The sequence below is a fragment of the Drosophila nasuta genome, chromosome 3, assembly GCF_023558535.2.
Source record: "Drosophila nasuta strain 15112-1781.00 chromosome 3, ASM2355853v1, whole genome shotgun sequence".
Lineage (NCBI taxonomy): Eukaryota > Metazoa > Arthropoda > Insecta > Diptera > Drosophilidae > Drosophila > Drosophila nasuta.
The window spans coordinates 38,725,209-38,844,034 of NC_083457.1; the positions used below are offsets into that span (position 1 = coordinate 38,725,209).

The window sequence follows — 118,826 nt, forward strand, 5'->3', positions numbered from 1 at the left end:
TATTTACTATGCCAATGGACACAACACAATGGCAACAGGTGGCCACTCATTTAACCACGTTCCTTAACAGCTTCAAACTCTTCTTTTTTATAACTTCTTTATAACTACTTTTGGCGGCGGCATTTGTGCCAAATTGGATGCTGACTGTGCGGCGATTTGGATTTGAAGCTGCCCCTCTAATGATGCTTAATTTAATGCCTGATCAGCCGGAAATGACACCGAAAGGATCTTCTTTAGGTGTCTGCAGCTCGTTTGTGCAACTGCAACAGCAGCAGCAGCACGTGCTGCTGCCACGCATGGCTGACACATAAATCGCTAATAGCGGAAATTGCAAAATGCAATGGGGAAAAGTGACCAGCCAACAGCTGTTGACCGACTACCAAAGTGAAGTACTACCTACAAAAGGGGGTAGGGGAGGGGAGCGTGTGCTGTGCCCCATAACAATAACAATTGAAAAACAATTTCTGTTGCCTGTTATTTTTGGCCAATTCAGCAACAGCAGCACCCCCTGATCAGATCGAAAAACAAATCAAAGGCAAGTTCACGCGTCATCACCAGCAGGCCACACACACATTCACACACTCACACACACGCCCACGTCTAGCTTTACACACACACACACACACACACACACACACACATTTTTGCCTCGCCCCCCTTCCGATCCGATCTCTTATACGTTCCGGATCAGATATATAGCTTCCCCTGGCTGCGTCTCTTCGTTTTTCTCTATTTTGTTGTTATTTTCTTTCTTGCCTTCTGACGCCATTGACGTCATTGACGTGCTGCAAAAGAATTTGTTTTTCGTGAAAAATATTTGCGCGCTTTGCGGCTTTTATTTTATAATACACACACATTTGACTATTATACTATCATATTATAGAGAGCAATTGGGTGTTATGACTTTTTTATGATGTTTGCAGTTGTCTTTGCGTGTGCTTTGGGCAAAGTTTCGACAGATTGTTTTATATTTTGATTGCACGTGATCTAAATGGGGGAAATCTTGGAACTGAATAGTTGCCAAAATTAATTAATATAAATGTAGTTATTTATAAAATTATACATTTCTTAGTATAGTTTTCTTAATATTGAACCATTTCTTTAATAAAATAAAACATTTCTTAGTATTAATATTAAACCATTTACTTAATAGTATAAAACATTTCTTAGTATGTATTTATATTGAAACATTTATATTGACCCATTTCTTTAACAAAATTAAACATTTCTTAGTATTAATATTGAACTAGTTCTTAGTAATCATTATTGTCTAAAATATCTTTATATACTTTTGCAAATGAATAGATAAATTTATGTCTTATGAAATATTTACTTGAAATATTTCAATTGAATGGATCAATACAAATATTTCTTATTGCTTATTTATAATCTCTTTTTATGTTAATATCTATTAAAACACATATATTATATTTATATTATCTTACGTATACAATTCTAAAATTTAGTACATTTGATATGCATAATTTCGTCATAATTGATAACTGCATTTTTAATTATATGCAAATATTCTTTAAAATTTGTTCAGACTTAAATTATACTACTATGAAATATATATTCAACACGCCAACATACTAAGATTTAATGAATAATAAAAGTATTATAAAAATGTAAACACATTTTCGTTACTATGTAATTTCTGTTTTATGAATAATAATAAAGATTTATTAGCAAATTTGACGGTTTCTATCTGCACTCTATATACTAAATACATATGTAGATTTATAATAAATATATTATATAGTTTGATGTTATAATAAATTCCACAATACCTTGCATACAAAGAAAGTACAAATTTCAACAAATTACCAAAAATGTCTTGCAATAAATTATTAGAGAGTAAGAGTATATAAATATTTGTACATGGGAATGTCTTGGCATCGCATACATAATATATTATATCGTATGTGCCTTTTGCCTCTGAAATAACGTAAGATCATTTGAAATTCTGTTGTTCAGGTTTTGTCTGCTGACGCCTTTGAGGCGTACTCATAATATACATAATACTCGTAGTCGCGTATTCACGAATTCGTATTCGCGTATTCATATTCGCGCACTCTCTGTATAGAGTCTGGGGCCCAGATCTTTTTGGGCCTGACCAGCAAAAGCAATTGTGAGGGAAAAAAACCAAAAAAAAAACAAGAGATCTTGCTCGGCCTCTGCTTATTGCCAATTTTAGCCCAACGGCCTGGGGTGATCGTCATCACCTGGTTCTGGAGATCTCTGGATGTGCTAATGCTGTTGGCCTGTTTATAATCATGTCGGGTTAAACGCGTCATCGGCGCACGTCAGTCGCCCGTCGTTGGCATCAGAGCAATGATCGACGGCAAGGCAGGGGCTGCGGTGGTTAAAGAGGGGGGGAGGGGGTTAATATATAGTAAGCGAAGTGCTGTGTGCTGTGTGGGGGCGACTGCTGGCCAACTATTTTTAGTCATGAGACGAGCCGCTAAAGTATTTTGGTCATCAGTTCAAAAACAAGCGCGAACAAACAGACGGACGAACGATCGGACGGAACGGACAGTTTTATTTTTCCAACAAATTATTTATACGCAAAAATCGCATGGAATTATTTATAAATGGCTGCGAGACGACCTTGTTGTTATTATTGTCGTTGTCGTTGTTGTTGCTCTGCTCTTGATTGTTGCTGTTGCTGTTACGGCGCTTGGAGCACGCCACAAAACGTCCTTCACCCTCAATTATTATACGGCCATAAATGCCAAAACAGAAATATGCGCATACCAAAGCCACACACTGTATTCTGTATTATTATTTTTTTACGGGTGGGTTGCTTAAATAAATCGACTGTCACAGCAGGACAAGAATCTAATTAATTAATCCCACCTTAATTACCAGCCAAAAGCGAAATACGCATTTGACTAATTTCTAATCAAAGTGAAATCAAATAAAGCGCTCTACAAATGTGTTTGATTGTGTGGCATTTTTATGACCACCCTCGCTCGAATCACTCAACACCACGCTCTCTAGTGCTGTAAATAAAATTTATTAACACACACTTGGTTGATTTTTTGTAAATACTATAGATACATATATACATATATATATCAAAGTTAGGCAGCTATTTGCTGAACATTTCCCAATGAAAAACAAATAAATCTGCTTTACTTTTTCTTGTTTTTTTTTTTTTGCTCTGCCCAATTTCCTTTAGGTAAACAGGCAGGTTTTTGGTTCGGTTTTTATGGCTACTCCAGATTAAAGACCTAGATCTCAGGGCTGCTGCCGATACCGATGCTGCTGCTGCCTGTCGTCACATTTTTATGATCCTGTCGAGCCACTGTCGCGACTATTGCATAACATTGCGTTTCGGCTCAGCTTGGTTTTTGGGTTTTTGGTCTGTCTGTCTGTCTCTGTTTTCTGTTTTCTCGAGTAGCACAGCGTTTTGACCTTACGCAAAATTATATCATAAGCGAGAGCAACGCTGAAACAATGGACCAAACACTGGAATTAGGGATGATGGATCATAAAAACTTGGCTGGCAAAGCGTGCGCAGAGCAGAGCAGAGCTGAGAAACTAAAGTCTCGCATTGTTAGGTAAATCTCAGATGTGTCTCCGGTTTCTCTTGGTCTCTCTCATTATTATGGCAAATGGCAATCGAAAGCATTCAACACCTCGAGACAGTTTCCTGTGGTCTCGAAAAATCTCATGCATAAATGCAGGTGAACATATTCACACCATTCACAACACATTCACATACTCTCGTATGCTAACGGTAGCTACATCCGTCTGTCCAATTCATCACATGATTTAATTGCCAGGACAAAAAACAAGAAGACGAAAACAAAAAAAACTGAAATAGAATTGAAATTAGTATTTCGAGTTCATTAGCAATTGCAAGACAGGTAGCTGATAGCTCGTTCTTCCCTTTCGACAATTATTTCCGGCGTTTCTTGTATTATTTTCATTTCGTCTTTTTTCGGTTTTCAAAAGAAATGGATGCTTATCAAGATTGCCTTCGGGTTCACGCCCACTCAAGAGAAGAAAATCTGTAACCAAAACGATCATTTCGTTGGCATCTAGTTAGGCGTCTTGGGTTTTGCGGTGTGTTTGCTGTGATGCAGAGAGCAGCAGTCCAGCTGTGCAACACGTTGGGGGGTGTAACGACTGCGAGCCGGAGTCAGCTACACGTGTTAGCTGACCACCAGTATCCCGAGAATGACGCACACACACATACACACATACAGAGACGGAGACAGAGGCGAAAGAACACTCACGATTCTGGTTGTCGGCACAAAAGTGACGATTAAAGCAAAGTCCAGGCACTAAAACAACAAGAGGGAGAGAGAACTGCTAAAACAAAATTAATACCAAAGGCAGCAATCGTAAAAACAAAAAGCAAAAAGTAAGAAACAAAAAGTGGCCAACACCGTGATCCTTTATGGCCCCGCACGAAGCAGCCGTCGCCTTGCAGATTGAGCAGCCAGATTTCAAAAGGGGCGCGTGATCGCCATCAAAATGCTCGTGGAGGCAATTTAAATTGCTGAGCTGAAGCTGGAAGTTGAAGTTGGCGTTGAATCTGTAGCCGCTGCTGCGGCGCGTGCACTTCGAAATCCGTTGTCCAGAACCTGCTGCGGCAAATAGTGACGAAGGGGGGAAGAAAGCGAGGCGAGAGTGTGAGACCAAGAATGAGACAGCGACTGTGAGTAAGAGGGAAACAGCGACGGAGACGAAGGTGGAGACTGTGGCGACTGTGGCTGTCACTCGCGTGCTGGGTGTTGAAAAATTTGGCATTCGTCTGTTATTTATAACAAGAGTCTCTCTCGCTGGCATAGTCTGGCCTGACCGTGGACGCGGACGACGCCAAGAACACGCCACGGGCAAAGCGAAAGAAGTCAAGGTTGCGTCTAGGCTGCAACTATGTTAGAGCAGCTCTTGGTGTGATATTAATTTATGGTTTGTTGCATGCATTTAGCACAAAGTTGCCGCGGGTCATTTGTGGGAATTATTAAATGCAATTTGATTCAGAGGCGAAATATTAAACAGTCTAGCTATACTATTATTTATGTTAACGTTAATGCCTATTAACTGGCACAAATTAATTTTATTTATTTCCTTATATTAGGTCAATAAATTGTAACTCTTAAATTTGAATTTCAAAATATACGCGCGCGCTTTACTTGCAGTTATTTCCCAACACTATTTGCTACGCAACACAAGCTGGTTGCTATATGACTCAAATTGGTGCTGCACGCCTGTCTGGCAACTTTGCTAGTACACAAGCGAAAGCTGATTACTACGAAACTTTAACCATATGTCGTTAAATTCAAATTAACATGCATGCATAAACAATTATTTACAGCACTCGAATAATTTGCACAAAAGTATATAAATTGAAAAATTAACGCTACTTGTGTGAAATTGCTGCCTGATTAACTAAATAAGTGGGGTTTAGTTCGCGTTGCTGATTTCTCGGTACCAAATTATCAAAAATACGTGAATACATTTCGGTTTTTATTAACGCAAACAAGCATTAATATCAAATTTATTTTCACTCGATTTTCGGACGCGAACCACATACATAATTGGAGTGGCAGCAGCTGGTTCCTGGCCAGCCTCCTCAGTGTTGGAGATTGGGGGCTAGCTGTCCAAAGAAATCAGCGCAAATTGGCATCAAAACAAATATTTGCCCGAGGTGGCAGCTAAAGCAAAAGCTCAACGCGGGCAGGCACAATGGCTAATGACAGGATGATCCTCGACAGCAGCAACAGCAACACCAGCTAACAAAAACAGACACATGGCCAGCGGGTAGCGAACTCTTTTTCACACCATCAGCAAAGAGGAGGGTGCGATGTGGCACACCTTCTGTGGCAGCTCTTGTTGACTGTGTCAATTCTGGGAATGTCAGTTGGGTTTTTGTTTCTTACCACTGACAGCGAGGAGCCAGGCAATAAAACGTTGCACCAAATTAACGCTTTATTGCGTGTTTGTTTGGCTTTCGGACGAACGAAAGAAAGGCTGAAGCGGATCCAACCGGAAAGGGACTAATTCAACGCACTGCCGATTTTTGGCACCTCAAAACCCTCGACTCGTCTCAAAATGCCGTTAAGTTCTTGTTAAGACTGCTTGCTGAAGGCGCAAAACACTCAACAATTTTCGTTTCCTATAATCATATAATCTTGTAAGCTTTTATTGACATTTCAAGCACCTGCTGAACGGTTATGCGAACATTCACGCGATCACAATCTATTTACACACAAATCTTTATTCCTTAGAGGTAGATAGCTCGGCTATCTGTTGTATCGTCCAGGTGTCCAGGTGTTAACCAATCTGTGGCTTGGCTATTTTGGCGCCACTTGCACCATATCACATATATGTTTCGGCATTTGGAGTACCAGTTCCAGTTTCCAGTTGGGTGTAAGGCCAGCATTAGGCATTAATTTTAAAGGCATCATCATTTAAGCCAAACATTTTGGCGTGTAGACATTGGCCACCGAATCCCAGCCGCAATCAGCCAATTGATGCACACGCTGTGGATTCCAGTCGAGACCGCAGACAAATTCGGTATGCTGAGCATTGATTTCCTGTGCGGATTCCCCACGCTCCAGATCCCAAATGCTATAAATAAAATACAAGTTATAGAACATTTCAAAGCATGCTTTGATCATCACTTACCGCGTTGTGAAATCGTAATTGGCTGAAGCTAGAACCGTCGCCGAGTGTGGCGAACAAGCCAAACGTCTGACCGCAAACTCTCCTGAGTACAGCTCAAAGATGTGTGTGCGCATTTTGCGTAAATCCCAACCTCTGATCAGTCCATCGGATCCTCCAGTCACAAGCACATTCCGATCGAAATGACTCCAGTCGCAGGACAACGCTTCACTGGCATGCGCCTCGATGCTCATCAGTGGTTTACCTGTAAAATCAAGAGAATTCCATAAGTTCAAATGTCCGTCGGTACTTACGCTGGCAAAGAGATTCGCAATGAGTGGCGAATACTTTGCGCAATAGATCAAATCATTGTGTCCCACAAACGTCGTGATGGAGTTCTGCCTGTTGCAATCCCACAGCTTGAGAGTGCAGTCCCAACTGGCCGAGAGCAGTGTGTGATAGTTCCACTTCTCGCCCCAATCCAGACTGTAGATCTCATTCTTGTGCTCCTGCAGACACAGCAGCGGCTGTTTGGGTGTTTGCTCTGTCAGCGCCGATTCCGCATCTAATCCCGACCAGATTTGCAGCGAACCATCGCCCGAGGCTGTGGCTGCAATATCCGCGGCATATGGACACCAGGCGACATCGAACAACCCATCGGACCACTCCAGACGACACAGTTCTGTGAGATTTTGTGAGTTGACCTCGTCCAGGGAGCTCTGGGCAAGCAGAAAGAGTGAACCACCGCCAGCAAGACCGTACAATTGGCTGCAAGAAAAGATTGTTAAAGAGTGTTAAATAGGTTAAGGAATAAATTAAAATTGTCAATCTATTTTTATATAATTTTTAAACACAAATATGAAATTATAATAAATGCTTGATTCGAGTTTAAGAATAACACTTAAAGTTTCATTTGTTTCCTATGAACAAAGAAAGTGTACTTCGAAATAAATATTAAAAAAAGAGAGAGGTATTAAACAATTGTCTTACTCATACAATAAAATAAAAATCTTTATGATATAGAAGAAGCATTTTGATTTGATTTAGAATAAATTTATGTTTTCTTTACGGATATTTGATAAATACAAGTTGTTGAACCACAGATTAGTAAGTATTAAACGATCATTTTTGGAAACTTACCTAGTAGCCAGAAGCATATGATTTGACTCGAAAGGAGAAAAGCGCAGGCTATAGCCATGTCGGTCGGTTGTGGTGTGGGTCTGTGTCTCCATTTGCTTTGTTTTAGAGTAGAGCTGCAATGAATGAAGAATAAATCGTAAGTTATAAGTGGTAAATGCAGAATCGATATATTGACTTTTAATTGCTAACACGTTGCTCTAGAAACTTCTAGGGTTTCCCCCTGGAAATGGAAATGTCTAACCACATGCAGACCTATGTGAACTGCGCCAATGGATGTGGTAATAGCTAATCAAACGCCTAATCCTCAACGCCAGCAAACAACAGAAGTACATGACAGCAAAATATTTACTGATCTCGCACGAGGTCGCGAACGCTTCTTGACATTAGCCAATTTGGTCAAACGGCATATAGAAAAAAGGGAATGACGGTAAGAAGTAGGAAAGGTATGAACTGTATACGATTGTGAAATACCTGGCTTAGAAAACTGTAAGTTTCTTTGAAGAATGAATAGGACTAAAGTACAAGTATTTCCAATTGTTATTAATTTTTATCTTAAAAAACTATTCGTTGAACAATTTCCAAGTCTCCAGCACTACAATATCTATACTGAATAGCATTTGAAATGACTAAATTAATAATGAGGAAGAAAGTCTGGATACCTTTTGGGAGATAAAGATGAAGGGATGAACGATGTAAGAGGGATATGAAGCGACTTAGACTCCTTATGTTGATTAACATTATACCTAGCTTATGACATCGGAATGTATTCCTCTAGTTTATGACATCGGAATTGGTTGTTCTCATCCCTGTTCTTTATCACGCTACGGTTATAACCTCTTACCCTAAACAATCCGGGTATAGAAACTGCGCAAAACATGTTGTGTTGAGCATTGCGTTTATACAAGCAACTGCATAACGAGCAAATCCATTTAGTGACGAGTCGAGTCGGACGCAAATGAAACCCCACGGACCACCACGGACAGGGCCAAGCCAAAGGTATATAAGCAGGTTGCACGGCTGGGTCGTCTTGCATTTTCCTCTATCAACGAAGAACTGCAAACCGCTTCGAAATAAATCGAGCTTCGGTCGCGATAAAATAAATTCTTTACTCTCTTTATCTAATTGTGTGTGAATCTTCAGCTGCCAAGATGGTTGTCTCCGTGAAGGTCTTCAAGAAGGCTACACCCAATGGCAAAGTTACCTTCTATTTGGGCCGCCGCGACTTTATCGATCACTTGGATTACTGTGATCCTGTCGATGGCGTTATCGTTGTGGAACCCGAATACCTCAAGAATCGCAAAGTATTTGGCCAACTGGCCACCACCTATCGCTATGGCCGCGAAGAGGACGAAGTCATGGGCGTCAAGTTCTCGAAGGAGCTTATTCTCTCCCGGGAACAGATTGTGCCCATGACCAACCCAAACATGGAAATGACTCCCATGCAGGAAAAACTGGTGCGCAAACTGGGCGCTAATGCGCATCCCTTCACCTTCCACTTCCCACCCAACTCGCCCAGCTCTGTGACACTGCAGCAGGAGGGCGATGACATGGGCAAACCCCTGGGTGTGGAGTACACCATTCGTGCCTATGTCGCTGACTCCGAGGACGATCGTCAGCACAAGCGCAGCATGGTCAGTCTGGTGATCAAGAAGCTGCAGTATGCTCCATTGAATCGTGGCCAACGTTTGCCCAGCTCGCTGGTCAGCAAGGGATTCACCTTCTCCAATGGCAAGATTAGTTTGGAAGTGACACTGGATCGTGAGATCTACTATCATGGCGAGAAGGTGGCAGCCACCGTGCAGGTGTCCAACAACTCGAAGAAGTCGGTGAAGAGCATTAAGTGCTTCATTGTGCAGCACACTGAGATCACCATGGTGAATGCACAGTTCAGCAAGCATGTTGCACAGCTGGAGACCAAGGAAGGTTGCCCCATCACCCCGGGAGCCAATCTGACCAAGACTTTCTATTTGATTCCGCTGGCAGCCAACAACAAGGATCGCCATGGTGGGTAGCGAAGGGAACACTATTGAATTGGTTAATGTTAATCCGTTCTCGACTTTAGGCATTGCTCTCGATGGCCATCTGAAGGATGAGGATGTCAATCTGGCATCCTCGACCATGGTGCAAGAGGGAAAGTCCACTGGCGATGCCTGTGGTATTGTCATCTCATACTCGGTGCGCATCAAGTTGAATTGCGGCACTCTGGGAGGTGAGATGCAAACGGATGTGCCTTTCAAGCTATTGCAGCCAGCCCCTGGTAAGCTTAATCTGGTCTAACTCCTCAGCTGTGCAGTTGCTAGAAGACTTCTCTTTCGCTTTCAGGCACCATTGAGAAGAAGCGCTCGAATGCCATGAAGAAGATGAAGTCCATTGAGCAGCATCGCAATGTCAAGGGATATTACCAGGATGACGATGACAATATTGTGTTTGAGGACTTTGCCAAGATGCGCATGAATAATGTGAATATGGCCGACTAAAAGATTTCGGATCTTCCTCTATTTAATACCCACACTTGGCATTGTTGTGAATGATAAGATGATAAGAAGATGAACGTATCGAAAGCACTGAAAATTGAATAGAAAACTTTGTTGCAGCAGTCTCATTCGGGGGGCCACAATCTTTGTATTATAATCGTATAAACGTAACCGTAAATCTATAGCGCGCTCTCTCCAACAAACTTTAGTGGATCTGGAGTTTATGTTATATATTATACTATACTATATATATATTATACTATTATGTGTTGAAATGTTGTCCTTATATACGATAAATGTGTTATATGAACTTACAGCTTTTGAACTTGAGTAATCCAAAATGGTTTGAAGAAATCGTATTGTGTTTTTTTTTCGTTTTTTTTTAGCGTTGAGATCTCAAGGAGTTCTTTGTTGCTAGTAGTTGTGGCTTTCAACTTCAGAAGTCGAATGAGCTAACGAACTGCGCAGCTCGACGAGGAAGACAAGAAAAGCGAGGCAACTTTAGGGGTTGAAAGAAAAAAAGGGTTGCAAAAGCACCTTGGTGCTATAGGTCGAGTCGGACGCGAAGTAACCCCTAAAATCCGAGGCTCTTTCGGCCAATCAGCAAACGGTTACGGGCTCAAAATTTGCTTAAGCTTTGAACTTGTTATTATTATGTGCGACTGACCTTGATAATGGCTAAGGCCAGCTGGCATGTCATCAGATCTCTATGGATCCCTTCAGCTCTCTACTATGTTAGACTCTTTTGCTTTGTTGCTTATATAATAGTGCAAAATAACAAAATTGTGCTCGTAACAACAAAGTAGCGAGTAGCTCAAGCTACATTGAGCATTGGAGCATTGCACAATTGAGGGACTGGGGCAGCGCATTCGATCGATTTCACACACCGCTGACTCCAGGGCTTAGTTAGTGCAGCAGCAGCAGCTACGTTTTAACTTCCGGCCAAGCCCCAAAATCGTGGCAGGCAACCTATAAATGGCCAATGTTGTTGTCAAAATGCAGCCACAATTTTGACGAGCGTGCAACGCGATGAAGCTGCCAGCGGACAACATTAAATCTCTACCAATTGCACTTGCCACACTGCTGCTGCAACTTGTGCTCCTGCTGCCTGCCGCCAAATCGCAACATTACTATCCACATGCGCATCGTCAGCTCTATTACGATTCACCGCCCGCTCGCCTCCGACGCTTTGAATACGTTCCGAATCCATTTGTGGCTGGCTATGTGGCGCCACCTGCCGTCCACTATCAGCAACAGACACCCAACTTTCAGCTGATCAACTATCGTCCGAGCTATCAACCCCTCGCCTTGGAATACCAGCAACAACAGCCACCTGTGGCTCCACAAGCAGCTGCTGCTCCCGTTCCGGTGCCAGTTCCTGCACCAGCTCCCCCGCTGCCCTCGCTCTATCCGCAGTCCAGTGTGCAGTATCAGCAGCGTGCTGCTCCCCAGGCGGAGCTTGCCAAGTATCGCTACGAGGGCAACTATCTGCCCATACAGCAGCGTGTGGCAGTTGCGCCGCGTCGCGTCGAGGATCAGTTGTACAATGTACCGCCTGCGCTCTTCACTAGCGATGTGTTGCACGTGGTGCCATCGCGTGCAGCAGCAGTGCAACATCAGCAGGAAGCCCATGCTCAAGCTCAAGCGCAAGCGGATCGTCCGAGACGCTTTGCAGCGGATGCGGTGGCTGCTGAATCCCGCGCTGATCACGCTACGCCAAGTCACGCCAAAGAAGTCAAATACTTTCAGTAAGCAGCAGGTTTTATTGTTAACCCTTCTACACTCTAAACACAACTTAAACCATCCTCAATTCAGCGACATTTTCATGAGATTTGATGGACCCCATGGACGTAGCAGTGGCCATGTGGTGGAGCATCCCCATGCACAAGAACGTCGCTTTGAAACACAGCGCGGCACAAATCGCTATAAGGGGGAGGTGAGTTAAGCAAACTCTGATTTAAAATTCTTTGTTATCTAAATTAAATCTCTGTTTGCATCCAGGTCATTTGGACGGATCGTCGTGGGGCACATGGCGAACATCGTTGGGACATGGCGCAGGGAAAACTCTAAGCTGCTCAACCATATTTACATAATTTACTTCCTTAACTCGAACTGCATTTCTTCTCTCCCTCTTCCTCTATCTCCTTCTCTTTCTCCCTCTCTTGCTCACTCTCTTCTATTTAGCGGTACTTGTATAAATCGTGACTTTTCATAATTTTGGCGTATTATTTATTTAAAGACAATGATTTGGCGTGAAATGTGAAAAGTGCTTGCCAAAGATTTGCATATGAAAGCAGACAGCCGAATCATTCTTGTGCCGTAGGTCAAGACACTATCCGCGATCCTTGGGAATCTTTAGCATATTTTCTCACGCATCAGAGCAAAGGCCAAAGACACTTCGAACACTGTCTGCGGAAAAGTGGACAGTCCGGTTACACGGCTTTTGGCCTCTGGGCTATTAGTCTGGCTGGCCCATTGGAAAAAGGTCAACGCTATCCTTTAGCCTAGAAACTGGTTCTAGTCAGTGACCCCAAAAGGAAAAAATATTGTCCTGCACTTACATAGTTGCAACGCCGATAGACAGTCCATCAGACAACAGGACTTCGGCGTTAAGGTAAATGCGGGTCATATGCAAATGCGAAGACAGTGCGGGACATTCCGAAAAAGGGGTTGAGATGATGCAACGGCAACGTCGACGGGACTTAGCTGATCGTCTTGTAAGTCGGTGACCTCAGGGGTTGCACGGCATTTGCATACACTCGTAAAGTGACACAAATGCCACGAGCAATGTCCAGTTATTATTTGTAGCAGCTGACCAAGGGCCTTAAACCCAAAGGATCAACAGTAATGACAACAACAAGAACTGCAATACGACAGCAGATCAATAGCTGAGTCTTAAGCATAACGTATGTAAATATGTCTGCCAAGATAATGGGCTATGCGGGTCCTTGTAGTCATTTACTGGCTGTCCAGAACCGGTTCACAGTTTCTTATGGCCGATAGGGTCATCATGGTTGTTGTTGCGTCGTCGTCGTTGTCGTTAGTGATAACCCTTGGCTCGCTTGGTTCTCACACACTGATGTAATTTATGCAAGGACATTGCAAAAGGACACTATTGCTGCGATTGATGTGGCGTGAGTTCCAGTTTCTCCGACACCCAGCAACCGGTTTGACCGGACTTCAACTTTTCACTGGGCTTCTCTTGGCGAGCATCTTATGGGTGACCACGACATCGTTCGTTGTTGTGAGAACTTCCACATTAAATTAGATGGCCTTTGTCAGCACCCAACGAACATACAAGAAGCAAATAACTGGCCGAACGGGTTATTTTAGTCTATGTCTAGCTGCTACTCTCCTTTCTTGCTCGCTCTCTCTTTGTCTTTCCTTGGCATTTACCTTAAAGGATAGCACCTTGATTAATGCACAAATAAATTTGTTTACTCGTAATCCGAGTTGTTAAAATGGCCATGGAGACTCGGGATTGATATGAGGTAAAAAGGCTATTGTGAGAGTCCGACGGAAAAGTGAATAGACTTTCCTGAATTAGTTGCAGTGAAGCTTTGGGCAAGATCAGTTGAATAGTTGAGGCAGAGAGTTGAGATTAATGTTTAAAAAAGTATTAGGGAGGGATGTAATGTGTTTGATTTAAAATTTCAGTTTAGAAAAAATTCTTAGTGAGAAAGATTAAATAACTAAAAAGTGTTGTTGGCCAGAGCAAGAAATCTATGAGCATATGTTAAAACTTCCAAAAAATAGAGAAAGAAAAAAGTGAACTAAATACATTTTAATAAAATGTATACACTCATAATGAAAAACAAAAAATGGAAGTTACAAAAGCCAAAAATTTCCACAATTAAAATAGAGTTCAAAATTCCGACGGAAAGTTTAAGAATCTCTAAAATGAATTGAACAACTTCATTTTTTGCCGAACTACAAATGCGAGTCAGATTTAAAAGGCAATTTTTTGGCTATTTTAATTCAGTAGAAGTAGAATATTTAGAAATTCATTAAAGCAAATCTTTAAAATATTTGAAAATGAGAAATTGGAGCGCTTAGACAGTAAATCAAAAGTTCAAGATTTGTTTCATAATACCCTACACCTAAAAATCTCCAAACTAAGCTCCCTCAAATCAAACGCAATTTGTTTATAAATTTTTAATTAAATATTCTAAGCCAGAAAGTTATACAAGAAATTTTGATCGCAAACATAATTATGTTATTACATACAAATATATTACTACAAACTAAGGAAAGTCGTATGTTTTGATGCCATGTGCGATGAACGATGAACGGAATGTATGTTACAAGCAGTCACATGGACTTGGCGGAACTTTCAAGAAGTACTTGTAGTATGAACTGTTTAGCCTCTCTCATCCATCCGCCCATCTTACTGGTACTGATGGTACTGTGGCTGCTGCTGCTGAGGCTGATGCTGATACTGCTGCTTGCCCGAGCTGTACTCCTGGGGCGCCTTGTGAGCGCCGGCGCGCAGCAGCTGCGTTGGTGGAGGAGGTGTGGGAATCTTCACCACAATGTCGGTGGGTTCACGAATCACCTCAGCCTTGAAACCCTCCTTGGGATCAGCGGTATACTTGACGGTGCGAATGAAACCATCCGAATCGACAACCGAGTAGCTGCCCTTGATGACGGAACCATCGCGAACCTCCTTGCGATTCTGATAGTTGGTGAATTCATCGTCTTTCACATCGAAGCCAAACTGATACGAGGAGTTTTGCTGTGGAGAAGAGAGAAACCGAATTACGATCATTTGCGATCATTTCAAATGCAAGGCACACAGAGTGACCCAGTTTTTTATGGCCACGCAAGTCGATTACATCACGTTCATTGCCCAATCCGCATGCGTGGGGTGTCTCAGTTTCGATCCCAGGCCCAATCGAAACCCCTCTCGCCTTCCCCCCTCTCGGAATGAAGCCTGAACAACACGCACAAGTGAAAGCAATGCGGAGTTGCTTGCATATTTTTAATGGCCGAGGCACATGAAATTAAGGTGCAACTGCTGCTGCCGTTGTCGATCGTTCAGGTGATCGCATGAATGAGACTTATGCAATTTTTGGGCGGCAGTAGAAGCGGCTTAACTCAACTCGTATCGTATCTCCGTAGATACTCTTTTTCTGCACGTAATGCGCAATGAGGCCTGACCAGGTTCGTTTCTTTATTTCTTTGTTTTTGGCCTCCGGGTAGCGGGCGCATAAATTATGCACAAGCACAAGGTTGTTGTGAATGGCGAGGAAGTAACTGCGATCATCAGTCAGACAATCCCACAGCACTGTTCTAACTGGGTTAAGGTAAAGCGCAGCTAAACACTGGGCTTGCATCTGGGCCTAAGGCGTGACCGCGTCTGCAGAACAAATGTTCTGGCAACGGCGACTGACGTGGCCCCAAAAAAAGAAACAAAAATCAATAAACTTCACTTTACTTTACTGCATTGCAACGTGCAGCTGAAAATTGGAAAGGCAATTGGCCAAACGAAGCTAGTTTCAAGAGCCGGTTCTAATGCGTGCACTGTCCATTTGCTTTGGTGTATTGAGGTCCAGTCGAGTATCTACGGTATATGGGTCGCATTTGAAAGTGATTGTAGCTTGCGAATGCGACTGCGACTGCGACTGCGAATTTGAGCATGAGCTCATGACATGGAGTGTGACATTTAATGGGTCCACTTTTGGACACTTGTGGGATGAGGGTAAGCTCATAAAGATAGCAAAAAAAAGTGAGCCAGTTATCTACATCTATAAAAATAAGGTGGTTTAACTGCAGGCAGCTGATCTGCACATGAATAGAGCAGCTTTTTGAGCTAAGTTATCTGATCTGTATTACCTGAATACCAAATCTTAATTAGAAATTGTTTTAATTAAGAAGAAAATACATAAAATTCTTAGATTTCTTTTTGATGTGTCACATTCTAATCCGCACATAAACTTAATCTTTTTAAGTTTAAGTTTTTCCTTTTTCTTTTCCCAGAACTAATCGGCACTCTCATTACCGTTTCAGTTTCAAGATTATCTTCAGATTGAACACGCATTCTCTTTCTCTGATTAAGTTTACCCAACTTCATTTAAGTGATCGTCATTTCCCTTTTTGCATAGCTCCCACATCCTACTCCACTCAAGAAATGAGCAACGTCATTTCCTTAGTTCTCTTTTAAAGTGGCAGGCAACCCAACGACCTCCGATCAACGTTAATGAACTCGTCGTTTCCTTAATGTGCCGTCTTTAATGGCCAATCGCATGGATAACGACAAACTGCAGTTTCCGCATGCAAAAGCCCATAAAGCAAATGTCGACAGCTGTTAGAGAGCGACCAGACAGCAGACAACAGACCACAGACAACGGGATAAACGAGGGGGCAGCCACACACACACACACAAACATACACACACACACATGCTTGATGCATGGCAGAAACTTATGGTCATGGCTATTTGCCAACGTCAAGTAGCTGTTGCGATCGAGCTGCAGTTGGGAGCTTGCAGCTGTAGATGGCCCCGGGACTGCAGTCGATGGAAGGTGGTTAATGAACTCTATGAGAAAAGTCTCGGCTTACACTGTGCTACCACCACCACCATCTTCCCCTCCTCCTACTTCTCTACCTCCTCTTTTCGCTCTGGCATGCTTCAATTGTAATTATGCACTCGCAAGCAGCCAACATTGTTTGCTGGTCACATTGCTTAGGCTGCTGCTATTGCTGCACTCAAGCGAAAAGGAAAGTGTGCTGCACAGCGCGAAAGCTGTGGATTCGAGTTCGAATTCGAACTTGTTATAGTGAACTTACATCATCGTATTGCTCCTCCTCCTCTGCCTGCTGCTGTGGATGCGACTGCAGCTTGTGTTGTCCTTTGCCCAGCAGCGAGGATTGTGGCTGATACGAAGGCTGAATGCGACGTGGAGGCGCGGGAGCAGCCTGAGGCTGGGGACGATAGGCGCTCTGTTGTGGCTGCGATTGATACTGCAGAAAAGGATAAATAGATTGAGGGTTAAAGCGGACTGTTTAGTTATTAATTACTAGAATATTTTTAGACCCTTTAATTCAAAAATTAAATGTGAAAAGTGATCTCTAAGTCTTAACAATTATTTTTTTAACTTGTGCTCCTTAAATTTTCTTAGCCTCTTATCTTTGTCAAAATCAAAATATTTTCAGCTAAACTATATTTTATTTAAATTTATTTTTAAGTTGCACTTCTTACCTGCGGCTGTTGCAGATAATCTCTGACGGCTGGCGCCACATATCCTTGCTGCTGTTGCTGCTGCTGCTGGGCGCGTATCTGCTCCGACACCGTATCCTTGAGCCTGATCTGCTGACCCGCACTCACATACTGCTGCGTCTGCTCGGAGTTCTGCTCGTAGATGGGCGTACCATCGGAAGGCTGTTGCTGGTGCTGTTGCTGCTGCAACTGCTGGTAATACTGACGCAAATAGGCGGGATCGACGCCCTGCTGCGCTTGAGCGACTCCACAGATCGCGACCGTGGCCACCACGAGCAAAAGTTGCATTGTTATAGACGGGTTTGATTGCTTGTATACTATTTGAGTAGTATTTACTGTTTGCTGCTATTACACTTCACTTTTTTCGGTTCGACAATAAACAACGCGCACGTCCCACTCCAAGCCTCAAATGTATCTGCGATTGCTGCTAGCCCAAATTGCACTTTTATATCGGAATAGCGCGACGTTGAACATTGAACGTTTGAGCTGCGTTGAGCGCCAACTAGTTACAAGCCTCGCTCTCTCTATCGCTCTCGGTCTCCCTCTCTATCTCTCTCTAACGACCAAGTCAAGCGTTTGCTGGTAGCCTCTTTTTTGATTTACAACAGCTGTTGGCCCGTTGGCCGTTTTGGCTGCAAGCAGTTGCCTTACGAGCAGTTGTCATTTCCGTTGCCATTATATCATGGCTAGCATTGTCTCTGGCCCCGCCTGCCGCCTCCAACCACCCCCAATTTGTGAGAGTGTGTGTGTATTTGTCTCTCAGCTGATTTTCCACCTCGCCTCGACCTGTGTGTCATTGTTATTTCAGTGAAAATTGTTGCTCCAGTTACAGTTGCCATCATTTACATACACAAACATTACATGCGCCATTCAATGATCCTCAATTAACAGCGTGCGCTGCTGTTAAGTTTACATTAAGCTCACAACAGCAGCTATCGCTTGTCTGTTAAGCCCTTCTGTTGCCTAACAGCGTTCTAATCAGATTCTGCGCTGCCTTAAGCTTACAGCTGTTGTTTGACTTTGCTGTTAACTAAGTTTCTTTTAAGCTTTTGTTGATTGATTCTTCGGTACTGTGCAAAACTTTCACAAATTAAGAGTGGCTGTTTCAATTAATTAAATTACAGTTAGTGCAATAACACGCAATCGCACAAAGAGCTTAAATATGTTAATTTTTTTGCTGCATTTTTATTTTGTCGGTTTTTTACATATTACGAGTGCGATTTTATGCAATTTTTTTTTTTCTTTTGCTTGTGTGGGTTTCGCTCAGTTTAACTTGGCATTAGATCATCGACTGGCGCATCCATCCATCTAGGCTTAATGACATGCTAATTAACATTAAAGCAGAGTTCAACTGTTAGAGGTCAGCAGAAGGCTTCCGCCCCCGGAAAAAAATCATCGAAATTTATGAAATGTTTGCTTGGCAAGTGCACAAGTCTATTGTTTATAATGTTTGACCCAAATCGCAAAATCGACAAATGTTTTTCGATGCCGTTGTCGTCGTCGTCGCTTTGTTTTACGACGCGTACTCGCATTCACAGTTTGTATATCTGCTTGTATCTGTATCTGTAAATGTATCTAGTGTATTATGTATCTGTATCTGTTGCGACCACGTTGCGGTTGAATAGCTTCAAGTATGCCAGCGATCTTTGATGTGATTTGTTAGTGTGTGCTGCTCCGATTGCCAAATCTTTGCATTTAAGCCCTTTACACCAGATGCAAGTACCACAAGCTGTTGCCATGTGATCGCAGCCATTAAACCTCAATAAAGCAAAAGGCACCCAAACGCCCACAACATATTGTACATATCTATACATTCATCACATTTGATATTCGTCTCTGATGCGATTACTTAAGAGCATTCATTCGTATTGTGTGTGCACCGCCCCAAAATTATATTTAAGCATTTTTCATGGAAGATTTATAGCGAAGGAGAGAGAGAGAGAAGGCTGTTCGCCAAGGTCACCGGAATTTCTCCATCCCCCCTCCCTCCCTCATCCTCCCTCTCTCACTTCTTCTAATGTTAATTGAGCTATGCGATTTTCGTCAGCCGTTGACCGTTTAATGGGGGCGCGATACGACATTGTCTGATCACGGCTTACTTAGCCGTAAAGTGAAAGTACTCGCACACATTATGTGTAACAATACAATTGTTATGTTGTGGCTGCCAGCCAGAGTTTAAAGATTACATACACGTACTCACAAGTGTTTTATTTCAATCAAATTGGAGTCAAATCTAAAGCGGAGCTATGTTTGCATATAATTTGAATATAAATGCGTTTAATTGCCGACATGATTGATGGATTCCAAATGAAATCTATATTTGCAGCGTCATGTTATGCAAAGCATGTTAGTATTGTTGTATTTTTTTGGGGTTGGGCAAACAATTGAATGCAATCCCTAATTTTATAGTCATTATGCTGTAATTGAAATCTTTTATAAATTGCTTTTTATTTCCCCTTTTGTTGTTGTGTGTGTGTGTACTGAAAAATCTTTCAACGCCTCAGCTTGCTAATGTGTGGTATAATTTTTATTGTTTATTGGATTAAAAAAGTAAAGTTCTTTGTTGTTGTTGTTGTGTTTTATACAATTAGGATGACTAGAACCACTCGCCGTTAACAATCGCTGTTAACTTTAAATCGAATTTAACATAAAAGATACATAATCTTCAACTAAAATGAAAGTACTTTTTTCTCATTCAAAGCTGAGAACAGTTAACTCTATGAGTATTTTTTTTTGTTTTATTTTTAAATGTATAATAAATTTATTTCATCTCCAATCAATTTTTCTCTGAGCCGATTCGTAATATTTTAGGGTTTTTGTTAGTTGCATATTTTTGTGTCGTTCTTTATATAAATTAATCAATAAGTTTAACAGAATTTCATAAAAATCCACTAAATTTGGTTAAGTAATTCCTTAACTAGCAACTGTTGTTGATGTTGTTGTTGATGTTGTTCGCTGGCTGCTCGCTTCCTGCTGTTACTGTTGTTGTTGTTGATGCTATTGTTGTTGTCGCTTTTGCTGCTGTTGTTGGTGTTGTTGATTTAATAGTCGGTGGCACCAATAACGCTATACATCAGACGATTGAAAGAGCCGCTCTGGCGTATGTTTTCATCGTGGGTGTTTACCACCTGTTGAGCAAACAAAACCAATCGATTAACATTGACATTAACAGTGCTTTAACAGCGCCCTGTTACTCACATTGTACGGCGGCCGGGATACTGGCGCTGATACTGGTTTCTGTAAAGTAATGCAATGCATTGAAGGAATTGCAGGAAAAACAAAAAAAAAGAAAATTGCCAGCTTAGTAAAAGGTTTTTTCTCGTAATTTTTGCAACAATTTCGATATAGTCCACTTTTGTTTGTTGTTTTTTACCGCATTACTTTAATGTTATGAGCGTGCTTCCGGTTAGTAGCCCGTTATGTTAAAATGCCATAATGCTAAAATGCTTAAAAAATTGCTGATGATTTGATTGGAAAATATACACAGAAATGGGGTTTAAAATGATGCATCGATGTTCGACTTGCAAATTTCCATGACAAGTTATCAAAAACCAAATTAGTATTCACTTTGGCACAGTTAGTAATCATTACACTGCCTAACAGCACATTAACATTGTACGACTTAAAGCGAGCGCTTAACATTCTGATAGGCATAGCGTAGACATGGACACATTGATAGGACACATATATATGTATGTACTACAAAAAAAAAGAATTGGATATGTTCGACTGTACGTGAGAAAACAAAACAATACACTGAGATAGTTACAGAGAGACAAAGAGAGAGATAGAGAGCGATATAGAGAGTAATAGAGATAGAGCGCAAAATGAACTTGACAATCGAGCGATCTTTTCTGATATTAAGTACATATCTCACATATAGTGTTGATCTAAGTATATATATTTTGGTTGGTTGATCTGATATCGAAAACATTTGTTGAGGTTGAGGCGCGATGTGACAGTTGACGCGATCTTACCTTTCCTGGAACCAATCTATTTGGTTGATAGACCTTAGTCTGCACAGGTATGGTTACTTCCTGAGGCGAAGATTGACCATAGCTGCTGTAGCCGCCCTCTTCTTGGATGGCTCTGTAGGTGTCGCTATTCCTTGGATCGTAAACAACAGTTTTCTTATAACTGTACGTGTCCGCGCATGTCGTTTTTATATAAATTATTTATCGAGATTTTCATTTATTGAGATCGTTGAAAGCGCCATTATACGTTTTTTTTATTATTTGTCAAAATATTTTTAATGTTATGAGATTTTTTAAATATTTTAAAGTTATTTTATTTCAAAATTTTATTTGTTTTTTTTGGTTGGTTTTTGTTTTTGTATTGGTTAAGTTAATTTTAGATTCATATATATGTGTACAAACATATATGAATATTTAGAGGTTTTTTTTACATCGGTTGAGTAGCGTGAGACAGAGTAGTGAGAGAATAGAAAGAAAAAACAGGATGTGCACAAAATACGTTAGAATTATTTTGATTTTTGTAGTTATCTTCTAATCAAATAGGCATAGTGTTCTCGTTGTCTTCGAACTCGAAACTTTTTCAAACAATTTTTAATTAACCATTAAACAAGTCAACAAATTCCTTAAACATAATTATTAAAAGTAATTGTTTTTTTAACAAAACTGCATAACAAAAGTCGAAAATTAATAAAAACTATTAATTAAAGATATAAAAAGTGAGTGTTAAGGTCTTTTGTTAGTTTGGTCTTCATGTTCATAAAAGTTAATAAGATTAAGTTAATACGAGGTTGCTTCGGAATAGGAACTTATGTGTTGTCTTTGACACGTTTCGGGGATAAAATTCAGCAAACGTCTTTTAAATATTAAGTTAATATATAATAGGAACTTGTTATAGTAGGATCGTTTAAGGACTGGGTAGCTTATCAGTGGGCATGGATATGGAAAGGAGCTAGGGCTGGGAATTCATTTCTCAAGTAGAATTTATGCTATAATTTTTGTTTTTGGTTTTTTTTTTGCTATTGCTTTATCAAGAGAGTATTGTGATCATTTATTTTTGTTGATAGAGTAGCTGCAGTTTCTGTTGACGATGTTGACGCTGTTGCTCTGCAAGTTGTTCTTTTTGCTTTTGTTGCTCCAGTATTTTACGTTTTTGTTCCAGGAAAGATAGATCGATGAAAATTCTAACATTAATCGTGCAGCTAAGTTCTAAACATTATGTCTAAGATTGTATATTGGCTAGAGTTTTGTGTTTTTGTAGGTGGTTTTTTTTGTTAGGCATCTTATCCAAATTAGATCGAATTAATCTCTTCGCTTCTTATAAGTTAAATGTTGTATTAAACGAATATTGAAAGAGTGAATACAGCATCTGCCCTAAATGTTTCCATTACCTTTCAATTGCGCCACCTTTGCCATTCTGATAAATACTTTGTCATATATTGATATTGGTATATTGTATATATTGTCTAGTAGAAGGAAAAGTATACGCTGGCAACAACAAAAGCCCTTAAGAATAAAAGGATATAATAATAAGCTCTGGTTTCTAGAGAGATTCATGGGTGCACCTCGTCGCAAACCAGATCATCCGGAGTTTGTACTTGCGATGGGGATAATAATACATACTATACATTGATTCTTACGATATGGGAACATTTAGATATGTTTATGTACATACATATAAAAGGAGCACATGCAATGTGTACTATTGTATTGTGTTTTGTGACGGAGTACGAATATTTATTGCATCAAAGTTGCACTTTGGATTTGATATAATATATGGATTTAGACTTTACATAGGTTACGCTTGTTGTGGTTGGGGATACAACAATTCGGTTAGGGTTGATTCGACAGGCAGAATAACGGAATAACATACAAGAGAGTACATAAATGCACTTTGGGGGATAAAGGATATAGGAAATATGTATATTCAAGATTCATTCAAGTTTCCAATAATCCTCAAAATCAAGTTTCTAGAGAAACCAAATGCGTCGTTTCTTTATATACGATTTCCAAGTGATGCAAAATTCAATCAATCCATTTCAAAAGTATATATATATAGTATAATTATAGTATAGATAGATATCAGGCTGTGCTCAAAATATGATTACTTTTACCCGTCAAGTTTTGTTGGCAAAGGACGATGCAAAGGACTTTCCTTCAAGCGATAACTATCGCTTGTGGCAAAGCTACAACAATATACATAGAATTTTTTTTATATATATACGAGTATATAGAGAAATATGTATGTATGTGATGTAGTTTAGAGCATATGTGTAACATAGAGCAAGTAGTAGACATACAACATCTATGAACTCCTTTGTCTTGTGTTTTGTTTTTGGGTGTATTTGTGTTTGCCTTCGTTTAGTAAATTTGATATTCGATTTTTGGCCTAGGGTTAGTGGATTAGGACTGCATCTTAACTAAGAATCGATCCGCATGGAATTCAAAATTTTGGACTACTCAAAATCATGTCTCGCTTTACAATTAGTTTCAAGCTATCTATGTAGGCGCACTTTTCAGCTGCATTAAAATTTTCACAAAATACTACGCAAATCAAATTATTTTATTCAATTTTTAAAAGTATCTCAATTTGTTTGTTAACAGCGATATCCAAAAAATTTTGTTTAATTCATTGTTAGTGTATTGTATTGGTACTAAGCTTTTTTTGATATTTGTCAGTTCATTAGCATAAAGATTTCCAAGTGAGTGGTAAACTTACGGAACTGTTGTTCTGATGGTGTCCTCAATGTTGTTGCTTGAGTACAGGCCAATTGGCGAGTTGAATTGCTTGTGGAAAACCTATAATACCATATCATAGTAACACAATAGTAATCACAGATTCTTTTTAATACTCACTCTGCCAGTATCGGCATCCTGGCCAACAACCTTGTGCAACATGGTATCGGCCACGCGTTGCTTCATGATACTGTCATGGTAGTCGTGTCCGGGATGGGCGCGCACAGCGGGATTTGGGTAGTGTCTTAAGTATGACTCTGTGGTGGGCGCATCCTTTTTCACTTTAGCACCGGGCAGAACCAGTGGAGTTGTTCGGTATGGCTACGAAAACAAAGCAAATTGCGCATAATTAGTCAAATGTGTGATAATTTTATGGTTTTGTTTATGCCAAAAAATCAAATCAATGTGCAAACATTTGGCAAACTTACAAACTACAAGCAGTACAATCTAAATAAATAAAACCTATGTACAAAGTCCGTTTGTGGGGCGCATTAACATTATGTGAACATTAGAGCAACCGCAGATTTCCCATGTTTCTAGAACATTTTCGTTATGCTTTATTTAACAGACACTGATCATTCGATGTATGTCCATGTGTTTGTGTGCATGTATTGGTATCTTAAATTTTGTATAAACTTTATTTACCAAAATTCCATCTCATCACACACTCTCGTGAGCGCGCCTGCCCGTGTATATACTTTAAAAATATCTCAGTAGCAAGTCTAATATTTATAGACGCTTACGTAAGCGCTTCTGCCATCGTCCAGCAACAGTTTTTCATTTGTTTTTCTCGCTGTCTTATTTTTGCTAGCAAACGCTGTCTGTCCACACGCAGCCGCACGAACGCGTAAGTAATTCAATATTCGTAGCGACATTTTCAAATAGTGCGCGCACTTGTAGAATGCAACGCTGCGTAGAGTTGCCAGACTGCATTTTAAACAGCTGACTGTAGCGGGCAGCTGACATTAATTTCGCGCCTTTTGCTCAGTTTTGCTTTTCCACTAAACATACCGTGCTTCCTTTGTCACTACTCCATAATAATCTACAACTTTTAAAATTAATAAGATAACTTAAAAAGTGATTTAACTAACGTGCAAAAGCTAAACAAATGGCCGCAGTACGCCGCTCCACACGCCTCAGCAGCATTAGCAAGTCTGCAACGCCAGCAGCGCTGCCGCAGTCGCCAATGGCCACAACGCCACGACGCTCAGAAGTTTGGCGTAGACGCCAAACCAAGCAGATCTTGGATAGTGACGACGAAGATAAGGATGATAATATTAGTGTAATTTCAGAGAATAACGAAAACAGCAATCTGTTGAATAAAATGGACAAAGTGAGCAGCAGTAGACGTAAAGTGGGCGCTGCAACAAAACTACACGCTGAGCAGCCAAAGACGCCACGCAGCAGCAAGAAAACAACTGTGACAAAAACGACAGTTGCGGCATTGGACAGCATGGCCAAGCGGATTGAAGCCAACATAAGGGCAGTTAAAATGATGGATGAGTGCAGCAGTGATGAGGAACAGGAGTTGGATGATACGGCACATGTTTCGCCACCTAAGCAACGCAAGTTGCAACCACTGCCTCAACATTTGATAAGCCCTTCACGACTGCTAGACAGACTGAGCATCGATGAGAGAGAGGAGGAGCAGGCGGAAAAGCCGAAGAAGACTGAAACAAAGGTTAGAAAGGAGCCAAAGCGGGAACTGAAACAGGAAAAGCAAAAAGAGTTGAAGCAGGAAGAGAAACAAGAACTGAAGCAGGAGCCGGAACAGTCACCGCTGCCATCGCCACCAAGAAACAAATATCAGAATGCACGACGTGTCCTAAACAGCGCTGAGACACTCAATCTGCCAGGACGGGAGGAACAGTTGCAAGAACTGCGTGAGTTCTTTAGCAGTCATCTGGACACGCAAACCTCCGGCAGTCTCTACGTCTCTGGCCAGCCAGGCACTGGCAAAACTGCCTGTTTGTCTATGTTGCTACGTGCCCCGGAGTATGCACAGCGTTTGCAACGTGTCTACATCAACTGCACGAGCATTGCCAGTGTGGGTGCCGTCTACAAGAAGCTATGTATGGAGCTGCAGCTGAAGCCAACTGGGCGCACGGAACGTGACCACTTAGAGGCCATACAGCGACACTTGCGGAAGGCCAAGCGCATGTTGTTGCTGGTGCTGGACGAGATCGATCAATTGTGCACCACACGACAAGAGGTGCTGTACACAATCTTCGAGTGGCCAGCGTTGCCGGGTGCACGCATTTTACTAGTTGGCATTGCCAACAGTTTGGATCTCACAGATCGAGCATTGATGCGACTGAATGCTCGTTGCGAACTGAAACCAAGACTGATGCATTTTCCGCCCTATACTAAGCCACAAATCGTGGAGATCTTCAAGTCGCGACTGGCCGAAGCACAGGTCTTGGATGTCTTTCCGCCCGTCACATTGCAGCTGCTGGCGGCCAAAGTAAGTGCGGTCAGCGGAGATGTCCGACGTGCTCTGGACATTGGGCGACGTGTTGTGGAGATTGCCGAACAGCAGAAATGTGCGGGTGAAAAGGAGTTCATGAAGGCGCTTGAGCTGGATGGACCACCAGCTGAGGGTAAGTTGTAAATTATTTAAAAACATTTACCTATTCTTGACATTCTGCTTATTTATAGAAACACTGAAACCTGTGCAGGTCAGCCAAGTGGCCGCTGTGCTCAACAAGGTTTATGGCGCCTCACAGAACCTTGAGGAGGACATTGAAGAGGCTTTTCCACTACAACAGAAGCTAATGCTGTGCTCGCTGGTCTTGATGCTACGCAACGAGCGGAACAAAGACATTAGTGTGGGACGACTGCATGAAGTGTATCGTAGAGTGTGCAGCAAACGCAACATCTTAGCTCTGGATCAGGCGGAATTTGCGGGCACAGTTGATCTCGTGGAGACGCGTGGCATATTGCGAGTGATGCGCAAGAAGGAGCCGCGTCTCAACAAAGTGTTGCTGCAGTGGGACGAGGAGGAAGTTCATGCGGCATTGAGTGACAAGCAGTTGATTGCATCGATTTTGAGCGACACCGCCTGCTTGGCCAAGTAATTACGATCATTACCTTTATAAAACATTTATGGCTTAGTATAATTATTTATGTTCTTGTTGGCTAATTGCGCATTTCTCACAATTTCTGTTCACCTTGGCCATAGAACGAAACAGACGACAGACGTACATACAATATTTAGATATATATAAATAAATTGAAAACGTTCATTTTTTTGATGCTAAATTTAAAATTCGTGGCTGGCGCAAGCACAGAAATATGTTGAAATATCATTTGAGGGTCACTTTCGAAATATTTAATTGAATTTAATCTTTCTTTTTGCTTTTATTGTCCCATCATAAATTTAAGACAAAATTTTACGACCTCTAAAAAAAAACATTTTATTTTATATTTCTACAAACGTTGACAATTGACCAATGTAAACTCCTAACTGATTACTTTTAGAACCTAGGAACCCCAACCAATAAATTAATACATAAATTGTGTGAAATGTTTAGCATTTGTTTTTGAAAAGTGACAACAATTGTTCACTTTCGCTGTGCCACAGTATTTTTGAGGCAATGCCAAAACGTTGCCACATGTGTCGACATTAAGCGGAAATCTTTTCTCTTCGTTGTTGCCTTTCCTTTAAATTTAATTTCCGAAAAAGCCTAATTATCGTCAGTGTTGGTTTCATTTTGAAATTAATTTCATTTATAATCATTTTGTATATTTGTTTTGTTGCTTTTGCAAAATGCTGTTGGTGTTGTTGTTGGTGCTACTTCTGAATCTTTGGCTTTTCGCTCAGCGCTTTTTCTAAAAATATCCAACGAGGTGGTATGAATTACATTGAGCACCCAAAGAAAAGAGCAGTGAATATGTTTTAGCCAAAATGTATTCAAAAAAATTTGTTTTTTGCTTTCGACGCATATTGACGAAAGACGAACAAATATGTTTAAATAATAAGCTAAATAGCGGGTGTATATAAGAAGCAGATATCGCCGGAGAGAGTGAGAGTGTGAGAGCACCTATTATATATACTACACTTATCTATATGCAGTGTGAAAAAATTTAGAAATACAAATTTATGAAAACCAAAGTGGAAAAACGTTTTTGAACTGTCGTTCAAGTTGACATTTGTGTTTGAACTTGAATTCAAACAGACATTTTTGACAGTTAAGGTGAAGTTCGCATTGATAATTCAATAAATAAATAATGCGCATCCAAGCATGTTGATTCTATTGATATTAAACATCACTATATCGGATTATTTTCATCGTGTTTGCTTACTTGATATTGAATGCATTCATTGAGGTCTGGCTGCTCCTTGTAGTAGACGGGGGATCCGTTTTTGAACTGAACGTACTCCATTTTAGAATTTATGTGTTTTGTGTGTGTGTGGGTTTTGGATTTAAACTCCTTTATGCGTAAAATTTAAACAAATTAGTATCAAAAATATTACAGAATAACTCTTACGTAAGAGCGTAGTAAAGCAATTTAAAAAATGTCACAACTAATGCATCAATATTTATTTTCTTCTTCTTTTATACTTTTTGTTTAATCTTTTTTTTTTTGTATTTATGTATTTTTTTTTTTTTTGAATTGGTCAACTTGCTTTTATGCACGTTTAATGAACGCTGCTCTTCTTCAACACTTTCGGAGATCGCTTCACTGGGATTTGGAGGGATGTGTTTCGTCTAGACTTGAATCTAGTTGTTTATTTTTCAATATTCCGAACGCAACTGATTTGAAAATTTTCAAATGCTGGCGAATTATTGCTATTTCGGCTGCGCGGAATTCCAATCCGTCTATATAGGAGATCTATATATGAGTTGTTGATTTCGCATGTATGTGTTTGTGTCCGTGTGACCATATACGAGAGCAACAACAAGAACAGCAAGATCATCATCACCAGCAGCAGCAGTGCTGACGGTCAGAGGCCGTCCAAACCCACGCACACCACTGCACACAAAGTTTCCCTCATTTTTCTCTCAATTTGTTAAACATACGTATACGTTAGGCTAAATGTTTTGTGCAAATAGATTATTCACAGAGCGTAAAGCCAACAAAAATATATAGCACAACAACAACATACATATAAACTTGGACTATATTGTCGTGAGCATTTTCTTTTTTTTCTTTCATTTACGCCCACGCGTCGACCACCAAAGCACGCCCCCAGTCCCTCCTTATAACGACATTTATATTTGTGTTTGTATATAGCATGTTTATATGAATTTATCTATATGCTGTCAGTTTGTTTGTCCTGTCTATTTATTATATAGACAAGTATATAGAATTCATCTATACATATATTTTAATTGCTCTTTTTTGGAACAATTTGAGTTTTTCTCGCACTTTTCACTTGTTCGTTTCGAAAATTAGCCACAAAATTGAACAGTGTCGAGGTTATTTTGTAGTGTGCTCGAATGCAAAAACATTAATTGGACATAAAGAATGCATACAAATATTTATGAATTTTCCGAACAACATTATTGATGTATTCGGTTTTCCTCTGCTTGATTTGTGCTGACACTGAAAATTGAAAATTGCCAACACATGACTTCTGACAGTTTCAAATCTATATTTGTAAATCTCATAATTGATGTCAAAACAAATTGACACTGGAATGGGCTTTGGGGACAGGTGTAATTAACCTTCCGCTGCCTAGACACCCACCCACCCATCTCAATAGAACTAAAATAAACACAAAGGCCTGGGGCGTCAAAGAACTCTCCAAGTTCGACGGAAAAATCCAAGGAGCCAATAATTTACGTTTGAATATGTTTGTTTTTTACCATCGCGAAGGTTGTTTATGTATCTTACAAAGGAACACATTTGTGTTCAAGAATTCGTTGAGTGGGTTGATCAAAAAGTTGCTCGAAAAACAAAGCTATATTCATCGCAATAAAAATAAGCCAGCTATTTATAAGCATGATCACTTTTTTCTCAATTTTTCATAAAGAAATTCAAGAGAAGTTAATTTTTTATGTCCTTTAATATGGAGAACATCAAAAGCTTTACAAAAAAATTATCTTTTGCAAAACTGATGACAAATCATAACAAACTATAAAAGAGAAACATATCAGAACCTTGATTTTTATTTTTGTGCTGCATTGACGAATATATTGGCGACCTTGACGAATGGCAATTTTGTTGTCTTGATTCATTAGCAGCGTCATCAAGCGCAAGGTGTCAGGTGAGGGGAATTAGGCAAAGCACTTTCATTGGCATTGCCTGAGGATTGAAGATCACAAGGTAGCAGGCAATACCCAACTATATAGCTACACATAGACAGATATGCTTGGCATACGCCTTTCCCATGCATACATTCTATGTATATTATGAGTTAGTACGTTGTTCACCTGCATGCAGCAGGCAGGCAGGCAAAGTGGCCAAGAAAATGTATTCGAAATGTTTTTCAAGATTTGCGTCGTTGTTTTTGTTTGTTTTTTTGTTTTTGATTTTATTTGGGAAGAGGGCAAGATCTCTTCGTTGGGCTGCAAGAGCTCTTTTGAAATGTTTGTTTATATTCTCGCCAGTTCTCCACCTGCAGACTGCGTCACAAGACTTTCCTGTTCAACGCCTACGTTTTCGCAGCTAATACTGATTCGCATACATAAGTTATATTTAGATTTTGTAAACAGCAGAGCCTTGACCACAAAATGTCTATCCTCTGATGTCAGCGGATGGCGCACAAAAATCTTTACAAAATCCATATCTATTTCAGAGCAATATTTCATTGCCTACTTCTCAGCATACAAGCAAATTGTCGTGCGCATTTTGTGCAGCATACTTTTGAGCGCAGCATAACTAATAGTTTCATGGAAATGGGCAATAATTTAAAACACACCCACAGGAATTGAAATGCATGAATAAATATTTTCTTCTCACTCACCTGATTAATAATGGCTGCATGTTCCTCGGCCACATCCTGTTGATGATCACGCGTTGCTTTTGGCGAAAAAACACTCGATGACGATGGCACATAACCGCCCGAAGCATTCAATTGCGGAAACACAGTTTGCGGTAAAGTGTCTACCGGCAACTGCAACGCACGCTCAAAATGACTGGGACCGGGAAGAAAGGGCGAAGGTCCGCGATGGGGATACTGGGATGGCTCAGGACTTGCCGGCGGCAACGTTGAATTGGGGCGCGAACCGGCCTCCTGATTGACACCCTGCGTATACGCGATTTTGTTGTCCCTTCAATGCAAGCGTAGAAATGAAATAATATTTCATAGTATAGATTCATGTGTCACAACTCACCTGTGCACGACTAGATTGATTTCGTTGCCTGCTCCGCGAAACAGCTGCTGAGCATCAGCGTGACTCAAGTCGCGTGCATCGTATTCACCGATCTTGGCTATAATATCGCCACGCAGCAGCTCCCCATACGATGGGCTGCCAACTTGCACCTGTGGACGAAGGTCGACGTAATGTAATGTTTGCTAAAAAGTTTTGACAGGGGCCTAGGACGGGACTGCTGGCAGCCTTGACATACTAGATGCACAGACATCATTATTATGAGCGACCCATTCCCATTTCTATTGTTTACATGCGTTCATTGTCGTCGTCGTCGTCGTCTCTTATTTGTTTTGCCTCAATTAGTTTTACTGGCGTCTCAGAATTTGCAAAAATCTTTGGCACCGTTACAATTGCTACATTTGCCTTACACTGCGTATGCGTGTTCTAGTTTCAGTGTTAATACCCTACACTTCAAAAGGGTGGAAGGGTGTGTTGGCTATCATACATGAATATTTACTTTGTTGCTACATTATTTCACTGCGCTAAACTAAGTAGTGATAGAATCCCCTAGGATAATTTCAATTTGCTAGACAGCGTATCTTGCAGTCGTTGCCAGCCGGCTGTTGAGCCCTGACTGTTTTGATTTGTTGTTGTTTATTTTGCCACTAAGTAGTGCAGAACTCAAAGGCCAAAGCAGTTTTTGCAAATTGCTGGCACGATAATGGACAGTTCTCTGTCGTTGCGGTGCAACAATTGTGATGAATGGGCCGCGACATTAACCACAAAGCGACGAACGACAAGCGACAAGTCGGAAACTGTGGCCAAGCTCTCTAGCTCTTTAGTTCTACGATGCTTCGGCTGCAGCTGCTCTAGTTACATAATGCCTTGGGCATCCCACATTACCCTGGTTATGATTAATGGCGTATCCAAATCGCTGCCACCAACCAAACGGATGCCCCACGGCGTCGCCTGTCCATCTCGCTGGAGCACCACAGCAAACTCATGCAACTTTGGACTCATGCTTTTTGGTTTTGAATAGTTTGCGTAAATGTCACAACTGCTGATGTTTCAATTCAACATATTCGATTGGCCTTTTGCACAGTTACACACTCTCTTCTTGTGCTGCTTCACTCTTTTTTTCGCGAATTTTCAATTGTTTATTGGCCAAGTTCTCGATCTCGATCTCGAACCCGAGGCGGAGGTAGCGCGTGCAGCGCAATTTTAGCGTTTTATTCGATCGCAATGCTGCTCAAGTACTAATTTTAAAATACAATTTGTATTCCTTTTTGCAAGCATCGGCAACGGATCGTGGTATACTACGAATCTACGAGTACTCTGCGCTACAATCATGTAGTCAGCGACTGAGAAACATGAACTCAATCCAAATGCCAATAATTTTCATTCTACATACACTTTCCCACGAGCATCGCGCTATTGCTATCTTTTTGGGATGGTTTCTAGGAAAAAGTATATGTTTAATCTGCACAAATTCAAAAATTGTAATACTCTCAGCATATAAATAGTGTATAAAAGCATTTATGATCTGAAAAGATTAAAGTTTTGCGGCAACACTTGATCCAGTTGCATACTAGGCCAAAATTGACCATGAATTTAAACGCCACATGTCATCGTCTGGTGGCACAACGTTTTCATCATCATTTCAGACGAAGACGTCGAGCGTGTGGCATATGGTTTTTCAGATATTTTCATCAGTTTTATTAGTTTTTCTCTGCTTCTTGCAGCGAGGCATATGAGAGGCTGTAATTATTTTATTCACTAGCACGCTTCAAATAGCAACAATAACAGTCCCCTTCGCCCATTTAAATAAACAAATCAAATGTTTGCGCCATTAGTCAATAGAACAATATACGACGGGTCGTATGCGCAATGTGCAGAGTCTACAACTTTGAGTATCAGTCGAGTGGCCTTGCCTGGGACATTTTTCCCTTCAAACAAGCAGATGCTTATGCTTACCTTGTACTATTCCCGGTATGGAATTTTTCGAGCTTACAAACACGAGAAATCGCGACAAAACAACGTCAAAAGAAATCGAATCGAAATTGTTTGCTTTTGTTTTTGGCAACGTTTTTACTTCTTACAACGGAAAAATCATTTCGCTTCCCGTCGTTCGAACGTTTTTCAGCTATATATTTTATACATACATAGACATACTTAACGTATACAATATAGGGACTAGCATTTATTTGTGCACCATATTTATTTGGGTTCGTTTTTGGCTCAGTTTTGAAATTTTTACTGTTTTCGTATTGAATCATTTTCAGATGACTTCGGGATTCATTAAATTCATGATTAATGTGATGTAGAAATAGTTGACAATCTGAAAGTATTTAAATCTATTTCGACATGGTCCATTCAAATTAGATATTAGATAAAGGAATATTGCTTATTAATGTTTCAAAGCATTAAATACATTCCAAAATATTGACTCGTAATTTTAGCAATTGCTTTTTGGCAAATGCAGCAAAACGATTACGTCAATTCTTCGATGCTCTGAGCAATAAATTTATTAAATACAATTTCTGTTTGAGAATTTAAAGTAAAACTGCAGCAGTGGCCAATTAATTAAATTTGTGGTCGACAAATTTACGAGCCGCCAAGTGCAAAATGTTATTGAACTGATTTTTGATGTGGGTGCAGAGTGGACTGTCTATTGGGGCCACACCACCGACGATTGACATGATATAGTCGGAGGCGGGGATTTGTTTATTTTTCACTTACCCCACCGTACAGTTCGTCAGCGAAATGAACTCGCTTCTTGATGCCACTGCTGCGACGTCGCTGCGTTAGCCGAGAGGGCAGCGAAGGGGCTGCCAGTGTGACCGTGGGGCTGTTGGGTACCACGGTATTCACATAACTAGGCACTTTCCAAAAAGCCGGTCGATAGTATGACGATCTGCTGGTCGTCATATCTGGCCAAAGACTAGAGTAAACAAATGGAATACGCTATAAACAATTCGGAATGCTCTCTTTAGCTCTGTTTTGCGGCCGAAACGAACAGACGTCGATGCGTCTGCTCACGTCAACGTGTATATGAGTAATATGTATAAATGGGTCGAAGCAACAAACAAACAGCATATAACTATAAGAACAGAGAGCACGCACGAAGAGCACGCCGCAACAGCATACGGAATTTGCAAATGTGCAGGTGAATACATAGAGAACCAAGTGCACGCCGATTATGAATGAATGAATGAACACACCGCAATTACTCATTGATTAAAATAACTGCTACATTGCTATGCCATTTGAAAATCGTAACGCAGCTCACTTCAAGTGAGTCAAAAATTGCGCACAGCCAACTTAACGCGAGTGCCAGCGTTGCCAGACCGTTGCACAACATTAATTAGTGTATTGCACTTGCATTGCGTTTACATCCCTGTTAACTATTAATTTTTAAATGACAACAAAGCAATAGCGTATATATATATACCATATACATATATGCTCACTTATAAGCTATCTATGGATCAGACAAGGGAAAGCGAAAATAATGTCAATGTTTAAAGCGCGGTAAGTGTTTATGGAACATTCGTTTTGGAGAAAGTAAACAAGCCAATGTTTTTGTTTACCTCACAGTGTGAAGGAATTCGAGGATTTATTCGCCCAGGATGTGATCGATCTTAAGCAGTTGCGTCGCCACACATTCAATGGTAAGCTAGAAATTATTAAATGTTTTGCTATCTGTTGCAATAAACCAAACAATAAATTCCACAGGTGTGCCAGATGTACACAGCTTTCGGGCGATCAGCTGGAAGATGTTGTTGGGCTATCTGGGCTCCAAGCGCAGCAGCTGGCCTGCCACATTAGCCAAGAAGCGTGCACTCTACAATCAATTCATTGTAGAGCTTGTACTGCCGCCGGGACACACACAAAATGGCGACGGCAACGATGATGGTGATGGCGATAATGAATCAAGGGGCGTTGGCCTGCAAGATCATCCGCTGAGCGAGGGACCAGAGAGTGCGTGGAATACGTTCTTCAGTGACAATGAATTTCTGCTGCAAATCGACAAAGACGTGAGACGTTTGTGCCCAGACATATCATTCTTTCAACAGCCCACAGAGTATCCCTGTGAAATTGTGGTGCACAGCAAAGGGGAGCATGGTCGAAGACTGCACGAGCGAGTGGTACCCTCGGTGCTCAGCTCGGCAAATGTTGAGCGCAAGGGTCTCGGCATGACCAAGGTAAGTCCGATGTAGTCACTTATGCATAGGATAAAGAGCTCAAGAAACCAAAACAAAAAAAATACATTCCAAAACATGCAAACAATGTGGAATTTAACAGCAAGTAAGTTGGTTCAATATTAAATCACTTTAATTCTAATATCGCTTACCTTTGCAGATCAACTTGATCACCAAACGCTCGGCGGAGAACTATGCCGCCATGGAGGAGGGTCAGGAAGCACATTGGGAAGTTGTCCAGCGAATACTGTTCATCTACGCCAAGCTCAATCCTGGCCAGGGTTATGTACAGGGAATGAACGAGATAGTGGGACCCATTTACTATGTAATGGCATCTGATCCTGATCTCGAGAATCGCACATATGCCGAAGCGGACTGCTTTTTTTGCTTCACTGCCCTAATGAGTGAGATACGCGACTTTTTTATCAAAACACTGGACGATTCTGAAGGCGGCATAAAGTGCATGATGTCCAAGCTATCAAATATGTTAAAAGCAAAGGATATTGGAATATACGATCACCTCAAAAGCCAAGAGTTGCATCCGCAATACTACAGCTTTCGATGGATCAATCTCCTGCTTTCACAGGAATTTCCACTGCCCGATGTGCTGCGTATTTGGGATTCTGTGTTCTCAGATGAGCATCGGTTTGATTTTCTCATTAAAATTTGCTGCTCAATGATATTGTAAGTGTTTGCTATACTTATTTCCATATTCATTAGTTAATCACAAGTTTTGGCTGTAGAATTCAAAGGGAAGCCATCCTGGAGAATGACTTTGCTTCGAATGTAAAGCTGCTTCAGAACTATCCTCCAATTGATATTAATGTTGTACTGACCCACGCAGTCTCACTGGCGTAGCATCTTCTGTTGAACGAATTTAAGCCTCCGCTTGCCACGTGAGATTTCTACAGTCTGATGAGCAATCCGTAAAGCAATCAAATGACGCCAAATCGAAAAAAACGCACTTACTGTAAACTCTTATAAACTATTCTATATTTATACATACATATGCTTTTGATAACTTTTAATTTTACAAATGTTTTTCGTCAATAAACCAATGAATTTTTAACGTATACGTATCAGTTATCTAGGTCATAAAATCATGTCAACTTAAATTAAATCTTGTGCACAATAAGTAGCATCGTCCTAACAGAACATTCTGTATAGTTCCTAATTTACTTTCCCATCTTGGGTGCAGTATCCTTGCAAATAGTCTGGGCGATAAATTCTATTAAAGTGCGAGTCGGTCGACCAGCCATGCCACGTCTCAAATACTCGTACTCCTTGCCTTCTGTGACCATTACGTTGGTTGCATCCTTTTATAAAAACGTAAGTAAGTAAATTGTAATCATTCAATCTGTAATACTCACTATATGCATCCATTGTCCACAGGGCACGAACTCGCGGAGGAATGCAGCAGCCTTGCAGGGACGTCCACCACGTCCAATGCCGTAGTTCTGGACATCAGAACGGCCTCCAGCGCGAACTGCCTTGCTATAGTAATTCCACAGAGGGAAACGCCACACACGATCTCCAGTATGCATGCTAGCATGCTTGATCTGCTGCCAAAGAATTTCTGAATTGGTAAAGACGCCACAAGCTGCTTCGTCCAAGGCCTGTCGCATGTAGCCCGAGCAGGTACCAATATCAATGATGCACTTGGGACAGAAGTTCTGACCGTACAACAAAGCATCGGCCAAGACAAGCACATCCTCATGATCTGTACATTGTACTTCGATGGTCTTTCCATTCATCGACTTAACCATGTCACCAGGTCGGAAAGAGTTGCATCCCACCACATTCTCGCAAAGGGGAATAAGACCACGAATGTTTACGGGTAATCTCAGTCCAGCAACAGCTCTGCATGTGGCTACCACAACTGCAGCTCCAGTCATGTCGCCACGCATATGGAAAAGCTCGTCGCGCTCCTTAAGGCACAAGCCACCAGCATCAAAGGTCACACCCTGGCCCACCAACACGATAGGTCGCTCCTCAGCACAGGTTCCATAATAGCTCAGCTCCAGGAAGATGGGAGGTTCACAGGAAGCCTTGCCTACCGCCAGGAAGGCGTGCATAGACTGACTCTCAGCCCATCCCTCCACCTTAACTTCGACGTTGACGCCTGACTTGCAAAGCACCTCGACCACATTTTGCGCAAATGCTGTGGGCGTCAGCAAGTTGGAGGGCATCTCCTGCAGTTGTCTGGTGAGATTCTGAGCAGCCGCTTTCTGCAACCCAATTCGCCAACCTTCAATGTCGCAAACCTCGTCCTTGGTTGCATACAAATCAATGGAAGGCACAGCCATACGCTTCTTGGGATCGCGTAATTCCTGATACACCCAGATACCCAAGGCAGCACCCTCAGCAGCAGACTCGGCATGGCCACAGTTCTCGACTTCGATTCGATCCGTGTCCAGTTCGGCCAAGATACGGCAAGCATTGGCCACCGAACGACGGATTGCTTCTTTCTGCTCATCGAGTACCTCATAAGGATTGTAGCCCAGACATTCCTTGCCCAATCCCACTACAGCCACAGCTGAATAATAGGGCACACGTTCTGGCTCAATAGCGAAGAGCATTCGCGTTTCACCTCGCTTTGGCATGGGACCTGACATACGCAGCACTTCGAGGAGTCGTCCATGTGTCTTCTGGACATTGTATCGCCAGCCCGCCTGGGTGAGAATTCCAGCATCATTCTTGTCCTCCTCGTCCGCATAGACACCAATGATGAGACCACGCGAGGGAGGATCTGCGCATATTTCCATTTGTTGAATCTGCAACATTTGGTTGATCATCTGTGAGTAATTCCTTTTAACCACTGGCATTTTGAATTTCAGAGCACGGCTGGCAAGTTTTCCCGTTGCACGAATCATTTTGTCTATTTTATCTTTTATTAACCACCGTTAAAAGAAAATAAAATTGAAAAAACCTAAATATAAATAATAATATAAATAAACTACTTTTCAGTACTTTTACAAAATCAAAATTGTAAGATTTTTTATTTTCGAGAATATGTAAAATAGTCTCGTGTTCTGTCGCCAAACTAATGAAATGATACTACAAAATTGAGATATACTCAAATACAAAGCATTATGTAAAGTTGACAATTTTCTCTAGTGTAACTAGATTAACAAAATATTTCAAATTCCACAAATTTCGTATATACGCACCCAAGTTATATATATTAATGAAGAGATTTTAAATCGTAGTAACACATCATTGTCTACATACTAAACTGTCTGAAAAATATACACTTAGCCTAAGCTTACTAAATAGACATATTTTTCAATTTTTTTCTTTAGAACACTTACTGAAGAATGTCGGGGCACTATGTTTAATTCACTATCCTTTCAAGTTCATACTAAAGAATACTAAAGAATAAAGTACATAGTTCGATGGTAAACTTTAATTGGGTAATTTTTCCATTCCTAACACATTCTTACAACTTAAAACTCTTTTATGTACATTAACAAATATGAAATATGAAAAATTTTATTCAACGAAAATAGTTTTTTGACTAAGGATTTGGGCAAAAACGATAACACGACCGGTTGTCTTCTTTTAAGATTTTTTTTCTGATTTGATTTGATCAATGGTCAATGGCTTCTAAAATTATTTGCCCATCTTGGGTGCAGTGTCCTTGCAAATGGTTTGTGCGATAAATTCAATTAGTGTTCGGGTCGGGCGACCAGCCATGCCTCGTCGCAAGTACTCGAAGTCAATGCCATTGGTGGTCATCACATTCGTTGCATCCTAAGCGAATAAAAATTGCATTTAAATTTACAAATAGTGATGGAATACTTACAATATGCATCCATTGTCCACAAGGCACGAACTCGCGGAGGAAGGCAGCAGCCTTGCAGGGACGTCCACCACGTCCAATGCCGTAGTTCTGGACATCAGAACGGCCTCCAGCACGGACTGCCTTGCTGTAGAAGTTCCACAGAGGGAAACGCCACACGCGATCACCAGTGTGCATGCTAGCGTGCTTGATCTGCTGCCAGAGGATCTCAGAATTGGTGAAGACGCCACAGGCAGCCTCGTCCAAGGACTGTCGCATGTAGCCCGAGCAGGTGCCAATATCAATGATGCACTTGGGACAGAAGTTCTGACCGTACAACAAAGCATCAGCCAAGACAAGCACGTCTTCATGATCCGTGCACTCCACCTCGATGGTCTTTCCGTTCATAGATTTAACCATGTCACCAGGACGGAAGGAGTTGCATCCCACAACGTTTTCGCAAAGGGGAATGAGACCACGAATGTTTACGGGTAATCTCAGACCAGCAACTGCACGACAAGTAGCTACCACAACAGCAGCTCCAGTCATGTCGCCACGCATGTGGTAGAGTTCCTTGCGTTTCTTCAGGCACAAGCCACCTGCATCGAAGGTAATGCCTTGACCAACTAACACAATTGGTCGCTCCTCAGCACAAGTTCCATAGTAGCTCAGCTCCAGGAAGATGGGAGGCTCACAAGAAGCCTTGCCCACCGCCAGGAAGGCGTGCATAGACTGACTCTCAGCCCATCCTTCCACCTTAACTTCGACGTTGACGCCAGACTTGCAAAGCACCTCGACCACATTTTGTGCAAATGCTGTGGGCGTCAGCAAGTTGGAAGGCATCTCCTGCAGTTGTCTGGTCAAGTTCTGAGCAGCCGCTTTCTGTAGGCCAATTCGCCAGCCTTCAATGTCGCAGACTTCGTCCTTGACAGCGTACAAATCAATGGAAGGCACAGAAATGCGAGTCTTGGGGTCGCGCATTTCCTGATACGCCCAAATGCCCAAGGCAGCGCCTTCAGCCGCAGATTCAGCGTGTCCGCAGTTCTCTACTTCAATTCGATCGGTGTCCAGTTCGGCCAGAATCTGACAGGCCTTTGCCACGGAACGACGGATGGCCTCCTTCTGCTCATCGAGCACTTCGTAGGGATTGTAGCCCAGGCACTCCTTGCCCAGACCAACAACGGCCACCACGGAATAGTAGGGAACACGATCGGGCTCAATGGCGAACAGGAGACGAGCCTCGCCACGCTTGGGCATCGGTCCCGACATGCGCAGCACCTCGATGAGGCGACCGTTGGTCTTCTGGACGTTGTATCGCCAGCCGGCATGCGTTAGGATGCCAGCGTCATTCTTGTCCTCTTCATCTGCGTAGACTCCAATAATCAGGCCACGAGAGGGCTGATCCGCACAGATGTCCATCTGTTGCAGCATCAGCATCTGGTTAATGGCTTGCGAGGCAAATTGGCGACATAGTGGTCGCTGTTTGGTCACTCGGAATACAACACGACGCGCTAGACCAAACATGATGCAATTTCAACTCCCTTGCACAAAACAAATATAAAGCAATGAAATGAAAAAATTCACTTTGAAATTTTTATAGGTAAAAACCTGAACAATTTGTATTTTTGTCAAAATTTTCTATTTTTAATTTGTTTGGAGACTACAAATTTTTTACCGATATTTACTATACGACACATTTATGAGAACTGATGAATTTAAGATATTAGGTTTAGTTCATGCGGTCGGAGGTTTTGAAAAGCCTACTATGGTAGATTTTCATCTAGAAAAATTCAAATATGTTGTAAACTGTTTTCCTTTTTTAAATAAGTAATAATTTCGTTATATTATTCTATGCATTTGCTTTTATTATTATCAGAGCTCATTAGATACGTAATTAGGTACAATGCTTTATAAATATTTTAATTGTTATAATACTGTATTTTTTGTTTTGTTTTAAATTTGAGACAAACGAGACACGGATCATACACCGATGAGCATTAATAGTTTATATACATTTAAATATATTTTCATAGTTATTATTATAATATAATGTTGTACATGTATAAAATAACAACAGCTTAGAAGTATTTTCTGTTCAACAAGCTTCTTGTACTTCAGAGTTCGTATTATTCTAAATGTATTGTATGTAAGTCGAAAAAATATCGAACGTGGGTTGGCTTGGGATATGTTTCTGTTTTTATAGTTTCAGTTACTACATCATTTCATATATTTTCATAGATATTCTTCTTGTAGGTGGGGTGTATTCTTCTTACGATATATGTATGTATGTCATTGATAAGAAAATATGTAGAAGTTGGAATAAACTTTTTTTGTGTTTTCTTGTTTTGATTTGTAACAATTTTAATAGAATTCTAATCAATAAAGAGGCAAATTTAACTTTGAAAGAGTGCAACATTCTAAGAACATGTAGAATAGGCACATTTTTGATTTTGGTAACGAATATCATAATAATTGTGTATATATTATATGTATTTGGATCAAAAGCTTGGCTGAGTTCTAAGCGATCATTTTCTGGTTTTTATGCTTGGCACTTGTTTCTCTTTTGGAAAACATAACTGAAGCATCTCATTCAACAAAGTTTACACCTAGATTTAACAAGTCAAATGATGTGCTAGTCGCGAGTACTCGACTAGGAGATACCCTCTACCCAGAATAGAAGGACGGATAGTCTGACTGACTTACTTTCAACATGAACTTGAGCGTATCAGAGTTGTCTGCTTCTGCAAAAAAATCGGTGCGTGAGTAGAGGACTTTGAACTTTCCTTTTCCCAGTTTTAGAAGCTCCTACAAAGTGAAGGAAGACAGAGAAAAACAGACGGATATGGATTATGGTAGATCAAACTCGACTCAAAGCGAACGAAAAGCGCTTAAACTGGCAATCACAATATTGTAGTCACTGTCACGGGCATTCCCTCGGCATTCACGGATCGCTCAGTGGCGATTTGCACGCGATTCTCTCGCTCAAAACTCTCCACGCTGTTCACCTTGCTGAGTCCTATGGGTGGAATATCCTCATCGTAATCGGAGGCCAGCTCCTCCTCAGCCAAGTAGCTGCATTTCGGTTGCTGTTTGCGTTGCGGCGTCTCATCCTCGTCCAAGGCATGGAAATAGTGTGTTTTGGCTTTGGTGCAATGCTGACCAGCCAAGTAAATTACCCCATCATCCGTATCCTCATCGTCAATGTGACGCACGCCATAGTTGCCATATCCTGCCTCGCATTGATAGGGATTGGACTTGACATGGACATTGCGACAGCTGCCACCACAATTGTGATGATGCTCTGCATGTCCGCCATCCGCACCATAGCAGTGTCCTTTGTGCTGATGATGCGCTTGGTTCGCGCCCTGTGTGTGCGTGTGTGGATGTGTGTGTTGTTGACCCACGCCAGCAGCAGCGCTGCTAGAGTGAGCCACTGACTGCTATATGTGCGAGTGGGAACGTGCAATGGAGAGCGAGTAAGGACTCGTGTCCTTGTGCAGTCGCATCGTATCGTAGAGCGGAAACTCGCAGCAGAGCACAAACTTGAGAGCACCAGGCACCTCCTCATAGACAGCCGGCGGAATGGGTATCAGCGGCGATGTGGACGCTTTATACTTGCGGTACTCCACTTGACTAAGGGAAAGCATTATCATAAATACAATAAAAATAAGCAAAAATTTATGCTTCACTCACTTTTTGTACTTTTCATCTGAGCTGCGCTCACGCAACGGAATCCCAGACAGAAATAAAATGATGAGAGTGGTGAAGATGGGCGAGGCAATCGCTATCCACTCCAGGCCGCTAATCACGTTCACCGATATAACAAAGATGCCCCACCAAACAATGACCTCGCCAAAGTAATTGGGATGCCTTGAGAGACTCCAAAGGCCTAAAGGAATGAGGTATTATATTTATTACAATTTAAGATACTAAATGATTTTAAGTACTTAAGTTTAAAGCTAACTTTAGATATATAAACAAATAAATATGTTTATTAAATTAAGTTTAATTTCGAATACTTTTCCCTTACCATCGTTGCAAAATTTGCCATGATTCGCGGGGTCCTGGCGAAAAGAGAACTTCTGCAAGTCCGCATAAGTCTCAGCCAGGAGACCAACCATAAACATGGCTGTGCCCGTGGAGTCTAGCGTGGACATCCATTTGACTGTCTGTGGTCGGGAGTTGATAATTATGACAGGCAGCGAGACAACGTAAACCCAAACAGCCTGAAAAACATACAGAGAGATAGAGAGAGCGAAAGGGGGACAGAGATGTAAATGAGCAGCTCGCAATCAAATCAATTCGAGGCAGAAAATGTCCCCCAACGTTTAGCAAATGGCACACAATTGTGTCACAGTTTAATTGTTGGCAATCCCTTAGCTGGCGACAAGTATTGAATTATGCAAAACACCTTGGCAAATGTCCGACAATGGCAGATTCATTGATTATGAACTGTAGATGAAACCACAAATCCAATTTGGACTTGCATACCAAATGAGCTGAGGTGGAATGCGAATGAGAAGCGAAACTCACCTGAAACGTCCAGAAGACTGCATAGCGAATGATGTTGCTACGTGTATCCTCAAATTGTTTATCTCGCCCCAATTTAATGATGCGATACAGCAGATATCCAGTCAACCTGGCACCCCACAAACACACATAAACGGTGACCATCAGTTGACGACTTTCGTAGGCCTGCAGAGAAAAGTCATAAATTGAAAAGACAAGAGTTAAATAATACGGAGTAAAGTTTTTTATGGCGATGATAAGCACTCTGCTGCGATTCTGTTCTGACTAATTGAATGCACACTTTACAATCAATATTTCATTGTGCTGCTGAATTCATTGCGCTGCATTCGTAATGAATGCAAATACTTTTGCTCTTCTGGCAGTTTCCCGTCATAAAAACGAAGAAATGAGTACAACTCCCTGAGGTATGAAGAACATCAGAACACGGCTTTTTATTTATGCACTTAATGCGAGCCTGACACAAATGCCAGCTGGCTCATAAAAAGTGCATAAACTGCGCAGATTTAATAATCGAGCACTTTAGTGGGGAAATTGCATGAAAATTAAAGACTAGCATTAAGTATTTAAACGTAGTGTTAGCAAGCCAGAGAGAGAGAGAGAGAGAGAGAGAGAGAGAGAGAGAGAGAGAGAGGCAGAGAGTCGTAAACAATTGGGTAGACAATGTGACAAACAACTGGCTGAAGGGCCTTGGCCCCTGCCAGCCAGACAAGGTCATGCAGCTGAACAGCAACAACAACAGCAACAGCCATCAAAATGTGGGCCAATTGGGCGTAACCTTTTGTTGTTTGCCAGCGAGCCACGTTACTGCAGAATCTCCCCATTTTTCTCTCACTCGGTGAGTGTGCGTTTGAGAGTGTGAGTGTGTGTAAAATTCACTTTTCAATGTCAGTAACTAAAGTCGACACACTGCTCCTCCATCCTCCATGCTTCACTTCTTCGCACACCCTCAGCAGGAAGGAAGCGTTTAATTTATAGCTCAATTAAGAGCATTAAATATTCAGTCACTTACCTTAGATGGGCGATCAACTTGGCCCAGAAAAAAGGTCAGTAACGCAACGACAATAAAATTGACGCCTCCTGCAAAGTCCGATAGCTTGTCCAAGTGCAGCATGGAGTTGATTATAAAGAACACCAACTGCATGCTCACAATCACAATAGCACTTATGGCGAAGTGATCCAAGCCAAAAATGGTAATAGCCATTGTAATGAACAATTTTTAATTTGGTTTTTATATACGGCAATTAACAGCAGCTCCTAATCTGCCAGATTTCAAATTTCAAATCGTTTCAAGTTAACATTATATTCTATTCTTTCTTTAATCCTTTGGGAGGTATTAAATTGTTGATTACATATCAAGAAGGAGTCGTTGCATAGTTTTATTTATTTCGTTATTGCACCCTCTCTGAAAATATAAGAAATTATTTATTTATTTTAATTACATGTGTTATGTATTTTATTCGACAGCAAAGTTTTCTTTCAAAGTTTTGTGTGCACTGCAAGCATTAAAAGCACGAGTCTATTGCGATTAGAGGGGTAAAACTTATTCAAATTAAGATAATTGCCCTTGACAACTTGTACAAACCATTAATCGACTGGATATAAGCGAAGTTTTATTAATGATTAACTCATAATTTTATGGCGATAAGAAATGCACACGAAAATAAAAGTGGCTAATAGTTTTAAGATTAAAAAAGTCGAATTAAGCACTAATATGAAAGTACCCATATAAAATTAACATTTATATATATTTATAAACTCATGTAATATAAGTATTATCTAAAATGCATATAGTGGATATGAGTCCTTTGCTTAAGTGTAAAACTAGTTTACACTTCTTAATGATAACAAAAAGCTATCTTAATATAAGATATACATGTTAAAACTTTATAGATGAATATTTTAATGAATTATAAAAAAGCGCTGTATTAACAAAACAGTCCCGAAAAAGAAGAATAATGAATAAGCATAAACAGAAAGCAACATTAAATGCAAATGTCCAACAACAATTTAAATAACTTTTCACACTACCCCTAAAAGTATGCTACACAGCAGCTGCGGTTGCGAGTCAACGGTTCGTATTCATTAAAATGACACCTGCGGCGTCGTAAGGCCATCTTAAAACACCTTTTAAATTACAGAAGCCAACGTGCTTTACACACGCACACTTTCATGTAGAGTGTGTGTGTTTGTGTTTTCTTGCTGTTGTTGCAGTGTGGCATTGCAGGCAATTTGCTGCCCCAAGACATTGACATGGTGTCAGCTATGTCAAGATGGTGCATATCCTCGCCCAGATAGTTTTACTCCAAACTTTTGGCGCGCTGCAGTAACACTTGGCACATAGTTTGCAACGGTGTCGTTGTCACCCCCTTTTTTGGGTATCTGCATTAGTCGTAAAATGGTAAAATGGTGATGGGAATTCCAGCAAATGGGCGAAAAGTTCTCAAGGACATTTTGACTTTCGACTTTGTGAGACTCGTGTTATTTAAATTTTTGGATTACAGGAATCAGAACAAAAAGGAAATGCGGGTAGTATACCCACAGTTTAACTCTTAATTTTATAGCGCTTAATTTGCGATCAAATAAAATGCCTTTCAGTTACAATCAAGCTCATCAATTATGCATAATGATGTAGCATTGTTGCCGGCGACTGCACATACATAAATTAATATTAGCATGTACACAAGGATGTTGGGTAGACAATAGCAACTTTTCCTCGTTTCATTGTGTTTCCTTGAGTTTGTCATGTTTTGAGATACGCCGGCTTTGGGGATAACTCTGTGAACAACCACAATACAATTTGCACAATTGAGTCGCCTCCGCAGTGAAGTGAACTGAAATCGAGTGGAGGGAAAAGGCCGGCTACGTTATTTATAGCCAGTGGTTATTTCTATTTGTATTGGCATCGCATCGTGGTGGAATGATGCCAAGTTTACCTTTCAGTTAGCTTCAATTGCAAGGCAAACAAGAAAAATGACTCAAGTCGCAGCCTAAAAGTATGCTTATGTGAGCCTGTGTAAATAATGTAACCGAAACTTTTCTAGCGTTGCGATGGTGTGTGTAACACAGTTACTACTGCAACAGATAAATAAATTGGAGAGTAGCGAAAGCTTAACGAGAAAAACACCCACACACAAAATTTGTTGTTGCCTTACTTTCTCTGCACAAGTGAAAGTAAGTTGAACACGCGCTTAGCTTTCTTACATATTGCTTGTTGAAGGTCTTTACACACACACACGTACACTCACACACGTGCGAAGGACTCGCGGTTGAAATCACAAAAAACGATTAAAACTCTTTCTCTTTCACATTTACGCTTTAATTATTGCCATCAAGTGAGCAGCAAACGATTAATGCGTCAAGCGCGTAATTTTTATTAGTCGCTGTGGTTTGTTAAATTTTGTATTTAGCACGAGGAAAAACGGACAACGAAAAGTTAAGCAAAACATGCGTGCAAACATCTTACAACACGCACTTCTCCGGGTAGACTGAAGAGAAAAGTGCAAAAACGCATGAATCATGCCAAAATTAAGGTAACATCGTGCGCAAGCCCCCTGTGCACTTTGACGTCAGCAAAGCATTTGTATAATTTTTATTTTATTACTAACAATTTTATTACATTATAAATTGGATTTTTTGATGCTTCATTACCTTTCTTGATACATATTCTTATTACACGTAAAGCCTAAATGTATGCAACAACAATTATTGTTTGCATGTTGTATTAGGTGGCAACTCAGAGCAACACGCTATCGGCATGTTGGCAACATGCTGCTGCTCGCTCAGCAACATATTCCGACAGTTTGTGCCGCGTGAAGTTGGCAGCGGCCGCTATTTTGAAGAAGAAGCAAACTCGGAAAGATTAAAATAATTAAGAAACATTGTTGTGGGCTGCTTGTGTGTGTTGTGGCTCCTGCATCGGAGTTGCAGTCGTTGCGTAATTACGCGCACCACCTGTGTGTAATATTCGCATTGCAAGCGCAGCCATGGCGTTGGCATTACGTGTCGCCTGCTCTACATGGAGGATCAAATGGCCCCAGGAGCATCGTTGCCTGCAACAGCTGAAACGCAGGTAAAACACAAACACAAGCACATGACCAGCGCGTTTATCGAACCGGCATTAAAAACTCATTTACAGCAGCGTTGTTATCGCTCAGCAATCGCATTACACCACAAACGCGTCGCAGCAGCAACAGCAACCAAAGCCGCAACCAACAGAGGCAATTGCGGCAGCGACACCGCCGCAAATAAAGCGTAATGTCGCCTCCGAAATTACTAGCGTGGGAAAGGCCATTTATGAGGCACGCTGGGACGCCAAGCAGACAGCAAAACAACAACAAAGCGCCGGCAGTATGTCCACGTCAACTGAACAGCAGACTGGCGGGGATCATGACAAAGACAAAAAGAAAGACAACATGGAGGTCCTGAGGTCGAAGCGCGAGCAGATGCGTGACAACATGCAGGATTACATATTCACGCGCTACTTTAACTACGTGAAGAACTATGACAAAGTGCTAGAGAAGAATTTCCCAAAAGCCATGCAACTCTATCGCGTCTTCTTCGACGGCGTCAAGGATTTTTTCGCCGACATGAAGCGCTTCCTCAAGATTGCTCGCATTGCCAATGATGCGCCACAGGGCATTCGTGCTTTGAATCGCCAAGAACTGGAGCTCTACATGCAAATGCCGCGAGACATGATGAAAGTGGCGCCCGCTTTAATTGGCTGCTCTCTGCCCATGGTAGGCTATGCCTTCTTTCCACTGGTGTAAGTTTTTTGTCGACTAATTATTATTTCAGTGATCATTTACTCTATATAATTCTCTGTAGGTTTTGGTATCCACGCACATTTTTAACGTCGCATTTCTGGACAGAGCAGCAGCGCAACGACTTCCAGAGCTACTACATGAAGCGCCGGCTGCAGTGCAACAAGTCTGTGTTCCGCTGCCTACAGGCCAAACTCAAGTCACTGAAGACGCACCACAAGCATGCCGAATTCGAGAGTATCTTGGGCCAGCTGGGCAGCGGTACGCATCCCACAGCAGACGCTCTAATCGCCGTTAAAGACATCTTTGCCGAGGGGCCCTACTCACTGCTGGGCATGTCACGTAAACACATCGTAGGCATACGCAGCTATCGTTTACTTACATCTAATTAATGTGTATCTGATTGCAGAAATGTCTAGTCAAGATGCATGGACTGCCAAACAGTTTGTTCAAACGCCATCGCCTGCATGAGCACGCATTCCTGGTGCACTACATGGATCTGGCCATCAATCGGGAAGGCGGCGTTCACAATTTGCGCACAGATGCGATGCGTTATTGTTGTTATCTGCGCGGCCTGAATCCGGATAATTTAAGCCGCGAGGAAATGATCGAATGGCTGCGAAACTGGGTCAAGGTGTCGACGTCAATACAGGGCGAGCATATCACGCTGTTCCTTCATCTGCCCATTCTACTGGGCTACAATCATCCACGCAACTGGAAGACCATCTACTGCAAGTCAACAACTGAAGATGCTGCCTCTTAGGGGAAAATTGGTGCTACGTTTTTACGTTTCCAAATTTGTAATTTGAAAATGTATTTCGTTTGTTTTTAAAAAGCAAATAAAAATGTTAAACAAATCTAACAAAATATATAAACAAAAGGCGGGCTTTCATGTGTTTTTCCTAAAAATAACACTTCTTTTATTTGCTCCTTTGTGTTGGATGTTCATCAAGCAGTTACTTTCGTTATTGTGTATTTATTTTTTTACTTCTTGGCCGCTGCCTTCTTGCCCCCCTTGGCCTTCTCGGCACGCAGGCGCTCACGGCGATCCTTCTTGAGGACACGTGGGGTGCCATCGAACTTGGTGCGCTTCTTCAGTGTGTTGAAGGCGATGGTCAACAACTTGTTGCGCTGACGCTTGGCATAACGCAGCTTGAAGCGGTCGAAGTCGCTCAATTGCGAGCGCTGCAAGTAAATAAAATATATACGTTAGATAAACAGTCTTTGTAAACAAACTACATATTTGATTATTGTTGCTTTCAGTTAAATAAATAAGCTTGCTTCATGTATGTATCAGCCGGCAATTCCTATCAAGAACTTTCAATTATCATCATGTGCAATAACAAATGTCAATTGCATTTCTTCTTACGAGTTTGTCAAATGCACTGCAACAAAACACACTTGAAATCAATTATACACACCTTGCAAATGTTTTGTGCCTTGACGGACCAGGGGGCTGACCTTCCACTGTGCCTTCAGGTCACTGTCCACCCAAGCCTTGCGCACAATGCGTGTGGGCGCGGTGTAGGGGGAACTTGATGCGGTATTTGGTCAGATGCAGATTGCTCAATCTGTACTCCTGACGTGGAACACCAGTCAGAGGACCATCAACCAAGACCTGTAAAAAGTAATTAGCCACATTAATTGCTATTCTAATATTTCCATTGATTACAGCAGCAGGCAACGATTGTGTTTCTCGTTTGTGTGTCGTTTGTTTGCTTTCAGTTAAGTTAAAATTAGCTTCATTTATGTGTCAGTTGGCACTTCCTATCAAGAAGACAAATTATCATCATGTGCAATAACAGCAGCAGCCACAACGCGAAAACACAACATTGTTCCTACGTTACTTATTGGAAAGAGGCACTTACTCTGTTTTGGTCAATGACATCGACAATAGCCACCAGGCGACCCTTCAGGGGACCTGCAGAGGCCTTGGCAATACGACCAGTTTGTACGAATCTCTCGAAAGGCTGTAATGAAGTAGAGTAATAACATTTGTAAGAAGGAATTCACCAAGACATTTTTGTGCAAGCGTTTCGACGACAGCGTGTTGCGTTTGCCTTGGCGACTTCTTCACCACGTGAAATATTTTCAACTTAATTGTGCCGACGCGCATTTAGATTTTCAGTCAATTTCTTAATAGCGGCAGTATCAACACGCTGGTCTTGCTTATTTTACGCAACATTTAATTCACTACGCACACTTTAAACCGTTTAATTTTCACATTTTTCGTCCAAATGCGAAAAATACTTTGTGGTCTCTTACCATGACGCTAACCGGAAAGAAAGAGAAGGAACGAAAAGTTTTTGACAGCTTAGCGTCAACATGGCGACAACAGAGTGGCCGACACAGTGTTGCAATTCTGTGGTAGCCCTGGGTGCCAATTTAGCAGAACCAATTGAGTTTGACAGAGCCCTGGTAAAAACAAATCTTAATTATAAATTATAAGTAAATTGTTTATGATGGAGCAGAAAGTTGTATTTATATTAATTTTAATATTTTTGCAAAAAGTAATTTTATTTAATTAACAACATATTTTATGTTAACAATGTTATTTGCCTATACCTATCCTTTTTATTGATCTGGCAGCTCTCATTGTTATGTATCAACATAATCGCATGTTTTGTCTTATCGACATTCGAATATCATAATGAGGCTTGTAGTCATACCCCGTGGCAATCGTTAAATAAATAGATTTAAGAATGCTAAATAACGTATATATTCTCAGAACATATAATATTTATTTATCATATATTATGAATATGAAAATCTTCGATAGTTACTATGATGTAGAAACCATTGATATATCGCTAGAATCATCGATGTATCTCAACCTTTAACCGTTTTCTATCGATTTTTTTCCACCACTATCAAGAATGCGTTCGTTTACTATTAGGTTTTGCTTGTGAATTATTTTACTTACAAAGAAATTTAGTGCAAATATCAAATAAGAACTATTTGAAATGGTGTACATTCACTTTCCAACCAATCTGACGGAGGAGGAGCAGATGCTGCAAGCCAAGTATCAGAAATTAAAAAAAAAAAAGGTTTGCCAAATGTCATTTGCCGCCTTTTCGTTATAATTTTGTGTTTGATATTGGATTTATAGAAAAAAGGCATTGCAAGCGCACAAAGCACCCAAGCAAGAGCCCGAGAGTGCATTAACATTAAAGCGACCAACAGATGCGCGCGATGCACGAGAAGTGGCTCGAAAGCTCATCAAGAGTGGCGCCATTCCCGCCATTCAAAAGCAACAAACGAAACAGGATCAAACTTCATTCAAGCGCCCAAAGGGTCAAGAAAGAGCCAAACGCTCCACATCGGAGACAACCGTTGCCGCCTACCAACCCTTCTCGTCGACCCAAAACGATGTGGCTCAAGAAACGATAATTAGCGAAATAATAAAAGAGGAACCGCGCCGTCAAAATTTATATCAGCACTTTGCAACGGAACGGGATCGAGAGGAACGCGGCTTGACGGAAAAGGCAACTTTGGACACAGCACAGCCTGAGAAACCACGTGCTGGCAATACAATCTTTGTGTCTGGCAACAAAGTCACGGAGGAATTCCTCAAGAAAACTTTCAATGACTACGGCACTATTGTGAATGTCTCCATGGAAATTGAGAAGAGTCGCGGTTTTGTTTCATTTGCCAAGCCAGAATCAGCGGATCGAGCTATTGCTGAGATGCATGGCAAGAGCGTTAATGGCATCGTTTTGCAAGTGCAACTGGCGCGTCGCCAACCACAAATTGAACCCATCAACGATGCTTCCTCCTCTGCCGTGTGGTCCTCCATTGGTAAACAGTCAATATGTACTTATTTTGGGGTTTTCTATTTATTTAAATTTGTTTCTTGCAGCTGCTAGTAAATCACAAAAGGGCAGCCACAAGGATTTACGGCAAATGGTTCAATACGATGAGGATTTCTTTGCGTAAACACATTAACACATCTGTAGTTAGGCATACTTAAACGAACACTTCATCATCATTTCAACCATATTATGCATCATTTCAACTATTTTATCATCATGATTTCATTCATTGCATCTACTTCATTTTCCCATGTTTTTTTTCCTCAAATTGGTAAGTTTTTTTTTCTCATATCCTTTTATATTAAAAATAGTGAAACGCACCGAACACGATCGTATTTAAATAGATCGTTGCTTTATTGAAAATACGCTTCTATAAGTATATATAATGTACTTACATATGTTGACCATCTCTTTTCGCTAAGTACTTGTGGTTCAAATGAATTATGGCTAATAAAACGAAAATTAAACGATTGCATCATCAATTCGTGCAGATTGAAAACAATTGATCTCCAATATATATAGTTTGTATTGTACCTACTATGCCAGGTCTTCTTAATTAAACAACAATTGACTTGCTTCATTTCTTCATTTGATTCTCAAAAATATATAACGTCGCTTATGCAGTAGAAAAATGAGCAAAACATTATTTTTTTGTATCATTAAAATACAAAATTCATAAATAAGTTGCCAACAAATGACATTAACTTTTACTTAATTTTTAAGTACATAATACACAATCTTTGCTGCTGTTCTTACTATTGTTGTTGTTATCGTTGTTGGTACTGATGTAAAATGTATTTGGATATTGATGTACTACAAGATAGTTGTTTAATGCAGCGATTGATGATGACTGAACTGAATTGAACTTGGGATATCTTTTGTTCGATTGAATTGTTTGTTGTGACTTTGTTTTATGACTGTGTGTCTGTGACTAGTAGCAATGGCAACGCCTCCTTTCGCCGCCCATTTCGTATCCTGCCTAAAGTATAGATTTGTGTGTGTGTTGTGTTAGTATGTTTTTAGTTATATATCATTAAGGTTAAGGCCTTTGGTTTCGAGCGGTCCACGTCGGGCCGCTTTTAAATTCGTTTCAAATTCGCTCCAAAATGCAAAACTGCTGCCTGTCTGCCTGCCTGCATATGCTCCAAGCATCATCATCATCATCGTTTGGCATCCCATCAATCAAAACTCAGCGTTACTGATGTTCCAAAAATTATGTTTCCCGTTTCACGTTTGCCTGCCTTCGTTGCCTGGCGGATTGAAGTAGTCCCAATGATGTGTATGCACCTGGCGGCCCGTCAACAAAAAGACGAGCACACCGAACGTGATCAAAATGAAGAGCATCATGAGTGCGGATATGTTGCGAGGCTGTTGGTGCTGCTGAGCCGGTTCCATGGTGTCGCCACGCACAAAGTTCGTCAGCTGATTGATGATGCTGACCAGCTCCAAGCTGCAAGCTGAGATGAACTGTCTGCCTGCCTGCACCACCGTCTTGGGCTGATCCTCGTCGTACTCCTCGAGTGGCTGTGTGGCGCTGCGTGTGCGCGAGCGTCTTGAACGCGATCGTGGTCGTTCCACCAATTGCTCTTCGAATTCAGAGTCGCCAGAGTCCAGGTGTTCCTGCACATGACGACGTCGGCACTTATGTGGTTGCTTGCGCTCTATGCTGGAAGCGCGTGTTGGAGCGGCTGCAGCTGCGGCTGCTTCCGCTTGCTCTGCTTCGCCGCTGCGTTGCAAATTGTAAAAGGCCAAAGGAGCCAACGATTGCAAGTACTCTACGCTGGGATACACAGCTGGTGGTGGTGGCAAGGGCAATAGTGCAGCTTCTGTTTGTGTCTGCTCATCCAGATTGGATTGGGAGACAGCAGTTTGCGACGATTCCATTCCCTTGACTTGACGTGGCGGCTTGACAGGTGGCTCCACGTCACTTGTTGCGGGCTCACTGCTGGGCTGACGACTCGTCTGTGTCTCGGTGGTCAGTAGCGATGGTCGCTGCTCCTTAACGCGTTCCACAATGTCATCGATGAATCCTGGTGGCAATTCAATGTTTTGCACTACCAGTTGTCCCGATTTGCAGGCCAGTTCATCGGCGCTGATTTGGGCTCCATGCATCTGCGAGACTTGTATTTGTCCAGCTTGCAGTGCATGAACACGCAGACGCTCTACCTCCAGTTCCTTGAGGTGACTGGGCAACTGTGCTTCTTGGTCAGCTGGTGCGGATTGCAGCGATTGAACAGGTGTCACTTCGCGTGAGATTTGCTCTGCTATGGTCAGTGTGTGGCTTGAGGTGGGCTCTAGCACAGTGGTCGATTTACGACGCGGTGGCGGTAGTGGAGTTGCCTCTACTTCCTCCTCAGTCTGACTGTAGTCGATAGCGGGCTCGGTGGGTAATGTGGCTACGAATTTGAGGCTGACTTCGGCTTCGATCGGTTCGCTGCTGACAGCTTTGGTAATGATGGGTTCCTCGACTGCTTGTGGTGATTCCACGGTAGGCAATGTGTGTTCATCCTCAGATAGAGGTTGCTCCACTTCAGAGGGAGCTTGCTCCACTTCAGAGAGAGTATGTTCCACTTCGGAAAGCGGATGGTCCACTTCAGAAAGTTGCTCCACTTCAGATGGTGCCTGCTCGACTTCGGAGAGTGCTTGCTCCACTTCAGACGGTGCCTGCTCGCCCTCAGATTGTTGCAACTCTGTTTCAGACAGTGGTTGCTCCTCGATGACTTCTGTTTTACGGTACTCTTTGAGCATCTTTTCCATTTCCTCTTGTAGTTCCTTTTCCAAAGCTTCATCCAGCTCTTGGTCGATGCGTTCTTGATTCTCTTTAGTGTCCTCTTCGTCATACTGATCCGAGTACTTTCCAGTTTCTTCGTCTTCTTCGTACTCGCTGTCACGTAGTGTGCGTTCCACTTCATCATCCTCCAGCTTGCTATCGTAGTCGCTTTCAAGATGTGCCTGCTGCAGCTGTTCCACAGCTGCATCCAAGTCCGCGGAGCTGGCAGCATAGTCGCTGAATGCAATCTCACCATGCTCCTCCTCTTCGCCAGCTGTTTCCACATCAGACTTGCTTTGCACCGAGCTATCAGAAAGCAGTCCTTCGCGTCGGAGTTCTTCCTCTTCACGACGAAGCTCGTCATCCTCCAGATCAGCGGTGCTAATGGGACGCACTATAAGAGAAGCCTGCACAGTGTCATCGGCTTCTCCAGTGCTGAGACTGGGTGTAGGGACACGGCGCTCAATGATCACCGCCGATGATGGCGTCTGCGGACGACTCAGAGACTTGGAGCGATCTGCCTGCGAAGATGCACGAGAACGTTCGGACATGCTTCTTTGGTTTGCATCACGGAAACGTGCCAATCCCTTGGCCAGCTGTTCGTCTTCGGTAAGCACACGTGCACCATCCACCTCATCTGGTTCTTGTGACTGCACACTGCGCAGCAAATCCTCCAGCGTTGTCTTGCCACCCGAACCCAAGGAACGACGTGGTTCAATGACCTTCATATCATCGGTTATCTCAAATTCTTCACACACAAAATCATCAGGTAACGGATCCGTTTGGGTAGACACCTCTACTTCAAACTCGCCCTGATCCATACTATCAGCATTGGATGAACTGGCAATGCGTTCGCTGTCCTCGTAGCTTTCCAAGGTGCCTCCCCGAGCGGAGCGACGTTCGCGTGGTGGACGCGGTGGCGGTGGCAATGGGCGGAACTTCATTTTGTTAATGACTTCACCCGACTGAAGATTTGAGCGTGGCGAGTCGGGGCGCAGCAGTTCGCCGGGTTCCTCGTAGTCATCCTCCTCTTCCTGGAGCTGCTGTCGTGACGGCAGCGCGGCCGGCAATGTCGCGTAACTAGGGAATAGGGTTGTAAGGAGCATTAGATACTTGGACGTGGTCTGCGGCAAGCAAAGGCTGGGCAAAAACAAAAATTGGCAAATAAAAGCTTGGAAGTGCAACTGTGTGTTTTAAGGATTATGTTTTTATTTGTTTGTGTCTAAGTGTCTAGGGTGTATTACGTTAAGTAGTATCTTGGTAGCTGGGTCTTAACTTAGGGCGTCTTAAGCCTACAACTTAACAACGAAAAGTAAAGCAACTTGATAACAAAATGCATTCGAGACAGTTCAAGATAAAGAAACAGGATCGCATAAAAGTCGCAACTTAAAATTGGAGACAACGCAACAAGCAACGGCAGGCGGCGAATTCTTACTTTGACTTGAGTAGCACTTGAGCAGTTGTCGAGTGAATGTGACTGCTGGGCAACTCTTCCAGATTGCCAGCGGAACGGCGACGCGGCACCAGTGGTGAATCCTCACTGGGCGTATACTGCTCTGGCGGCGGAGGCCGAGCTGGTGGCGGGGAGCCTCGAGATCCCCGTATGCTCGGCAATGTGGCGAATCTTTCACCAGGGGAGCGTGCGAATTTCTTGCGACGTGCTGGTGGCGTCGGCTTGGGCACTGGTTCCTTCCGCACTACGGCATAGCTAAAGTGTGTGGAAAGCAGAGAGCGCAACACCAAGCATTTGAGCACAACGAAGAGAAAAGAAAGACAGAGCGAGACCCCTAATGCGACCTCTTAACTTACCCATCACTCTCCAGCATATCGATGACAAACTTTTCCTTGCTCTCTGCTCGTGGAATTGATCGGTGCGCATCCAGGCTCAGTGATTCGGCACCACGAGAGGTGCGTTCGTCCTCGGAGCGCTCTGTGCGTGCCGAGGTCGCATCCGTAAACCTATCGGGCGTGGCTAGCGGTATATGATGATGATATTCGTGCTCAGTGCGATAAACAATTACCTAAGGAGTTGGAAGAGATAGGCGATCATTATAAATTACAATAATACAGAAAAGCTATACATTCAAACTAAAAAAATTGCTTCAAGATTGAAAAAAGGAATCAAATTTAGATAAACGAAAAAATTATATTAAAAACTACTTACATCTTCCTGTGGCTGCAAAAAGGTGTTCGATACTGATCTACCACCAAAACCATTAATGAACGAGTCCGCATCCTTTTCCTGCGATTTCTCTTCACGTGTGCGTTTCTTTTGGCGTCTTGGTGCCTGTGGTCGAGGTTGTGATTGTGGGGGTGACACCTCTGACGCTATACCGTCAGCAAACTTCAGATTATTAACCGCCTCTTGAGGGTCGACAACCGCCTGTTGCTGCTGCTGTTCGTGCATGGGAGGTCGCAAATATTCCTCATCGTCGTCAAAGTACTGAATGCTGCTGCTGCCATCGGCCATAGGAATATCCTGGCTGCCCTCTATGGAGTACTTGCTGCGACTGCGTGCCTTGCGCAGCGGACGCTTGGGCAGGAAGTCGCTGCCATTCTGAGACATGGACAAATCATCGCCATATTCGCTGCGCTGAAACTCTTGCGAATCCTCAAAGTCCGGGCGATAGTTGCGATGGAGTCGCCGTGGCTTTGGTGGAGGCACATCGTAGTCACCGTACTCCTGCTGCTCCACCGGGTGGGAGTGGGAATAACCAACATGTTGCAGTGCATTGGGCACCTCGTAACCCTCCCGAATGGCATCGCTAATATACTGACGCAACTGAATGTTGTCTTCGGAAATGCCGCGCTTGCGCAAGAAGAACTCATCATCGTCGATTTGCTCCATGACGACCTTCTTGCCGGAACTGGCCGTGGACTGGGCATCCTGGCGATCGTGGTACTTGTAATAGCTTGCTTCCGCATCCAGTTCGGCCTTGCGCAGTAATTTATTCTTTTGTATGTCCTTCTCGGTCCAGCCTTCGGCATCGCGACTATCCTCGGAACGCAGATCCGAGTCTTGATGCACCATGGGTCTGCGTTTGAACTCACGTGTCCTCTGGCTAGAGATCTCGTGTATGGCACGATTCTCCTCATCGAATTCGGCAAACTGTTTGCTATCAGCAACGCCTCCTAAGATACCCATATCGGTTTGTGGCACCGCCTCGCTTGCTGTGTCCTCCTCCAAGTCTTCTTTCATGCGTCGTTCTAGCGAGGATTCTCGATCGAAGCTCTCCAGTTCACTGCCGTAGCGTCTGTAGCGTGATCCTTCGCTGTCATTGTAGCTGACATCGGAGAATTTATCCGCCCAGCGGGATCGCACTGGGCCCGGACCTCGATCACCTTGTGGGGAGCTCGTCGATGTCTGTGATGGCTGTGTTTCTGTGCTTGGTATAACACTTAGACTCTGACGCTCTGTACCCAGTGAGGACTCCATGGGGGGAAGAGGTTCCTCCACAGGTTTCTTCTTGCGGAAAGCCCTCGGATAGGTACCGAAGTTGAACTCGAACTTCTTCTTTTGTGGAGCAGGGGCTGCATCTGCTGTTGTTGCTGGTGATTCCGTGGATTCTTCGGGCATCTCAGTCTCATTCTCCTTAAAGCTTTTGCTGCGTCGCAGCTTCAGAGTTGAGAACTTCTCAGGTAGCTTAAACTTGGACATGTCCGGCTTGTTAAACTTGGTGAACTCAGGACGTTTTAAATCCTTAAATTTGGACATATCTGGTCGCTTAATTTCGGGCATTTTGATCTTGGAGAACTCCGGAGCAAAGCGGCGGCGTTCTTTGGCCTTGGGACTGCCCGAGACAGGCTTCGGTTTTTGTTGTGTGCGTAGCTTCGTGCGCAGCTTGCCCGCTTGATTGCGAATTCCGTCTTGCATTTTCTTGGTGCGATCCTGTGCTGATGCCATAAAACTCTTCTTGCGATTCTCCGGTTGCAGAGGAAGTTCCTCGAGGGCGCTCGAATCCACTTGGCTGGTGTGGATTTCATAGTCTGTGCGAGATTCAGTGCGTGGTGTGGTTCCCGTTGAGCTGAAGTCAATATCAATATCAATATCCATGGGCTGCGACGGTGACTGCTGCTGGAGGCTGCTGCCATTCTGGGCGGATGTCGTCGCCGGCAGTGTATCCATTTCTTGTGCCGGCGACACGCCCACAGGCTCGTAGTCATGATCACTGCAAAAGGAAAAACAAAGTGATGTTACTGCAACAGTTAAGACTAAATTTGCAACAGATAATGTGAGTTGATCGTATTGTGTGTGGGTCTTTATAGCTGTTTGTTGCAAGCCAAGGTTAGAGAAGCCGCCACCCTACTTGGACTCCAAGTCATTGGAGAGATGTCGTGGGAGATAGATGTGTGTTCGGAGTAAGGGTATCAGGTAACGGTTATCGACCTGGGGGTAGCTGTTTGCTTACCGAGAGAAATATGTCCGCTCGAGGAAGTCTTGGTGTTCGTTTTGCTTTTGGGTTAGGGGCGAATTAGACTCGAAATCCGCGAGACGCGATTTACGCTCATCAAAATTAAAACTAACCGTCTTTGTCATGCGGGCCGCCGATGACCCAAACAGCAGCTGATCTTGCGATCCCGTCAGGCGACTGTTACGATCTTGCGACTGTGTGCGCTGTGACTCCCCAAATGATGACTTGCTTTGCAACCCATAGCCACGTTGCTCTGATGGTGCACGCAACGGTCGATAAATATGACTGTCAGAGATTTGAATGGGAACAGAGATTAGGGGGCGACTGCCGTGACTAATCACGGATGCATCCTTGCTGGCCGAACTGCGAAATTCGGAGTCGCTTTGCGACCAGATGCTGGGCATCTCAATCTCACTGGAGTATAGATTTCTGTTGCCCGCCATGAAACTACTACTAGGGGCGCCTATGCTACTTATTGTTCCTCTGGGAACAGAGGACACTACAACTGGCGCAAAGGCCTCGCTGATGTCGACGGAGGCGCGTTCGGAGGCGGCAAAATCCTCACGACTGCTGTACATCGTCTGCGCATGTGGTGGCGGTGCTGGTGGTTTCGCTGGGCGTGCACTATACTGATCCATATCATCAACCTTCAAAGAGAAGGTCTCCGTCACACGCACAGATAGTGGTTCTGCTTCCTGGCGCTTCATCACATTCGCAGTGCTGCTCACAATCGACATGGGCTGCGGCTTGCTCTTGGTAAACACAGAAAGCATCTTGCTGGGAGAGGGTGATTTCTCCCGGTATGGAGAGTGTGATCTCTCCATCAAAGGAGAAGGTGTACGCGAACGTTTGGGAGATGGGGACTTTTGACGTGTTGAGTCCTGAGCCTTTGATGAGAACATAGACTTGAAACGTGAGGTATAGGAGGCACTCTTAACTTCCGGTATATCTGCTGGCATGGTAATGGCCCCGGCAATTGTAGCTGGAGGAGACACTATCATAGGCTGCCACTTGGTGGGACGTTCCGGTGAGAGCTGGCGCTCCGGAGTGTGCTGTCGTTTGAGCATTTGAGCTGGAGAGCTAACATTAGATGTAGTTGGAGTAGGACTAGAGGGACGACTCGAAGGTAGCTGCAGTGTGGACATAACAGGAGGTGGAGCTGGCGGAGATTTAGGACGCCTGGCTGGTCGAGGACTTCGACTACGATGTTCTACGGCCTTTTGTTCCTCAATTTGTACCATGGCCTCGATGTCCACCACAGGCAATTCACTGATGATTTCAATCTTGGTCAACTCATCCACCTGAAGAGGTTTGGCGCTCAACTCACTGGCAATCGATGGAGGTCTTCTGGTCTGCGTTTGAATGTTATCCCGTATGTTGACAATATTGTGCTCCTGGGCAATTTGCTCCAGTTCGGCGACTGTCTCCGCCAAAGGATCAATTGGTGTAACTGTGGGCTGATAAGGACTTAGCAACGGTTTCATGTCAGACTCGTAGAGCGAAGTGGGACGCACTGCATCGCCAGCAAAGCGCGAGACATCAATCGAACGATTCTGGGGCAACGTATCCTCAGGCAGTTGATTCTCCTTGTTCGCCGCACTTGGACGCATGTAATCCGGCGATAATGGCGGCTTAGCATTGCGAAAGTCTTGATTCGATGGTGCTGGCGATGGCTGATGGGATCCAAATTGTGGTGGCAAGTCTCCCATTCCGGGCAGGGGCGTGGCAGCAATGAGATTCAGCTGTGGTGGCAGCATTGGACCTGGTACAATGCTCGCCTGAAATAGATCCGCATTGGAAGTGCGACGACTGACGCTCGCCGAACGTTGTCCACCTGTTGCGCGACCCATCGTTGAGGGTATGTTGATGTCTGCACAATATAAATCCGTCTTGGAGTTGCCAGCAGAGATACGACGTAGTGAAGTACCACTGCGCATTGAATAGGTGTCACCAAAACGTCCTACACTTCCCGAAGACACTCCTCCCATCGAGAGCTGACGCCTTCGTCCGGCCAAAAGGCCTCCATGGCTGCCCGGCAACTCTGCACCAGGCTCCGTAGCATCCGAGATGCTACGCACGACAAGACCACGCGTCTTGGCCGTCTGCTCCAGCTCTGGAAAGCGTTCCATGTAGCTTAGGTCCACAGAGGGAGCAACATCTGCATGACTGACTACCTCGAAGCTGTGCAACGATAGTTCATCGACAGGGAAGTGCTCATCGCAGTGATGACTCTGTCGGGAGCCGGGTCTGGAGTCCACGGGATTGACACGCTCCGGTAGCAGTGAATCGCATTGAAAGAACTGACAGGCGCACCGCACATCCAAGGAGGCGCCACTTGCACTCTCAACGCGCGATACAAAGTGCTTCTTCTCGGCGGGCAGCGCTCCCACCGAGGCCGAGCGCCGTGAGTTGAGCATGGCCAAAACAAATAGACAGAACTGAATCAGACGACGATGATGATGATGCCGATGATGATGATGATCAGCAGCTGATGCCTATTTACTTGGCCCTGGTCCGTAATCCGTATCCGACTGACTCGCTATATACGTATTTGTTGTTATTGTTTTTGTGGTTTGTCTTTTCGCTTTTGTTCGTTTTAGTTTCGTTGTCGTTTTTGTCGAGAGATCGCTGGCTATTTTTAAGCATCACCAAAGCAGCCGCCGCCGTCGTCTTCGCGATTGGACATTGAATTTAATTTGCTTTTCTTTTTTTTTTAATTTTTCTTTTTCGCACTACCAAAAATTTTTCTAGAGCTTTTTCCCTTTCCACCCTTTGCTCAGTGGTTTAGTAATGGGATTTAACCGCTAATAATTTGCATGCAGCTCAGCTTGATATTGTTGTCTAATTCTCGTTATCGATGTTGTGCGTTATCGATTCCTTTGATTGGATCTACGATTACACTTGTGAGGCCCCCGATTGTCGTAGTAGAGCGCGAGCGTGTCTACATCGTTGCGATTTTCGGCCAGGACTGAGAGCTTTTGGTTCAATTTTGCGCGACACAAATTTTACGAAATTTTTCGAAAGATGAAAATGTTGTTCTTTTAAAATTAGCAAAAGGCACACGCACACACAGAAAGACACATGCACATAAATGTACACCGACAGTGGTGACATGTATTTGTTTTGCATTTGTATTGGTTTCCTTGTTGTTTCTATATATTTTGCATGGTTGCCGCAGTCCAATGCTGCGTCGACAGCGATGCCAACTGTGGCGTCGACTGCGACGTTGCTGCTTGTTCATAATTAAGATCAGTTCGAGCAGCAAAACAGGAGTAACAACAATTGTTGATCGTGCTTAGCCTATGGCTATGGCTGCACTTAGTGGTTCTATTTTGGGCAGTGCGTCGCTGGCTGCCGGAAATTATCTTCTTGTCATTCGTTGACCTTTAAAGCGTTTCATTTTAGATCAGTTGAGTTCAGGCCACTACAACGCTTACACTAGTTAACAAAATGAACACTTGACACAATGCCAAACATTGCCAAAGTACATTTTCCCTTTTACCAAGTTATAGGATGTCAAGTTAGTTCTAACAATTAGCATTTTAACCCATCCCATGTCAAACATATTATTACAATATTGTCACAATAATTTCACACCACATTTGATAAATTCTTTCGCTCACCATATTCAACAACTACAATGTTCTAGCTACAGATAAAAAGTTTATGTGCTGAGTAATATTTCAACATTTATTTACTGGTGTAATTACATAACTTGGCTTAAAACAAAGTTGATTAATTGCACTAGATTCAAAAAGCTGACAATTTAGTTAATTAACTATGTAATTAGACTGTATGGAAAGCTTTTCCATTTAACCTGATTTCATACATACTATAATATGTTATGTTGGTTTATTTTTCGAACCCCTATTGAAGATCTATCAAAAAAACTTTTTAGCAACAGCAACATATTTGATTCTTTTTCACAAGTGAAAATACATTAAGTTGCCTAAACGATGTCTAATTACAATTGTAATGTTGTAATTCGTTGAACTTGGTAATTAAACCGTGTTTGATTTAGATATTGTTCTTTGTATTTTGTACCTTAATAAACTGAACGTCTTTAACTTCACATTCAATTAGTTAACGTTTCGTAAATCTTTTTTCAAGATAAATATATCTTGGCATAAAGAATGTAGTAATTTAACTATATTTTGCTATTTCCAAAGATGATATTCGAACTTGGAATTTTTTACATGTACATTCTTTGTTATGCAGTGTAATTGCAAATAACATTTCTAATTCGCTTGCTAAAAAGAGCACAACTAAACAAGAACTTTACAGAGTTCATTGAACTACTTCCCCCTGAGAGCTTTATCTTTCCCTTTGACGTTCACCAATGAATTTGTGAGTTACCAACACCGCATGGACAAGTAGACGCTTACAGACGAGCACAATTGCCATTAATGTGATAGGGTCTTACCTTGGGTCTATATCATGACAGATCACCTAAAGAGCCGTCTCCAGGTTAAACCTTTACCCATATTTATGTTTGATTACCAATAATTGTTAGTGGCGCCATTGCTGCGGCAGCAACAAAGCGTCCAAGTGGCAACCGAGACTGTGTGCTTACGAGTGCGATTGGGTGCAGTGGTTGTGATGGTGTTGTTGTCTGTGTAGTAGTAGTCTTGATAGTAGGGCTTTCGTTGGGGGCGAAGACGCCATCGCCACCGCTTCTCGTTGCCGTTGCCTTTGCTGTCGCCCGGCAGGAGGGTTAGTAACAATTTCAAAAGCAAGTCAATAAGGTTAGAGTTTCTGCAAGACGAGGATGATGAGGCAACAAGCCGCGTCAAATGGGCAGTGTTGTGTTTGTGCTCTGTGTTAGTGTCATGCTTTGTATTAGGATCAGCATTGCTGATCTGCGATTTCTTTTACACTTACCTATCGCTCTTCGATTTGGCCGCATTCGTGGCCGCTTCCAGTACTTCTTCGGGCAGGTCAACATCCTCCCGATGTGGTTCGGCCTCATCCTCGACGTGGGAGAAGGTCACTTTTTTATCAGACGGTGCAGGTGATGCTTCCTTCTTTAGTACTGGGCGCAATTCGGACACTTCAGTGGGTTCATCGCTCTCCTCCACGACTGGCGAGAGCTGCGCAAGACGTGCACGATCCTCGTCCGAAGAAGTGGAGTCTATGGATGAAATCGGGGCCAGCAAGGAGCTGTTTGCTTTCTCCGCGGCGGCTGCAGCCACCTGATCCTCCTCGCTGCTACCCATGCGATCCAAAGGCACAGGCTTAGCTGCCGCGATATCGTCAGCGGCAAGATTGTCTTGTCGCATCAGCGACTTCTTGAGCGAATCCAATTCCATGAGGGGCTGTGGTTCACCTTGGCCTATTTCCTCATAGACATGTTCGCGGCGCAGACGAGGAGTCTTCTTAGGAGGTGATTCGACCTCAGAAGACTGCTCCACAGGCTCTGATACAACTTCAACATCGGCTGCAGATTCTGCAGTCACCACAGGCTCTGCATCAGGCTCTGTGACTTCTAGAGCGGGTGTGCTTGCTTCAGTCTTGGTCTGTTCCACGGGTAGCTCAATGATTTCGTCTGGCTGCGGCACGCTTGCTGCACTCGTGCTTGGTAGCTCTTCTTGATCCTCCTCCTTGTTGCGTTTTCTGCACGGTGATTCATCGTATTCGACCAGCTCGAGTATATCATCCGAGTCCTGTTTCTCAATGAAATGTGGAATTTCACCGCGCTTCGATTTTGGTGAAGCCTTCAGCTTCATGATCTTTTGCTGCTCGCCTAGGACAATCTTGTCGTCCTTCTTGAGCGTTATGCGCTTGATATTCAAACGCTTCTTTTGGCGTTCCGCCAAGCTCTTTAGCTTCTTCATAATGTCGAAACTTTGCTTGGACTTCTTTGGGGGTTTCTCTGTGCTCCCAGGAGTTGGGACTAATGCTCCTGACGGTGGAGCTAGTTCGTGCAAACTGTTCTGTCTGCTGGGATTCGCCGAGTTGCCGGGCAGCGACTGAGCGTCGTCCTGTGTGCGTCCACTGCGTCGTCGTCGGATGATATCACGAATTTGCGCCAGACGATTTGTCTTCCTGGGCTTGGCGCGACCGCCAACTGCGAGCACCGAATCGGAGACGCAAGAAATGCACTCACTGATGGCGTCTTCGTTATGCTGATCACGCTCCGAGTCGCTGTCAGAGTCGGAAGATTCGTCACTGCTGTCGTCTGTGTGCGTGGGTATTTCGTCCTCCGACAGATCCTGTATGTAGCGTTCAGTCTCCTTGACCAAGACTTGCTCGTCGTAGCGCACCTTCTTCAGGGACTTAGGGGACTCGGACTTGAAGCGCAGCTCCTGCGATTTGCGTAGCAGAAGCACAATCTCGGGTTCCTCATCGGGTCCCAAAGGTCGCTTGTAGAGATGTGTCCAGGGATAGCCACCCTGAGAAAAGGAATGCGTGCAATTATAATCATATTCAACAGAGCAAAAGTTGAGGACTTACGCGATCCTTAGCTCGTCGGAGATCCTCCCAGCGATAGGTTTGCAAAGGCACTGGCGGTTTATCCTGACTACCCTGCAGCAGATACTTCTTCAGGGACTGGTAATACTCGCGCTTGCAGTCCGCCGACAGTCGCTTGGCATCCGCATCCGTGTCTGTAGAGAGGCGATCCTGTTCGATCTGTGGCAGTGAATCAATGAACTCCTTGCGTTCCTGCTCTTCTTCTTCGGACTTGGGGAGTGGCACCTCAACCAGTTTTAGTTCGACCTTTGGTTTTGGCTCCCAGTTCAGCTGCTCAAAAATAATATCCGACTGTGGCTTGCTCTTGAGGATGCTTGTCAGCTCATTCAGCTGAGCGTCTACCTGTTTGGTGAGCGAGTTGAGTTCGTTGAGTTCTCCTTTGAGCTGTTTATCCTGCTCTGCCTTGGCCTGTTCTACATCTTTGCTTAGGCTCTCGATTAGTTCACGTTCAATTTCATTCACCAGCTGCTCGGCAGTCTGACGCACTTGCTCTGCTACTTCTGCTTCTACGTCTACGTCTACTTCGACTTCTGCAGCCGTTGTCGTTGTTGTTTTGGTTGCCGTCTCGTCTACCTCGGCTATTTGATGCGACGGTGCGAGAGTCTCAACTGGCTGCTTGGTCTTGGCACCCGCCGGTTCTACTTCGATGACATGCGCTGCTCCGTCTGCCTCTACTTTTGATGTTCCCTGCTGCAGCTCCTGTTCTATGGGCGGCAGCTCTTTGATGCCCACGCCGCTCTGCTCTGCGTTAACGTCCTCGATGAGGTGAGATTCCAAGTCGAGCAGATGCGATCCACCCGGTGTCGTGGGCACGTGACTCTGTGTGGGATTGGGCAGACTACTCGCTGACTCGCTATCGTTGTTATTGTCCAACTCAAGCTTAAGCGCTGTCTTGGCAAACTGTTTCTGTTTCTCCTGCTGCTGCTGCTGCTGTTGTTGTTGTTGCTGTTGAGGATCGTCGTTGATGCCGTTGATCAGTAGTATGGTCGGCTGCTCAGTGGGGCCAGTTCCAGCGCCAGGTAGCGACACTGCGTGGCGGGAGAAGGGGATAAAAACAAACACAAATTACTTGCAATGCCAACGGTGAGAGAAGCAGAGAACAGGTGCTAAAAATAACAAGACATTTTCGCAGCATTTTTTCGAATTTGCGAAAAACTGACAAACAGACAGTCAACAGTTTCTGCAACACAATGACAATTACATAAGACGCGTCACAACACACACACGAAGAACACGAGAAATGTGCGAGAGATATGAATTGGATGAGGATTCGAAAAGATGTTCGAAAATGTTGCAATTACGAAATCCATCGAAATACCTTGCACACTAATATAAACTTTATTCCTTACCACAATTGTTCAACTAGCAGTTGATCAAAATGTTTCGTTTTTATAGTTCGTTTTTCGTTTGTTTTTTTTGCAAAAAAGTTGATGCACAAATAAAAATTGATCGAAATTGAAATGTAGTTGATATATTTATTTTTTTTTATTTCTTTTGCACTTGCGCGTACGCGAGCCGTGCACTGAAATTGTCCGGGGCCAACTGGCGTCAAGTGAAAAGCCCCAGAGAGGCCCCAACCCAACACAGAACTGAACTGAACAAAACTGAAAACCGAAAACTGAAAACTGAACAGTTTAGATTTACGCTCTACTGTTTGCTTGGGGTTTCTACAAAAATGCTACAACAATACTTAACAACATTTGGCTTTTCAAATTTTTGCCTTGTTCTGCTTTTGCTCTTTGCCTTTGCCTTAGTTTTAGTTTTTCATTTTGCGCTCATTTCGAATTTGGCTTTTTGCCTGTTGTTTCGCCTTTGCAGTAGTTGTTGTTCTTGCTGTTATTGCTGCGCTTTTTGTTTTGGTTTTGGCCGCGTTAAAGAACTTGCTGCAGACAAAACAATTACAACAACTGGAAAAATCAAGCAACAAGCAACGTTCGCTCGTAAACAAATTTGTGTTTAATTTTTAAACACACAATTATAGTTAACATTTTTTTTCTGTTTTTTGTTTGTGCGCCCAACCTGCTGACCATGCTCTACATTTAGATACCCTGCGAAAGTCGACTGACTTTATGCATAAACATTTTATGATGGAAATCAAATAAGTATATTATTTTATTGGCAACATGTCAAGAAATTTATTAATTTCCTGCGGAATGCAAAAATCTTTTCAAGCTTCTCTGGTTTCTTCTGCATTCCCATATGCCCTTTCAGAGTGCTGGGTGCCCAATTGTTGCTGTCTATATAAATTTTATGTTTTGTTTTCGGTTGTCTATAAGTAGCTGATAGTCTTACTTACAGTGCTCACTGTGTAATTGCCTCTGTTTGTAATTATGTCTAACGTAATCACATAAAATTAGAGATCCACGAAATTAAATTGTTTCGTTACGCCTTTCGATTCGTACGTATGAATGGGGCCACACATCAGCGAGAGCCAGAGATAGAGGCGCTCATATATAGTATTTTGTATATACTATATACACAACACACAATATTTTGCTGCTGCGATGGGTTGTCGGTGGGTGCCATCGTGACGTAGAGAGTGAATAATTATTTCAAATGATTCGTTGCATACTATGCGATATACGATATAAATACGCTGATGATATATAGCCAAGGCATCAGCATGGCATCAGCTTTATTTCGCTAATATTTTTCTAAGTTGCTCAAAAGCATTTATTTGATTTGCTCATTTTGTCGCTGATTGATTTGCGAAGTCAAGTAGACATGACTTCACTTTTACTTTGGCTATTTGCATAGCTTACTTCACGTTTTTGTTGTCTGTGATGTCACTAAGGGTGTTAGTGAAAATACTTTTTAAATGTATATATATATATTCGTGTTGAATATAAATACTAGAGACTTTGAAATCAGCATCTATTTGTGGGTTTTTCATCTCTAAATAAGTTTTCAACACAATTCGAGCGAATCAGACATGCTTGACTTACATGGTCGCCACCTAAAGCTACAGATTGTTGGATTGTTGTATTGCTAGATTGCTGGAATGCTCTTTCTTTGAGGAACTTGCTCAAGCATGAAAATTGACATTTTTCCCAGAGCCAACACGGAATGATTTGTGTTTCACAAGTCAATGCAAATGTGCTAGACAAGTTCAAGAGCGCAACGAGTGTCAGTTTCTGTTGTTTTCCTGTTTTTCTTTTCTTTCTTTCATTTTGAGCCCTCCCAAGAAGGCAATCATTTAATTCGTGTAGTACAACGTGGCGTATACATAACACGTGCGCATAATAACAACTCTAAAAATAGTTCATGTCCCATGTCGAGCCATGTAATTACACTCGCACTCGCCCTTGTCGTACTTTGAGTTTGCCCAAAAAAAATGATTGTCGGATTGATTACGTTACGTTCTGAGTTGCGTAACATTGCGAATACGAATCGATGGAGAGAAGCCGGCTTCAACGACCGAAATAACTCACCATAATTGCCAACGATACTGAGGAAAATGTAAACCATAATCAATAGAATTAGGAACAACAAAAAAACATGAATAAATTAAAAAACAAAACTAAAATAATAAAATTAACTTGGCGTTTCAGCGACAGCCTCTCGAAGCTTCACATGTTCGACGTCTAATCGCGCTTGGAATACTACGGCCCAGCGCAAAAAAAAAGAAAATAATAACAAAACAAGCAAAGCGTCGATGTCGAAAACGACAAACGGCAACGTGAGCGACAACGACGTCGACGACGTTTGACGTTGTCATTAACGTATGCTCTCACAGATGCGCAGCTCCATGGGCCAGACAGAGAGGCAAGAGCAAGTAGCGAGCGGGAGGCACAGAGACCAGGCCAAGCCGAACGCATTTTGCATATACGCGAATGCAGCTAGCTGGCTGACTGGCTAGCTCGCTGGCACTTTCGCCACTGGTTGCATGTGCCGGCGAGCGAACAAGCCAAGGTCGTCTTTGCCTCAGCTGGGTAAACCTCTTTTTTTTGTCGTTATTTTTAGAATCATTTAAGCATAACGGACAGGGCGCTATCAAGGCTTCGATTCAAATTCGATACGAATTGAATTGCCAAAATATAAAGGCAGACAGAACTTTAGCGAGTTCTTGAGACTCATCAATCATTATTCACTCAGCCGCCTGGCTTATTCATTATTCAACAGGAATTGGAGCAGCGAGCGAGCACTGCGAGAGGTGTTGATCTCAAACTGGCACACATTGCGTATGCGTTATGTGGCCGGCCCGGTGCCCAGACCAGAGCAGACCAGACAATGACCGGCGTACGGTTTTTGCTTGTTTGAAAATAAATTTTTCGTGACACAATTGCAATTACAACGGTTTCGAGAGTCTCTCGTCTCGTTCTCGACTGTATTGTGCTGCTTAACTATTGTAATTTTCATTTATTTTGCGTTTTTTTGTTTTTGCTGTAACTTGTTTGCACTTTGTTTCTCAACGAGTTAAGACAATTCTTAAATTATATTTTAGTGCATTTTAATGGTCGCTTTATGGCTAAGCGAATGCTTGATCAATATGTGCTGACCTTGACTGGACTTGTTGGCATTCTTAATTTATGTACCTATAAATATAGTTCAGGGCAAGCGAAAGAACTCTCACACACACACACACACACACCCACAGAGGATGTATGTAAAAGTATATAGATGTGAATGTTTTCCTCTATTTACGTCATATTTTTGACGATTAGTTCCAAACTGAAAATAATAAAAACAACAAGAAAAACACGCGACGACAATTGACAACGACAACTTTGACGACGACGACGACAAGAAAACGGCGGAGGAAACGAGACGTAATATGAAAATTCAAAAATCAAACAAGCAGCGAATATAACGTATACGCCGAGTATTCAGCACATATGTAGATGAAAATCACGACGAATACTAAAGTAAACGCCAAAGACAACATACACTGAATGTGTATAAATAAATGTGTATGTGAACGGATATAGATGTGTATATAATGCATTCAATGACAAGAAAACGTAGCACATAAATACAATTTTTTATGTTGTTGATGGCCCAAATGCGATGCCATGGAGCAGGCAAAAATCATTCTTCGCTCTCTTTTTTGTTATCTCTCGGTTGCAAAATGTTTGTAAACACGCTACACGCAATGTTGCCAGCAACACGTATTAGTATTTCATGAATGGAAGTGAACAAGAATACGAATACGAATGCGAATGCGAATGCGAGAGACAATACAACCAGAACCCAGAAAATATAAAAACGTTGCTGCTATTATACCAATCACAGGTGCCATGCAAACCAGAAATCGTGTTAATGCTGCCCCCGTTAAGACACTGCGTCGCATAGTTGTTGCTGTTGGTGTCACAGATGATGCTGCTGCTTCTCCATTTGCTGCGCCTGCAATTAGGTCAATAGTTTGAGTTTTTTTGGGGGGGGTTTTAGATAATCAATCGACTCATGTGATGCGACCCACTGTAATTTGATGCTAATTGCAAATCAATCAAATGCCCATTAGTCGGAGTCTCTTATTGATTCTTTGCTCGTTTCTTCTTTTTTTGCACGCAGTTGTCCCGTTCATAGTGAACGATCTTCTCCCACCTGAGTCATCTTTTCGTTGGCTGCTAATCAATGCTGAGTTGATTAGAAGCATTAAAATGCCCCACAGATTTTAGCACATTTTTTTTTTCTTTTTTGGTTAACGTTGAGTTAGCTTTGAGCGCAGCTTCGTACACAACTAATGGGAATGTGAATTTCTATATTAAAGACTCTTCTTTTAACAATGTTACTTTTGAATTTGCACTTGAGAAAGGCGAATATTTTCATTTAATTTGTGCCAGTTAGTGTCATTTAAGAATAAGAAGAAGATACTTTTGCTATGGAAAATTTGCAGTTAAAACCGTGACTGAATTTGCTGAAGTATTTCGAACTTTTTCTTTAAAGTTGTGACACTCTAACAATGTTTAATTTCTTTCAGTTGAGAATTCAATTGAATATTAATCGCTTATTTTATAAATAGTCTTTAACTTCCAAGAGTGTGGCGCAGTTCATAATATTGAATTCATCTAAGATAAGAAACTCTACTTTGGAGCTTTTGCTACCGTCAACAGAAGTCGAAGAGTCACGTGAAGACATTCAATGTCAAAGTCACTTTGTATCAGCTAAGGTTTTTCTATTAATAAAATTAATAGTATTATAAATAAATTGCACTTGCGCCTCTGTTGATCTTTGTACTTGTGCTCAATGGGGCATATAAATAATTATAAAATGCAATTGTTTCCCTGCCGTATCTAATCAATCATCAATAAAAATAAACAAACTAAAGTATTCCTTTGTGACTTCGCGATGAATATCTGATAGTTATAAGCTGTCACTCAGCTTGAGGTCTTTTGAATTTCTTTGTCTTCTTTTAATCAATTGGAGAAATAAGCTGCGGCATTAAATCATATCTAAAACCTAAGGCTTTCCCTTGTCAAAGACGTCACTATCGAAAATAGCGCTTGTTAAGCATTGCGCAACATAAACCAAATATTTCAATACTACTCGCGTATCTTATCTCAAAGTCTGGCAAATAGATAGAGCTCATGTTTGTACTAGAATATTTGCGATAAGATAAGACAAGTTACTACAGTCTGTGGTCATATGCCGCAAAATGTGTGAGCTCATATGACGTTTGTCTCAGCTGGTCTACGTGCTTTGGCCAGAGTTTGCACTGCAATTTGTCTTCAAGTTGATCCCACTCACACTATGGAAGTCAATATACAATACATAGTACAGCTGTTTTCCTATCTCACTTCAAGTGGCAATCAGAACGCTGCAGTTTTGTGCGTCGTTTCTTCTTTATCAACGTCGACGCTTGTGGCAAACAACACAACACACACAAACAATTTGTTGCGGCTGCTTTTCACTTTCGTTGGCGAACGAACGGGCCAAGCACATACATAGATCACATTCATTTTTCTAGCTCATTTGAATTTTGATTGATGTAACGGCAAATTCACAACACACAAAGGCAAACAATGAAACCCGTTTGTCAGTTCCCATGGCGCGACACACGCTCATGGGAGATGTTGAGAAGATGTTGCCACACCCCTTAACCTTCTGACTCTGGTTTAAACAAATGCCAAGAGTTATTCATAAACTCCAAAATAACCTGAAAGTGGAAATCTGTCAGATATTGGAAATAAATTGCAGCTATCTTAATAAACGATCGCCCAACTGCAGCTCAGAATGGAAAGATCTTTACATAAATGCATAGTTTAATCCATTCAACTGCCGTTGAAATTTCGATTGAATATTTCGAAGAAGAAATGCGCTGCACTTGCGGCGCCAACTCAAGCCTGAGACATTTTGGCTGTCGTTCAAATTTGTGAGCAACGCAGTTCAGTGAAAGACCCATCATTATTATAATAAGTAATATACTATTTAGTGAAAGACGAATCTAATTATAATAAGTAATAATATTCTATATCTATCTGTTTTATGAGAAACACTCGTTTGTGGTCTCTAGCAGTACTGTTGTTCGCTCGCCCACGCGGCGTATGCGCAATGCCTGCGTAAAGTAATCATTCATATTTTTTGTCGGGGGTGGGGCATGCTGCCTACCTTCGTCCCAGGGATGATGTTGTGAGGCTGCGTTACGCGCTTTGCGTCCTTTTTTGCCGCGTTTACCGTTGCCATTGTTATTGTTGTTGTTGTTGGACTCCATTTGTCGGCCGTTTGTGTATTAACTTTGAGAGCTACAAAAGACACGCGCGTAAATGAAATAAATATATATAATATATCTATGTTTTATGTTCACACACACACGCATGCACTGAATGACGCACAGTCGCCACAAGTGACATTTGGCAACACACACACACAAACTTTCGCACACCCGCACACTCTTCTTCTTTTTTTTTTTGTCGCTTTGATTACTTGGCGCGTTCTGAAATCACATATATATATCTATCTATATCCATCTGCAATACACACACGAAATAACACATATATTTTCACGTATATATAAATATATGTTTATATATTTAAATTTAAGATTTTCTCAAGTTATTTTTAATGCGGTGATTTAATTTTTTTGACACCAACACAGACACTTTTTTACTTGCGTTTCGCAAAAGGTTTTCATATAAAAAAAACTATATTCGAGTTATTATATTTTATTTTCTTGTGAACGTATACTTGATATGCTTCAGTATATTATTAATTTGCATTACGTGACGACCCGGCATATTCTACTTCTAACGTTTACCAGTTAGTAACTAACTTTTTTGTTGTATATGATTTTTATCGAGCTGCTGCCCGCCGTCAGCTGCCGCTGCTGCTGCTGCTGTCGTGGTTGCTGCTGCTGCTTCAACTGTTGCTGTTGCTCGGTTGCTCGTCAACTGCTGTTTTGGCAGCGCCGTTGAGAAGTTGCCGGCGCACTCTGTCGTTTAATGTGGTGTGTAGGGTTCGTTTTTTTTGCGCTTGTGTTTGTCAAGTATTTAGAACTCAAATGAGTTGAAAATTGAATGAAAATCGCGCACGGAAGTCCGCCGCGTCCATGCGTCGTTGTCGTCGTCGTGGTCGTCGCCGTCGATTGTCGTCGATCGTTTGCCGTGCCGAGCGCGACTAATGGCTAAATGACTGAGTGGCGACTCTGGCGACACTGCCCACTGACTCGCTGGCTAGCTGACTATCTGGCTGGCTAGAGAGCTTTTACTTTTTTGGACTGTCACTGGCGGTGCTGGGTCACACGCTCGTTTGGATAGATACGTACTATATGCATAGTATATTTTTTTATGCCAGCTCTCGCGTTCGCCACAATTGTAATTGGCTTTTATATATATTTCTATACAGACTCGCGAGTCGTATGCTCTTTATTTTTTTGCCATTTTATTACTTTGGAAAATGCATTTGGCTTATCAACACAACGCGTATAAATTTAGACCATTGTTCGAGATGTAAGCGCTTCATTTGGTTGCCTGCCAAATGGCAAACGTAATAAAAAAAGCGGCCACAATAAATGCTTAATTAAAGCAACCGCAAATGTATCTGCTGCTCCATGATCCAGGCGCAAAAGTTCATCATAAGTTTGTACAAGTTTAAGTCTGGGCAAACTGCATGTTTTGCATGTCAGACATGTTTACGTCAAGAGGGTGGCAGCAAAAGGGAGAATGAGCCATAACATAGCAAAGCCTAAAGACAAAGTTCAATTGTCGGCACTACATCAGCACAGAGCTCACAGGGTGGTGCCTCATCAGTCGTCCCATTGTGTGTGCACTAGCTGATGCTGAAGTGGTAGGTCAAGTTGCTGTGTGCGCTGGCTGCGGCTGTGATTGCTTGCTGCTGCTGCTGTTGCTGCTATTGCTGCTGCTCATCAAGTTCATTCCACTTGGCATTAAGCAAAGCGCGGCAAAGAAACATCTCAAGAATGCAGCGACGCGGCACTGACAGTGAGTTGGGGAATCTGTTTATAGCCAGTCGGCATTTAAGTGCTTCTCTCCCTCTCTCTTTCTCTTACTCACTCACTCTGGCGCTCACTCTAATGGTCTATCGTCGCAGTAGCTGGCTAATTAAGTGCGCTGCGCTAGCTCAGGTTACGCATACGACACGCATATCAATCATGCGACCCGTGGCGCGACCTTGGCCCCCAGCACTGCAATCGCACTTTAAGTAATTTTTAATAAATTCTTCAACAATTATTTGTAATATTAATGTGCATATGTCCCGTTCATCGTTGGGTACATTGATATTTGACCTTTGATGATGATAGTGTGCGTGACTTGATGGTGGGATGGGCGCTATGAAGTGAGTTTGCTGAGCCAGTAATTACAGCAACATGGCAACACATATAAAAGCGTGCTAGCAACAACAACAACAACAACGACAATAGGGATAACAATAGCTTCAGTCGAAGGAACGTGACACAATAAAAAAAAAAACCACAGAGGAAAAAAAACAACAACAACAGCAACTATTGTTATCAACTGGAGTCGATTGTACCTACAATACAAGAACTGTGTCCTTAGCGAGCGCGCACAAGTAAAGTTGATTGACAGGATATATAGACGAGCCGACAAACGACTTATGCGCCAGCCTTGTTGGGCTGCCGTTAATCGAACGCCGCGTACACGTGTGTGCAGGCAACTTAATCATTACTGTTACTGTTATTACACTCTTTCTGCCCCGCCTGTCCCGTTGTTAGATGATGATTGGGTGTTTTGCCGTTTATCGATTTGCCTACCGAATTGTCTAAAATGCTTGATGCATATTTCATATGCTCTGCTCACTTCTTATTGATTGTAGTATGCTTGCTTTCTCTCCCAGCGTTTCGCTGCACACGTTATGCACTTCACGTGGAGCCGAGTGCCACTTGACAATTTATTATACGGATTTTGTGTGGCAAGCAGCTGCTGGCAAACGAAAATCCTTTCCACTTGAACATATCAACAACAACAACGGCAACAAGGACAAGAACTACGCACAACGTATACAACAACAACACACACACACACAACGCTCTGACGTTCACGCTCTCCGCGGGCAACAACAGGACTGATTTGATGGGTCTGTCTGGCTTTTTTAATTCCCATTACAGGAGCCCATAGCACTGACGCTGTTTTTGTTTATCGCTGCGTTCAATTCTCATTCCAATTGTTGTGCTTGCCGATGTCGCTATTGTTGTTGTTGTTGATGTCGGCATTTTTCGTCGTCGAGGATGCGGTCGACGCACGGCAAAAGCACAACCCATTGCATTGTCACTCAAGCCGTTCGCCATTGTTGAGTCATGCGCACTGAGCATACGGTTGTTGTACACGCTAAGTAACGTTTTCTCAATTCAAATATGCAATTAAATAACGTTTTATCGTGAAAGCCAATTCAAATTATATCAATTACGTTTTTAACAGAAATTGTCATTAATACGTTACGTTAATTCGTTAATTATCGATATTTCCATTTCGATAACGCAATTGTGATCGCGCCAGCGTTGCCACCTGGTTAGCACCTGTTGCGCCATCGATAGGGCACCCCACTCATTGACAGCTGATCGCTGGTTAGATAATTTGCATTCTTTTGTCGTAGTGCTCTAATATCGAAATGGCGTTGCGTTTTGTGGGGAAAGCTTGCACCAGTTTGCTCCAACGAGGTGGAACAACCACAGCAGCAGCATCGCAATGGAGTCGTACGCTATCGCACTATCCCATCAACGATGCGATGTTTGGTATGGATGAGGACCGCCAGAAGCTGAGGGAAATCGCATTCAACTTCTTTCAAAAAGAACTGGCACCACATGCTAAGGAGATCGACAAGCTGGATAACTTCAAGTGAGACTCCATTACGTAACAAGCGATTAAAATATTTTAACGAGAAATATTCCACAGGGATCTTCGATCTTTCTGGCGCAAAATGGGTGAACTTGGCTTCCTAGGCATTACTGCAGAACCGGAATACGGAGGCACTGGCGGCAGCTATTTGGATCATTGCATAATTATGGAGGAAATATCCAGGTGAAGCTCAAACTTGATCCACTTGAAGTACGCATATATTAATTATACATTCGCAATTTGCATGTTACACAAATAGAGCGGCTGGTGGCGTTGCGCTGTCGTATGGCGCCCATTCTAATCTGTGCATTAATCAACTGACCAAGAACGGCACACCTGAGCAAAAGGCCAAGTACTTACCTAAGCTCTGCAGTGGCGAGCATATCGGTGGCCTTGCCATGTCAGAACCAGGTGCTGGCTCCGATGTCGTCTCCATGAAGTTGCGCGCAGAGCGAAAGGGCGATTACTATGTGCTAAATGGAACCAAGTTCTGGATTACTAATGGCTCCGATGCCCAGACCTTGATTGTGTATGCCAGAACTGGTGGTAGCGGTGTTCCCGGCAAACACGGCATTACTGCTTTCATTGTGGAAACAGACTGGGATGGCTTTAGCGTTGCCCAGAAGCTGGATAAACTGGGCATGCGTGGCAGCAGCACTTGTGAACTGGTCTTCCAGGACCTAAAAGTTCCGGCAAAGAATATACTGGGACAAGAGAACAAGGGCGTCTATGTTTTGATGTCCGGTCTGGATTATGAGCGTCTCGTTTTGGCTGCTGGTCCAGTTGGCCTTATGCAGGCTGCCTGCGACGTGGCCTTCGATTATGCCCATCAACGCAAGCAGATGAATAGCTTGATTGGCGAGTTCCAACTTATTCAGGGCAAGATGGCCGATATGTACACCACATTGAGCGCTTGTCGCAGCTATCTGTATGCTGTGGCCAGATCCAGTGATTCGGGCGTACGCAGTAGCAAGGATTGTGCCGGTGTGATCTTATACTGTGCGGAGAAGGCAACCCAGGTGGCCTTGGATGCCATTCAGATTCTTGGCGGCAACGGTTACATCAATGAGAATCCCACTGGACGCATTTTGCGTGATGCTAAACTGTATGAGATTGGCGCTGGAACCTCTGAGATTAGACGCTGGCTGATTGGACGCCAGTTGAACAATGAGTATAAGTAAACGACTTTATTAGCGACTTTACGGCACGTGGCAATATTTTGATATGGACTTTTCAATCTGACAGACTAATTCATGCATTTATTTTTTTATACGATCTTTTCGTAAATATATATATATTCTATTTGATGTTATACTAATTTTTCGGTGTTTTCTTTATAAAAAAAATTACTTTTTTGTAGTAAGGAAAATTTATGCAGAAGTTTGCATTCCCCTCGACACGCTGCATACATTTAGCGAACGCCTAATTAAACAACTCACACCACAAATAGTCGAATAAATTGTTACTTGCTGCTGATTGCTGCGCGCCTGTTAATTTAGCTGCTAATTTAATTCGTTTTCTTCATTAGTCTCTTGCCCACAACTATGTATGTGGTGTATGTAAATTGGACTTTAGCCTCTTGCAAAACCTGAAGCGTACCAGCACAATGCGAATTCATTATCTAAGTTGCTAAAATGCAAGAATTTTACCCCATTGATTTCTTTTTCTACCATATTCACATTACACAATAATGCTATTGGAATAAATAACATATTCTTTATCCAATCCTTAGTTTATAATAAAGAAGTTTTTAGCAAATATTGTTAAGACATTGTTTTTTTTATTAATTTACAAAAAAATACACAATTCATATATGCAAATACGTATACACATCGACTCGCTATCGTACGTATTTCGCATGTATATACAAAACGAAATCAGAAATTATGATTACACAGCAAGAAGAAAAACCTTTCAATAAAAGACGCATAGAACAATGTTTTGCGTACATAGATTATTTAAGAACTAAAAACTAAGTTATATGTGAACAACCAAATGTTTATGCGCATTCAACATTGATTTTTTGCGCTGAATTAACTAAAGAAAAAAATGTTCGTTAAGTTTCGATTAACATTTAGTTTTCATGGGTGCGCAGTAATAAATTGCATTGATCTAACAACAAATCGAATGACGATCTTGTGTGTTATGGTTACAAGTTACGAATATTATTTGCTTAGGTTTCGTTTGATTAGTACAAAGTTTTTGTTTGTTTAATTAAATGTGTGCTGTGTTTGTATTTGAATGGCTTATTAGTGCATTAGATTCGGCATTACGGTTATAAATGTGGGGATAGATATTGGCAATAATCTGGCTGATAAACACATACACAAAACTAACAACAAATATACACAAAAAAGAAATCATTTCGTTTTATGAAAAGTAGAAATCGATAGCGATTGATTACGTTAAGGTTAGGGGGATATACGATTACTAGTATATATGTGTATGTATATATAGACATAGTTTTGCTAGTGGCTAATTATAATTAAATGTTAAATTATTACTATTAGTATGTATGTAAATGTTAAAAGCACATTTGGCAAACATCATTATTTTCATTCCGTCAACTGCATCTAATTCAACTTATTCAAGGCGAAAACTGTGCTTCTCCGTCTTCGTTTCGGATCGCGATTCCGTTGTTGTCGTAAACGATTTGCGCTCCATGACGCGCTGTGTCATCGATGTCAAACGCTCCGAGCCCTGATCCACAATGCTGATCTTGCCACCATCCGTATTGAGTGTCATTTGTGAAAAGCTCGAATCCAGTGGTTGAATGACGCCCAAGTCACTGCTGCTGATGTTGCTGTTATTCGCCGACTTGTCAAAGTTGCGTGTTTCATATCTGCTAAAGAAACACAACACTTAGTTTAGAAACTAAATAAATCAACAGCTCAATAGATGAACTCACCTGGATGTATAACCCTCGTAGTTTTGGCCGGGATACGCATTGCCACTGGTGAGCTGGACAACGCCGCCCTGGCCGAAGGTCTTGTCATGTAGATCCTGCACGCACGCCTCTAGATTGCGATTGACGGGCTTCTGTGGTGGCGGCGGTGGCACAACGGGCGCAGATGTGGATGAGTTCTTCGTTTTAATGCTGGACGATTCAAAGCTATGCTGGTAGTTGTTGGGATTAGTGGGTGTGGCCGAAGCGGATGTGAAACCATTGCTGCCAACACCGGCTCCGGGACTGCCAGGATATGGGCGTGGCACAGCATTGGCGGTTAATTTGGGATTAGAGCGAAAACTGTGAGTTGACGTGGCTGTTTGCATGTTAGAAATGGTTTGGGACAACGGTGGCGGTGGTGGTGGGAAATCTCCTCCATTGGCATCATCCAGAGGCGCATAATTTGCTGGCGGTGGCGACACCGCACCCGGATGATGGAAATGCTGTGGCTGTGGGCTGGCATAACTGTAATGATGCTTCTGTTGACCACCGCTGCCACCTGAGTAGTAGCTGGGCGAACTGGGCAGATCACCCGACTGTGATCCATAGTAGGCAGCTCCGCGACCCAAAGTCTGTCATGGTTAGCGTAAGTAAAGTAAAAGAGAATTTCGGTTGGTTAGATTAGGGTTAGATTGGGTTATAATCTACAATCTGATTTGGACCAACACCATCAAGTGATAATTTCGTCAGTTCTAAATCAATGCCAATTTGGTTTTGTTGTGCACAACTAAAAAAACTATTCATAAATTATGGAAACCTGTTCATACATTGTTTTGGCTCTTGTTGACTGTGCCGTAGGCGTATTCAGTGTCGCTCTCATCTGTGGTAAATCCTTGTGGGTTCTTAACATAGCGACGCGCTTGGCGCACATGCTTGAGACGTTGACGTGCTTCCTCCAGTTCCTTCTCCTTGCGCAGCACCGCGGAACGCGCATTGATCTCCTGCGCCATGCCGTCCACCATCGATGTGTTGATCTTCAGCGAATGAACCTCCTCATCTTCGAGTCCTTGCTGTGCTGCTTGCACCAGATTATCGGTGGACTTGATGACAGCATTACCAGCAGCCTGCAGACGACGACCAGCCTCCGAGTTGGGATTGGATTTAACCTTGCAAGCAATCAGCAGTTGAGCTGTCGAAGCAGCCACCTGCTTGGCCGTTGAGATGAGCATCTCCTCGGTACCCGCACCGCGCACCAAATTCTGTGCAGCCTCTACCAGACTGTGTGTGGCGGCGGCGACAAGGCGAGCTGCTGAAATCAGACCCTCGGACCATTGACCATCATCGGAGCTGGTGAGTGGACGACGGGCCACCTTGCCCTGATCAATGAGCTCACGTTGAGCGGCATTGGCAGCGCGCACCAAAGCAGCTGAAGCAGCCATAATGCCCTTGGCAGCCTCCAGAATCATCTCATCGAACTTCATGTTCTCATCCAGTTCGATCTGTGAAAAGAAATACAAATTAGTGAGGTTTAAGGAATTTATTTATTAGCTTAATGTCTAAGTAAGTAGTTAAAGCAAACACCATTTAATTGTAGTTTTAGTTTTGATTTAATTTCGATTGTTTGGTAGTTTTAGTAGAGTTTCAACGATCACAGTAATAATATGTTTGATTCCTGGGTGAACTTTTGAATGTAACAACCAAGAATATCAAACATATCTCACTGGAATCATTTTGATGAGTAGTTGGGTTTTGGTATTGGTAGTTTGAGGATTTGATTCGAAACTTCAAATGAGTTAAGATGCATATGCGATGCGTGCAGTTTTGAATTTTAAACGAGTTGATTCAGTTAGTTTCATTTCACCATTCACATTCACCATTAAAACTAAAGAAATTAAGTGATTGGATTAAACGCTCACCGTAACATCCTCCTGACGACGTGGTCGCAGCGAAGCCAACTTCTTGGCAGCCGCATCAATGGACGCAGCTGCGCCCAGCAATTCATTCTCAGCAATCACTGTAGGATCCTCAGGATCAATCCAATCGGAACCCTTCAGGAGACGTGCCATGGCCACGAGATCTGTGACACACTTGGCCACACGACGTGACAAATGCATGCGATCATCGGCACTGCAATTGTGGAGAATGCCATTGAGCAGCTCTCGATAGGATTCTGCGACCGCAGTGCCTGCCTCAATAGTGCGCACACGCAGCTCTTCGGTTTCAGCACAGTTCCAGGCCACGGAGCGACAGACAATTAACATGTCTGAGATGGCACGACGTCCCAAATTGGCAGCGGAAACAATGTCCGCTTGCAGATTGGAGGTGCCAGCGGCAACAGCCTTGGCAGTGGCAGCTGTGACATTCATGGTGACGCGAATCAGATCCTCGGGACCCACTTGGGGGGCTACCAACTGGAGGAGGTGTCTGCATGGCCTGCAAAAGGAAGAACATTATGAGCACTTCTGTAAATTAAAAGAACATTTTCAGCAACTTACGCGTATCTCCTGTGAAATGGCCTCCACAGTGGCTTCCATAGCTCTTGTACCACGAGTGTGTTCATCTTCCACAGCCTTAACGGTCTTCAGCAGTGAGGAAACATTGAGCACCATAACCTGTTTTTTTAATTACAAAGTGTTTTTTTTTTTCGGTTTGGAGGAAGGGAAGTAAAATGTTTGTGATTAGTGTTTGTTTAAATAGAAAGCATGAGAATGGTTGATAAAGTTGCTTAGGCATAAAGTCTACGTACTACAGACTACAAATTAAGTAACTACAAACTACATATCGATGGCTATTTGTTTGGCATCACCTACTAAAAAAAATTAACATTATAATATAATTAAAACAAAGTCGGTGGACAATAATTTTACTGGCGATTACAATATGTATTTTATTTAAGAAAAATTGGACAAAGTTAATAAATTCTACACAACACTCACGAAAAAGGCGAACTTGCAGATATTTTGGGACAGCAAACAAATTATAGATTTACCAAAATACATTATTTAATGTTGGGTTTTGGAAATGAAAATTTCCCATTCTTGTAAAAAATTCATTGGAATTGATTTTTAACTTTTCAGAAAACTTTAATGAAACTAAAGTTCTTCGTGAATACTGCTCAGAAAACACTTTTCAACAAAAAAGCAAATTGTTTGGGGTGTATTTAAGATTATTTCTCATCTTCCATTCGCTTCCCCAACGTATCCACAAGTTTTACAAAAGTTTTTCTTAATTTTGATTTCAAAGTGGCGAAAAGTATGGAATTAATTGTTTTCGATTTCATTTTTGTTCTGTGCAATGATTAATGTAAAATGTTAAATAAGAATTTTTCGACAAAGTTTCCAAATAGCCTCCCCCTAATGACTCATGATTCCATTATTGTGGGCTGCCATCGCTGCTGTTGTTGCTGCTGATGCTGAGGGGGGCGTTTGTTTGTATGTGTTAGTTTCAAATTCTGATTCTGTTTCTGTCGATTGGCAAACATCTTGCAGCGTCTGCTTGTTGTTGTTTGTAGGTTGGCATTATCAAATTTGTAATGTGAATGTAGTACGTGTTTTTTTTGGTATGAGTATATCGATTTCGATAACGATCGATTTGGATGGCATATGTCGTTTCGATAGGCAGTTTTTGATCGTTGCAAAATTTCCACAGCGAGCGCAGCGCATGAAGAGAGCGTGGAGAGCAGTTTTTTGTTTTGTTTTTGTACAATTTCATGAGAGTAATTTGTGTATGTGTGTATGGGAAGAGATAAGAGCAGAGACGTCAAACGCACACAAATTAGCAAAAACGAAAATGAAAAATATACAAAAATTTATGGATTTTTCTTTGTACAAATGTTGTTTCTTTGCTTCTTTTTTTCTGGGGGTGGATGGGTGGCGGTGTCTGTGGTGGTGGATCGACGAAAAAGAGAAAGGAAGAGAGAGAGATTGAAGAGTGGGAGAGGGAGTGTGTGAGCGGGCGCAGCAAATGCATGCGGAGCAGCGGCAGCAGGAAGGCAGGGTGGGTGGATGATTTGACTGAGAAAGGAAGATGAGAAATTTTGTGGCTCACAGATTTGGGGGCTGTTTATACAAAATGTACACAAGTATTTGTATTTGTGTGAGTGTATGCGAGTGTGTGTGCGTGTGTTTATGTTGGTTAAACATTGAAAACATTAATAACATTTAAAACAAACATCAGTAGCAGCAGCAGCAGCAACAGCAACAGCAGCAGCGAGTGGGAGAAGAGAGAAAGATGAGTTTGAGAATCGAGCAACTGCAGCAGCTGAGATGAGTTTATTCGTTTTGCGCTCGTTTTGTGCAATAACAACAGCAAGAGAGGAAGAAAAAGTTTTAGATATTGTTGGGGAATTATTTGTTTGTTGACTTATAAGTAAATATATTCATATATGAGTGCCAAAGCCAGTACGATTTAAGTAGTAATTACTTTCAAAGGATTCACAACATTTATGTATGCATCAGTCTGGGTACAAAAAAATACACTTGGATAATATTAGAAAAAAGTTTTAAAAAACAGTCCCTAACTAAGCTTTATAGTTGTCTAATAAGATTTAAAGTTAATCGTTTGAGGTGCAGGCAGGATCGCTTTGGTTATCGATTTATGCCTGCTTCTTCGTTATCGATACTTATAGTACACAGTTGACTCTGTCTAACTTTCTTATTTTATGCTTGTCCATAACCACAATTAATTTAAGTTACAAGATTTTGGTGAGTGAGGTGATAAGAAAAATACGAAATAAATGAATTAGACCATAATAAATGCCTATAAATATTATACACTAAATTAAAGCCACAACAACAAAAGCTTTATAGCACAAAGGTGTATAAAAAAAAAAAACTAGAGAGAATTTCAAAAAGAGACTAGAGGGGGGAAATAGATAGTAAATTGTAGACTTACCCTAGCGCTCTCCTTCAGATCCTGCATGGAGGGATCGTGTATGGGCTTGCCTGAGGCCAACTTGGTGCAGTTGATCAAGTCGCCCAACGCAGAGGCCACATCCTTGACGGCATTGATAACCATGACCTGGGAATCCGGTTGCGAGGATCCCAAGGAGCAGGCACCACGCTTGACAGCCTCAGCCAATTGAGCTGCAATGGAAATTAGAAATAAGTATCGTGAAATAAAAATTATTTTTACTTTACTCACTTATGGTAGAGACGGCATTTTGTGCTGCATTTGCCAGCTGATCCTGTGTGCCTGCAGCTCCTGTAACCAAAACTTTGGTGTCCTCCACCAGAGCCTTGGCGGTCTGCAGAATGTGCTCACGATGATCAGCAAAGCTGCCGTCGCCATCAGAGTGCAATGTGCCCGCAGTGGCAAACATAATGGTCGTGTCTAGATCACCAATAATACCGGACACGGTGTGAGCGGCATTGATGCAGGCCTGAGTACCGCGAGAACCGGCTTGCAGGGCAGCCAAAACTTGGGCCACCTTCTCGGATACTTCACGTGTATTGCGTGCAATCTCCTTCTGGGCGCTGGCATCATTTGGACTAGCTCCACCAGCTGACGACTGAATCATAGAACTGACCGAGCGACCTAGATCAATGACCGTGGTGCGTATGCGCATGGCTACGTCCGGAGAAGTAGTTGTGGTGCTCGCACCCACCGAATCCTGGGTAAGCTGCTGATAATGCTGGGTCATGTCGACGGCCAGCTGAGGCAGTGCAGCGGGTTCGACGCTGCTCTTGGCATTCATCTCGTTGCTGAGACGTGCAATCTCCTTGGCGGTGACCACCATGCGTGTCTGATAGTCCACAAAGGTGTCCGAGTACGAGGCATTCAACAGCGATTGCCGCTTATCGGTGAGACGAGTGATGGCACGATTCACCTGCTCCATGAGTCCGGTAACAATACCTGTCTCCGCGTTGATCTTCTCCACGGTTTGCTGCAACTCCTGAATGGCTTCCCGAGTGCCATCGATGGCCTCATCCAAACGTGGATGAGCATTCGTGGCACGTGGATTGCCAGCAGAGTCTTTGGCCGATTGCACCAATGTGATAGCGCTTTCCACCACCGACTTGGTCTGATTGATCAGCGACATTTGCTGCTGGCTGTGCACAATGTGTGTGCAAGCGCCGATGGCGCCATTCACCATGGGCACCACATATCTGGAGATCTCGCCCACCGAATGTCCCAGCTGCTCGGCATTATTCTTGCCCGCCACGCGTATGGGTTCCAGTTTATCGAGAAGTTCAGCTGCGGAGTTCATCGTCTGTCCGCTGAAGCCATGCAGATTGTTATCGCGACGTCGGCTCAATCCCTGAGCATTCACCGCCAAGGCGCAGCTGTCAAGCTCCCTGGTGCAAGTTCCCAGCGTGTGAAGCACTTGCTCGCATTGTGCCTGTCCTGGTGCCTTATCGCGTATGTTGTCCACAAGACGTTTCACCGACTCCGAGACTGGCGTCGAGTGCATGGAGAGCTGTTGCCACACGGGTGGATTGTCGGGTTGCAGCGCCAATGATTTGGCTGCCTTGACCATCTCAACAACGCCATCGATGACACCGCGTCCCGCTTGTATAACTGGCTCCTGTGCCTTGCGACCCTCTGCGGAGATTTTCGCCGGAATCGAGATGAACTCGGGGCTGGAAGCGTATTGACGCACCGCCTTGACAGCCTCGAGCAGCGGTTCCACCAAACGTTCGCGACTGCCGCCCGTTGGGTGCTCCTCAATGGCCTTGATGTCCTGCACCAGATCCGAGGTGGCGGTGGCCACCTGTTTGGCCAGCACAATGAACTCGTTCTTGGCCACCGGATTGCTAGTATTCATGCTAGCCTGTCGGCAAATCGAGCACAGATAACTCGTGTGCTTGGCAATCACCGTCAGTGCCGAGATCATCTGCGGCTTCGTGGACTGCGCACTACTCACAATGTCGCAGTGTTGGCGTATGCCCTGATAGGCCCAGGTGAGTTGTGCCTGATCAATGATACCGGGACGTCCAGCCACACTGCTGGGATGAGAGACACCAATGAGATAGGCCGCCTGCGAGGAGCTCTCCATGAGTCCCTGGATCGAGTCGTTCACATTATTCACCGACTGACTGAACTCCACATGCTGCGACTGCTTGGCATTATTGATCATGTCGGAGATGGCGTAGCCCAGACTCCTCGACTTGTTGGTGGCCTGCTCGACGCAATCGAAGTAGCCCTGATCGTTGACCGGCTCGTGGGGATAGTCGAGCATCAGACGCAGCGCCTCAATGTTGCGCATCGCATTGTCGCATTCCTTTTGTCCTGGCGCAGACTGAATGCTGGCATCCACCAGCTGATTGATGCTTTCCGTCACACTGCGAGCGGCTGCATGCAGCAGATTCTTGGCATTCGGCTGTCCGGGATCGGCAGCAATCGATTTGGCTGTGGATAGCAGCGAACACGATTGTGTGGACACATTGCGTAGACGTTCGATCATCTGGGAGCGCAGAGGTTCATCGGTTTGCGTTTGACCCGCCATCTGCATGCTCACGGACAACAGATCCCGATAGTTGGCCGCAAAGTGCTGACTGCTGTCGGCCAGCAGCGCAGGACTAGCATAGGATTGCACAATCTGTCCACCAGAGCTGCTCAACTGCTCGGCCACCTGCTTTAGCTCCGATTGCAGTTCGGCGTAAGGACGATTCGAAGGTGGAAATTCGCTGACCGACAAAATCTCGCTGAGGTCGCTGACATTGCGCAAAGCGGCATCCACCTCACGCTGGCCGGGAATGCAGTCCACAGTGCGTGACAAAGCACCAGTGACATCGCGTCCAGCTTGAGTCAAGGCCTGAGGATCGGAGACGCCCTGCAGCGTGCGCTGCGCCTGCTCAATGAGTTGCGCTGAGCTCGTGACCACATCATCGGCACAATCGATAATCGCCGGATTCTGTGTGGTTGCCGCCACACCATGCACGCTCTTGGTAAAGTCCCCAAGAGCCAAGGCTGTATCACGTCCAGCGGCACCAGCATAACTGCGTTGTCCCTGCAGTACCGAGCTGAGCAACTGACTCAAAGCGATGCCCACATTCTTTGCCGACTTGCGCAGCTCATCGGCAGTGTTCTCCACCGTCTCCCCGGGCAGCGGACGCAGTTGACCCGCCAACGCCGCTTGGCGTGTGTCATCTAACACATGATGCAGTTTACGCACTGCTTCCAGCGCCGACTCCAGCTCTTGACCACCGCAAGCATCGCGAGCACGCTGCGCCACCGAATGCAATGCCGAGACGCTCTGTCCCAAATGCAGCGCGGACTTGGAGAGCTGCGTGGCCGATGGGATATCAGTGACTGTTGGCTGCAAAGCACGCGAAGACTTGGACACTGAGAGAGCCGGTTCAATGAACTGCTCGGCGGCTTCAATCAGATTTAGCTGCACATTGGAATCGTCCGGTTGAGCGCGTGTTGTCTTCAACGAGGTGACCAGACGTGGAATGGTGTCCGCCACGCGTTTGCAATCCTGCAGCAGCTGTTCCTTGGTCTGATGATCCTGACTGTGTTGCACAGCATTCTGAGCAGCCGAGATGCACTGCGTGGCTGCTGTTGCCGCCTGCTTGGAACAGAATTCCAGGCGTTGGATGAGCTCACGCTTCATGGCTGGCGTATTCGCTGTGCTCGTGGTGATCTCACGCAGCTCCTCAGCAGCGCGACGCAGCGCATTCTGATTGTCCGAGTCGTGGGGATTCGAGGAGCAGAGACGTGCTGCCTCCACCAACTTGGCTGTGGCATCGGCCAACTGCTTGGCAGCCGACAACAGACGACGCTGCATATCCGCATCCTCCTGCTGATCCGCCTCGCCCTTGATGCTCTGTATGAGCTGAGCTGTGGTCTGCCCCAAAGTGCGTGCATGACGCACCATTTCCTGGGGATCGTTGGTGGACACCAGAATGTCGGTGCCAATGATGACATTCTCCACGGGACTCAGCTCCTGGCTGGTACGATGCGCCTGCTCCCGAGAGCTCAGCTTCACGTGCTCCAACATTTCCATAAGCGATTTGGAAACATCGCGCGCTGCGGCCAAAAGATCATCCTTCAGTTTGGGATCATTGCTGGCCTCATTGCATACCTCGCACAGTGAATTAACAGCTCTGGCCACATTACGAGCGGCGGCTTCGAGTTGCTCCCGGCAAGCGGCATTGTGCAGCGTGGGTGCCACAACCTTGGCACACGCCACCAGCTGACTGGTGGCCAAAGCGCATTGACTCGCTGCGCCAATCACACGATTGCGTGCCTGATCATCCTCACAGCTGGCCGCGATATTCTTGGCACGCAGCACCAAAGCTGCAGTGGTATTGGCCACCGCCTTGGCCAAAGCCAAGAGCATGTCATGCAGATCACGATTCTCGGGTGCCTCCTCCTCGGCAATGGTACTGAGCACATGCGTCGTCGCCTCTCCCACACGACTGGCGGCATTAATCAAATGCTGTGGTGGCTCCTTGCTCTCCGGTTCGGCTGCCTTTAGCAGATCGCTGAATGCATTGCACAGATTGCGTGCTGCCTCCAACAATTGATCGCCATTCGAATCGTTTTCCATGAGCGCTGCAATCAGACGCACTTCCTTCGTCACCTCGGGTATGGTCTGAGCAATCTGCGACACAGATGCTGAGATGGCTTCGGTGTCAACCTCATCGGGTTGCGAAGCAGTTATAATTTGCGCGGTGGCTGCACTCATCGTGGCCACATGCGAGCTGACTGCCTGCTTCGAGGTGTCCAGCGTGTTCTCACGCCACTCAATCGATCGCAAATCGCTGCCCAGCTCTTGAATGGGTGCCTGCAAAATAAGTAGTTGAATATTAAGTTTACGCCATTTTATTGAGGCTATTTAATTCTATTGAATATGGGTTGTTTATTTGGCTACATATTCATTTAAAATCTTGATACATGCTTCTTTGGTACATTTTAATTTAAAATTTGCTGGCAAAAACAATTGCTCAATTGAAATTTTCATTTGCTGTTCAAGCAAATTATTTCGAATATATTTTTACTATGCAAACTAAGTTTTCTCAATTATTTTTAACCCATTCTCAATTTGCTAATGAACAATTAGCATCATAATCTTCATCAGGAATATAAACTCTTTATTTCCCCTTAAGCTTACCTTAGTGCGCAGCTCCTCGTCGGCGCGTATCAAGACATCCTGGCCAGCTGATATATAGCCAAGCAAGGCGCGTTGCGGCTCCGTCAGATTCACAGAACTAATGCGTACTTCCTTAGTCTAAACAGAAAATTAACAAAAATAGATTATAGCAAAAGAAAATTTCGTGTTTTCCTTGATGAGACACATACTTTGTGAAACTTGGCATGACCATTTTCTAAATGTTTGTTAACGCAGCATGTTTAAAAGTGAGACGAAAATTGACTTAGATTTAGTTGTAAATATGTTTATGTTTAGAAAATGTTTGAGGTTATATGGTGCAATGGCAACTTATAGAAAATCGCATGAAATGAAATTGATAGAGATAGTAATGGGGGTAGATGGGGGCGACGACGGCGACTCTTTTACTTACCGTGGGCGGCTGATGTGCATGGTTAACCTGACCGACAAAGGCGCCGTACTGCACGGTCTGCACCTCGTTCTGGATAAAGGTGCGTTCACCTATTAATCGCATATTGGATATGCACACGCGGAGAGAGAGAAAGGATCAAAGTAAGAAATCAAAATTAGCAATCAAGCACAATCAAACAGAAGTAAAAAAATTAAAGCAAAGTTCTAGATTTCAATAATACAAAGTTAGGTTTACTAAATCTTGATTTAAGACGGATCATTTCAATGGCACCTATAAAATTTGTTGACTCGATTAGCTTCTCCTATATGTTTACTATGGCAAAAAAAGTTTTTTTTCACTTTGTTTTATCTAAATAGCAGAAAAATCTGAGAGGTTTATGGGCATTGAATTAGGTGGACGGACAGACAGGTGGAAAGAATGCAGGTTTTTTTATAATAATAAATAATATAAATTTAGAGGCTTCAATTTATAAAATTGATGGAATATTGTAGCGAACATTTTAAAATTCGTTTGAAAATATTTCCAAATACAAGTCGCTAATCTCTCCTTATCCTTATCTATATTAAACTTTAATTATAAACATAAACAGAAATAAAAATACATTTAAATAGTTTAAAAAAGCTGAAGCCAAAGTGCATATATTTTGTAAAAAAGAAACCAGTCGACTTACCGTCAGCAGTCCGCATAATACCAGGATGAGCGAGACTCTCCAGGTTAAGTTTCTCTGAACGATTTGTTTCGTGTTGCAAGAAAGTGGCCCTATAAATAAGTAAATCATAAGTAAAGATTTTTCAAAGCAAAAATAAATTATTTCTAAACTCACTGAGATGGCGTCACAGACTCCTCCACCATGGTGGAGCCCTCATCACCCTCGATGCCGAAGTGATCCTTGGTTTGTTTCTTCTTCAATATGATATCAATGTAGCCCGCAATAAGTTGCACAATTTGCTCGGCTTCCGTCGTCTGCACTGAATAATATTGATTTGCATAGTCGCCAAAGTCCAGGGTGAAAGTGTTGGGCGAAGCACCCCAACGACGCACTGTTGTCAGTGGCCAAGAGATGAGAATCTCCTTGGTGCGTTCATCCAGACGCAGCACAGAGTCTTTGGTCACACCCAAGAGACGTGGCACCAGCTTGTTCTTGCCATTCATCTTCTCCTTGACCAAGAAGAAGGTGACGCCATAAGTGGGCAACTCTCGCGCTGTTTTGGTGTACAACACTTTGGCATCAATCTCCGAATGATCCGAGTGCTTGCGATGCTCCAAGAAGACCTTCTTCTCAATGCCCTTGACGCGCACATACGACTGTGGCAAGAAGTCCTTTAAGCTGGGGAAAGGAGAAATGGGATTAGCGGAGATGTTGAGTTAGTCTTTTGCTTTATAACTTACTCCAAGAATCCAGGCTTGTGCTTGGCCTCGTTGTGCGGTCCGAATTGGATGTGCACCTGAATGCCAGCGAACTCGCAAGCTATAAAAATGATGGGAATGATTAATTAAATGAATTCAAATCCCTGGCAGCTAAGTAGCATACCCTTATCCTGTGTGACAGGATGTGTGCCATCAAGTATGGCATCTCTGGCCTGCACGTACAGCAAATTCAGCTGAACGGGATCTCTGGAATCAATGTTCTGATCCGAAAAGAAGAAGCGACGACGCAGCAGCACAGTCTCTGACTCATCGATGCCTTGCTCACGCAGCGTGCGACCCACATCAACCCAATTCACTAGAGAAAAGCAAAAGAAAGTTGTATATTTGGGAAAACTAAAGTGCTAACAAATTTCCAACTCACTTTCATCGTCGGTTTTGAGTTTCTTGCGCAAGCTTTCCATTTTGGCATCGCGATCCTTTTCGGTGAACTTTCGCTTCAGCGTCAACGTGCCAAACTTGTTGTCCGGCAAGTTCTCGTTCTGGGCCTCGTTGTCCTCACGCACCAGGCCATATTCCTCGTGATTGGTGATGCCAATCTTTGTGCAGATGACCACCATCAGCTGCGACACGGGCTGCGAGTCATCGACCAAAATGGTCTTGACAGCGCCATCCAACATGCGAACACGCAACGTGCGAAGCTTGCGGCGATATTCGAGCGTGTCCTGATTGTGCAGGATGTAATAGCCCAGAGTGCGTCCCGCCTCCAGCCAGACGCCTTGCTGATTCTGCTCATCCGAAATAAAGAGTCCATATTCGCTGGCTAAAAGTATTAACGAGATTAAGCACTTAGCGAAGAGTTGATAAAGAAGCTGCTTGTCTCTACTTACGTTGTCCTTGCACCGCTTCGGCGAATTTATCGCGTATGATTTTGCAAGCATCGAAGACTGTGGTATTTGGTTGGAATTGTATGGTCTTGGTCACCCGACCACCTTCCAGCTGTATGCGCAGCGATAATGTGGACATCCTTGTTGTTGTGTCGTTGTCCTCGTCTCGGTCTGGATTTAAGCCTGACTCGTTCAGCTCCTAGTGCTAGTCTTAAATTTAGTGTATTACGTGTAGAAATTGTAAAAGGCACTGCATGAACACAAAGAGAAAGAGAGAAGGAGAGAGAACCATTGAGAACAGGCGTTATAAACATGAAATAAATGGCCGTTCAAGTGTTATAAATAGCGCACACTGAGCAGCAACCCAACACCACAGCAGAGCCGAGCAGAACCCTCTGAGCCCCTTTTTCATTCCCAAATACCCAAAACCACCCCCGAAGACCAAAGCCCGAAGCAGAGATAGCCGGGGACAGAGCCAGAGCCAGAGTTGTAGCCGGAGCAGCCACCACCCAAAAAACCAGACAAAGTCGCTTCGCTGCTGCTGCTACTGCTGCTGATGATGATGAAAATCTTCTACACACACAACTACACACTCGCACACTCACTTAGATACTGACTCACTCACACACTTGCACACTCTGTGGGCACTTCAGTTTCCAAATCAAAGCCAGGCCATTGTAGCTTGGGGTGACTTGTCGTTACTCCCCACCCCGCCACTCCCCCTTTGACTGTCCCTCTTGTAGTTCTTGTCATTATGCCAAGCAGCGCTGTCGGCGTCGACTGCGACGTCGATTATTGTTGTTGCTGCGCCATTTTATGCGACATTAATGCCTGGATTTTTAGCTAAATTCAGTTAATGCCTCAGTGCCTTTGCTCCCTTCTACTATGTAATTGATTTTCTGTCCTGCTGCAGCTTTAGACCGGGGCAAACTGTGTCAGCTTCTTCCCCCCAACAGCAGCAGCAGCCGGAACCGCACTCACAAACACTATAAGCGTTATTTGCTTATGTAAAAATCGATAATTTTGCACTGACTTATGTTTTGGTTTATTTGTGATTTTTCACGCTGCCGGAATCACTTGAAATTTCCGGCAAAAAGACATGGCGTTGACATGGCCACAGCAGCAGGAAATCACACATATATTTGCACCCACACACACACTCTTAAACACTGCAGCACTGTTTAAAATTTACTTTTTATCAAAGCCTGCTCCATATGGCGGCTTCTTGATGGCATCGAACAAACACTGGCGGCGGCTTTAGCTTTGTAGAGAGAGTGAAGAAGATAGGCACGTCTGCTGGCCACGAAATCTGGCACGTAACTGAAAAAGGTTACCTCAAAATTGGACCAGCCTAGGGGATGCTGCGACGTCGCTGCTGCCGCTGCCAACGTCGCGGTCGACGTTAACCGCATTTTTGCTGTCTGTCTGCACGCTGTGTTTTATTTAATTTTTTTGGGGTGACAGCAGACAACGCAGCAGAGAGAGAGCGCAACGAAGAGCGAAGCGAAAGCACAAGAGAGCGGCGCAACGCCTGCGCATGGCTTGAGAAAGTTTACTCAAAGGGTGCAGCCGCTAGAGAGACAGCAAAAGAGAGCTCGACACAGTGCAACCCCAACATTTGCGTGTGTAGACTTTTCTCACAGTCATGCTCTCTTTGGCTAGTGTAGACTTTACGACGCAGACTTCGCCTCACTGGCGCCAGCCGGCAAAGTGCTGCCAACGTATTGCGCAGCTTAAGCGACAGTTCAGTAGCGTAATCTGACCCGAGTTTCAAAAATTGCACTGCGCGAAAAGCACTCGACTGTGCTCCTGAGTGGAGACTGCGGCAAACTAACGGAGTTTGCTGCGCGCAACGCTTTTGATGCTTGACACATGCGTTGTGCCTAGTGGAGAAGAATGTGATGAAATAGAGAAATAGAAGTGGGAATGAAGGAAGCAGACAATTTCACACTTAAGCTGCAAATTTCGTCATACTTCAATTTCCCCACAAGTTGAAATGTAAAAGCCTATTTTATGTAGCATACTTTTGAGCGTATTGCTTATATTCCTTATAAATAATTGGAAATTTCCTTATAAATATTTGACAGTTTAATAAATTCCACATTTCCATATACTTCAACGAAAGTAGCATGAAATTAATTTTGTTTCAAGTTTTGCATTCTAATTGTCCTACTTCCGTCTTTTTAGTTTGCAGGACATTTTTTCACTTGTCGCTTTTGTTGAATTTCTATATGAGAGCATTTGCCATGTAATTCAATATTGTCCATTAATTCAATTAACTGCATGCCAAGCAAAGTCTCCCCCAAAACATAACCTCAAAATAAACACATTCTCGCACTGACTAGAGGGGGATTAGGAAATGGGGAGTTGAACAAGGATGTGTGCAGGATGTGACAAGCAATGTAGATGGATTTCATAGAGCGCAAGCAAAGGCAAACAGTGCGACACAGTTTCGATGAATAAAGGAAGATAGCTAAATAAATGCTGTAGCTGAAGCCACAATGGATTCATCTTGTGGCATCGTATTGCATTACAGCTGCTGCCTAAGGTTTCAATTGATGACGCTGCTGTTCGCCTTCAACATGACTTTCAATTATGGCCAATAAAATATCCGAAATGCATAAAAATATATGGCGCATAAAAATGGATCGCAATCGCATTACTACTTTTATTTACTTCTAATGCAAATGCTTCGCTATCGCTCTCTGAAGTGCAAACTCTAAGGTTCAGCTAAAGCGGCACGAGCTCGCACTAATTGGCAACCACTTTTCGTTCGGAAGTCACACTGTGCTGCTAATGGACGCAATTTACGGCCAGCGAAGTTTTGCTATGGGTCTAACTAATTAATTGACTCTGCGAGTTCCTGCAACCTGCAGTGTTTCAGTTTGTTAGTGTGTGTGTGTTTGTGGATGCTAAGTGAATGCAATTTCCTATCGTAATAATTATTTGGAAAGCATGCACAGCAAATTAATATAACATGTTTGCTATTAACTTTCAATTTGCGAAAGCATTTCACTGTGCTTTTGTTCCATTTAATCAACTCTTATTAAAAATAAATATATATATATATATCAACTTTTTTTGTATACTTCAGGTTATACAAAAATCACAGTTTGATAATGTAAAGCTCTTCAATGAACAACTTAATGTATCACAAAAAATTCTGAGGATTATAAAATTTTAGAAAACGTTTCACATTTCAATATCAAGATAAGAATTTCGAATTAAAATTCAGTAATTCAATATGAAGGCAAGAATTCACATAATAAATTCTTTTAAGGCACAAATTCTGTTAACAAAATTTCTAATGATCAACTACAAAATAAAATTGTATAAAATTTATGTTACAAATAATTTTTACTTACTCTTCGTACGCTTTTTTAGATTCATCGAACTAATTTTATTTGTGTTTAAGTTTACGTTAATTTTAATCGGTTTTTTTGGTGTTTTATGTTTTGTTTTTTTTTTTCAGAAGTGTTTCGAAAGGCACAAAAGGCTTTTGGCTTAGGCTTAATACGCTTACAAAGGCACACTCGGAGCGGTTGTCGTGTGTGTGTGTTGTGTGGTGTATGTTGTGTGTGTGTTGAGTGTTATTTTTTAAATGTAGCTGGTTTTTTTTTTGTGTTGTTTTTTCTTTCTTTTTTATAACATTTTATTGAAGGCGTACGGGGTGAAGGGATTTTAAAAATCGTTGACTACGACGGCAGCGCACGACGATCGGAAGCCAAGGCGAGATGGCAACCTGAGATGGCGACTGCAACGCCGAGCTCTGAGGCACGTTTGTGGTGTTGTTGAAACGGCGACACGGAACGCGTCCAGCCCGTTTTTTGTACAAGAAATTGTACGGAACCGAAAGTTTGAGGCAATTCAAAAAGGGTGAACGTAAGAAAATACACTAACAGGATTCTCTCTACTAGCTAAAAATAGTTCGATGTACAAAACGTATTTTTTTTCTTCAAAAAACGCGAATACGCAACGAATTCTCGCAATTAACAAATAACTTTTACTTTTTTTTTTGTTGGTGTTGTATACTGTGTATATAATATTCGTTAAAAACGTTGTGTAGAATATATATAATATATATATAGTTATAACAAACACGGAGTACTGTCATCTAAGGCAAATTATTGGCAGAGTCTGAGTGTGTGTGAGCCTAAGGCTCCTAATTCCTACTTATTTATAGTTCTACTAAACTTAAAGAGTTACGTTTACATTTAAGGCACACGACAAACAACGAAGGCAGGCGATGAAATCAAAGTAGTCGCGAAATACTTTTATAAGGCACTGTTTTAACGTAAAACTTAACAACGTTTGGGTTTCAACTTTTTTACAACACAAGGCACAAAACGGTGGCTAAAAAACGCGTTGACTTGACTTGAACTTGAAGCTGAAGGCTGAAGACTGAGACTGAAGCTGTAGCTGAAGTTGACAACTTGGCAACTTTTTTCTGTTCTGTTTGTTGCAGATGATGTCACAGAGCAGCAGCAGCATCAGTAGCTGGTGGCGTGTCCTGCCCGGATCGGAGGCTAGGCCTAGAATGATGTGCTACGCCGGCCACACATCGTGCGCTTCTGACGCAAACATCATTCATGCCACAAGTCGTAAGCATTATGAAAATCAACGCGTCCTCACTTGGACCACAGGATGCTGTGCTGCGCATGCTCCAAAACACAGTTGAAGCTGCGCTGCTTTTGCTGTTGCCACGCACTTTTGCTTTGCTCTGATGTGAGTAAAAGGGATGCGAAGATGGCAGATCAAGGGGCGGGGAAGGGGTGCACACCACACCACACACCACAGCACAGCACACAGCACTTTGGCTTTTCCATCAGTATTTTTTTTTTTGGGCAACCCCGCAGGATGAATCCACCACCAACTGTGCCGCCCAATGGGTGGGCCATGACCACCAATGGCTGCTCCGCTGTCTTGCTGCCTCGCTGCTTATGTACAACAAACTGAGCTTCTATATTTTGTTCTCGCTGCTGCTGAGTGACTTGTTGTTGTGTTGTTGTTCTTTTCTCTGTGCACAAGTTAACAAACTTAACACGAAAATCTGGTAACTTTTCGCAGCGAAAGTTTTAATTAGCCGAGCGTGCCAGCTGATTAATTGTAGCAGCGATGCGTTGCCTTAACGTTTCCAATACGATGCCTAGCTGCCAGATTAAGTATACGCCACATTGCTTGCCTGCCCCTAAAAGTCGACTCTTCCTGCAGCTGCCCCTCCCACAAAAGTAAAACAGAAAAAATGCTACAAAAGAGCAAAAGCAAACTCAAGTCAACGCAGCCGCCATGAAAAAAACTCAACTGGCGCGACTTCATGGCGCCAATGCCTCCATTTTGTCTGGCCACAGTACATGAGTGTGTATGTGTATATGTGTGTGTGCGAGAGTGTGTTTCAATGTGTGCTGGTTGGCGCGTGTGCGTAGGAGTCCTGCGCTCAAGGAATCTGCACAGTTTACAATTTACTCGTCCTGTTTCCACACAGTCAGCATAAAGTAAAATTTCTGATACCCACTAATTCAAGAGCAAATGGGCTATGCACGACTTAACATGATAAACATACTATAGCCTAGAAATCTAACGATTTAAGTATTCGTTTCTTAACAACAAAAAATTTAATTGCCAATTTTAAAGGCTTTTGAAATTAAAACTCACATAAAATCAAATCTATTTTGCAATTAATCATATAAAAGTTCATTTCCATCTAAGATCTATTTATTAATTATATAACAAAATCAAAACAAATTCATTTCTATTAAACTTTTTGTTGCTTTTCAAATACCAAATTGGCCTTTACTCCACTTTATAATGAATTGTTAAATTATCTCAAAAAGAACAGATTACAAAAAAAATAATATTATTTGATTTTCAATTACTTCTAGTTAGAAAATAAAATGTATTTCAACATACCATCAAATATATTCTCAAGTAAATTATTAATAAATTTAACTTAATTTAATACCGACTAAATATTCTGCTTTATAATAATAGAATGTCTTTTTCAGATTTGTCACACAATTCAATTATTGTAAAGTTAAATTTGTAGATTAAAGATTTTTCATTCAAAATTTCCCTTCGAAATCTCTTCACAAAAATCTTAAGAAACCGTAACAAAGTCTTACCCATTTTATGCTATCGGGTAACTCGAAGTTGCGTCACCTACAAAAACCTCTACACACCACTTGCTGATTGCTTTTCTTGCGCTCTGTCTGTGCCTTATCCTGCTCCTGCTTTAGCTCTTGTTCCTGCTGTTGTGGGTAAAGATTGTCGCGGCAAGAGGATAGCAAAATGTCATGAGGCTGCGCCAATGTGGAGCCTTTTATGTAATTTCCACAATTTTTATTTGTGTTGGCGACCAGCAGAAAAAAATGTCGTCAAAGTCGTATAAATAGCCAGAGGCAAAGGAATAAAATAAAACTAGCGAATCTACAACTCTCGCAATTGAAATGAAGGGGCTACAAAATTACACAGATACAGATACAGAAACAGCCTACTATATATAAGGTCGATATATGGTAAATAATAAAAGTTCCGACCATTCAAATTGATGATTTATTCGACAAATCCAACTTGACAACGCTCGGCAAGGAAATTCTTGTCATAAAAGGAATTCAATATGAAAATTATATTCGCTGTCATGTCTTAATATCTTGAGTAACTCAAATGCCTGGCAAAGTGTGTAAAGGGGAATGGGAAACTATATTTTCTTATCAACATTAAGTTGTTACATAATGAGAGAAGAAACTGGAATTTAGAAAAGATGCTGATGTTCAAGAATTTGTAATTGAAACTCTGTTTAGTTGGATTATATATATAAATCGTATTGAACTTTAATTTCTGGAAAGTTAAATTAAATTGAGTAAGAAAAGCAACTATCTAAAGCTGTCTATTAATTAATCGAGAATGTTACCTAAAAGATAAATGTGCAGATTTAATTGAAGATTGAATATATTTAAAGTTTTTTTAATGATTTAATCAAATCATCTACAATCTTTTTAATTGTATTGAAATGTTGAAGATGATTTGATTAAATCATTGATTAGTGCGAACTATCAAATCAATCTGAATCTATTATCAACTCTATTTATTTTTTTATAACAACTCTATAACTCTCTGAAGTTTGCTTACATTTAAATATCGTAAATAAAAAAAAAAAGCACTCTATCAAAATTTATTAAAATCATATTCCATTTCTATGTGATTCATAATAATTGATGGATATCAAATCTCTTAATCATATGCAGCACATATTCCATGCTTATGAATCACGTACAAGAAGCAACTTGTATTCTTTCAAATCATATATTTTTCTTTTCCAAAATCCACAATTTCAAAGTGATTCATCATTTTGTTAACCACTTTCTGCGCTGTTCCCAAAGTGCAATTAAAACCCAAAAGCCCGACCATTTTTCCCTCCTTTTATAGCCTCAGGCTATTCGGTAGTTAGTCAGTCGTTAATCAAACTACATCTTAGGTAGTTTAACAGCCCAATAAGTTAGTTAGTGGGGAGGGAGAAAAAGTCGTAAACTTTTTAAAACAACTTTTAGTTGTGTGCATTTTATGGGACCTAAAGAATATTATTATGTTTATGCAGTCATCAGCAAAGAATGTTTATAAACTGCTACGGAAAGTGATTGAATCATTTGTTTTGAATAAATTTCTCAATTTTCCTTCCCCCCCCAAAAATGTGTTTAGAATTTTCACTCACCTCAATTCGCAGTTGCCGAAAACAGCGCCAGTTTCGATGAATCAAATTTGGTCGGTGATGCAGTTGGTTTTTAGTAGTTGATAAATAAATGATTTATGCGTTTTTAGAAAGTTTTCGTGCTAATTGTTGTCGTTGTTTATTATGTGTGTTTTGCTTCGTTGTTGTTGTTGATGTTGCAGTTGTCGTTTTAGTATTTGTTTAAGAAATCTGTAAATAAAAAGTAAGCAGAAGAGAGCATCAGTATGAATACTTGGTAATATAAATCTTTCAACAGCAGCCGGGAAAACTCAACGCATTTTTCCTGTTTTCATTTTCCATATTAGCAAATACGCGACCTCCACAGAAGAAGTTGCTGCAGTTGCAGTTGCAGCAGCTACAAGAATCCATGCGGCATGCACATATATGGCAATTTGCTTGGCATTGTGGTTAATGCCACCAAGAAGACAGCAAGCAACTCTCTGCTGCTGCTGTTGCGACTGCATCAAACTTCAGTTGTTGCCACATACTGAAGAATGTGGCACCAGACTTTTCCATTAGCGCGCGATCCGCATGCGGGTTTTCTATGTTTATATAAAAATCAATCAACACCCAAAAGCCCAAAAGCTGAACAAAAGCGTGTAACACGCTGCTGACCAAAAAGGGGCCAACCAGGAGCCATTGCAGCTGGCCAAGAATGCGGTTGCGGCTGCGGTTGCATTTGCTGTGTTTGTTGTCTTTCTGCTTGCAACTTCAACTTCAACTGCAACTCTGCTCTGCTCTGTCCATTAACAAGACAGCAAACAAATAGGTGAAGACAAGTGAGAAAGCTATAGACGAATGTGCTGAAGTTTGATATATACTCAGTATTTTGGACAAATGTGCAGAAGCTACGCAGCAAATACCAAAAATACTATTTTTTAATACCCAAACAAAATATCTTTGCGCGAGATAGAAATTTTTGAAGAAATTTGAAACAGGTTTCATTTTCCAATTTGAGTTTAAATATAAATTTCTCAAAGTGATTGTGTCTTCATTATTTACTCAATATTTGAAACAATAATTGTAAATATAATAAACATAATTTATTCAATAAAAATTGATCCTTAAATACTTGTTATTCTAAATAACCATAAAAGTCTGATAAGAAATACAATACTTATATATTATTTCTTTTGTTCGGGGAATGTTTTTTCTTGCAAAACAAGTGCAGAGTATTTGTGGTATAAAAATATACTAACTGCGGCATGGGCTAAAGTTAAAGAGAGGGCGTAAACAAGTTATAAATTGAGTTTTTTATACATAATAGCAGTATGGGAGATCAAGTTGAGTTGAAAGAATAAACAAATTTACTAATATGATTTAATTTGTTTTCCGAAATATCACAAAAGTGTAAAATCAACTTTAAGCATTCAAAATACTTTCTTCTGCATGTTAAATTTCAAATTTTCTTGCCTATCTCTTTATTGTACCCCTTTAGTCTAATAAGCGAGACAATTAAGATTGTCTGAGTACCAATGACATATTTAGTAACGAGCTCAGCCCAACCCAGTGATTCCCTTTCCACAGCAGGTGCATTCCAAATGCAGAGCCGCAATCTAAACTCGAGTGCCAGCATTTTTGTTGAATCGCGTGGGCGAAGGCAACGATCTCAAAGTGACAACAACGTTGGCGGCGGCCACCTGAAAGCGAAAATGCGACCAATTGAGAGCGCAGCTTGTTGCATCGAGTAGGCGGCAAAGGTGAAGGAGGAGGAGGAGTAGAAGGTGGCAAGTGGCAAGTTGTCGTTGCACTCGACAAGTTGTTTGGCTGGTCGTCGAATTGGCCCGCTGATTGTAGGCCGATTGTTGTTTTGGGCCCATCGCATCGCGATGATGATGGCAAACTCTGTTCTTATGCCCCGATAACGGCACGTAGTTAAAGCGAACACAATCTGAGACCTTGGCACGATTCTCACAATCGTCGACGTCGTCGTCGTCGTCTGGCTAGGCGCTGGAGCACGTACTGACGATCCGTGGGCAGGGTTCAGCATAATTGGATAGCAATAAAGTACTTTGTATATCTAAATAGTTGATTGCCCATCTTGACAAGCGACAACAGACAGCAGAAAGCTCAATTAAAGCGTAACTGAGACGCTTTAAGCAGCTTGTTCTTTGTGATTAAAGCAACTTTGGAATGTCAGGAACTCAATTTAAAATCAGATGCAGTTGGAATTGCATTTAAAGAATACAGAAATCTGGGAAATTAATCATTCGGAAACTGGTCTTCTTTTATAATTAAGAATAAAGCATACAAAACTCTCTGATTGATTAGTTGTCAGATTGAAGATATCAAAAAAAGATTAATTATTAATAGCGATGAAAAGACCAACTTAAACCGATTTTCTATAATTAAAACAGCTCACAAATTGATTTAAATTATTGAAGAGTGTGTTGAACTTTCCAATTTGTTCATATTCATTTCAAATGCTTGAAGCTATCATGCAAATTGATAATTAATTCCCAACCATCGCCTACAAACACGAAAAAATCATAAAATTAAATCCAGAGAGAAAGAGCTTTTTAAGAAGCTTTATACTGATTGAAATAATTAAGCCTCTTAAAGATAGTAAACGCAATAAATATAATTTTAACCTCTCTATTGAGCAAAATAAATTTTTGGAAATGTTATTTTTTTCTCTTTTAAGTTTCAAAAGTTCGTGACGAGGGAATAAAATAATGATTTTAATTTTCTGCAGTTGTCTTTTTGTCATTATTTCAAAGCGGTTTTCTAAAACCAAAAGCTGTCGACGCAATAAAATAAATCACCCAGCACAAGATAAATCACGAACAAAATATAAAAAAAAAAAAATACAAATAAAAATACATAAAAAATAGAAGACACGACAAGAAAATACAATGTCAAATGTGTTGAAAAATTGAGAATCCGCAAACCCCAGAGATTTTAATTAAACCCAAAACAACACGCAGCGCACAGCACATAAAAGCCAGACGTAATATTCTCTATATATCTACAATGCATATAGATATATTACACACTGAAGCTTTATAGGTAGAGATACATTTACTAAAAATACACACACCAAAATCGAGTCGAAATTTTCAAGGTAAACAAAGCATAATTCGAAGAGTGTAGCATAAATCGAATGTGTGAGTAGATCCAAAATGGATTTTCCAAATTGAAGCGTTGGGCGCATCAATGAAAGAAAAGCAGCCCCCGCCCACTGCTGTCACAATTTTCATGGCAGTGTGAAAATAGAACGCAGCAGAAATCCGAGAGAGGAAGAGGAGAGGAGGTTAAGGAGGCAAGATCAGAACACCGGCAAAGTCAACAGCAGTGAAAGGTGTGAGAGACGACGTAAATTTTCGGTGAATCGTTTGTGTAATACCAGGGGCACATCTCGAAAGAGATCACCTCACCTCATCCCCTCCCCATACAGAAAGCAAGTTGTAGAAGATTATATATGTGAGCAACGTCTGACGACGATTTGCTTTTTGCCAGATAGAGAGGTTGGGGTGGTCTTTAATTTGATTTTTACGCGAATGAGTCATCGCACAATTTTTAGATATGTTTCTCGTTTATTGAGGCGACTCAGTTTAGAGGTCCCAAATGCTAGAAGCCAGATGGTCCGACCATAGACTCAACTCGCTCGTTGATTATTAGTTGCGCCCGAATGCTGATGATTACGATGATGACGATGATGTTGCGTAGCGTTTAAATACAATTGATGTCAGCGGAAATTGCCGGGCACTGACTGAATTGCTTTGCTTTGCTTTGGGTCTAATTGTAACCCAAAAATCATTAGCCAAAATGTGTCATGACAGAGGGAACTCAAGGTTGGCATTGGGGTACTTAAGTGACAACCTGTTAAGGAAAACGGTTGGCAAATAATACAAAATGTATATAAAAGTATTTATCTATAATTGTAGGTATCTATTAGAAAGGAATATGTACAAATATAGTTGTTGTTGTTTTAAAATTGGCACAAAGTTCTTAGATCCTTCTGTCCGATTGTATAAACCCATCGATCTCAGAGTTTATAAAAGCTGCAGACTTGATATTAAGAATACAGACTTCTTTTTACGTGTCCTACTTTTATTGAGTCAGTGAAAATTGAAAAACAAATTTATAAAAACAAAAAAAAAAACAAAACGATTAAGAAAACTACAGTCGATTGTTCTTGACAATAAAACCATATTCTACATACATATATACCAAATTCATACAACAACAAAATATTAAAGTGCCGAAGGCTATATTGGTATATCGATGTAGTACTAAATTCAAAATAAACCATAGCAAATATATCAGATTGTCATCAAAAGCACCCAAGACCGAATTTCTGTACCCGTTTTATTGTTTTTTTTGTACCATATAAAATTATTTCTAAAATAACTTTTATAATTTTCAGTAATCATAAATACTGTAGCGAGTATAAAATTTGGTGAAGCACAAATATCTTTTTTTTTTGCAGTTCCCTAAAGAATTTCACATTCAATCACTCTCCACTGCAGTGTTCTAAAAGTTGTTTTCATTAAGAAATGTATCGTGTCTCATATCACCACACTTGACAGCACGTTTTCATTTTGAAGAAAGTATCGCATTCCCTGAACACAACTTGCCTTATCGCAGTTCTCTGATAACTTTTGAGAAAACAACGAAAAAAAACGCATACTTAGATTACCGTTGTACAGTTCGTCTCTCGCTCTCTTTACAGGTCAATCAACTCACGATCCACAGCAGCAGCTGATCACAACAAACAAAAAAAAGTTTACAATTAAAATTACTCTTCTGTATGCATTGCAGATAAAATTTCGCCGGGATTTCGAAAGAAATGCAAATTGTAAAGCAAAGTAGAGCACGAGATAAATAAAACTCAAATGCTTAGCCAAATAAGAGCAAGAGTTAAGAGAGAGGAGAGGGGGAGAGAACAAGTGTGTGGTCGGGTCAACTAGACAAGCCGGGACCCAGGCGAACTTTGGCTTTGGGAGACTGGGAATGTGGCAGGCACTTTGTGGATGGGCAGCGTCGATAACCCCAGCTGTAATTTGAGTAAACAAGACGTCGACTGTCGTCACTCGGGCAACTCTTCGTTGTCTGCCACACAATGGGGCACAAATTTTGTATCACTATCAGTCGCTGGCAATGGCAACGGCAACAACGGAGCAGCAACAATGAGCATCCATTGGCTCTCTCTCTCTCTGCGGCTTATTGATGGCAAAATCCAGATAAAAGATGCATTAAAAGTAACAAAATACACAATAAATAAACAGCAAACAAAAGCAAACAAACAAATCAAATCGAATGACGTTCCCAAAAGGGGGATGTACCCATTGACTGAGTGTGTGTAAGTGTGTGTGTGTGTAGAAGTGTGTGTGGGTGGTTGAGTAGCTTGTAATTTTCAATTAGCCTGCATCAAGGTGGTTGCCAAACATAATGTGGACAAATTATGTCAACAGATAGACATCAGTTCAGGCTAATTAAAAGGGCATTCATCGAGTGTGTGTGTGTGTTTTAATCCTTTCCTCGATCTGATTAACTTTAATTAAGCTACACTTATGCAGCAATAGATAAATGTGTAGCCTTGAGTTTGCATTTCCCATGGCCAAGCCAAGTAAATGGCAAATGCTTTCCCCGAGTTGCCAGCCAAGAGACATTTGCCAAGCAATTTTATGATTGGCTGCCAAGCGCCTCGCCACTCCAAGCAAAGTGCTTCGCCCCCTCCTCCTCTTGCTCCTCCTCAGTCGTTGGCAACGCAGAGAGAAGAAAAAAATTAGGCTCCCGCCAGTCGGGCTCCAATGGATTTTCGCACAAGTGAGTGCCAAAAGAGACAGCGCATATATATACACAGAGATATATATATGCTGAATTTATATACATAGCCCTGGGGCGGCTCCCGAGTTGAGTTTGGCATGCGATTTGCGTAGAAGTACTCAACGGAGAGAATGCCACATTGCATCCATAAACTAAATGCGAATAAAGACATTAAATGCGAAATACACTTTTTACACATAAAGCCTGTTCATTGATTAACAACAAACAACTGGCAAAGGGAAAAGAAAAAACCCCACCCACCCAAGGCCAGGCGAGAAAACTAGCGATAACTGCCAATGAGCACGCCATGAGAATGGACGAGCGAATTCTCATCGTATTGTAGATATCAACTCACTTTAGGAGGGACTCAAGATACACACATTCCATTCCATTCCCACTTTTGGGTGCGGTAGCGTCTCAGTTTATCGTACACAACTTGAGTGTTGCTTAATTTGATTGAAATTGATAGCATTGAGAAGGCACTAGAATTAGTTGGGATCGCTGATTAAAAGTTTAGATGTAATCAGCAGCTGATTAAAACATTTGACAATTGTTTCAAGAAGCGACATCAATCTGCTGAAGATTATTACCGAATAGAACTTTATTTGAATAAACAATTTTATGAAAATAGAACTGGAATTCGCTATGCGAAAGATGACCTAAAAACATTCTTATTGAGTCAAAATTAATTTGATTAACAACGAAAGATGAATGTGATATGAACATGCATCTAAATTGTATGTTAATTATTTGCAAAATTTATAACAATCTGCAAATGATGAACAACAATTTGGGCTGAGAACTTAATTGACTTTCAAATTAAAAAATATTTCATGACATTTTTATAGCCGCTACCCACAAGTTAAAAAAGGGTATTATAACTTTGTGACGATAGGAAATGTATGTATGTCGATGTACCAAAAATATCATTCGCTATAATTTAGTATTTTTTGTATATTAATTCGGCATATGTTTGCTTTTATTCAAAATGTTTAGAGGTTATTTCTCATGTAGCTTTCTCACTTGTTATATAAGGAATTATAAAAAAAATTTAAAGTGAAACGGTCCATTACATTTTGATACAATAAATTATAATAAAAACAAAGTTTTAACGTGACTTTCGCCAATTTCACTTTTAAATTTTAAATGAGTAACAAAGATAATTAAAGTTTACCTACAGATTGCTATTATATAGGATTTAAAAAATGTGTCATATAGTAATAAAAAAATATGTGTTAATAATTGGAAGTACAAAAAACAATCTACAGAACCTAAACACGAATTTGGCAACGTAATCGCATAATTGTTTAATAATAGTATAACATTTAAAAACGAATAACTTAGTTGAACCCAGCAGTATTAGAGGGAAGACGTCTACAAAAGATTCTTTTAATAAATACTATCTGTATAAAGATAAGAAAACATTTCTGGTACAAGTTGAGCAAAATTTGTCAATCAAATCTAATAGAACACTGTTTGGATTCCTGATAAAGCACTCTAACTAAAACGAAACCTACAAGCAATTTGACAATATTTTCATAAACAAAAAGACAATCTCAGAAGCCAAAAAAACATTGGCAGCATATCAGTTTACTCGATTACTCGAATACACAGAGCATTCAGACTGCCCACTGTGCGAAAAATATTTGCAGTAAATAAGCAACTCGAAGTGAAGCGACAGTTGAGCTATCTGGTTAATCGGAAGAGTGACGTAATTAAGCAAAGGTTTTACGTCCAGCCGAACCCCTTTTTGTGGGTAAAACATTGTCAACAGATAAAGGACAGATAAAGAAGACAAATATAAATATAAATTCGAATGCTTATGTGCACGTATAATTTTGTGAGTAACTGTGAGTAAATAATCAAAATAAAAATGCACATCGACGAACTCGTTTTGCATAAATCTTTTCATTCATTCGCGTATTTTTTCCCCCCACAAGGCGACAACTGACAAGCGACTGCGACTTTGTGACGCAGAGAAAGACAAGCGACGTTGTTTCTCTCTATATATAGAGAAGACGACGAGCAAATGCATATGAGCTCACATTAATAAATAAAGCAAGTATGTATAATAATAATTATAATCGTCCTTATCAAGCCAGAGGGAAGCAATAGTCCACATGGCTTCCTCTTGTTCTCCCTCTATCTCTCACTCTCTGTCTCCACACACAATTGGATGACTAAGCGAACAAGCGTCTGACTCTTCTTTGAGCACAGTGTGCAAAATGGTCAGAGGAATCATCAAAATTGGACTTCGTCTTGAGAAAACGGAATTCGAAGTCAAAAAGGAAATGCTTGAAATTCCATTGAGGTCGCCCACTTGCATCGATTTGATTTCGCTTTGCTTTTGTAATATTATTTTTTTTTTCTTTTTTTTCTGGTTCGCCTGCAACAGCGGGGCACGCTTCAATGGCAGCCACCTCCACTTGCCACTTGAGTTCCGCGTAATTAAGAAACATTCCAAAACAATAAACTATATATAAATATGCATAGCTACAAATGTGTTTGTTTCTGTCTGTCTGACTCTATGCCGTAATATGGCAAAAGCCTATCGAACTCAATAGGAAAAACTCAATTTGTTGTTGTTGTTGCTCTGATTCTGGTTATGGCTCATATTAAACTCGTATTTTTGGGCATTTTGCGCTTTTTTTTTGGATACCCTTTGAAGTTTGTAGAATAGATCATATTAATTGAAGCTGAAACTCGAGTAGGAAGTTGAAAAATTTTTTAAGATGTATCTTTTATTTCAGAGTTCTATCGATGCTTGTTTAGTCTATTAAAATTTTGTCGAAAATAATAGTGCCAAGAACTGCTTATTTTAGTTTTTCTATTTCTTCTTACTGTACTTCTAGAGAACAACATCCAAAACTTTTTCCATTCATTTTAAAACAGTGTTTTTACCTTTTTTTTAATTATGTTTCATACATGCCTTACAAAATCCGATTTTTACTTTCTTTGAGAGGATATCATTAAACTATATTCAAAATGTAAAAATGTACAACAAATTTTTTTCATTAATCGCATTTCTGGAAATATTCAATATATTCTTGTATTCTTCTATTATAAGTTGATTTGATACAATTATAAAATATTACAATATTTTCTATAGATCTTCACACTAATTCATAAGTACGCAGTATCTTGAAGTCTATCACTCTTGAGTAGGGCAACTTGATTTGTTTTTTTGCTGTTGCTATTGCTGTTGTGAGTTTTGAATTTTGTGTTTGGGTTGTTGTTTCTCAAAAGAATGAAACATGTGTGCGGCAGCAGTTTGAAAGGCTGCCCAAGTATCTGTCTCTGTATCTGTATCTATAGCTGTATCTGTACAGATATACATACATCTGCATAAATATGTAAACATTCATGTATGTGCATATGTGTGTAGTTTGTGCACTGCACAAATGAAAATGCTGAGGCGTTAAAAAAATAGAGCACATACAGTTGTTATTTTTGTACTTAATTGTTATTGCCTCGTCTACAACACTGTTGTTTTTATAATTGTTGTTGTTGTTTTTTGTTGTTGTTATTGCTGTTCGGGCATTTGGAGCACTGAATTTTGATATTCTACAAATACACACACACAACGTTACAAATTTCTTGCTTAATTTGTTTTAATTGAGCTTGAAACATGAGGCAAACATTTGTTTCGTTCTTTTTTTTCGGCTTCATTTATGCAGTTCCAACAACTGTCAACAGTTTTCCGAAAAATCTCTGTAAATCATTTCGAAATTAATGTAATAATTTCGGAATTTTGTATGTTGTTCTCTTGACCCAATTATTGAAATTTATCTAAAACAAAATCGCAGCTAAAAGCTTTTAAATCAACTCGTTTTGGGATGAGGAGAAAACGTCAACTGTATTACGCATGTAAATCTTCAATTAATTAAAATCTCCATTAAATCGCGTTAAATAAAGTGCGGCTTAACCGCGAAAATAATTCGAAAGTTGTGCGACAACAACTCAATTTTTGGGGGGGACTGCAGAGGGGGAAAACGGAATGAATGGAAACCGCATGGAGTCGAGTCAATTAATGAATGTATGCAAAAAATAGAAAAAAACCGATTAATGCGTAACAAACGCCCACTAAAGAAACTTTGTCAATTGGCCAAGTTACAAATCTGAGTAGACTTGTCATTTGCATTAAGTCTGTTACTGAATGAATTTATTGAGTGTGTGTGTGTGTGTGTGCGTGTTTGTTTGTGTGTGGAACGGATGCAACTACAACAAAGACAACAACAACTACAACAACAACCGCAACGACCACGTCCAAGTCCAAGTTAAGCCCACACAAGCGACAAAACAATTCGAGAGCGCGACAATTTGAGAGCGATGGCATGGAGTGAAAATGAGCTTTGATTTCTTTATGTCTGATTTGTTTATGTGGCGCACATACCATAAAACCAAAACAAACGCAAAAGCAAAGACAAGCAAACGAAGCTCTCAAATAAGGTCAAAAGCTCTCTTGTGGACAGAAGAAGAGATGCAGACGACCGCAAACTGAATAAAGCAAAAAACAACAAAAACACAATCGAGTGAGAGAGCGACACAGATGATAATAGGGAATACAAAAATTGAAATCCGAAATACGCCCACAAAACAAAACAAAAAGCAACAAAGCGAAATTTTGCCAAACGATCAAACAAAACAACGTGTGGAAAGCAACACACAAAAAAAAAACGTAAACTACGACGTCGACGTCAAAGTCAACTGCGACTGCGGGCAGCAAACAGTGAGTGGCTAATGGATTATGACAAAAAGCTCGAAACGAGCGCAGCGAGATTGAAATGCAAATAAAAACAAGACGAAAAAAATAACAATTCAACTTACAAATAAAACAAATGTCGTCGCAGGTATCTTCAAAGATACATAGTTTTTTTCATGAAATATAAAAAGCGGTCAGCAGAGTGGGGGGAGTAGGGGGGGGCAGAGAAGTGTAGAGAACCACAGTAGCAGCTGGCTACGCAAACAAGCTGGCAGCGTAGCATACAAAACACACACACTCACACACACATAAATCATACGTATAGCAGAAATATAGAATGAAAATAACACTAATATAAAGTCAGGGGCAGAGAAGCTACGTCAGCGGTTGCGTCGGCGTCGCCGTCAACAGCGCGCACAAGCGATGAGGTAATTCTCTGGTTGTTTTTAACTTTTGACGAAAAAAAATAAAAACACTTTTGCGCTGCTACAAAATTTGATTAGAAAGGCAAAGGACTCGCAAGCTTTTTGCAACTTTTGTTTTTTTTTTGGGTTTGGGTGTTTTTTTTATGTGACTGCTGCGCAGGCGCTGAGCACGGGGGCCGCGCGTGGGTGCCGCATGTTGAATGAATGAAGTTGCAGTAGCAGAGATTACACAATTAATTTGCCTATTTATGTGGCTGTTGCTTGCTTTTTATCCGTAAAAATAACGCCATATGTCACGCACTAATACACGCAAAGGCCGCAGCACACAAACACATTCGCATATATGCTCGCACACACACACATACATATCCGATAACTGGCGCAGCATACAGCGTATATACTTCGTATGTATTTATACCTTTTTGCTAAAAATTTTCTGGCGTTTTAAATTTATTTATTGCTTTTTGATATGTGAACTTGAATATCGCACGCACACACCCGCACAACACAAATTATATATATATTTGTATGTATGTATTCGTATTTTGTAGTTATCGATATCGGCCACGGCACGAATCGGCACCGACGACGGTTAAAACTCAACTGAGTCGTGCGCCTACAACTTGCGCCGAACGCAAGCGGCTCAGAGAGCCCCCAAAAGTGCTCTCTCTCTCGGTCTCGTGCTCGCACTCTCTCACGGCACCTGCTACGCTCATCTCGCTCTTTGGCGCTCGATCGCCATGGCAAGCAAATGTAAACAAAACAAAAAGTAGGCAACCGGAGAGAGTGCCAAAGAGAGCAAGAGAGAGAGTGAGTGCTGAAAAGAGCGCCAAAGACAAGGTGATGGACCCATGCCAGTGGGTGCATGACAACAACAACAACAATAGCAGCAAACACAACGAATGTCGTGATGACTAATTTCTTTAGGCAATGGCCAATTGTTTTTGTTGTTGTTACTCTTTTGTTTTACAAATTTATTGCAAGACGCAAACTGAGGAAGCGACAAAGTGGAAGTGGAAATGGAAATGGAAGTTGAATGAATAGTCACAGCTTGCCGCTTAACCCACGATACAGAAGTGTTGAGTCACTTTAAAATTAGCTGGAAAAATAAACAAACAAACAAATAGCATTGTTAGGGAGCCGGGCAGAAAACATATTAGAACGCACTGTCGACACTTTTGTAGGCAATAAATTGAGCTGAGCTCCATGCATTTTTATATGCATTACGTACTTAGTTTAAATATATATACACTTAAATGCGCTCCGACAAAAAAGTGTGTAAACAAATGAGCAACAAAAAAAATACAGAAACGAGTTTCTTTACAGTTTGTTTGGGAGGCTGATGACGACGCTCTGAATGTTGACGACGCCCCTTGTTTTTCAATTATGCTCAATTATTGACACAGTCATTAGGCAATTGATGATGCCCAGTTTGCTTGACTGACTGACAAAATGCTCGCGCCTTTTGCCTTTGCGTTTTGCCCTCCTGCTGTTTTTTTAACAATTGAAAAAGTGAAATCTTTAAAGCAGCGGGAGTTGCACACGCGTTCAACATCGGGAGCTAGAGAACGGGATTTTCATCTTAGGGTTGCAATTGCAGTTAATTAAAGCAATTCGCAGTGTCATCGGGCAGCGGGAACATCTTAATCAGTTGACGCTCCTCTTGATAGTGGTGAGAAGTCACAAAGGCATTCACAATATAGTATAGTACTTTATGAGTAGTATATACTACTGAAGACGTTGACTTATCTTATCGTCTGCTGCGCGTTATAATCATATGGAACGTTCTTCGTGGGCTTTTCAATCACTCGGCGCGCAGGCGATAAACAAGTCAAGAAGCAAACCAACATGAACAATTGAAACAACAATAATGTTGATACAATATGGGTTCTGAGTTTGTTGCCTGGCGTAAATTAAATAAAGCTCCAGAAATACATTTCGAATCCATTTCAGACAAAAATTGAAAATTTATATTGTAAATTTATTGCCCGCATTTACTTTTACGAATATTATTTAAATATTGATTTATTTTCGTTATTTTGTGATTGGTAGAGTTATTTGTCATTATTTATTGGACGGTCGGAGAGAACTGGTTAAGGTATTGATTCATTGTGTATAATTAAAGACATATAAATGCCAATACTCTGAATTCGAATTTTCAAATAATTGGAATGAGGTCTTGTAAGAATTATTTTATATTTAATAGAACTTCTTTGGAAATTTGAATTTTTTAAAAATACTATAATTTATTCGATTTCTCCACTCATCTTTTAGAGATTATTTCACTTTATAAAAATGTGTATAACATTTCTAAGGGTAATCTGAAACTGTAGCTTAAAATACTGTAGCTTAACTAAACATCTTCAAATCTCAAACAGTTTAAAGATCATCTACGCGCTTCCCGCTAAGTGAAAGTACAAATAGAATCGTTTAAAAAGCAAACTAAAGTTTCTTTACATACCAATTTAAAGCATCAGAAGCAAACTCCAAATTTGTGGATAGTAAGAATATCGTTTTAATGCTTTGCGGTGCTCAACTCAATTGTTATCAAGGTTAAAGTCACGAGACACTCTTGGTCGCCAAGGGGTTAAGCGACAGGACGTAGGCTCACTTAGTGTTAATTGAATTACATGCAGAGAAGAGTATTTTATTTTTGCCGCAGTCAAACAGGGAGAGACTTTACTACTTGACAATGTTGCCTCGCAAAATGTAAAGTTGCACTTAATTAGCATAAAACGTACGCCAAACATAACAATAAACACTCAAGCACACAAATACTATCACACACAAACACACGCATACTAACACACTCACACTTTTGCAGGCGGCATGCGGGTGGCAATGACAGCGGCTGCTTCGGACAACTGGCAACTCCAGCTGGTTGCTTAAACGCATTAAATGACTGGGAGGCGCCAATGAAACGGGTCACAATTCGCGTGACCACCATAACAAATATAGAAATACAAAAAAAAAGGGAACACTGGCCCGCCGCTTGACCACCCCAAAAGAGGGAGCAACCATCATCATCATCAGCAGCAACAACAACAACACAAGTTTTGCAGCTGAATTTGCACTCGCTTTGTTTGCTTGCACCGAACACGAAATTCAAGATTTCTTGTATTGCACACGACACTTGGATGACTTAATTATGTTAAACTTACAGAATTTTGTTGAAAATCAGGTGTGAAGATAGTTAAAAACGTATAAATAAAATAACACAATAAAACAGGGCGATAGAATGAGTCGCGGTTATCGATACTTGCAGTGCAACACTGACCCAAACGCACACATGTTCATATCGATACTCCTACTGCTTGTTGCGATGAACTCGCAGTCCGATAGTTCGATAAGTGCGCACTGCTGCTTGCGCAGGTGGACGCTAGGCGCCAAGTTTAATTAATGGTACGAAGGAGAATTTAAATTGTTGCATAACTTAAAGACTTTTATTGTTCTAATACTTGGCGGCTGTTGGCTTTTTGTTGAAAGTCACACCGAAAGAGCATGATTAATGATATGGCCAAGACGTTGGTACGCACCCCCACATGGCTGTGTGATAAATTTGTCTGCCTTTCCTGGCTTAGCTGTTGCCAGCGATCAGCACTTCCGGTATGAGTCTGTGCTTTTGGCTGCCACGCCGTTAAAAGTCATCTATAGTTACAGCTCTGTGTATTCATTTACCGGGCACACATTCAACCCCCCGAAATGTAACGAAATAGATGATAGCAATCGCTTCAATGCCAAAACAAAAACTAAAATCTTGGCCAAGCAAAAATACATGTAATAGAAATCATAAAAATAAGGAAAATTCATGAGTTTGGCGAAAAACTCAACGGACCGCATATCGTGCGACAAATCAAGAATGGAAGGAGCGAATTTCACTAAGCGCTTAATGTTGTTCATTCATGTTTTGTTGTTGTTTTTCCCATTGGGGGGTTGGCAGAAGGCTGATGGCTGAAGGCAGTTTTGGCAGAAATAAAAATAAATTTAATGTTCCTGTTTTTCGACAACGCCGACAACTGAGACGACAACGTTACTACTGCGATTATTTTCCACCCATATCATATGCGTAATTTATGCTAGAAAACATCTCGAGCATAAACAGGAAGCAAGCCATGGAAGTACATGGTATATGGTCGATGCCATCGTCCATCCAAGAAGACAAGTCAAGTTGTAGTCGCGCTTGCTTCATGTAGGGCACAAATTCAATTAATTTCAATCGAACGCCTGTCGTTTTGTGCATCCGGCATCGATGTCGGATTCTGGCCGATTTCAGTTGTGATCCCATATCGAAGATGCGACAAATATATAGACAATCACCCAAACGAACGGCGTTCATCGTTCGCGCGCCCTCCTGCCAATAAATCTCAGGGCATGCATGCGTTCTGTTATGACTGGCCAACCCATCGACATGAGACTCGTCCTCGTATGCATGTTGTATTGAAAGAGGTCCTGCTGCGTCATCGCTTTAGTTCCGGTTGAGTTTCTGACGGCGCACAAAAGATTTATGTCACTTTGTTGGCACAACAGCAAAACCAAGAGAAAGCCGAAAGCAGAAAGCCTTTCCTCTCTTCTCATGTGAACTTTCAAGTGACCCACTTGGGACACTGACCAACAACAGCACTAATTGAGCGATCTTCCGGTTGGCTAATGGGTTAAAAGTGCTCGAATTGTGCCCATATATCTTCCTCGTTGCATAGCTGCGATAATTTAGGCATTTTATCAACCAAAATTTAAGGGTTTTTTCGTTAGCCATCGTAAGATTTATGACCATCTAATTGCGCCGCCTGCATTTCAAGTTACCAATTGTCCACACAATTTGTTATTGCACTAGAGAGACTCGTTAAGAAAATACATAATAATTAATATCATTAAAGGACCGGAAAATGCTTGAATTTGCGATATGAAATCTGATGATGAATACTCCAATTTAATTTTAAGGCAATTAATGACTATTCTAGAAGTAGGCAAAAACTATTCTTTTTAAGGCTCTATTTTTATTTATTTAATATTTTTTTAACAATCCTAAATAAAAAGTACATTTATTAACAACAAACCAAATATATTTTTTATAGCAATTACTCAAATTTCTAAACAGTTATATAATATATGTATATATTGTAGTTGTATTTTCAATTAAATAAAGTTGTATTTTAGCCGAATAAAAGAAATATGTTTAGTGAACTGATTTTTCTCGTCGGTTCTTCACGGTTTTCCTATAAGAACATGACTTTTAATTCTATATCTCATTTGATGCTTGTACACCAAAATATTGCAGATTACATTGCATATATGGATTGAGTTTTAATTTAATATTTCATTTCATGTTTGTATACCAAAACAAAATATTTTATATAGTAGATATTGATTGACTTTTCACCATATTTATTTATTTCATTTTATCCCAGAAAACTTCTTATTCATCCCTTGGGATTTTAAAATGAATATAAAATGTTCAAGTTATAGATTTACGACTCTTTTGTCATGTCTGAAGTTTTTCTATAGTAAGGACCGTTTAATTCTGTATTTAATTGCATACGATGCCATTTGAAAGGCGTTCAATTTTATAGTTCGACATGCACTATTTGCGGCACTTGTCGCACAGAATCCTATCCAAAGCCAGTCGCAATTGCCCGACCTCAACAGCCATTAGACCATGTCAGCGCATGCCAAGGCCCGGATAAATAGACTGTGTGTTGAGTCATTAAACAATTTACGCAGCTATAAATTTACGCAATTTACTTATTGCGAACAGACTTTGGCCAGAGCACACACCGAGAGAGCATCCTGTGGCTGTGGTGGCCAACACTCTGAGAACAGGGCAATAAAAAATACCCCAGCCGGCACTCGATGCGAGAGACATTAACACATCTGTCCAGATCCCGCTACAAAGTGTAAAGCTTGAAGCGTGTGTCCGACCGCCTGAGCGATTAACTTTTTGCATCCTTCACGCTTCGTTCACTTCAGTTTTCTCCCCAAAATCCGAGCAGTCGCCTCATCAGCATGGATCTAGAGCGCTGTGCGGTATGTTGACAATCGCCCACGCTTGTCTAGCTTGTTTACTTGATTTTTTATTGCTCCAGTATACGTTTGCAGCCTGCCCAGCCTTCTGCGCAAAATTTTAATGAAATTGTCATCAATTAAAATTGTGCTCTTCCATGACCGTGAGCCAGACAGTGACATTGCATAAGTTCTTGGTCGTTTCTCCCATTGTTCCGAGGCATTTCACTTTTTCCTTTTTACGACCCAGACGTCGATTTGAGTCGAGCCAAGGGTTTAGAAGTTTTTAGAGTTATGAAGTGTGCCCATCATAATGCGCATATCTGAACGCTCATTCCGACCCTCTCCTCTACTTTCTCATTCTGCCTGGGATCAAGCACAGCTATCATAATAATTTTGCGGCCTCACAAAAAAGTTCACTTTCTAAGGGGGTAAAGTAAGTAAGGGCTGTGTAGAGTAGAGGAGAAGGGTGCAGGGTAGAGCTGAGCTGGAACGACGGCCAGCAATTTGTAGTCGTTAGCTTGTTTTTCCAACGCCAATTAATGGCTTTTCATAAATTTTTATTGTCTTCAATATAATCACATTTTTTATGCTCCTATGCAAATGTGCTCGTTTGTATGAGCATACCCATTAATGGACCATAAAGGGTATTCTACCATAGTTTTGTGGAATTGTTTGTTCCACGAATTGAGAGACAATTCAGAACCTTAAAGAAATTAAGAAATATTTGTATTTTCTTCATCAGTTAAATGGCTGGGAATTTTAAAATCTGAAAAAAACCTTCTATTCACAAAGTTTTGTATTCTGTATGACTAATTCACTGACTGGACTTTTGACGGTAAGAGCAAGAGCCTGATTCATTATTTACGTACTATTTATAAAGTTTTTCATCCTGTAAGACTGATTTACCCAACTGATTCTTGCTGAAGAGGCAAAACCTACGAAGCTGATTAATTATTTGTATGTATAAACAAAGTTTTTACTCTCACTGTCTGATTTACAGATGAACTATCAAAGAGCTAGAAAGCTGATTCATTATGCTAAAATTGCTACAAATGAAAGTTTACCTAATTTGTAAGCCTTGTAAGTTATTGTGGATAGTAATAATAAGTAATAACTCATTATTTTCCTAAACATTTTTTGTATGTCTTATATAAAGTTTTTAGCTGTATCTTAAAATACCTCTAAA

At 41.8% G+C, this 118,826-nt stretch overlaps 16 protein-coding genes across 38 annotated transcripts; 7 read left to right on the top strand and 9 right to left on the bottom strand.

The window, feature by feature from the left end:
- Window positions 1-6,137: 6,137 nt before the first annotated feature.
- On the bottom strand, window positions 6,138-8,103 carry LOC132790511 (peroxisomal targeting signal 2 receptor). 3 transcript variants are annotated; one of them, XM_060799058.1, is made up of 4 exons: window positions 8,014-8,103; window positions 7,762-7,874; window positions 6,646-7,389; window positions 6,138-6,588 (listed from the first exon to the last, which is right to left on the bottom strand). In XM_060799058.1, exons 2-4 carry the CDS (start codon window positions 7,851-7,853, stop codon window positions 6,429-6,431), a joined length of 996 nt encoding a protein of 331 aa, XP_060655041.1. In that variant the 5' UTR covers window positions 7,854-7,874; window positions 8,014-8,103; the 3' UTR covers window positions 6,138-6,428. The 3 variants fall into 3 exon arrangements, with proteins under 3 accessions (XP_060655041.1, XP_060655042.1, XP_060655043.1); XM_060799059.1 differs by having other exon boundaries at window positions 7,951-8,029; XM_060799060.1 differs by having other exon boundaries at window positions 8,006-8,023.
- A 679-nt stretch (window positions 8,104-8,782) lies between these two features.
- On the top strand, window positions 8,783-10,549 carry LOC132792475 (phosrestin-1). Its single transcript, XM_060801877.1, has 3 exons — window positions 8,783-9,765; window positions 9,824-10,018; window positions 10,084-10,549. The coding sequence occupies exons 1-3, from the start codon at window positions 8,910-8,912 to the stop codon at window positions 10,236-10,238; spliced, it is 1,206 nt and encodes a 401-aa protein (XP_060657860.1). The 5' UTR covers window positions 8,783-8,909; the 3' UTR covers window positions 10,239-10,549.
- Window positions 10,550-11,255: 706 nt separating this feature from the next.
- Window positions 11,256-12,433, top strand: LOC132792827 (uncharacterized). Its single transcript, XM_060802321.1, has 3 exons — window positions 11,256-11,983; window positions 12,051-12,171; window positions 12,237-12,433. Exons 1-3 carry the CDS (start codon window positions 11,265-11,267, stop codon window positions 12,303-12,305), a joined length of 909 nt encoding a protein of 302 aa, XP_060658304.1. The 5' UTR covers window positions 11,256-11,264; the 3' UTR covers window positions 12,306-12,433.
- Window positions 12,434-14,375: 1,942 nt separating this feature from the next.
- Window positions 14,376-17,871, bottom strand: LOC132793246 (putative mediator of RNA polymerase II transcription subunit 26). Its single transcript, XM_060802999.1, has 3 exons — window positions 17,437-17,871; window positions 17,025-17,198; window positions 14,376-14,970 (listed from the first exon to the last, which is right to left on the bottom strand). Exons 1-3 carry the CDS (start codon window positions 17,740-17,742, stop codon window positions 14,623-14,625), a joined length of 828 nt encoding a protein of 275 aa, XP_060658982.1. The 5' UTR covers window positions 17,743-17,871; the 3' UTR covers window positions 14,376-14,622.
- A 2,092-nt stretch (window positions 17,872-19,963) lies between these two features.
- LOC132793226 (PDZ and LIM domain protein 1) lies at window positions 19,964-34,366 on the bottom strand. Of its 12 annotated transcripts, none has more exons than XM_060802964.1 (9): window positions 34,163-34,366; window positions 31,445-31,593; window positions 31,075-31,381; window positions 24,282-24,482; window positions 24,145-24,224; window positions 23,540-23,611; window positions 21,432-21,591; window positions 20,653-20,691; window positions 19,964-20,582 (listed from the first exon to the last, which is right to left on the bottom strand). In XM_060802964.1, exons 1-9 carry the CDS (start codon window positions 34,349-34,351, stop codon window positions 20,496-20,498), a joined length of 1,284 nt encoding a protein of 427 aa, XP_060658947.1. In that variant the 5' UTR covers window positions 34,352-34,366; the 3' UTR covers window positions 19,964-20,495. The 12 variants fall into 12 exon arrangements, with proteins under 12 accessions (XP_060658947.1, XP_060658949.1, XP_060658948.1 ...); XM_060802966.1 differs by lacking the exon at window positions 34,163-34,366 and adding an exon at window positions 32,327-32,680; XM_060802965.1 differs by lacking the exon at window positions 23,540-23,611 and having other exon boundaries at window positions 34,163-34,364.
- LOC132793223 (cell division control protein 6 homolog) lies at window positions 25,139-27,422 on the top strand. The gene is made up of 2 exons (XM_060802961.1): window positions 25,139-26,761; window positions 26,820-27,422. Exons 1-2 carry the CDS (start codon window positions 25,270-25,272, stop codon window positions 27,236-27,238), a joined length of 1,911 nt encoding a protein of 636 aa, XP_060658944.1. The 5' UTR covers window positions 25,139-25,269; the 3' UTR covers window positions 27,239-27,422.
- Window positions 34,367-34,788: 422 nt separating the features above from the next.
- LOC132793228 (TBC1 domain family member 13) lies at window positions 34,789-36,780 on the top strand. Its single transcript, XM_060802977.1, has 5 exons — window positions 34,789-34,954; window positions 35,021-35,094; window positions 35,159-35,628; window positions 35,786-36,309; window positions 36,369-36,780. The coding sequence occupies exons 1-5, from the start codon at window positions 34,935-34,937 to the stop codon at window positions 36,481-36,483; spliced, it is 1,203 nt and encodes a 400-aa protein (XP_060658960.1). The 5' UTR covers window positions 34,789-34,934; the 3' UTR covers window positions 36,484-36,780.
- Window positions 36,597-38,680, bottom strand: LOC132793224 (cytosol aminopeptidase). Its single transcript, XM_060802962.1, has 2 exons — window positions 36,996-38,680; window positions 36,597-36,941 (listed from the first exon to the last, which is right to left on the bottom strand). Exons 1-2 carry the CDS (start codon window positions 38,496-38,498, stop codon window positions 36,801-36,803), a joined length of 1,644 nt encoding a protein of 547 aa, XP_060658945.1. The 5' UTR covers window positions 38,499-38,680; the 3' UTR covers window positions 36,597-36,800.
- Window positions 38,681-39,080: 400 nt separating this feature from the next.
- On the bottom strand, window positions 39,081-41,110 carry LOC132793225 (cytosol aminopeptidase-like). The gene is made up of 2 exons (XM_060802963.1): window positions 39,431-41,110; window positions 39,081-39,378 (listed from the first exon to the last, which is right to left on the bottom strand). Exons 1-2 carry the CDS (start codon window positions 40,928-40,930, stop codon window positions 39,238-39,240), a joined length of 1,641 nt encoding a protein of 546 aa, XP_060658946.1. The 5' UTR covers window positions 40,931-41,110; the 3' UTR covers window positions 39,081-39,237.
- Window positions 41,111-41,268: 158 nt separating this feature from the next.
- LOC132793191 (uncharacterized) lies at window positions 41,269-46,989 on the bottom strand. The gene is given in 6 exon segments (XM_060802896.1): window positions 41,269-43,039; window positions 43,100-43,295; window positions 43,437-43,632; window positions 43,940-44,101; window positions 44,946-45,338; window positions 46,870-46,989. Coding segments are annotated over 5 exon segments (1,479 nt in total). The 5' UTR covers window positions 45,138-45,338; window positions 46,870-46,989; the 3' UTR covers window positions 41,269-42,306.
- A 766-nt stretch (window positions 46,990-47,755) lies between these two features.
- LOC132790191 (LETM1 domain-containing protein 1) lies at window positions 47,756-49,875 on the top strand. 2 transcript variants are annotated; one of them, XM_060798649.1, is made up of 4 exons: window positions 47,756-48,005; window positions 48,075-48,698; window positions 48,761-49,049; window positions 49,106-49,875. In XM_060798649.1, exons 1-4 carry the CDS (start codon window positions 47,920-47,922, stop codon window positions 49,457-49,459), a joined length of 1,353 nt encoding a protein of 450 aa, XP_060654632.1. In that variant the 5' UTR covers window positions 47,756-47,919; the 3' UTR covers window positions 49,460-49,875. The 2 variants fall into 2 exon arrangements, with proteins under 2 accessions (XP_060654632.1, XP_060654631.1); XM_060798648.1 differs by having other exon boundaries at window positions 47,757-48,005; window positions 48,072-48,698.
- LOC132790192 (large ribosomal subunit protein eL14) lies at window positions 49,584-51,036 on the bottom strand. The gene is given in 6 exon segments (XM_060798650.1): window positions 49,584-49,881; window positions 50,118-50,150; window positions 50,152-50,226; window positions 50,228-50,314; window positions 50,565-50,666; window positions 50,962-51,036. Coding segments are annotated over 6 exon segments (501 nt in total). The 5' UTR covers window positions 50,965-51,036; the 3' UTR covers window positions 49,584-49,680.
- Window positions 51,037-51,549: 513 nt separating this feature from the next.
- On the top strand, window positions 51,550-53,102 carry LOC132788862 (negative elongation factor E). Its single transcript, XM_060796512.1, has 3 exons — window positions 51,550-51,754; window positions 51,806-52,494; window positions 52,556-53,102. Exons 1-3 carry the CDS (start codon window positions 51,660-51,662, stop codon window positions 52,630-52,632), a joined length of 861 nt encoding a protein of 286 aa, XP_060652495.1. The 5' UTR covers window positions 51,550-51,659; the 3' UTR covers window positions 52,633-53,102.
- Window positions 52,653-78,728, top strand: LOC132788861 (isovaleryl-CoA dehydrogenase, mitochondrial). 2 transcript variants are annotated; one of them, XM_060796510.1, is made up of 4 exons: window positions 52,653-52,779; window positions 77,169-77,410; window positions 77,468-77,593; window positions 77,670-78,728. In XM_060796510.1, exons 1-4 carry the CDS (start codon window positions 52,759-52,761, stop codon window positions 78,589-78,591), a joined length of 1,311 nt encoding a protein of 436 aa, XP_060652493.1. In that variant the 5' UTR covers window positions 52,653-52,758; the 3' UTR covers window positions 78,592-78,728. The 2 variants fall into 2 exon arrangements, with proteins under 2 accessions (XP_060652493.1, XP_060652494.1); XM_060796511.1 differs by lacking the exon at window positions 52,653-52,779 and having other exon boundaries at window positions 77,132-77,410.
- LOC132788859 (trichohyalin) lies at window positions 52,825-74,743 on the bottom strand. 8 transcript variants are annotated; one of them, XM_060796503.1, is made up of 9 exons: window positions 74,371-74,720; window positions 73,710-73,843; window positions 71,385-71,504; window positions 66,144-67,189; window positions 64,572-66,082; window positions 57,443-59,447; window positions 57,088-57,299; window positions 56,714-56,986; window positions 52,825-56,358 (listed from the first exon to the last, which is right to left on the bottom strand). In XM_060796503.1, the coding sequence occupies exons 2-9, from the start codon at window positions 73,810-73,812 to the stop codon at window positions 53,736-53,738; spliced, it is 7,893 nt and encodes a 2,630-aa protein (XP_060652486.1). In that variant the 5' UTR covers window positions 73,813-73,843; window positions 74,371-74,720; the 3' UTR covers window positions 52,825-53,735. The 8 variants fall into 8 exon arrangements, 7 of the variants coding, with proteins under 7 accessions (XP_060652486.1, XP_060652489.1, XP_060652487.1 ...); XM_060796506.1 differs by lacking the exon at window positions 56,714-56,986 and having other exon boundaries at window positions 74,371-74,721; XM_060796504.1 differs by lacking the exon at window positions 71,385-71,504 and having other exon boundaries at window positions 74,371-74,719.
- Window positions 78,729-79,168: 440 nt separating the features above from the next.
- On the bottom strand, window positions 79,169-112,222 carry LOC132788858 (talin-2). Its single transcript, XM_060796502.1, is given in 18 exon segments — window positions 79,169-80,252; window positions 80,319-80,929; window positions 81,125-81,796; window positions 82,214-82,699; window positions 82,701-82,730; window positions 82,793-82,909; window positions 85,191-85,381; window positions 85,440-90,030; window positions 90,358-90,474; window positions 90,767-90,855; window positions 91,437-91,525; window positions 91,590-92,093; window positions 92,156-92,234; window positions 92,298-92,489; window positions 92,556-92,954; window positions 93,022-93,268; window positions 100,724-100,930; window positions 112,059-112,222. Coding segments are annotated over 16 exon segments (8,562 nt in total). The 5' UTR covers window positions 93,158-93,268; window positions 100,724-100,930; window positions 112,059-112,222; the 3' UTR covers window positions 79,169-79,993.
- Window positions 112,223-118,826: the final 6,604 nt, after the last annotated feature.

What these genes read in the sequence shown, in the direction of transcription:
- LOC132790511 (XM_060799058.1), bottom strand. Translation starts at nt 7,853, where the DNA reads ATGGAGACACAGACCCACACCACAACCGACCGACATGGCTATAGCCTG. An exon ending in CATATGCTTCTGGCTACTAG is followed by an intron (nt 7,390 to 7,761) that starts GTAAGTTTCCAA and finishes CTTTTCTTGCAG; the next exon opens with CCAATTGTACGGTCTTGCTG. An exon ending in AATTACGATTTCACAACGCG is followed by an intron (nt 6,589 to 6,645) that starts GTAAGTGATGAT and finishes TTTTATTTATAG; the next exon opens with CATTTGGGATCTGGAGCGTG.
- LOC132792475 (XM_060801877.1), top strand. Translation starts at nt 8,910, where the DNA reads ATGGTTGTCTCCGTGAAGGTCTTCAAGAAGGCTACACCCAATGGCAAA. An exon ending in CAACAACAAGGATCGCCATG is followed by an intron (nt 9,766 to 9,823) that starts GTGGGTAGCGAA and finishes TCTCGACTTTAG; the next exon opens with GCATTGCTCTCGATGGCCAT. An exon ending in GCTATTGCAGCCAGCCCCTG is followed by an intron (nt 10,019 to 10,083) that starts GTAAGCTTAATC and finishes TTTCGCTTTCAG; the next exon opens with GCACCATTGAGAAGAAGCGC.
- LOC132792827 (XM_060802321.1), top strand. Translation starts at nt 11,265, where the DNA reads ATGAAGCTGCCAGCGGACAACATTAAATCTCTACCAATTGCACTTGCC. An exon ending in AAAGAAGTCAAATACTTTCA is followed by an intron (nt 11,984 to 12,050) that starts GTAAGCAGCAGG and finishes TCCTCAATTCAG; the next exon opens with CGACATTTTCATGAGATTTG. An exon ending in CAAATCGCTATAAGGGGGAG is followed by an intron (nt 12,172 to 12,236) that starts GTGAGTTAAGCA and finishes GTTTGCATCCAG; the next exon opens with GTCATTTGGACGGATCGTCG.
- LOC132793246 (XM_060802999.1), bottom strand. Translation starts at nt 17,742, where the DNA reads ATGCAACTTTTGCTCGTGGTGGCCACGGTCGCGATCTGTGGAGTCGCT. An exon ending in ATTATCTGCAACAGCCGCAG is followed by an intron (nt 17,199 to 17,436) that starts GTAAGAAGTGCA and finishes CCTTTTCTGCAG; the next exon opens with TATCAATCGCAGCCACAACA. An exon ending in AGGAGGAGCAATACGATGAT is followed by an intron (nt 14,971 to 17,024) that starts GTAAGTTCACTA and finishes TCTTCTCCACAG; the next exon opens with CAAAACTCCTCGTATCAGTT.
- LOC132793223 (XM_060802961.1), top strand. Translation starts at nt 25,270, where the DNA reads ATGGCCGCAGTACGCCGCTCCACACGCCTCAGCAGCATTAGCAAGTCT. An exon ending in GGATGGACCACCAGCTGAGG is followed by an intron (nt 26,762 to 26,819) that starts GTAAGTTGTAAA and finishes GCTTATTTATAG; the next exon opens with AAACACTGAAACCTGTGCAG.
- LOC132793226 (XM_060802964.1), bottom strand. Translation starts at nt 34,351, where the DNA reads ATGACGACCAGCAGATCGTCATACTATCGACCGGCTTTTTGGAAAGTG. An exon ending in CTGACGAACTGTACGGTGGG is followed by an intron (nt 31,594 to 34,162) that starts GTAAGTGAAAAA and finishes CTTCGTCCACAG; the next exon opens with GTGCAAGTTGGCAGCCCATC. An exon ending in AGGATGCCGATACTGGCAGA is followed by an intron (nt 24,225 to 24,281) that starts GTGAGTATTAAA and finishes ATGGTATTATAG; the next exon opens with GTTTTCCACAAGCAATTCAA.
- LOC132793228 (XM_060802977.1), top strand. Translation starts at nt 34,935, where the DNA reads ATGTCAATGTTTAAAGCGCG. An exon ending in GCGTCGCCACACATTCAATG is followed by an intron (nt 35,095 to 35,158) that starts GTAAGCTAGAAA and finishes TAAATTCCACAG; the next exon opens with GTGTGCCAGATGTACACAGC. An exon ending in AGGGTCTCGGCATGACCAAG is followed by an intron (nt 35,629 to 35,785) that starts GTAAGTCCGATG and finishes TTACCTTTGCAG; the next exon opens with ATCAACTTGATCACCAAACG.
- LOC132793224 (XM_060802962.1), bottom strand. Translation starts at nt 38,498, where the DNA reads ATGATTCGTGCAACGGGAAAACTTGCCAGCCGTGCTCTGAAATTCAAA. An exon ending in GTGGACAATGGATGCATATA is followed by an intron (nt 36,942 to 36,995) that starts GTGAGTATTACA and finishes TTTTTATAAAAG; the next exon opens with GATGCAACCAACGTAATGGT.
- LOC132793225 (XM_060802963.1), bottom strand. Translation starts at nt 40,930, where the DNA reads ATGTTTGGTCTAGCGCGTCGTGTTGTATTCCGAGTGACCAAACAGCGA. An exon ending in GTGGACAATGGATGCATATT is followed by an intron (nt 39,379 to 39,430) that starts GTAAGTATTCCA and finishes TTATTCGCTTAG; the next exon opens with GATGCAACGAATGTGATGAC.
- LOC132790191 (XM_060798648.1), top strand. Translation starts at nt 47,920, where the DNA reads ATGGCGTTGGCATTACGTGTCGCCTGCTCTACATGGAGGATCAAATGG. An exon ending in TATGCCTTCTTTCCACTGGT is followed by an intron (nt 48,699 to 48,760) that starts GTAAGTTTTTTG and finishes AATTCTCTGTAG; the next exon opens with GTTTTGGTATCCACGCACAT. An exon ending in GCATGTCACGTAAACACATC is followed by an intron (nt 49,050 to 49,105) that starts GTAGGCATACGC and finishes ATCTGATTGCAG; the next exon opens with AAATGTCTAGTCAAGATGCA.
- LOC132788862 (XM_060796512.1), top strand. Translation starts at nt 51,660, where the DNA reads ATGGTGTACATTCACTTTCCAACCAATCTGACGGAGGAGGAGCAGATG. An exon ending in AAAAAAAAGGTTTGCCAAAT is followed by an intron (nt 51,755 to 51,805) that starts GTCATTTGCCGC and finishes TTGGATTTATAG; the next exon opens with AAAAAAGGCATTGCAAGCGC. An exon ending in TGCCGTGTGGTCCTCCATTG is followed by an intron (nt 52,495 to 52,555) that starts GTAAACAGTCAA and finishes TGTTTCTTGCAG; the next exon opens with CTGCTAGTAAATCACAAAAG.
- LOC132788861 (XM_060796510.1), top strand. Translation starts at nt 52,759, where the DNA reads ATGTTTTTTTTCCTCAAATTG. An exon ending in TGTTTTTTTTCCTCAAATTG is followed by an intron (nt 52,780 to 77,168) that starts GTAAGTTTTTTT and finishes CTTTTGTCGTAG; the next exon opens with TGCTCTAATATCGAAATGGC. An exon ending in GACAAGCTGGATAACTTCAA is followed by an intron (nt 77,411 to 77,467) that starts GTGAGACTCCAT and finishes AATATTCCACAG; the next exon opens with GGATCTTCGATCTTTCTGGC.
- LOC132788859 (XM_060796503.1), bottom strand. Translation starts at nt 73,812, where the DNA reads ATGGAGTCCAACAACAACAACAATAACAATGGCAACGGTAAACGCGGC. An exon ending in ACATCATCCCTGGGACGAAG is followed by an intron (nt 71,505 to 73,709) that starts GTAGGCAGCATG and finishes ACCTAATTGCAG; the next exon opens with GCGCAGCAAATGGAGAAGCA. An exon ending in GCCAAATCGAAGAGCGATAG is followed by an intron (nt 59,448 to 64,571) that starts GTAAGTGTAAAA and finishes TTCCTTTTGCAG; the next exon opens with TGATCATGACTACGAGCCTG.